General features: G+C 39.9%; 16 protein-coding genes and 1 long non-coding RNA gene across 31 annotated transcripts; 11 read left to right on the top strand and 6 right to left on the bottom strand.

Moving 5' to 3' along the window:
- Positions 1-470: 470 nt before the first annotated feature.
- On the top strand, positions 471-6,878 carry LOC120544600 (wiskott-Aldrich syndrome protein family member 3-like). Of its 2 annotated transcripts, none has more exons than XM_039778472.1 (9): positions 471-693; positions 2,363-2,524; positions 3,497-3,631; positions 3,719-3,872; positions 3,954-4,071; positions 4,166-4,350; positions 4,766-4,987; positions 5,078-5,382; positions 5,520-6,878. In XM_039778472.1, exons 2-9 carry the CDS (start codon positions 2,392-2,394, stop codon positions 5,675-5,677), a joined length of 1,410 nt encoding a protein of 469 aa, XP_039634406.1. In that variant the 5' UTR covers positions 471-693; positions 2,363-2,391; the 3' UTR covers positions 5,678-6,878. The 2 variants fall into 2 exon arrangements, with proteins under 2 accessions (XP_039634406.1, XP_039634404.1); XM_039778470.1 differs by having other exon boundaries at positions 2,360-2,524.
- Positions 6,879-7,155: 277 nt separating this feature from the next.
- LOC120544462 (V-type proton ATPase catalytic subunit A-like) lies at positions 7,156-13,459 on the top strand. 2 transcript variants are annotated; one of them, XM_039778220.1, is made up of 15 exons: positions 7,156-7,309; positions 7,964-8,061; positions 8,322-8,450; positions 8,668-8,882; positions 8,960-9,097; positions 9,181-9,332; positions 9,418-9,580; positions 9,734-9,842; positions 10,567-10,689; positions 10,778-10,892; positions 11,443-11,506; positions 11,629-11,832; positions 12,052-12,146; positions 12,419-12,590; positions 12,711-12,852. In XM_039778220.1, exons 2-15 carry the CDS (start codon positions 7,980-7,982, stop codon positions 12,801-12,803), a joined length of 1,854 nt encoding a protein of 617 aa, XP_039634154.1. In that variant the 5' UTR covers positions 7,156-7,309; positions 7,964-7,979; the 3' UTR covers positions 12,804-12,852. The 2 variants fall into 2 exon arrangements, with proteins under 2 accessions (XP_039634154.1, XP_039634155.1); XM_039778221.1 differs by having other exon boundaries at positions 7,157-7,388; positions 12,711-13,459.
- Positions 13,460-15,735: 2,276 nt separating this feature from the next.
- On the top strand, positions 15,736-22,797 carry LOC120543538 (palmitoyltransferase ZDHHC23-A-like). 2 transcript variants are annotated; one of them, XM_039776638.1, is made up of 5 exons: positions 15,736-16,390; positions 18,028-18,181; positions 19,061-19,690; positions 20,648-20,815; positions 21,531-22,797. In XM_039776638.1, the coding sequence occupies exons 2-5, from the start codon at positions 18,063-18,065 to the stop codon at positions 21,802-21,804; spliced, it is 1,191 nt and encodes a 396-aa protein (XP_039632572.1). In that variant the 5' UTR covers positions 15,736-16,390; positions 18,028-18,062; the 3' UTR covers positions 21,805-22,797. The 2 variants fall into 2 exon arrangements, with proteins under 2 accessions (XP_039632572.1, XP_039632573.1); XM_039776639.1 differs by lacking the exon at positions 18,028-18,181.
- A 3,187-nt stretch (positions 22,798-25,984) lies between these two features.
- On the top strand, positions 25,985-27,747 carry zgc:153704 (uncharacterized protein LOC767759 homolog). Of its 2 annotated transcripts, none has more exons than XM_039777682.1 (6): positions 25,985-26,152; positions 26,711-26,850; positions 26,933-27,006; positions 27,154-27,267; positions 27,369-27,470; positions 27,579-27,747. In XM_039777682.1, the coding sequence occupies exons 1-6, from the start codon at positions 26,060-26,062 to the stop codon at positions 27,596-27,598; spliced, it is 543 nt and encodes a 180-aa protein (XP_039633616.1). In that variant the 5' UTR covers positions 25,985-26,059; the 3' UTR covers positions 27,599-27,747. The 2 variants fall into 2 exon arrangements, with proteins under 2 accessions (XP_039633616.1, XP_039633615.1); XM_039777681.1 differs by having other exon boundaries at positions 25,987-26,152; positions 26,933-27,012.
- A 327-nt stretch (positions 27,748-28,074) lies between these two features.
- Positions 28,075-40,945, bottom strand: LOC120544110 (zinc finger Y-chromosomal protein 1). 3 transcript variants are annotated; one of them, XM_039777678.1, is made up of 8 exons: positions 40,615-40,945; positions 35,374-35,470; positions 34,812-35,141; positions 33,785-33,934; positions 33,110-33,238; positions 32,880-33,014; positions 32,590-32,733; positions 28,075-31,062 (listed from the first exon to the last, which is right to left on the bottom strand). In XM_039777678.1, exons 2-8 carry the CDS (start codon positions 35,438-35,440, stop codon positions 29,762-29,764), a joined length of 2,256 nt encoding a protein of 751 aa, XP_039633612.1. In that variant the 5' UTR covers positions 35,441-35,470; positions 40,615-40,945; the 3' UTR covers positions 28,075-29,761. The 3 variants fall into 3 exon arrangements, with proteins under 3 accessions (XP_039633612.1, XP_039633613.1, XP_039633614.1); XM_039777679.1 differs by lacking the exon at positions 40,615-40,945 and adding an exon at positions 39,269-40,048; XM_039777680.1 differs by lacking the exon at positions 32,880-33,014 and having other exon boundaries at positions 40,615-40,942.
- Positions 40,946-41,817: 872 nt separating this feature from the next.
- On the bottom strand, positions 41,818-43,188 carry LOC120575707 (diamine acetyltransferase 1-like). Its single transcript, XM_039826536.1, has 6 exons — positions 42,962-43,188; positions 42,783-42,834; positions 42,582-42,662; positions 42,384-42,485; positions 42,220-42,260; positions 41,818-42,100 (listed from the first exon to the last, which is right to left on the bottom strand). Exons 1-6 carry the CDS (start codon positions 43,025-43,027, stop codon positions 41,933-41,935), a joined length of 510 nt encoding a protein of 169 aa, XP_039682470.1. The 5' UTR covers positions 43,028-43,188; the 3' UTR covers positions 41,818-41,932.
- A 2,048-nt stretch (positions 43,189-45,236) lies between these two features.
- On the bottom strand, positions 45,237-48,317 carry prdx4 (peroxiredoxin 4). The gene is made up of 7 exons (XM_039778664.1): positions 47,975-48,317; positions 46,891-47,008; positions 46,678-46,794; positions 46,261-46,383; positions 45,856-45,986; positions 45,703-45,737; positions 45,237-45,358 (listed from the first exon to the last, which is right to left on the bottom strand). Exons 1-7 carry the CDS (start codon positions 48,180-48,182, stop codon positions 45,308-45,310), a joined length of 783 nt encoding a protein of 260 aa, XP_039634598.1. The 5' UTR covers positions 48,183-48,317; the 3' UTR covers positions 45,237-45,307.
- A 961-nt stretch (positions 48,318-49,278) lies between these two features.
- Positions 49,279-58,142, bottom strand: pdha1a (pyruvate dehydrogenase E1 subunit alpha 1a). Its single transcript, XM_039778663.1, has 11 exons — positions 58,001-58,142; positions 57,076-57,144; positions 56,811-56,984; positions 56,442-56,568; positions 56,200-56,291; positions 55,546-55,638; positions 53,384-53,539; positions 52,914-52,985; positions 52,759-52,826; positions 52,011-52,119; positions 49,279-51,031 (listed from the first exon to the last, which is right to left on the bottom strand). The coding sequence occupies exons 1-11, from the start codon at positions 58,046-58,048 to the stop codon at positions 50,867-50,869; spliced, it is 1,173 nt and encodes a 390-aa protein (XP_039634597.1). The 5' UTR covers positions 58,049-58,142; the 3' UTR covers positions 49,279-50,866.
- An 800-nt stretch (positions 58,143-58,942) lies between these two features.
- On the top strand, positions 58,943-71,798 carry map7d2a (MAP7 domain containing 2a). Of its 5 annotated transcripts, none has more exons than XM_039778659.1 (17): positions 58,943-59,342; positions 60,877-60,969; positions 61,430-61,516; positions 61,616-61,693; positions 62,248-62,411; positions 62,725-62,821; positions 63,535-63,624; positions 65,671-65,777; positions 65,898-66,013; positions 66,470-66,852; positions 66,949-67,096; positions 67,198-67,372; positions 67,511-67,615; positions 67,713-67,763; positions 67,973-68,012; positions 68,748-69,402; positions 69,510-71,798. In XM_039778659.1, exons 1-17 carry the CDS (start codon positions 59,306-59,308, stop codon positions 69,766-69,768), a joined length of 2,685 nt encoding a protein of 894 aa, XP_039634593.1. In that variant the 5' UTR covers positions 58,943-59,305; the 3' UTR covers positions 69,769-71,798. The 5 variants fall into 5 exon arrangements, with proteins under 5 accessions (XP_039634593.1, XP_039634592.1, XP_039634590.1 ...); XM_039778658.1 differs by having other exon boundaries at positions 58,945-59,342; positions 61,430-61,525; positions 67,976-68,012; XM_039778656.1 differs by having other exon boundaries at positions 58,945-59,342; positions 61,430-61,525.
- A 791-nt stretch (positions 71,799-72,589) lies between these two features.
- Positions 72,590-87,475, top strand: si:ch211-114c12.2 (uncharacterized protein LOC336578 homolog). The gene is made up of 10 exons (XM_039778655.1): positions 72,590-72,709; positions 80,624-80,685; positions 80,883-81,572; positions 81,924-82,562; positions 85,383-85,498; positions 85,636-85,747; positions 85,886-85,958; positions 86,425-86,496; positions 86,588-86,737; positions 86,963-87,475. Exons 2-9 carry the CDS (start codon positions 80,645-80,647, stop codon positions 86,726-86,728), a joined length of 1,884 nt encoding a protein of 627 aa, XP_039634589.1. The 5' UTR covers positions 72,590-72,709; positions 80,624-80,644; the 3' UTR covers positions 86,729-86,737; positions 86,963-87,475.
- Positions 87,476-88,667: 1,192 nt separating this feature from the next.
- si:dkey-71d15.2 (SH3 domain-containing kinase-binding protein 1) lies at positions 88,668-91,670 on the top strand. Of its 3 annotated transcripts, none has more exons than XM_039778396.1 (7): positions 88,668-88,959; positions 89,304-89,401; positions 89,627-89,727; positions 90,070-90,213; positions 90,314-90,513; positions 90,635-90,698; positions 90,878-91,670. In XM_039778396.1, exons 1-7 carry the CDS (start codon positions 88,898-88,900, stop codon positions 90,914-90,916), a joined length of 708 nt encoding a protein of 235 aa, XP_039634330.1. In that variant the 5' UTR covers positions 88,668-88,897; the 3' UTR covers positions 90,917-91,670. The 3 variants fall into 3 exon arrangements, with proteins under 3 accessions (XP_039634330.1, XP_039634331.1, XP_039634332.1); XM_039778397.1 differs by having other exon boundaries at positions 88,669-88,959; positions 90,097-90,213; XM_039778398.1 differs by having other exon boundaries at positions 88,786-88,959; positions 89,627-89,679; positions 90,097-90,213.
- A 9-nt stretch (positions 91,671-91,679) lies between these two features.
- Positions 91,680-98,358, bottom strand: lipia (lipase, member Ia). The gene is made up of 11 exons (XM_039778395.1): positions 98,050-98,358; positions 97,490-97,571; positions 95,788-96,158; positions 95,605-95,713; positions 94,551-94,652; positions 94,354-94,443; positions 93,770-93,937; positions 93,526-93,615; positions 92,855-92,963; positions 92,572-92,745; positions 91,680-92,460 (listed from the first exon to the last, which is right to left on the bottom strand). Exons 2-11 carry the CDS (start codon positions 97,545-97,547, stop codon positions 92,376-92,378), a joined length of 1,356 nt encoding a protein of 451 aa, XP_039634329.1. The 5' UTR covers positions 97,548-97,571; positions 98,050-98,358; the 3' UTR covers positions 91,680-92,375.
- Positions 98,359-101,463: 3,105 nt separating this feature from the next.
- LOC120544344 (choline-phosphate cytidylyltransferase B-like) lies at positions 101,464-106,234 on the top strand. Its single transcript, XM_039777997.1, has 9 exons — positions 101,464-101,681; positions 103,075-103,174; positions 103,594-103,710; positions 103,894-104,045; positions 104,158-104,236; positions 104,326-104,468; positions 104,587-104,775; positions 105,578-105,738; positions 106,159-106,234. The coding sequence occupies exons 1-9, from the start codon at positions 101,478-101,480 to the stop codon at positions 106,232-106,234; spliced, it is 1,221 nt and encodes a 406-aa protein (XP_039633931.1). The 5' UTR covers positions 101,464-101,477.
- Positions 106,235-109,948: 3,714 nt separating this feature from the next.
- LOC120543580 lies at positions 109,949-112,510 on the bottom strand. Of its 2 annotated transcripts, XR_005636369.1 has the most exons (4): positions 112,486-112,510; positions 110,696-110,781; positions 110,320-110,434; positions 109,949-110,086 (listed from the first exon to the last, which is right to left on the bottom strand). It is a non-coding gene; the product is annotated as an uncharacterized LOC120543580 (long non-coding RNA). The 2 variants fall into 2 exon arrangements; XR_005636368.1 differs by lacking the exon at positions 112,486-112,510 and having other exon boundaries at positions 110,696-112,094.
- Positions 112,511-115,324: 2,814 nt separating this feature from the next.
- On the top strand, positions 115,325-122,546 carry LOC120544506 (palmitoyltransferase ZDHHC20-A-like). Its single transcript, XM_039778299.1, has 13 exons — positions 115,325-115,457; positions 117,341-117,367; positions 117,462-117,556; positions 117,738-117,858; positions 118,455-118,524; positions 118,844-118,876; positions 119,030-119,150; positions 119,772-119,904; positions 120,000-120,126; positions 120,400-120,486; positions 120,581-120,660; positions 120,810-120,856; positions 120,944-122,546. Exons 1-12 carry the CDS (start codon positions 115,340-115,342, stop codon positions 120,851-120,853), a joined length of 1,056 nt encoding a protein of 351 aa, XP_039634233.1. The 5' UTR covers positions 115,325-115,339; the 3' UTR covers positions 120,854-120,856; positions 120,944-122,546.
- Positions 122,547-124,371: 1,825 nt separating this feature from the next.
- Positions 124,372-128,224, top strand: LOC120544412 (organic solute transporter subunit alpha-like). 2 transcript variants are annotated; one of them, XM_039778128.1, is made up of 9 exons: positions 124,372-124,445; positions 124,645-124,738; positions 125,021-125,172; positions 125,355-125,428; positions 126,414-126,572; positions 126,792-126,903; positions 126,993-127,139; positions 127,647-127,752; positions 127,882-128,224. In XM_039778128.1, the coding sequence occupies exons 2-9, from the start codon at positions 124,660-124,662 to the stop codon at positions 128,040-128,042; spliced, it is 990 nt and encodes a 329-aa protein (XP_039634062.1). In that variant the 5' UTR covers positions 124,372-124,445; positions 124,645-124,659; the 3' UTR covers positions 128,043-128,224. The 2 variants fall into 2 exon arrangements, with proteins under 2 accessions (XP_039634062.1, XP_039634061.1); XM_039778127.1 differs by lacking the exon at positions 124,372-124,445 and having other exon boundaries at positions 124,565-124,738.
- A 3,523-nt stretch (positions 128,225-131,747) lies between these two features.
- Positions 131,748-136,279, top strand: si:ch211-244c8.4 (APC membrane recruitment protein 2). The gene is given in 3 exon segments (XM_039778129.1): positions 131,748-134,760; positions 134,763-135,317; positions 135,446-136,279. Coding segments are annotated over 3 exon segments (3,402 nt in total). The 5' UTR covers positions 131,748-132,035; the 3' UTR covers positions 135,568-136,279.
- Positions 136,280-137,853: the final 1,574 nt, after the last annotated feature.

The raw sequence follows: 137,853 nt of genomic DNA, 5'->3' as shown, positions 1-137,853 counted from the left end.
AACTGAGAAAAGTTGAAAAGGTTAAATAAAAAAACATTTTTGTTCAGCTGCAATACATGACGAATAATAGAGTGCATCGAAGGCTGCAAAACATGTTCTCTGTTATGTCTGATTATTTTTTGGTTTGGTATTTTCTAAATAAGTAGACTTCATGTTAGGCTGTGGGGAAATTGTGATGGGCATTTTCACTATTTTGTGACTAGACTCAATGCTAAATGGACAGGGAGAAAAGGTCTTAGCACATTAATCAATAATGAAAGTATTTATTATTGCAGCCTTGATTTGATTAACGTTAGTTGTTACTATTAATAAATAGAAATTGCTATATTATTACCCAATTCATAGAAGGCAGATAATGACTTACAGTTCCATACAGCATAAAATTGGACTAATACATCCGGAAATAGATGGCTGGCATGATGACTGTGATTGGATGACAGGAGTAAATCTGCTGGCCAAATCCCCTCATGGCTCAAGCTGTGATTTGGACCAGAGAGATTTGTTTTCAGAGTGAACTCCGCCCTGCAGAGATGACTACTGTAAATGTCCAACACACGACTGCAGCAGGCCAGCAAAGAGTTTGTTTAATTTGGATAAAACAGCTTGGACCCGACTTTCGCTGCTCCTTTCCGGCGTGCTGACGTGCAAAAACGTGCGTTGAGCCCAACAAGCTAACTCAACGGCAACTCTATGGTAGGATAGATAACGTACAATTGTGTTTTTAGCATGTTCTGGTGCGGCTCACATATTGTTAGATATCCCGTGTTTCGTGTACATGTATTTGAAAAGTTACCTGCTGTTAATACGTTTAAACTTTCTGTCAAGAAAAAACAGCTCTGTGATTGACAGCCGCTTCAAAGAGCCTCTAAAGCAGATGACCGTCATGTTAGCATGCAGTAGCAATGTGCGGTTTTAACGCTGACGCGGGGAATTATGGGAAATTGACGCTCACCTGCCACCCCGAAAACAAAACGTATATTTGCATATTTTAAATTTTAATTACAATAATTTTTTATATTTATAGATTCTGGAGAGAGGAGTGTATTTAATAAGAATTTAAATAAGGTCATTCAACTTTTTTGTGAATAATTATTTAAAGCAGAGTATTGGTGAAAACTGTCTGCTGCCATACACTGATGAGACTGCCAAAAGAATGTTAACTTACACTGCTGTCCTAGAAACCGAGGCATTGAACCCTGATTGATTCATATCATGCTTTATATTTGTCAAAAATGCTAGAATGTAAACTTCATATTGGTGTTATAGTCCGTGAAGCAGCTCCATGTACTTTTCTGGTCAAACGGTTCTCTCTGACTTGTTTGCCACGGTGCACTATGATATGAAAAAGATGGTAGTTATGATATGTTGGTGTTCTTAGTGTGCTGGCTCACCCATAATTACAGGCAATCACTCAACCCTTTGTTTTAAATCCATGTAATAAAGAAGTGTAAAGTGACTTGCAGATTCACTTAAAAATGACCACATCTGTTGTCTTCACACCTCTTTTATCACAATAATAATCACTTAATAACACAGCTGTTGTCGAACATGTTAAATCATTAAAAAAAACAATAACATACAATAGGTGTACCACTTTAATAGATGGTGATACATTGTGACATTCAACAGCAAGTGGTCCAGTAATTAACACAGCAAATGTTACAAAATCATAGAAACTTTAATTTGATTCTGTCCATTACACTTTTTACTATTACTCATTGTTAACTAATATCTTCAAAACAAAAAAGGATAACAGGCCCACCAATTGCTGTGAAATGTTAAATTCAGTTTAGATAAACAATTACAACAGGTTTTGTCTTTTTAAATATACAATTTATATCTATTATTAGTGTTCATTTGTACACAAATGGCACACCTGTGAAGTAAGTAAGTAAGTCACGACTCTAGGTATTGGTAAGAAAATCAATAACAATACAGTAACAGTTACATTACGTGCATTAACCTAGTCTCGCATTGCCAGACCTTCCTCCACAGCTCTGCGGAGGAGGGTCTGGCGGACGGAGCAATGGTGCCTCTGCAAAATTGCCTCGGGAAGGAACTTGTTTGGGTGGAACATGTGTAGTTCAAAGGTTGTTTTAGTCATGCACCAGTTTAAAATGCCAACACAAAGAAAGCCAAAGGTGAGGGACATCCAGCCGAAATTAAGAGACATCCGGCGGAATTTCTGGCGGCACCTGAACAATCCCTTAAGTGGAACGTCGTTGATATAGACTAACCTAGAGTCAATGCTTATATACTGATGTTTCTTTATGAATATGGATCAATGTGTTGATAGTTATACTTTGCTAGTTGTACTGTAGTATACAATGAGCTGTCAGAGCTGTACTCTGTCCCCCAGCAGGTGCTGTGGCCGAGATGTGAGAGGGGGTCATGCCTTTGGTCAAGAGAAACATTCAGCCTCGCCACCTGTGCCACGGTGCAGTGCCTGATCGGATTGGCAACGAGCTGGAATGCGTAACCAACAATACGTTGTCCGCCATCATCCGCCAGCTCAGTAGTCTGAGTAAGATCACAGTTACTCATATTTAGCTATGTTTGTATCAAAACATGTTCAGATGCTTCTTTAATGTGAGATCATTACAGGAGGGAAGCTGTATGACCTGTTCACCCCAAATTAGCACAAAACAAGTTAATTAAAAGTCAAGGAGTGGTGGATGATATCCCAATGTCACTTCATTGTTATGCTTTTGACAAGCCAAAACAAAACAAATTAAAACACATAAAAGGCATTAAAAGTAATTATCATGTAACTGTTGTCACATCTATCTACTGTACACCCTAATCAGCCAATTTGTACAGAAACAGAGTGGTTAAAATGGTTAAAGATGTGGGGCAATGTCCATATAAGCATTGGTATACCTGTGTGTGTTTATTGATGGGTATTACAGTTTATCTACTGAAATGTATGAGACCGAGAGAAAAATGTAGATGGAAAGACTATTTTGGGAAGCATCTGGCTTGTGTGTGTGTGTGTGTGTGTGTGTGTGTGTGTGTGTGTGTGTGTGTGTGTGTGTGTGTGTGTGTGTGTGTGTGTGTGTGTGTGTGTGTGTGTGTGTGTGTGTGTGTGTGTGTGTGTGTGTGTAGTGATGTTACAGGAGCTTAGAGCTTACTGTAAAGCTTTGTATCACAGGCAGATAAGACGGAGAGTGGGCGGAGACACAAACAGAGGCAGTCTAATGAAAGCTTCCACATTAAGTGGATCAGAGCTGTTTGATGTGTGCCATTCATGATGTTATGTGGGGGGACTAAACACATAATGCTTGTGTATAATCCAGAGAAATAGAATGGATTCAGAAATGTACAAACATTATAAGACATATTTTCATTTGTCATGCAATATGCTGCATTTCTTTCTTTACCTCACAGGTTTGAATCACCTTTCTATGTATTAACAACTCCTTTTCTTCCTTCCTTTTTTCTTTTTTTTTTTTCTTTTTTTCTTTTTTTTTTTCTTGGTTCTTTGCGCTGGTTGCAGGCACACATGCAGAAAATGTTTTTGGGGAGCTTTTTAACGAGGCCAACACCTTTTATGTTCGCGCCAACTCTCTCCAGGACCGCATTGACCGCTTAGCCGTCAAGGTCACCCAGCTAGACTCCAACGTGGAGGAGGGTTAGTTCACTGGATGCACTTTATATCTTATTTTCATTCTCACATGCATTGTATTAAACTTTAAACCCCTGTCTTACTGTTTTGTAGTCTCTCTTCAGGACATAAACATGAGGAAGGCATTCAAAAGCTCTACTGTCCAGGACCAGCAGGTTTTGTCCAAAGACAGCACTCCGAACTCGGTGGCTGAGATGTACAACAGCAGCGACAGGCCTCCTCCCCTCAGCACCCTCACTGGCTACAGGTACTGCATGCGTAGTACAAACGACAACATCTGAACAGGTTACATTCTGATTTCATGTGTAAAATTGTTTTTAAAATACAGAGAGGATTCCACTGATGCGATGAAATTCTACTCAGACCCGTCTTACTTTTTTGAGTTGTGGAAGGAGAAAATGCTTCAGGACACAGAGGACAAGAGGAAAGAAAGGCGGAGGCAAAGGGTAAGAGCACTCTACTGACTGTTTTATTTTAATGTATTTATTTGGCAATTGGGTTCTCATCTCCCTTTCTGTACCTTCAATCTACCTTTCCCAGGAACAGAAGCGATGTGTGGAAAGCAGCACCCTTCAGCGCGAGGTGAAGAAGGTGAGAAAGGCTCGAAACCGCAGGCAAGAGTGGAACATGATGGCATTCGATAAAGAACTTCGTCCAGATCACCGCCATCCGCAGAGTCTCCAACGAGGGGCATCATCTGAGGGCTCGCTCTCCCCCGACGGCAGGTTAGTGCTTATTTTCTGAAAGAAAATAGAGATGCAACCAGGGAATTTGGGTTTTTGAATAGAATCAACATTTAAAATGTCACAAACTGCACAGCTTTGGAGACATTTTTTGCTCTTTCTGATACTGCATATGAAATGTTTTGGGCTAGTTTAATACTCACTGACTTTCCAGCGAGTATTAAACTAGCCCAAAACATTTGTGCGTCCACAATCAAAAGTATTAGGATAATACTGTAAACAATTGCAAAAATAAGATCGGGAGGAATAAAATCTAAACTCTACTTTACCTTGTGGTTGAAATAGCAACATCTCTGTTGTGTAAAGCTTCAGTTTTGATTTTATAACAAAGAATCCACTTTCTGGATATGTGAAGGCATCTGCATGAGAAGCTCTCTGTTTTTCATTGTTTATCCAGGCCTGACCTCCCAGACTACCCCGTCCCTCCATTGCCTGCCCACGCTGCTTGTAATCATGCCAAGTCACAAGATTACGTGCCTGGGAACGCACACCCCTCACCACCTGTGGAGCATGAATACCACAGCATTGATGTCAACTACAAGAGAGTAACCTATGCCACAGCAGAGCCTCATGCTGCAGACCGATTGAACGGTTCAATACGTCCACCTGCAACTTACAAGTATGTGTTTATTGCATAATTAGAGAAAGAATTCAATATAATATCTATTTTCCACTGCAACATAATCCTCTTTCTTTCACTGTCGATCAGCTCTCTTCCCCCACCTCCTTCCCCCGGCCCACCCATACCATCAGCCCAGACAGCCTTTGGTTTTCCTCTGGGTGCGCTCCCACCAACACCACATAATGGAGTTTTGCACATAGGCCCAGGCTACCCTCTCCCATCTGTACCTCCTCCAGGGCCGCACATGTTCCCTCCTCCCCCAGGTCCCCCACCTCCACCTCTCCCTCCCCCAGCTGCACCCTCACACCTAGCGGGATACAGTGAAGGTGGCAGAGCTGAGACTCGACCTGTGAGAGATGCGAGAAGTGACCTGCTGTCTGCGATCCGCATGGGTGAGTCGCGGTACTGGCGCGGTTTTAATCCGGCATTGTTTTCTACTGGTCAGATAAGAGCAGACATGATTGAATAAAACTGTAAGATGTACAATATATGATCTTATTTTAATATACTGTATGTGTGCCATTACTAGGCATCCAGCTGAAGAAAGTTCAAGAGCAGCAGGAGCAGCTGAACAAGCAGGAGCCGGTGGGGAACGACGTGGCCACCATCCTGTCCCGGCGCATTGCGGTGGAGTACAGTGACTCTGATGACGACTCTGAGCTGGAGGAAAACGAGTGGTCAGACTAAACACAAAGTGTAGCACCTGGCTGAAGTTTTCCTTAATTGGATCATCAGTGCAAATAAACCAAAACGGTGAATCCCTCTCTTTGGCTCCACCTAGTGGCCTCCACATACCAAACCACTGCTGCCAGAGCTCCTTTACTTCATCTTGTATTATTAATGTGCTGCCACATTTCATGAGGAAACTGCAGGGGTGGACAGTTTGAACCATTTTTTCTGAAACCGGTGAATTTTCAGATTCACATTAAGAAGTGATGGATCGTCTGATTAAATTGTATGACTACATTTTTCATTTTCTACCACTAATGAAATGGAAGCCATTTGTTTTCTCACTTTGTCAATCTAAACTGTGCGTTCTAATAAAATGTCCTCTCCTGATAAACTGACACCTTGAACACACCATACCCATTGATGAAATGTGCAGTAGGCCCTAAAATTGATGTCCCAGTACTAGGCTTTTTTCACTGAAGACATTTAAACATGTTGCAGTAGGAAAACCCCAGGAAGGTCCATAAATAATAAAATGATTGGCTGAATTCCATTTAGCTGCTTCAGTTTCAGTATAATGGTGCTGTGCATGCTGGCTCATTGTCACACTGTCATGGCTCACTCCTGTATCATTAAATAGGATTATTATTAAGTCAAAATGTCTGTTGTGGAAAAGGCCTATTATTTATGAGTTAGTGCAACAATTTGAAGTAAAACTTTGAAGGATTTCAGTATTTATTTTCATAATTGTGAAATAACACAACCCTAATAATATTTTTTAGTAAATATACCCCTTCCTATATTATGTGAATGTTTGAAAAGTAATTCCATTCAATATGTGGTAATGCTACCTCAATATCTGACGACCCCACTACCCCACGGTATGTTTAGTAGGGTACCAATCTGAAAACAGTTTGCTCTGCCAATAAATAATTATTTGTCTGTATTAGCTAGACAATCATGTTGTGATTCTGTAGTAGCTATGTTGTGACCATAGTAGCTATATTTATAGTTTATATTTATTTATAGTATAACCTAAATAGTATAATAAATTATACTTGTATTTTAGTTCATGTGCAGATGTGCAGCTTTACATCACAGACAGTTTTATTATCTTGTAGCTGTTGTGCATTTTTCAATTAGTTATTTATCGCAGTCGTAGCAGATTATCCCATAAATGATGCCACTCAATGACCGAATAAAATTAAGTATAAAATCACTTTATTTTACAGTTCATGTGACTAGGTAGGCCTATCTATGTTCATGTAGTTGGTTGTAAGCCAGGTAAAAGGTAAAACATGTAGCCAAAAAGCTGAAATATAAATCATGTTCAGCAGATAAAGTGGTTGTACTGTACCTTTCATTTATTTATTTAAGAAAGGGTGTTGAAACCATCCTTGTTGGTTAGGTGAGGTAAACATAAATATCCAGCAGATGTCACTAATGCGCCTGGTGGAAGTGTTTAGCCCTTCACAGTCACTGGTTTAGACCTTTTATATATGTCAATGGTTTAGACCGGAGGAACTACAGGGAAACTGTTGAGCTTCGAACGCCATGTTGGCTCCACGTATGTGAGCCACCCAGAATGGAGGAAACCGGTTGAGCCACAATGGAGATGTTTTCTTTCCGTGACAGTCTGGTGCCTGGCAGGTGATTAGTATAAAGCTCCTCCTCAGTTTGATACGTTGGAGACAAACTTGGATAATTCAGAACTGGAAATTAAGACAAGGTAAGATATTTATAGTAGCGGTATAATATGAGGTTATGGCTTCATAACAGTTAGCTAGCTAGAGATTCAAATATTGCGCAAATAATCGTTCATTTAGCTAGCTTAACTTGTATGTAAATTAATGATGATGAAGATAGCTGTGTTTGCTAGCTAGCTAGTAACCTGACGCGCACACGCACAAATCAGCTTTGCTGGTAACAAACATGCTACCATCTGGCTAGCAAACATGTCCTTAGCGATGAACAGTAGTGACTTAACTCTACCTTGTCTTTAAGCCTGGGGGAAAAGGGTAATTCATGAAATGTTTAGTTAGCTTGGGACCTTAACGTTAACGTCACACTGCCAGACTTGGTCATTTATTCTGTAGTTACGTTACTGTGCTAATACTCTGTAATGTGGAATGGTGTTCATATAAATAATTTCCATCTCATCGTGGTGTGTAAAGTCTGTAGAATCTGTAGGGTGCCATATTTGCTCTGTAACTATCATAAGCTGAAATGAGGTACAGTCTGCTGAGTGCATTTCATTTAAATTAACAGCATGGGTGTCTCATATTCATTCCTCAATTTTTGCAGGACATAAACTATCAATATGGATACCTCAAAACTTCCTAAGATCCAGGATGAGGAGCGAGAAAGCGAGTTCGGATATGTACATGGAGTTTCTGGACCAGGTCTGCTTTATTGCCCTTTTCTTTAAATTGTTAGATTGCATTGTTTAGCATATGATGGGTCAAAAGCCACTTATTTAGTTTTTAATAAAATAAATATTGTATTAATACAACCTTTTTTTCAAAGCAGTTTGATTGATGTGCAAATACAAAAAGTAAACACAAAAACTATATGTGGATGTTTGATGATTTTTTTTTTTTTTTTTTTTTTTAGCATATTCCTTGTCCAACAGATGTGTTCATTGTATCTATTTCTTTAACAGTGGTGACAGCTACTGCGATGGCAGGAGCAGCCATGTACGAGCTGGTTCGTGTAGGTCACAGTGAGCTGGTGGGAGAAATCATCCGTTTAGAGGGAGACATGGCCACTATCCAGGTCTACGAGGAGACTTGTATCCTTTCTACTGCAATGTTACCTACCTCTGTGGTTACACGTCTAACAGATCATATGATGATCTTCCTTAAAACTAAATTCACATTATGTATGCTAAAAAGAGCACATTTTAGAGCTACTTTACTGATAGAAAATTGTGAGTATGAATTTATAGACATGACTTGAGTGTCACTGTGCTTGTGGTTTGTTTGGTTTTCCTTAACTTAATGCCACAGCTGGTGTGTCCGTCGGTGACCCTGTCCTTCGGACGGGAAAACCCCTCTCTGTAGAGCTTGGACCGGGAATCATGGGCTCCATTTTTGACGGTATCCAGCGTCCGCTGAAAGACATCAATGACCTCACTCAAAGTATCTATATCCCAAGAGGAGTAAACATTGGTGCTCTTAACAGAGACCTCAAATGGGAATTTTCCCCCGGGCAGAGTCTGCGGGTAAGAAAAATACAGCGTGGTGTGGATGTCTCTCTTCTACAACTGTTCTCAATGATTTCACCTCCTCTCCTCTCCAGGTCGGCAGTCATGTGACCGGTGGCGATATCTACGGTATGGTGTTTGAAAACTCCTTAATAAAGCACAAGCTGATGCTTCCACCTCGCAACAGAGGCACTGTCACCTACCTAGCCCAACCTGGAAACTACGACATTTCTGTGAGTGTTTGTCCAGAAGCAAAACACTCGGTAGTTGGATCAAACCTTCTGTGAGACTAATTTGCTGATCTCATTGCATTCAGGATGTGGTTCTGGAGCTGGAATTTGAAGGTGTGAAGGAGAAGTTCACCATGATGCAGGTGTGGCCGGTACGACAAATCCGCCCAGTCACAGAGAAGCTACCTGCCAATCATCCGCTGCTGACTGGTCAAAGAGTTCTGGACGCACTTTTCCCGTGAGTAGTTTTGTGTGAGTTAAGTTGAGCAACTTCAGCCTCTATTTTAACTTGTGTTTTTACTCATGACCTGCATGCTGTGTAGTTGCGTGCAGGGTGGCACTACTGCTATACCAGGCGCCTTTGGATGTGGAAAGACAGTGATCTCGCAGTCGTTGTCCAAGTACTCCAACAGTGACGTCATTATCTACGTTGGCTGCGGAGAGCGTGGAAATGAGATGTCGGAAGTGCTGCGGGATTTCCCCGAGGTAGGTGAAAGAATGAAAAGTCTAAAAAGCATTAAAATAGAATATATGACTAAAGGGAAAACTAAATGATTTTAATATTTGTTTAGAGCAAAAAGTCTTCAATACAACACAAGCGTTCACATTGTATTATGTTAACAATGCTCTTGCCCACAGCTTACTATGGAGGTTGATGGCAAGACTGAGAGCATCATGAAGAGAACAGCACTGGTTGCTAATACATCCAACATGCCTGTGGCTGCCAGAGAGGCCTCCATTTATACAGGTACAAACAGTTTACTTTATAGAGAAGTCTCATAGCTTATTTACCGTGCTCAGCATAAGTGAATACACCCATGCGAAAGTTGACTAAAAAGATGAATAAAAAATCATCTTTTGTAAATTGATCTTAATGCCTTAATTAAAAAAAATGAGGAGAAATCCAACCTTTAAGTACACCAATTTTATTTGTGAATGAATAATGTATCGTAAACAAATAAATGTTCTTCCTTAAAATACAGGGGGCATAAGTAAGTACGCCCCTATGTTAAATTCCCATAGAGGCAGGCAGATTTTTATTTTTAAAGGCCAGTTATTTCATGGATCCAGGATACTATGCATCCTGATAAAGTTCCCTTGGCCTTTGGAATTAAAATAACCCCACATCATCACATACCCTTCACCATACCTAGAGATTGGCATGAGGTACTTTCCATAAAATCATCTCTCAATGCAAATCAAACCAGCTATTAGGCTAACTGAAATAAAACCATTTATATACTTTTTTTAGTCAACTTTAGCATGGGTGTATTCACTATGCTGAGCACTGTAAATGCTACTATACGTGTATGATAAATACAAATTTTCCCTTTTTCTTGTTTCTTTATAAGAAAATGGGAAAATGCCCTGAAATCCCATTCTGAATGATGTCAAAATAGTTAACACTAAGTAAATGCCTTTGTTTATTTCCTGTTTCCAATTTGTAAATTGAATATATTTTACCTCTGCAGGGATCACGCTGTCCGAATACTTCCGAGATATGGGCTATAATGTGAGCATGATGGCCGACTCCACGTCCCGATGGGCCGAAGCTCTGAGAGAAATCTCCGGAAGATTAGCTGAAATGCCTGCTGGTAAGTTTGTGATGGATGTGATTGATGTATATACTGTATGTAATTGTAAGGACACTGTGAGGCAGTTTATCTATGTTGTTTTCTGTAGACAGTGGGTATCCTGCTTATCTGGGCGCCAGGCTCGCCTCCTTCTATGAGCGCGCCGGACGTGTGAAGTGCCTGGGTAATCCTGAGAGAGAAGGCAGCGTCAGCATCGTAGGAGCGTGAGTTGACTTTGATATAAGCAGGGGAAATTATTTAAATTTTTTTCCCCAACATCTGCTGTACACTTAAAAGCAGCACATCATGCATGGATATAAAATCGACTTAGAGTAGGTGCATTAAAATCACGAACCAAGGATTTAAAATTAATTTCCTACCTTTTCAAGCAGTCGTTTCTTTCAGTAACAATGAAAATCAATCTGCAAAGCTCGTCTTTTTGTTGCCTTCAGGGATCCTCCACTGTCCAAGTTTCTGCAGGTTTATTGTCAAAGCATTATAAAATCAACTGGATGGTTAGCAATCAAATATACACAGAGCACAATGTCTTGTAGCTGAACTGCATGGTGTACTGTTGAAGCTGTCTTTGGTGGTAAAGTAACTATCTCCACCTCTCTAAGTTAATTTAGATTCTGTATGATTTTTGATTTTTTATGATGTATTGATTCCATGGAAGTAAGAAAAGTAAGGTAGCCTAACAAAACAAACCTAGACACACAAGGTACAGTATCATATATTAGGCTGACTTTTCCTTACATACTGTGCATTCCTTAGTGTGTCCCCCCCTGGTGGAGATTTCTCAGACCCCGTCACTTCAGCCACATTGGGCATTGTTCAGGTAAGCAATGGGCATTGGCTCTTCAGCCCTTGATCCTAACATTTGACCTTGCAGTCAATATTTCTTTCTTGCGCACCACTCTTGAGTGTGTGTGACAATTTTTTTTGTTTTCTTCTTATTAGGTGTTCTGGGGGTTGGACAAGAAGCTGGCTCAGAGGAAGCACTTCCCCTCTGTAAACTGGCTGATTAGCTACAGCAAGTACACACGAGCTCTGGATGAGTACTATGACAAACATTTCCCTGAGTTTGTTCCTCTCCGTACAAAAGCCAAGGAGATTCTACAGGAGGAGGAGGACCTGGCTGAAATAGTGCAGCTTGTAGGCAAGGTGAGGCCAGCTCCTTAATTTCATTTCTAAAGGTTTTCTCCTACATGCACACATTTTTACAGCCAGGTAATCGATGCGTTTGGATGTGTGAAATCTGTGTTTTATAGGAGAGGTTTCTGTTAAAACTAGTTCATCATTTAAAGTGTTAGCAGGCTAACCTGGTTAATCAAAAACTCTGAAAAAAGTGGACTGATCTTCAGAGTCTTGTTTTGTTCACAGGCTTCTCTTGCTGAGACCGATAAGATCACTCTAGAAGTTGCAAAGCTCATTAAGGATGACTTCCTGCAGCAGAACGGTTATACCCCTTACGACAGGTGAAGACAAAACATCTTATCATCCACAAAAAACATGTCTTTTCCATTCAAAAGGCCTGAAATGGCTTTCCCACCTTTCTTTTCAATGGATATATTGTAGACATTGAAATAGCTTCTCTCTTTCCTCCACAACAATTGAAGACAAAAAAAGATGAAATAAACTTTATTATAAACTAATCAGTGGATATGATGAGAGGTCTCTAAACATTTTTCCTTCACTTGATTATTCCATAAACCGTAAGCTTCACACAGTCTTCTGTCCCTACACACAGGTTCTGCCCATTCTACAAAACTGTTGGCATCCTCTCAAACATGATCTCGTTTTACGACATGGCCCGACACGCAGTGGAGTCCACGTCACAGAGCGACAACAAAATCACCTGGACCATTATCAGGGAGCACATGGGAGAGATCCTGTACAAAATCAGCTCCATGAAATTCAAGGTACATGATTGTTCCTCATGTTGTGGGGGAGAACATCTTGTGCATTGTTTGTTTTTATATGTTTCCCTGTTTTCATCAGTCGAGATACATAACTTCTTCTCTGTTCAATGGATTCTTTAGGACCCTGTTAAGGATGGCGAAGCTAAGATCAAAGCAGACTTTGCCCAGCTGATGGAGGACATGCAGAACGCCTTCCGGACCCTGGAGGAATGAGTTTCCTACCTCTCTGTTCCTCTCCCAAATATCCAAACCCCAGTGCAGTGCAACCGAGTGCAGATAGACTGGCCTGTGTTCTGAATGTCTGCCTCAGTCACGTGAACTCTTATGATTTCTTAGTGTTCCCGTCCTTTTAAACATTCCTGCACACATTTCCATTTCATTTAGTAGATTTTGACTCATCTACTTCAAAAACACAGTACTGGAATCCCCTAATACACCTGAAAATATGGTTGGCAACACCTTCACTCAGCCCATTGCATAGCACCTATAGATCACTACACCATCATGTTGTGGTTAAAATCAGTGGGCCCCAATCAGGTGTTTTACTTGCACTTAACCAAAAGCTGCAACAAAGCGTGAAAAGAGATGTTTTTCCCCCAGATGTGACTGTGATGATAAATACAGATTATTAAACAAATGGGAACATGCACATGGGTAAAGGGAAAGATGCACTACTGTACTGTATATCAGGGGGTTAAAGGCATTTGTCTACCTCTTAAGTGTGATAGTGATGTGGACAATATACTTTATATTATGTGCAAAAATGTGAATGAATGAGTCTTTAGAGTTGTGCTGTAACAGATGTCTCACTATTATATGCGTGGTACGTTGCTGTTTCCTGAAATGATTAAAGCTTATCGTGTCAGTAAGATTGTATTCGTCATGTTTATGAGGAGTTGGTTGAATTGGTGTTTGACTTACTATAATATAATTTACACAATCACTTTCAAAATGTGGAGCTGGCGGTCTGTCCAGAAATTTGGAAACTTAAATTTACATAGCAAACTTCACTCCTTTTGAAAGCCCGCTCTATAAAGCAGAGGATAAATACATTTGATTACAAATAGTAGTAATCTTAAAGTGACGGATGGGAACAGAAAAGGAAAATAAATAAAGTCTATTTTATATACATTTTTGTATGTCTTTTATCTAAACCGCTGAACAAGGGTGTGAGAATCAACCTTTGACTGCTGCAATTCATGAACCCAGATGTTCAGAGAAAGACTCACCTCTAGGTGGCATACATGTTGTTAGAATGTGCAGGGCGACTGTTAAGGAAAGTCTCTTTTTGATTGACTAACCAAAGCCGAATTTTCCACATAAATGTATTTTTAGTAGCTTTGATGAAGTGAAACACCAAACAATGTATTACACTATTTTGTCTATCTACTTGTTTCAACACTTGTTTGAAGCTACAGTATATGGTGCTTTAGACTGAGTGAAATATTTGTGTCCAAAACACCCAAATTTGTAATACGTGCACTGTCACATCAAATGCAAATATTCTAAACGTGTTCATTTTATACTTATTTCCCTAAAATTCAGCCTGACATACAGTATTTGGTAATTTTGAAATAGTTATCAGACCAACAGACGATGCCGCAAGGTGCCCCAAATGTTTACAATTCAGTGTTAAATATCACCCAGAAATTTTTTATTTTGAGTAATCATTACATTTTCTAGCAGAGCTGCAAAATCTGACCATACAATGGCTGTTTTCACTTTTAACATTTAATAAGCTGTGCCTAACTTTGATCTTGTAAGTATAAATCGTTAAAGTCTGTAAAAACATTTAATATTTTTCACTGAATGTGCAACAATCAAAGTTAAAGTTTTAAAAAACAGCATTCTAAATGATCATGTATTAAGAGTTTAACACTCAAAAACTCACCTAATCTGTGTGAATGTAGTTTGATCAGATGTGATTGACAGTGACGTGGAAACACAAGCAAACATCCCCTGAACTGTCATCATATTTTGATTAAAATGTTGCTTAATTTTGATTGGTGCACAGAAGTACGTGACATCACATTGATCCAATGAGTCCCGCCCACTTGAAATTAGTGAGAAACACACAGACAAAGCAATAATATATCAATATCTATCATGAAATAACCCAAACCGTTTGGCAACTTTGGTAAAAAGTTGGGTGTTCATATCCGACCCAGTTACTCATAATAAGAAGCTAATTGAGAGAAAAAAATCGTCAAAGGCCTATAAACTGACTCAAGCAATGTCACTCATCTGTTGTAGTTTTGCTGATGTGTAATCTTCAGCATGTACTCATGGTCCAGCCTGACTCCCAGCATTAATTCCTCCAAAATAGATTAGAGCCAGTATCTCGGGTTCCGGGCTCCATCAAGACTAATGGAAGCATAACCCGCAGCAGCGAGAGCAGCATCTTTTCTCTGCATTGATTCCGTCCATCTAGACTGACACTGATGCAGACATTAAGAGGTTTTAGTGGTCTCCGTCAAGATATACCAGCTTACAATGCACCTGCCTCTCTTTCTCTCATTGGTCAGTTCTGATGACTGACTGACCGGCAATGTGAGTGTGTTTTCCCAGTTCTCTTCTCCACTTCTGATGGATTATTTTTTTACAAAGCTGCATTTTACCAATGCTTTTTCCATTTAGCTTCAATATTTGTTGGTATTCCGTATCACCAGCTAACTAACTGTTGTAACCAATTGTGTAGTTTTGTTTTTAAATGACACTCACTGACATTGTGAATGGGTAAAGACTGGATTCAAGCTTTATACGGAAGTGTTCATGAGCAAGAATCTGAATCCAAATTCCGAACACGTGCAGGGTTGCTGATTTGTATCTGACCCTGTGCTCTAACCCTCTGCAGTCGGGCAAAAGAAAAGAAGACTTCTCTGCAGAGATCACTTATCACTTTGTCCCTGTTGGTATCTAGAGTTGTCACATATGTTGTACAAAGAGTGTAAAGAAACATAACCAGGAGTCCCCTGGTTATCTGGTTCCCTCTGATCACATACACACACACACACACACACACACATTCTTCCAGAGTTGTCTGTGTGAGAGTAGCAAGGTCAGGTTGCTTGTGGGAGGAAATGTGATCCCAGAGGGTGGGGCTGCCCTCTAGATCATTCCTCACTCTTTCATCTATGAGAGCCTGTCGTGTTTCTCATATAGTACACCCTCATCCAGCTAAGTGTGGATTGTCAGAGCTGCCGTTACAACTTTTGAACACCTCAACATAGCCTGTCAGCTTTGGAGAGAGGCATGAAAGACTCCTGGCTCTCTGCCTTCCTCAACCATTTGAGGTAACACCTATATTTACCAAGCATGCCAGTATGTAAACTTCAAATGGTGACTGAAAGAAGCTGTAAAGCTGAAGAAGGCTATGCAAGAGAACAACTTGTGAACTATTTAATGACATGCGAGGAAAATAGTCTGGCAGATATAACACAATATCAAACTACTTGTCAGGAGGAATCCAGGTTGCCTTCTGTTGGGACACTTCTACCATGGGAATCCAAGAAATTAAAACCATCTCACTGCACTGATAGGGTATGGCAGCAGCACCGCCACAGCAGAAACATGCCAAATTCCTTTTTCGAATCAAATGACTGATGAGAAAGTAGGCTGCTGTTTTCATTTTTTTTCATCAGTCATTGACAGAAGGAGCATGGTGACAAGGGGTCATCTTCTTAATCATTTCCCTCTTCATCGTTTGCTGAAGATCGCATAACTTTTAGCTAGAGAGAGTACATCTGACATTTCAGCCCACGTGTGTTGATGGTTTTGTATTTTTGTTACAGACACAAAAGGTAAGTTAAGAGAGAAAATGTTTTATCTAGGCTTTGTGAAGGTGGCTATTCTTATTAACACAACTGGAAATTCCAGATGAAGAATTAAATAAGTAAATGTTGTTGAATAATAGTTATTATATGGCAGCCTGATATAAAGTCATACAAAAACTGTTAAATTAGGAAACTATGATAAGACAAATAATCAAAAGCTGAAATAGATATTTTGTTTTCCTAGTTTTAATATGTATTCTGTTAATTCCTGTATAGATCTGGATTAAGCTCTGTATGACAAAATAAAATTATAACTCCCACTGACAATAACTCAAGTACATTTCTAAGTGTTGAAGACTTGGGTTTGCTGGCCCAGATAGTAGAACCCCTGTGGACACAGTGGCCTTGTTTTAACAAATTACATTTAAAGCTCTTGGGGACTGTGAATCCTCTGATTTTGGAAATTATTAATTTTTATAACAAACAGAATATGTTCTAGTAAATTACATGTACAGGTTGAGTCTAGTAAACGTTGCCGTAACCTGCAAAATACTATATTGTGAGTTAGGGTGAGGTTTTGTGTGTGTGTGTCTGTGTGCGTGTGTGTGTGTGTGTGTGTGTGTGTGTGTGTGTGTGTGTGTGTGTGTGAGTGTATGTGTGTGTCTGTGTGCGTGCTTGCATGTGATGCAGAATGAAAGAAAACAGAAATCAATATAACCATTTATGTTCTGAGGATTGCTATTGGTTGTAATACATATTTTATATTGTAGGATTTTATTCTAAAATGTGACCGATGACCGGTCTGGCCCTAAAAAGGCCAGACTTAATCTGACTCCAATTCTATGGTCACTGAAGAGTGTTCGTTTGCTGGTAGATCAGAGGAAAAGACTCAGGATTCAAATTAAGACTCAAGATTCGTCCAGTTAAAGTTAATAACAAGCTTTAGTGAATGATATTGCAAAATACAAAAGCGTATGCATACGGATCATATTACTTTAAGACAAAACAGCCTATCGCTAAAACCTAGCAGACAGACAGAGATTCCCCCAGCATCTGATGCCGGCTAACCCAGAACCTTCACTTTTTATTCACTTTCTCTGCTTCATCCGTGGTGCTGTTATCAGTTGGGTATAGTCCAGATCTTCTGGCTCCAGCCGGCTAACGATATGTAACACACTGTATGAAAACATGACCCTGAGTTCTCTCATTCCCAGCTCAACAGAGACAAGTCGCTATTGTTGGGTCCGAACACCTGTATGTTTTTAATCTCCTACAAACTAAGGAGTTTCCTGAGAGCCAGGTCATTTTCATACTCTGTGTCACAAATCACGCTGCCGCAAACACTGAGCCCCCACTGATCAGAGAAGACCTTTTTTTCTCAGGCAATAATCTCAGACTCCCTTTATAAAGTTAAATCACTGTAAAACCAGATGGCCTCTCATAACCCTGGGAAACAAGGCAACAAGGTCAGCATCATGAACTCTACAAACCTGTTACTCTTACTCTCACAAATATATTCTAACAATATGCAGCAGTAAGTTACATATTACACATAATACAGTATATATATATATATTTCCCCTCCACCAATGTGCTGTAACTGTGTAGTTCATTGCTCAAGAGTATACATTTTAAAATGATGGCCTTTTGTGTTGAAATGACAGCTTGTAGACTTCAAAGTCATCTTTAGCAAGCCATTATGAAATGGGAGAAGTTAAAGCCTCCTGAGCCAGATGATCCTATGTGTTGCTGTGAGTGTGACTACGACCAGTACGGATGTTGCTGTGACTGTGAAGATCTGGATGAAGCCTTTAACAGGTATGAAGGGCTTGAGGAAAAGGCTCAGTACTGAGTAGATTATACTGAAGTACTACAGTATACTGGAAAATAAAAGAAGCCTAGCATACTTACATGTTAGTACATTTGTTTAAAGAAAATTCAGTATCTCTTTTAAAGGCTGCCATAAGTGACAATCTCTTTTTTATGTATGATGATAAGAAAGATTGATACCACCCTCATATCTGTCAGTGAAATTTGAGGCTACAGCCAGCAGCTGGTTAGCTAGCTTAGCATAATGACTCTATGCTAGAGACATGCAAACTGGCAGACATCAGATCAATTTTCACATCCAACTTTTGGAAAGAAAATGTGAATTTCCCAAAGTGTCAAACTATTCCTTTAATGTGACACCAATCCTGAGGTCCTGTCTTTTATAGGGAGTTAAAATCTAGATTGCAAGCCCTTATTGTTTCAGTTTTTGTTGCGCTGACATTTTGCATATTCCTTAATACATCTATGCTTTATCAAGTTACCACGAACAAATTACTTTTTAACTAAGTAATGCATACATAATACACAGTGGGCGAAATGGGGGCCTCACAGCTCGTGTATTTTTTTCTTAGGGGCCCCTAAAGGGTCTGTCACCTGAGATTTTCTCACAAAGTTTTTTATATTGCCATTCTAATGTAAACTCTACTGTTCATCTTAAATTTGAAAAAGCACAGTTCAGTACTTGATTAAAATCTGCTTATGTGAAAGCAGCATCACTGATTTTAGAGTGTAAATGAATCAGCACAAGCACATTGTAAGCACATGAAAAACTAATTACTTTCCACCCATGAAAAGAGCAACTGTATTAGCCACACTCATAATTACAAATGTTTGTAATTTGGACTTGGTGACCACTGTTCTCTGTAGGTGGCTGAAAGACAGACCTAAAGGTGGATCTCAGTCTCCTGTACTTGGGGCCATGATTGACAAACTGGAGATCTCCATGATCCCGGCCCTGGTGCTGCTACCTGTCTTGCTGCGGGTTGCAGCGCTGCACTACCTGCTGGGTATCATCATCCTGACAGCTCTGCCCATCCTGGTGCTGTGGTACTACTACGCCACGCACAGAAAGAAGAGACGCACTCTCTTCTTCCTCACTCTTGCACTCTTCTCCCTGTTCCACATGTATTATCTCTTCATCACAGAGATTTTACCTTGTGGGGACGTCAGCCAGCTGCAGGTGTGTGCTGTGACCACTGGGGTGATTCTCACTGTCATCTCTCTTATTCACACCAAGAGAGGCGCAGGATTGGTGACCACTTCACTATATATGGCACACAGTCACAGTCTGGAGGCTAACGAGGGCTCCGCACACCGTAATGGATCTATCCAATCAGCAGCCTCCTCAGGGACTGCAGCAGAGTTTCAGACAACAAAAGAGGTCGTGGCAACCAAATGGAGCACCTGTCCTGTGTGCAAAATAATGCGACCCCCACGGGCCGGACACTGTCGAACCTGTGGATCCTGTGTCCAGCGTCTGGACCACCACTGTATCTGGTGGGTTGGATAAAACATACTGTATGTATTTATATATTTCTTGTGTGGACTGTGACTTAGATGTAAGTCAATTATTCTTTTCTGTATTGTGCATTCACAACAGATCATGAAAAAAAAATATAAAAGATGTATTACATAACTGCACTGTAATTACACAACAACCATATATTTAGCAAACTCCACCTATCTCCTGTTTTCTTCCGCAGTAGAGAAACTAGCAAAGGTTTACATCAACCATTAGACCATTAGATTACACAATCATCAACCAATTTAGTTGCACTTTATAAAGTGCACACTTCTAATACCGGGTCTAAACCTGTTGATGGCCCTTGACGAAGTCAATTTGTCTGGGCTTGACCTCTACAAATAGGCAGACACACACCTACTGGTCTACAAACAGCAAATGTGTCAATTAAATGGATTTCATTTAGCAATTAAAGTGTAATTCCAACAGATCATAACAACACATTTTCCTACTTTCCCATAGTTGTATGAAGATACCTTTGGTTTGAATTCTTGCAAATTTAGTTTTTGAAATATCTGCTGCTTAGATTTCTGCTGCCACTTTAAAACAATGGAGGTGAATGGAATATAGTTTGTGTGGTGCCCAAAGCAAAAGAGTGTATTTCCAGAAACAATGTCCTGGTTATTCAGGATAATTCCACAGACCTTTCTGTGAATGGTTGGGAACTACTTTCTTCCAAAGGTTTAAAAAAAAAAAATGTCTAAAATAAAAACTTAAACTATTGAGGTCCAAGCATCCATTTCGGGCAAACGGGAGTAAGAAACCATCACCGAATAGGGCTTATACAAACGTCATTCAAATCTAAACTTTTAAATCTTGCTATGGCATCATTTTACATACAACAGTAGTTGTATGGAGCACAGTATCAGGTACTAAACTGGTACATTGTGTTGTGTGTCTCTGTTATGTCTGTATGTGTTGAGGTGTTGTAGGATAAACAGCTGTGTTGGACAGGCAAACCACCGCAGTTTCCTACTGACCCTCTGTGTGTTCGTGTTGACCTCTCTGTATGGAATCAGTTTGGTGCTCTGCAGCCTCTGTCCTCAACAGTATCTACTGACGGCTCTCCTCTACTGCCCCGGCGTCTACAGCCAGTCCAGGTACAATGCTCTTCTCCTGTCTCCATCACGACTGCAGGTGACTGTGAAACTTAAATGTAAGAGTAGAAGTCAACATTGTAAAAGCTCTTATTAAAACAAAAATCACAATCTAAACTCTTCTGGTTGATATTACATAATAGTATAATAAAAAAAAGGTTCAAATGAATATTAGTGAATACATTAAAAGCATTAGCAAGGACATACATTTTGCGGTCACCTTTTTTTTCAGTACAACAATTGAAAGATGATTTTGTTTGTAAATTATAGACTGACAACTGTTTATAAATAAAATTGTGGCAATATTTTACAAGAAAACATTTTCAGCTTGTGTCATAGTTAAATTGCAGTATTTTTTTGTAGTAAAAAAAGTTATTTATATATTTATTATTGTTTGTTTAACTAGCATAAACAGCAGATAGACGTTTGGCAAGGTGTGCATGCACATTTTTAAGCATTGCAATGTTACCTCTTTTTTACTTTGGATTTTGTCATATTTACAATGATGATGATGATTGGTGAACTGATTATCGGATCAACTTAAACCATTTTCAGAAAAATGAAACAGCAGGTTTATAGTTAGGTGACACAAGTACTACTAACACTCACATAAAGTGATCAGCTGTCAGGGTGGAACATAGCCAGTTTAAAAGAAAGTTCATAATTCTGTACTTTTAAATAGTTCTCAAACATTAGATTATATTCTTTATCTTTACAGCATGGCACTTTGCTTCACCTGTGCTTGGTACAGCAGCATTGTCACCGGTGGACTGCTTCACCTGTTGGTGGTACAAGTTCTGAATATCAGCTTCAATGTGACGGAGCGCGAGGCTCAGCTGGCTCTGAGGAACAAAACGGGCCAGAGGCGCCTGTGGGGACTCGTCATCATGACAGGAGAGTATTCACGTGGCTTCTGTCACAACTGGGTTGAGTTCCTCACCATGGCAGATGCCTCGCTTTCTCCTCGCTCCAGCCTCACTGACTTGGTCTAGTTTCACTTTGTACTCTCTAGTAGCAGTTGTAGTAGTAACATTATAACAGACACTGCATTGCTTTTAGGATATATCAGCTGACGTCTTCCAATGCTTATTGCATTCCAGCCTCTTCATACATTACATTAAAAACCATTGATATTTCCCTGCAAATCTAGGTCACAGAATATCAAGGTGCTATCAAAAACCACACATTAATAATTGTTTTGGTGTTGGAAGTTGTTGCACAATTTCTTCTAGGAAATAACATAGTCATAAGGCTGCAGGAAGCACCATGTTACTGTACATATTTTCTCTACCTGCAGAATGTGAACAACATTTATGCTGTCTGACTGAAATCGAAATATCAAAATATTGCTGACTGCATGTCAATTAAGAAATGAAATAAAAAAATCTTGTAAGAAATGAAAGACACTGTGGGGTTTAAATAAAAGAAGAACAGCCATGATTCAGTTCTGATCTGTATTTTAGGTATCTGCCCTTAGGATGCCTCCCTGTGGAGGTCTTCGGAGTCAAACTGGTAGAAATCCCTGTGACCCGCTGGGGGCTTTATATATCCCATTATAGCACTTGTGTTCATTCATCATTTGTTATAACAAAACAGGTATGAAAAACTGGCACAGAACCAATCGAGCACTGCATCTGACCCCTGTGAGTGAGTGGTGGGTCAAAAGTTCCTGGAGCAGCTTCAGCCATCTTTAATGTTATGACTGATGCAATCTGTATTAACTCAATATTCTTCTCTGCAGTGCTCTGTTTTATAGATTTTTTTAATGTAATGGTTTTTGTCCTTTGCTTTCTGATAGTGCCAGTGGTACTCCGAAATACACATTTTAAGACATGCAGGGATTGTATCTGTAAATAGTCAATTACTATTACATAATATAATTATGTTTTTATATTAAGCTGAAGGCCACAGTCCTGTCCACCATTGTAATGTATAAGATTGAATGTGTACAAGTAAATCTATTCACTCTTATATAGCATAATAAACAGCAAACTGAACACTGTAATGTCTAGACTCTGGTGTTTCCCTCTATACATTTCCTATGATTTCCCATTTATCAATTATTATAATGCACATCTTGGGTCGAGCAAGTTGTTTAAAGGTGCAGTAGGTAAGCCTTATAAAACTAACTTTCTGTCATATTTGCTGAAACTGACCCTATGTTTCAGTAGAATTACATGAAGCAGGCCTGTTTAGATGCACCAATCAGGTCCGGGGGAGGGGGTGTCTAACTGCGTGTCAATCACTGCTCATGCACATGCATTCATTCTCCCTTGTGGGGGGAGGGGCTTAGGAGACCGTTTTGGGCTTTAGCAGAAAGGGGGGAGGGACTGAGAAGTTGTCGATGTTCACATTTTTGGGCTAAATCCTGGATCTTGGCAATCCTACCTACAGCACCTCTAAATCAATACATTTCCTCAATTTAAATCACTCAGTCTATCAAGTCTATCAACCCCTATAGCAGTGGATCTGGAGAATTGCTTTCCTCTGGTGCCACCTTCAGGCCAGTCTGTGCATTTTTCCCCAGTGCTAATGATGTGATGAACAGCAAGCTGTCTCTTTTTTCTTTTTTCCTCCCTCCCTCCACCACTGCTGATTTCAGGTGTGTACTAAGCATTACAGGATGCCCAGTGTCCATCTGATGTCTAGATGTACATCTGTTGTAAATAGGTCATTTAATCAAAATTTGTTTTATCTTACATCACTGACCTACGACCTACGGTATACATCTACAGTGTGTCGAGGTTCACAAGTGTTTGATAGGCTACATCCCATCCTGACTGCCAGGTCAATGTGTAACAAGATGATTTGTTTCTGAATAAAGTGCCGATCACAACATCACACTCTCAAAAAATGAATTAAAATTAAACAAATTTGGAAAAGGTTTTGCTCTCTTTTTTAATTTCTTAAGAGCCCTGCAAGAATAACTTCAGCTGAGACTCAACCTATTCAGTCGGTGTACATTAATATAATATATAACACTCACAAGTTGAAGCCTTTCCACTAGCATCACCATAACATTTTACACATTCATGCTGCCCAAGACAAGGCCAAAGGGCAAACTCATTCCATTTAGTTGACTCCGTGAGCTTTCCTCTAGCGCCATCCTCTGGCCGATTTCTCAGCGTTGTCCCCAAGAAACCTCATGATCGAAAACAGCAGATTCAGCACATTAAACTCCCACGACTATAAACTCTCTTAACTTTAAGAAATCCATGCTCTTTAACCCTCGACGCCATATTTTATTTTCATGCCCTGATACCAATCTACCCATAAACTTAGTTTCTGAGATTTTATTACTATCATTTCATTCATTTTTTTTCTCTTTGCCTCAATGGATGTACAGTCTGTTTGTGTACAGTGTGTATGCATACCTGCCTCGGAGTACAGATAGACAGACAGACAGAGGCTGTGATTGCTTTGAGCGATGAGCTGTTAACAAAATATTCAGTCATATTTTCTCTGTGATGATTTACTGTTCCAGTGATAGTTCGAGCCGTTAAATGAGGGGAGAGCTATTACCTTTCTGACACAGAACCTTTGCAGTTAATTTGAGCTTTTGTAAAATCTGCATAATGCATACATAATAAATCAATCAATCGTCTAAATGTAAATTAGTTTTAAGATTTAGTACATTTCTGCACTGCTTGTGACAATTCACTAATTACTGGCAAATGTGCACTATGTAGATTTCTGCAGCTGCAGTGTTTTGTATGAGCCTGCCTGTCTTTATAAAAATGTGCAAGTATAAAATACTTCTCTGGCACAACATTACTCTAACTATTTGTTGTCTTGGGGCAAAAGGCATACCTGTTTAAACTGGCGAGGTATGTAGGTTGGAGGAATCTTTGCAATGTGGCATGTATCTGCTTGCACCTGACTGCTTCCATCTAATGAACACTAATTCATCTCCTCATCATCATCATCATCATCATCACTCCTGGATTCATATTTGGAGCTGTGCAGCAGACATAACATCCTGCAGAAAGTCGAGAGCTTACACACAAAAGTGACAATAAGATCAGACTTACAGGCAAACCTGATTGTATTGGAAAAGTAAAAGTAGTGGCATCAAAATATACTAAAGTATCAAAAGTAAACATACTCATTATGCAGAATGGCATGGGGCTACTTTAAACTACTCTATATACTGCTGGGTAATTTCATCTATAATAATACATCATAATATATGTGTTGTGTAGTATATATGTAGTATATTTTTATCAATAATCTGAATCTCCAAAGTAAATAAAGCTTTAAGATAAATGTAGTGAAGTACAAAGTACAATATTTCTCTGAGGTGTAGTGCGGTTGAAGTATAAAGTAGCATAACATGGAAATACCCAAGTAAAGTACAAGTACCACAGAAATGTACTTAAATACAATACTTGAGTAAATGTACTTCGCTGCTTCCCACCAAAAGCTAGGCCTATAGGTGAGATGTGAGGTTGTTGATGTTTGAAACTTAATGTTAAAGCAGTTTTCTTATTTCCTGTGAGGGAGCTGCGAGCTGCACACAGAACACATCATTATTTTCTTTCATATCCGTAACTCATGTCATTATAAAGACCCTAAAGTTTCCCAGGAAAGCATTTCAATTCACCGCATAGTGATGCATGATTAGGAATCCAATCATGCATTTGTGTTGTCTCTGTGTTATACTAGCACAACTGCTGACGGATGACTTTGATTCTGTTGTCTCTGCCACGGAAAGCACTGGAGGGCAGCCGCTGCCTTGTTTACCACTTTTGGTTACTGTGTTTTTACTGCTTAATGCTCACAAACGGGAGGCTCTAAAATGAAATAGCTTTATCACATAAGGCAATTTCTTTCCAACTCTACAGTAACCATGTAATAGGGAGGATATAATGTCGAACCCACTTCTTTTTCAGGTTATGTAGTTTCTCTCCTGCTAGCTCTCTACTGTCATGTGTTCCCCCTCTCACATGGTTGATTGAATTCTGCCCTGGCAGGACTAAAAGCTTACTTTGTGGCTGTGAAACAGTACGTGACGTTTCTTTACGTGTTTGAACCCATCCCAGCTCCAGGGTTTGTGTGTGTGTGTGTGTGTGTGTGTGTGTGTGTGTGTGTGTGTGTGTGTGTGTGTGTGTGTGTGTGTGTGTGTGAGGGAAAGCGTAAACTCACTCTCCACTATATAAAGGGTTGTCAGCAGAACTTCAACAACAGATCTTCATCCACACTCTCTTCCATCGTTGTTCCCGCAACTGATCCTGCTCCTCAGTAGCTATGACTTTACTGCTGCCAGTGCTGGGAGCCGTGCTCTGCTCCTTGACGGTTTCTTCTGAAGTCGTTCCCCAGGCAGACTTCAATATACAGGGGGTAAGACACATAACTGGGTGAATTATCAACAGTATTTTATCTTCGTCACAATATTGATTTATAGTGCCTCTATGCAGTTGTTAAATTCCTCCCCACAACTGACTTATCTGGTGGAACAAAGGATTCTGCAGGCAATTGCCACATGTCGATTATTAATTTGGAAGTTATTTGAAGGCATGCATAAGATTAGACAATGAGTATTTGACTTTGTCTGGTGTTGTATATACTTCTTGGATATTTGTAAAACATATCAGCTGTGTACTTTAATTTGTTGTGTATTTGCCACATTTTTGCAATAAGTAAGGTGACATTTAGGGAACAATATATGTTAGGAACCATATTTTCTAAACTTGCCATCACATTCATGTGCAATAATGGACAAATGTGTGTATATTCTGAACTTGTTCGCTAGTTAATGGATGAACACACTTAAAAATAAATTTTAACTTCAATGTGAAACTTGCCATTACTTAAAACACACCTTTAATGTTTAAATGCAGGCCACATTGAGTGTAACTGTAAGTATGGCTGTTATGTTTGCCTTGTGTGTGTCCACAGATGGCAGGGAAGTGGTACCTGATTGGATTTGCCACTAACGCCCAGTGGTTTATCAACCATAGAGCCAGCATGAAGATGGGCATGGCCATGTTGACCCCAACTGCTGATGGGGACCTGGAGATATCCTACGCCAGTCTCAAGTGAGTGTGAGAGGAGGGAGAGAAAGGAGGAGGTTAAAAATCATTGGTGTTAATAATGTTTCAATGGTGTTTTTCTTTGCAGCTCTGATGGCTCTTGTTGGAGAATGAACAACCTGGCCAAGAAGACTGATGTGCCTGGAAAGTTCACGTACACAAGTGAGCGTGAGTGCCCCCCAGCAAAAACACACACACACACACACACAAATACGAAACAAAAACAGGCATGCATGCAACATCAACAATTAAACCACCCACAGCATTTCTGCTTTCAAATCATCTCTTTTTCTGTCCTCCCTTCATCAGGCTGGGGGAATATAAACGACATGTGCATGGTTGATGTGAAGTATGACGAGTACGCCCTGACTCACACCATTAAGAACAAGGAGAGTGTTACCACCGTTGTCAACAAACTATATGGTAAAGCTCTCATTAGCCATGATGCTACCCTCTGTCCTATGAATCTGCTCTTCAGTACAGTAATGCATACTGTAGCAGATTAACATAATGTGCTCTGACAGGCCGTGGAGTGGACCTCAGCGCTGATCTGATGGAGAAGTTCAGGCAGTTCTCCTTGGAGACTGGCATCCTACCGGAAAATATTGCTTTCCTTCCCAAAAATGGTACGTTTCATGTCAGTGCAAAGGTTGTATGTAAAAAAAAATAACCTGTGATTAAGCGTGATGTTATGTACTACTCACCTTACTTTGTTCTTTTTAATCCTTCTTTAGCGGAGTGCCCAGCTGCCTAGTTTTCTGCACCGGCCATTGTATGTCAACACTGCTGTCTGAAGACTTAAAATGTTTATTATTTTACATCTATTGAGGAGCCATGAACTCAATTCAGGTTGTTTACTCTGCTCTTTCAAATGTATTAAACACAGTTCCTAAAAGCACTAAACATGATGTGAAGCCTGGTTTCAATACACAACACTTTGCTTTTATCTACCAAAATGATGCTTGTACGTACTCCTACTAAAAGATATTCTAAACAATGTGTTTTAATGAGTAACACTGACTGTAAACATAACGTTTGTTATCAAGAAAATCACCAAGAGCACATTTAAAGTCAGATTTTGGGTGACCACATGTTAAACTTAAAATGACTTTGGAAAAAGCAGTCTACTGTGAAAAAAATTGCACAATATCCAAGTGAACTAACAATAAGCAAAACACGTTTGAGTAGTAGGGGGCTTTAACAATGAGGGTAAATAGAAGACAAAACAGCTAAAATACTTTGCTTTTATTAACTTTTTTAACAAATACGTTGAGTACATCCATAACAACACAGTTCAGATTTTCTTTTTATCAAGTGTTCACATCTACACGCTTTGTACAGATTTGTATACAAAACAATAATTTACGTCCCATAGAAGTCTAGTTACACTTAACTATACAACAACTTGTAAATGAAATAAATATAAAAACAGGAATAATCACAGGTGATAACAAAAATGTAAAAAGCCACAGTACACCACCAGCACCTGTCTTCTGAAGTTGCATCTAAAAAGATAAACACTTTGCCTTTGTACTGGCAAAAGTACATCTGTGAGGGCGAAAACAAAGAGTTCAGTCCATAGTTTCATAACAGCCGCACCAGTCACACTGTATGATTCCTATTTTGGCCAGACCATTGACCACTGAACTTTTTCCTTTAACCCAGCCTAATATGAGTACTAATATCATCCTGATACTTGCAGATTATGCTTTTTCTGCGATTTAAAAGATATGTCAATTAATATGAGAAACAAGTTTGTTCATAGAAAAAGAAAAATGTGAAAACATACATTTCCCTCATCTATCTGCTTTTTTAAATTAATGAGATTTCGCTCTCCAGGTAGCATTAACGGATTAAAATTACAGTCAGGGCTTCATCTTTACTGCTTTGGGCACTTGTTCTGAACAATTTATAGGACACTTACTGACTTGAAACTGAAATATCATAGGTGTATGATAATCAAGTGATGGGGTAATGATCGCATTGTGATATACAGTATGTGCATATGTGAACCTTTAGTCAATACCATGACAACCATTATTTTTACTGTGTGTTAATTCAATGATTGATGACCACTGTGTACAAAGCTAAGAATTAATGTTCCTTTTCTCTGAGTGCTGTACACAGCCAGCCTTGTGTTTTTAACAACAACAAAAAACACTATGTTACAGAGTGGTGGGGTCGGAGCACCAGGAAGCACAATAGACGCCGTTTGTCATTTACTCTTTCTTACACACACACACACACACACACACACACACACACACACACACAAAAAATACACACACACACACACACACACACACACACACACACACACACACACAACACACACACACACACACACACACACACACACACACACACACACACACACACACACACACACACACACAACACACACACACACACACACACACACACACACACACACACACCTTTACCAAGATGGCAAGTGCTACTGGAAACAGGTTGCTAATCTATACTGCTGTGTTTTGTAAATTTTAACAAAATGATGCAAAAGATTAGCAAATTACACTTCAGTTTGAGACAAATAATTAGGACCATTGTGATTGACGACTGATTTCTGCCTGCAAAATTAAAAATGTATATCTACAAAGAGACATCTGCACAATCTGCCATGCACACTGTTACCAGCAAAGGGACATGCAGTTAAAAGTGCAAGTCTACGGAGGGGTTCTGTTGCCAACTTGGACAAAGCATTAATGTTATGTACATGTGTATACATTTCTGAACATTAGGATGAGGATCAAAAAAGAGCAAAACAGAACAGACTAAGTGCAGCACGTCACATTATTTCAATATGACTGGTGTTGTGCCGAGGGTGCAGAGAATGGGGTGATGGTTGCTTTGAACATTGTTCTTTGTTGTGGCACAGGATTTGGCTCGGTCAGAGTCAATCTGCCTGCACTACGTCCTTGTGGTGGCGCATGATATGCTGGTTCTTCTCCGAGGGTCGTCGGAACCCTTTCGAACAGATCTCGCAGCGGTGCGGATAGTCTTTTGTGTGAATGGAAATCACGTGTCGCTTGAAACCCGATGCGTCGCCAGTGCTGTAGTCACAGTACTGGCACTGGTAAATTCTCCTTTCTTTTTGTCCTTTGCCAATAACGACAGTGACACTGCTGGCTAAGCTGGCTGCACTGACTCTGCCAGGCGGGCCAGAGGCGCTGGACGCGCTAGGTGCAGACTTTTTAGGTGTCACAACGGGAGCGTGCGTCTCTGTCCTCTTAGACTCACTCTTTTCAGGAGAGGCCTGTTGCTCCTTTGTGTGGACAGACAAGATATGGCGACTGAGAACAAAAGGGTCTGCAATTTTGAAGTTGCAGTGCCGGCATTGATGGAGTTTCTTGGTGCGGTGGGATACCGAGTGCTTCTTTAGTTCAGACGGCCGGTGGAAACCTTTACCACAGATGGCACATTTGTGTGGATAGTCCTTGGTGTGAACAGATATGATATGGCGTTTCAGGTCACTGGAGTTGGAACTTTTGTGATCACAGTGGGCACAATGGTGGGTCTTATTCTCTTCGTGTGTTAGTCCGTGCTGCATTAACTCCTCCTCCTCTGCAAAGGTCTGGAAACAGCGCTCACATTTGTATGGCATCTCTTTGCTATGCTTAGTCTTGATGTGCGTCTTGAGATTAGAGGAATCGGCCGACTTGTAGTCGCAGTACAGGCAGGAGTAGGGCTTCTCGCCCGTGTGCGTGCGCATGTGTTTCTTCAATTCTGAAGGGTGTCGAAAGCCTTTTCCACATTCCACGCAGATGTGGGGGAAGCTTTTACTGTGAACTGCCAACAAGTGCCGATTGAGCAGTCCTTGCTCAGCTGTTTCATAGTCACAGAACTTGCATTTATGCATCTTGTTGGGCGTTGGAGGCGGCTGGCTCTTGGGCTCTCGGTGGTGGTGCTGCAGTCTGTGAGAGAACAGCGCCGCCTGCTGGTGGAACTCCTTGCCACACATTTCACACTCGAAAGGGGCCTTGCTGCTCAGAGCGTGCACCTCCATGTGGTTGTGGAGGCTAGCTTTCTTGTTGGTGGTGAAGTCACAGTCTGTACATTGGTACTTTTTCCTTGTCAGAACATCCTGGTGATGATTCTTGGTGTGGCGTTTCAGGAAGCCTCGTGACTTGAACTTTTTACCACATAGCATGCAGGGGTAAACGGTCAGAGGCTGACCATATGGACCGATGATGATGGCTAGAGAGAAAAATGACAAGAGGGAGACGGAAATGACAACATGCCCATAATCTTGTTTCTAAACTTTTGGTCATCTTCCATTTTGGTGTTTAAAAGGTGCAATATGTAATACTGACAGCTAGTGTTTAAAATAGTTACTGCAGTACAAATTGAAAATACTGGAGAGAGTTGTCTCCCCCGCCCCCTCCTCCCCAGACTAAGTTCACGGAGGTTGCCAGGCTGAGACTGCAGCATCCACAACAATGTTGTGTGTCTCAATTGTTTTTGCGAGTAACCAACTCGGGTACTCCAGCTAATTCAATGCGAGTACACGAATGTTGAAATGACAAAATCCCTGTCCCTTGTAGCCGTGATAAATTAGCCTGAAGCTAATGCTTAGCTACCTGTTCAGGAGGAAATTAGCCAACTCTGCGTCCTTTTGGGCTCTAAGCTGTCTCCATCTCCAAAATTTACCCAGGCTTTGTAACGTCTCTGGTCTCGCAACGGTTAGAAATATGCCGTTTTTTTTTTTTAGGTCGGGTAGAATCTATCACCGTTGATCCCGTTCATTTCTTTGCTGCTTTCATAGCTGTACTACAGCTGTAGCGTGCTGGGTTTACGTTTTTACAGGTATAACTGGCAACCCGGCCTGGCTGTCAAACTGGGCCGTTGATAACACACAGGCCAAAACACAGACAGACATTCCGTCACAGAACGGAAATTTCAAAAAGAAGAAAATACTGGCATTAGCATTGTTGTTGTCAGAAAAGATAGTATTTCAACTTAGCATGTTTCCTTGATACCCGATGACACATTGGGGTCATTTTTGGATTTATTACAGTAGATATAATTACATATTGGACCTAAATCAATTTTAACTAATAAAAAACATTTATTTAAATAAAATTAATTGTTATATCAATGAGTTTGATTTTAATGTATGGAAAATAATAATAATAATAATAATAATAATAATAATAATAATAAATATATATATATATATATAAAATAAGCAGCATCATCTGTGCCACATTGTTATTTCAAAGCAGGGCCATCTGCACAATATTTTTCTGAAAAATGCGCCCCCCGCATGAATATGCGGACTTTGGCTGATTATGCATTGAATTATGCGATGGCTTAATCGCGTTTTTCTGGAGGGACCGAGTAGTGGAAGGCATCCGCTGGGCAGGGAAGGCAAATGACCAACAAATAAGCCCCTTAAACTTTGGTTGGACTGACTGGAGTCGTGCTAAAGTCACAAATTGCCACCCACAACAAACGCAATGTGTTGCTTTCTTTTCTTTTTCCTATCAATTTAAAATTAAATATGTTGGGAGTTTTGACTGATGCTTAGACTGCAAATTTAAAATCACTGGGTTCTGATGACATGCATCGTGCATTTGTTACTGATCAGTTACAGTTACAAATCAGTTACAAATAATGCAGTTGGAGCTTTCATCTTTAATGAACAGCTCCAGTGTAGAATTTATGATCTAAAGGGCTTCTTTATGGAGCGATGAGAGAAACATGAATTTGAGTTGCTCTTACCTGTCTGCACCTGGCGAGGCTCCGACCGCCTCCTGCTCTTGTTACGTTGTCTATTGATTTCATCAACCCCGTCAGATTCATCGATGTGCAGCAGTGCGCTGGCTGCACCGTTTCTGTTTTCACAACTCTCGCTATCCTCCGCACCTGTGAGACCGACAGAATGTCTTTAAACACAAAAATAAACAAAACCAGCATCTGTAAAGCTTAAGCCAAGACACTCAGAGACGTGGTTGATGCACAGGCTTCCAGTGTTGTTTTAAAAGCAATTTAATAGACAGGGGGGGGCTGACCATAAGCAGCTGCCCAGGCCACAGGCATGAAGTCCTTGCTTAGAGACACGCTGTCATACGAGCGGTCTTGAGTTACTGGCTCTTCGCCTCCTACCACCACCTCCATATAAACCTCATCAGTCACCTTGGACCCACCTGTAGATGAGCCCAACATGTACAAAACCAAAAAAAAACTAGTGACGTTTAGTTTCATGACAGCCATCCCCGCTCGTCAGATCTGAACAACTCACCATGGTTTCCTTGATTGTGATGAGAGTCTCCGACAGACATGTAAACCATCTTCTCTCTGAGTGTTTGGCCTGAAGATTCTGTTAACGCCACACTCTCCGTGTCTCCATCGCTGATGTCAACCGATTCTGCTGCAGAATGAAAACATTTTAAATCTTCCACTTTTTGGCAAATCTGTCACAAATTCTTAGTCAACCTGTGGTAAACTGAGCCCTTAAACTTGTTCCACAGCTTCTGCAGGGTTTTACCAAGTTACATTTAAAACTGATACCTTTTTAATAGCATCATTTAAAACTTGTTTCACAATCATATCAGCCAAAGTTAGTTAAGTTAGTCTTAAGACTATTTAAAAACTTTTAGAGGGCCCCTTTTTGGAACCTGAATTCAATGCTTTTTAAAACATTTTAAGATACACAAGAACAGAAAATACATTTGGCCAATAACCTCCAAAATTAAGGTTTTTGCAAAACAAAGAAATATTCCATTTAATAATTTATTGTTTTCTTCTTTGGTGTTTTTTTCCCCCCCTTTCTTCAAAGAATGTTCTAAGTCAATATGAAAGCCCTTTCAGGGACAACACCTATCTAATACTGTGTTTTGTGGCAATCACTAGGACTCAGGCTATAATTGCACTCTTCATAATTCCTAACAGAGGTTTAAGCTTAACTGTTACTCACCCATGTCATCCTCCCCAGAATCAGCCTTGAAGATGTACACTTTTATTACTTCCTGCCCATCCTCATCCTTCTCCACTTCCTGGTCCTCAACAGCTCCCTCCACCGTTACCTCCGTTCCATCCTCAGACACCATTTTGCCAGCTTCATCCACTAGTGAAGGGGACACACATCACAATTCATTAAAGAAAGCGGGGCACCCTGGTAGCTCACCTGATCGAGCGTGCACCCCATGTACTAAGGATCAGTCCTTACTGCAGCGGCCCTGGTTTGATTCCAACCTGCAGCCCTTTGCTGGTCATCCCCTCCCTCTCTCCCACTTTCCTGTCTTCAGCTGTCCTATCCAATAAAGGCCAAAAAAGCCGCCAAAATAATCTTTAAAAAAATAAACAGGACGTGCAAGTGTGTGCGGTCTGCCAGCCATTAGCTGGTGACAGACAAAAAAAATAAATCTTATTTATGTTTTCTGAAGCTCAGATATAATTTCACCATTTCAGTATATCTATAAAATCTATTTAATTTAACACAATTAATACTACTTCCATTCTTGTACATGCTTGTCAGAATGCTAAATAAATCTTACCCAAAATTGTTGTTTTAGAAGTAATTCTGGTTTATCAACACTACAGAAAATCTAAACTTAGTTTAAAGTCTACTACTTCTGTCATCTCACCTGTCTGCATGTCCACTAACACACTAAATTCAGATGAAATCCTGACACTTAATGGCAATGACATAACCATCTTTAGACTATGAACTAAGTGCCACTTACAGTGGGGGCAGTCAGCTCTTCATCATTGCTGCAATTATTGCAGAATGAAAGGAAACTGGCTGCTTGTGCTATGCATTTCAAACTATCTTCAAAGTTGGTATGAGCAATCACATTTTTTATCTGTCTTGAATGCTTCTTGGATGCATTTACACTTAGCTTTTTTGAGATCAGATAACCATCTCAGGGTCTAAGTAGGCTTTCCAGAGGAGCAATGACGCATTTAAATCCAAACTCAGCACAGCAGAGATGTAAACTTACGGGATATCATGAGATAATCTCCACAACCGTCTTGGTCGTCGTCCTCCTGCTGCTCTGGGTCCAGCCCATCTTCAGGGATGTCTCCCATGGCAACACCTTCCTCCTCACCTTCAAGAGCCATCACGCAGGTTTCTACTGCAACATCGTCATCCTCATCCTCATCTTCATCGCAGTGCACATACTCAGAAACCACATCCTCAACAGCATCCTGGATGACTAGCTCGTCTGGGGCAAATCTGTGAACTGCCATGCCTTCCCCCTCGCCTTCTGACACCAACACAGTCTCTTGAAGCTCCACAACAAACTCCTGTCCGCCGGCACCACCCTCATCTGGAAGAAGCAGGATTACCCAGTTAATCAATTATTGTGTATGAATGTTTTAAATGGCAAATAAAATTTCCTTATTTCCTACTGACATCATGCAACAATAACATCTCGTTTCGAACAACACGTTAGTTAAGTCATTTAAATATTTCAAGGCTACCATGTTTATCAGAACTCTCCCATACCCCAAAACAAACTGTGTAAATAAAAACACACTAATATAAGCATGGCTAATTACCCGATCCGTGTAATATTATTTTAGGCTCTTCAGAATGTATTGCAAGCCTGGTGACATCCTCATCCATTGTCCTCGCACTGCATTTGTTACTGGACAGCTGAAATAAAAGGATATCAAGTTTAGATATTTTGTGACCAAAACTGTTGGAAACAAAAGAACCATGCAAACCCCATTAATCTCAACAATTGATAGGTTATTAATTATGCTGTTACTCAACAAAGTAACTTACATCAGTCTGTAACTACATCCTCACATTTTATTTAATACATGTACAGTAATTCTTTTTCAGTATGATGCTCACCTAGGATGCTGGATAATGCCCTGCAGGTCACCCAAGTAAAAAAATATAGAATATGTATTTAAAACAGTCTTGAAAAGGTTTTGTTTTTCCTTGCGCTGTGTGCTAGAACTGTGAATCTCAAGCAATTGCATCTACACTCCCACTCAAAAATCATGCGTGTTCATGGTCATTAATGTGATTTGAAATTACTTGAAATTTTTCTATGAAAAAGAGAAAAACAGATTATGCAGGCCATCAACAGGATTCTAACGGTGCGTGTTAACCTTAATTAGAGATGGTCCAGTATTGGCTCCGATACTGCCTAAAATGGTGGTATCGGGAAGTACTGGAGTTTATGCACCGATCCGATACCACGTAATAAAGCCCTAAAGAAAATCTACGTTAAAGTAGTTTATTTAGGTTCTTTTTCCGTTATAACTGACTGTCAAACTGGATAATAAAAGAAAGTTCTGTGGCATTCATTGTTTCTGTTTGTTTGTTTCACAAAGAGTTTAACCTGAGGCAGACAGACAACAAAGATATAAATAATATCACATCCATACAGGGATAGTAGTATATAGTTAGTAAACATAATAAAATATATGACACACTGGTAACGCAAGTTCAGGTATCAAAATCGTTAAGCAAAAAATGGTATCGGGCCATCTCTAACCTTAATAGAATCAAGTCATGTCTTTTCCAGATGCGGCCAGGAAAAATTACAATAAGCTTGTCATACTTTGCTTGTTAAAGAAAAACAAACATAGTGTGTGCATGTTAATTTTACATTTTAATGTGCTTCACATGATAGTAGGGCTGAAACGATTCCTCGAGTAACTCGAATAATTCGATTACTAAATATCCTCGATGCAAAATGATTTGCCTCAAAGCTTCGTTTAAGTAATGTTGCCAACGTTGTATCGCTCACGGCGTTTCCGCACGGAGGATTATTACTGTCGCACACCGGGCTGACGCTGCTGGCGACACGCCATGAAGACCGACGGCAGCGTAAATAGTGAGGGGCTAAGAGAAGAGACAGGCTGGAGAAAACGACAGAACGTGTCCAAAGTTTGGAATCCGTTCAAACATAATTAAAACAAAAACTCTGTACAGTGTGTCTACTGCAAAACCGAACTAGCTTACCACAATAACAGCACGACGTCAGTGCTTCAGCATCTCAACAGAAAACATGGAGTCTAACTTAATCATTCATTCCACGAAGCGGACCCGACAAAAGTAAATCAGTCGTATGGTAGGGCTGGGAATCAGCGGAGGCCTCACGATACGATATCATCACGAAACGATATTATTGTGATTTTAAACTTATTGCAATATTCTGCGATATATTGCAATATTACCTTTTTTTATAAGTTTTTCCCAATTTCAAATGATGTCTCCAAAAGGACAATTTTGTCAACATGTTTTATCTAAAAAGATACATTTCTGTTTATCTCACTTTGTCAAGCAGACAGACTGACCAACACATATATAATAATAGATTGATACTTGACGTCTGTGTATCGATACAGTATTGCCATGAAAAATATCGCGATACTATGCTGTATCAATTTTCCCCCCCACCCCTATCGTATGGACGATGACACTACACCAAACACAACTACCAAAATCAAAGACAAGAAAATACGTAGTGGTGACCAAATTTGACTAAAGAGCCGGAAAAACAGCTAATTGTTGGGCACCATTTTCTCTCACTCTCTCTTCACGGAAAAAACAGCTGATCAACGATCTACTAGCTTAAGTGTAACAGAGCTGTGTAGCATTGTAATCAAATATATAAATGAAAATAGGTTGAGTATTACTAATATTTACATATAGGCCTATATAAAGATCAGTCTCAGGTTGAAACTTGTAGCTGTAAAAGTTAAGTTGCACAACTTGAGGTAATGTTTATGTATATTTAATGTATGCCTTAGTTTGAGGTTGTTATTGCATTTCAGAAAATATTTTCTTTAAAAACAATGTAATATGGCACTTAGATGCACTTAATGTTTAGTTTTTTGAGAGATGATATTGTAAGCAATGTAGGCAATAAAAATGTAGATTTTTCCAAAAACTATTATAAACCAAACTATTGTATATTATTGCTCTTCAATAAAACAAAAGTATTTCTTATCCGATTACTCGATTAAGTGATGGAACAATCTGTAGAATACTTGATTACTAACATAATCGATAGCTGCAGCCCTACATGATTGATGACTACTAGCCTGTTGTTGCATAATTATTGCAGCCTGAGCATCGCCCTTACAGCTAATAGGCCTACATTTCAATCCTTAAAAGACTTGAGTAATTCTGCAGTAAATACTGTATGTATTAGGGGTGGGAATCACCAGAGGCCTCACAATACGATATCATCCTGATACTTCACCATGATACAATTTTATTGCAATTTTAAACATATTGCAATATTCTGCGATATATTGCAATTTATTACCCTTTTCCAACTTCAAAATTTTTCCTAATTTCAAATTATATGCCCAAAATTAAACTTTGTCAACATCCGTTTTATCTAAAAAGATAAATTTCGTGTTCATCTCACTTCATTTTTTTACTGCAAAATGGGATTGTCAGGCAAACAAACACATAAAAGATTGATACTTGTCATCTGTGTATCCACACAGTATCGCCAAGGAAAATATCGCAATACTATGCAGTATCAATTTTTTTCCCCACCCCTAGTATGTATATGGTAACCTCGTGAGACCATGCTGATCTTGCGAGCTCCAGTTTTCCACTCGCAGATCAGTCTGGCATCTTGAGATATAGAAAATTTGGAGCCGTTCGCCAAACGAACGATCAGCGTTGGTTTTGAGGCAGGTTTAGGTGTGACGCAACGAGAAGCGTCTATCACCAACATAGGTGGTGAAAGACAGATGGTTTATCCAATAAGCTAACCAGTATTTTCAGACAGCGGTAGCCCTAATTCTGTTAGCCGCTCGCTAATGCTTTTTTTCTTGGATCCTTCTTTTGGAATATGGACCGGGAACCTGAAATGGTGCCTTTTATTCTTAAATTCTCATTACACAAACGGCAAATATCCTTTACCGACATGTTGCTTGCTTGCTGAGCTAACGAGCTATGCTTTGCCTGCAGCAGCAGGGGAAGCCTGGCTTGTGGTTGTATTTTCATACGCTTCGCTGATCTGGCCCGTCTATCAACATAGGTGGTGATAGACATATGGTTTATCCAATCAGCTAACCAGTATTTTTGCCCCTTCCCAAATTAAGTTCTCCAACGCTAAGTTCCCAGATGGATATGTCGAGCAAATACGAAGCAATCCATCTGGCCGAGTCAGGTTATGTATGTGGTTTCTGTGGGCTTGATAACATAAACATTGTGCACATGTGATATTTTCTATTAGAAACAGGGCTGTGTTACAAACCTCAATACATTTGGTAGCGATCAAAATACGTCCAACTCTGCAGCACCATGTATTGGAAACTGGCAATGAAGGATTCATTTTTAATTTGCTCTTTGCAGTACTTAACTGATTCAGCACTAGTATAGTAACATTTTAAACAATACCCTGTCCTAATAAGACATAATAAATAATTATAGAATTGTCAGTTATGTTCTTTTTGAAGCCATACTAACCGATGTTTATATCCCAGTGTACTTTGTTGTATCCTGCTGCTGCAATGAACAAGTTCCTCTGAAAAGCTTAATTTGTTTTGACATTTTATTCACATATATTCACACACAAACAAGATAAGGCCACCTAAAAATGCACTGACAAATACGTGGCCTCACAGGCAAATTGAGTAAATGTGTAAGCGAAAATACTTAATAATCGGTTAAATTACTAATAAGAAGATAAGTTTTGCAGTGTTAGCTTGTGTCTGCGGCAAAGGACAGCAAGTGAACCGACCAGTGGCATAATTGCCATGACTGCATCACTATCTCAGCTACAAAAAAACTTAACAAATCTCACATTACAATATGCAGTACCTTCATCATGGAGATGAAGGGGAGGTAATGCGCGAAAAAAATATCTCCCTGTCACACACACACAGGGATGCAGAGATGTAAACAGTGGTGTGGACGATGCAGCCGGGGTGTACTTTCCACTAAATGTACCATCCCCCACTTCCAGGTGGAAAATTATGACAACGGTGTGTGGAGAGTGGCGCACAACAGTGCATCAGTGTGCTGAATGATGCTGCAAACACATTAAAACCTCCCAGGATGATGATCGGACTAACTTAGCTACTCATTCATACAAGACTAAACACAGTGTAAACCCCCCGATGAGGGGATTAACGTTAACGGTAATGTCTTCAACTGACCACTGGAGCAGCGTTAGCACTGATTACACACGCAAAGTGCCGACTGGCGCGGCCAAAACACACATTTAAGAACAGAAGATTGCACCGACATGCATGCAACAAGACAAAACTACGAAATAAAGTAGTATGGTTATGTTGGGGTAAACCACCCCGAAAAACCAAAAAAAAAAAAAAAAAAAAAAAAAAACAAAAAAAAAAAAAAAAAAAAATATAAACTGATGCAATTGTAATCACACTAGCGTCCGCCATTTTCTGTTAGCTTGATGTCTGGACGAATGCTACCTTTAACACTAATTGAAAATACGCATTGGCGACGAGAACGTGTTAATTGCGGTTCTATTGAATGCTATAATGCATATTAACGGTTATATTAAATCACCAATAACGTCAGCCGACGAGGAGTGGCGACTACAAAATCCCTCTCATTTTAGCAGGCTAGCTAGCTAGCTAACTGGATAGGCCTGAATTACCAATTACGGCCTCTATTGAGGCCGGGGCCTGAGAAGAAAAGGCCCAGCCCTTTGCGGCCTCTCAGGGACAATGAAGAAATAAATTAAAATAACACATGCATGCAAAAACAAAGAGACACGGACACGCACAGATACAAGCATAGCTATGCAAACAGGCGCCCAAGAGCAAAAATGACCCGCGTACCAGATTTATGCTGCAGGGATGGCCTCCGTCCGTACCTCGGCTTCCCAGGCCGCCTGGTTCCCCCAGACTCGGGCAGGATTCAGTCGGGAATTTTGTGTTATTTGGGCGGGCCGGAGAGGAGCGGAGAAGGAGGGGTTAGGGGTTGTTTCTGGAGCTCCGGTGAAAGCAAAGCAGGACGTCTGGAGCCAGATCTTGTCATACTACAGCCCCCCGCTCCTCCAGCTCCGAGGCCGCCGTCAGCACGACACGTCACAGCCCGAGAGCAGCAGGAAAATGCGGAAGGGTTGTGGTGGAAATCACACCGACAGGCACCAAACAGGCCATAAGCTGATGACCGTTGTTCAAACAGGTCATGTCAAAACGTGCACTGTAGTGTTAATTTTAATTAGTTTATGCCCTGAGGTTGGTGTAGATAGTAATGGGCTAATGACAGCTTCGCTGCCACACACAGTAGACTTGTTGTATGCAGCGGAGAGGTTGACAACAAAAAGTGATTAAAATTATGACCTCCACACGGAGAGCATCTAACATTTAAACAAACCGCTGACTAGTTTCCAATAAGAACCCTGTCACAGTATAGTTTCACCCCGAGTGTAAACAGTCCCCAATTGTTTATTCACAAAAACCTCAACCTGCTGGTCAAAAATAAAAAATAAATAGTGGACTTTAACAATTTAAGCAGTGGTAGAATATAATTACTCAATACTGTAATTTAATTTGATGTAGTCTACTAGAATAATTTTGGGGTTTTGATCTTGTTTTTTTTTTTTAAAGGATCTCAAAACTTCCACCACTGATTTTTAAACTACATATGGCACATAAGGATTATGGTCTTGTAACATGGTATATTACCAACATAGTATATAACCAAAAGTTAATTCCTGGGTACCCTTTTTGGATTTATTGTAATAGCAGTACAATATATATATATATATATATATATATATATATGTGTGTTCAGTGTTCCCAACCTGCAGGGCCCAACAAAGAGTCTCAACATGAAAAGGAAGTGTCTTGAGATGATTGATACATTGGGAAAAAAGAAATGCTAATACACAAAATCATGTTTATTATTTGTGACCTTTCTCAAATCTTTAGAGAATTTCACCATTACAGGCCTTAGTAGTTGGCATAGTTATTCCCAAACCTCAGTGTTTTTTTCACTAATCAGCAGGTCTTTCTAAATTTCAGATTAACTCAAATAAGCAGAACCAATTTATTATCAAAGATAACAGTTTTTTGTATTTATTAAGACTGTGCCAAATCAAACAAAACATGAGTATTGCTATCACCAACAGCACTCAATAAACAGTAGACTCTATTTGGCAGTCATTTTCAGCAGATCCTCCTTTTCAATCTCAAAAAGACGCCAGCCCTCTTCAGATGACAGATCAGATGCTCCTCTTCGCTTGTAGAACTCAATAGACTTTGTGTTGTTTTCTGCTACAATGAAGTGCATGCTGCTACAGCGAGTCTTTACTGCCGTCTATATGGGGAAGAAAACACAAAGACATACTGTGTATAAAGCGGAAAGTATTGAATACAGATGAAATAAGTTGTATATCTGTCACCAAAGAATCTTTAACTGTACATTGGGTACCGTACCTCACTCAGAACCTTCAGAATTTGTGAACCGATGCCCAAACCTGGTGAAAGATGAAATAGTACAATTAACAGTTAGTTCATGAGAGTGTGTGTGAAAAGGTTCCTTAGGACTTTCTCTGTAACTTATTAACCTTTACCACCATCATATAACAGCACAATCTTACCACGAAACCCCTGCATGACATAGAAGTCTTCCAAGTAGAGCAACTTCCCAATCCAAGGGTCATATGTGAAGTAGTACATGGCAAAGCCAATCACAGTGTACCCTTGAAGAAAACACCACAAGTTAGGGGTTACATTTTAAGGGTTGAACTATTTCTTTTAAGGAATAAAACTCTTAAATTGTAAAGACATGTTTTTACCTTCTGAGCTCTGCTCTTTTGGGACTTCAGCAACTAAACAGTGGTAGAATGGATGATCTCCAAATCCGTCATTAAGTAGATCTACAAGTGGGACATTGACTTTATAAGAATGTATGAAGATTGACAACATTTTTTGAAAATCCTGGTAAATATTTGTACAAAATGTACGCTTATAGTTTAACATCAAGTGGGTTAAAGCACCTTTCTCGGTCAGCATGACCTTATCTTCCATCTCCTCAAATTTAGCAAGTTCCTAAAAGGCAAAAAGAAATAAAGAAGAAAGCGAATAAATTATGCTTTTAACAAGAACTAAACAGATATAATGCATTTGCGATCAAATGGACCAAATGCCCTATTAGTTGTTAAAATATTAGGCTTACCTTTATGAGTCGCAAGATATCGGACACATCGTTGGGTTCAGCTTTCCGTAATATAAAACTGGCCATTTTCTCTTTTTCCCCTTTTTCCCTTTCCTTACTAATCCTCTGAATGTGAATAAAAGCAAAATTTGTTTCGTCATTCGCTCCTCAGGAGTTCATCCCCCGGCAAAGAATTTAGAAACACAGAATACATTGGCTGTGTCACATGAGTGATACAGCAGCTTCAGTGACTCCCCTTTTATATATCCCTGGCCTGGAGGAGGTAAACCTGTTTCTTTAATCCGTATATGGTCAAACAGTCCTTTGCATCCTATTTCCTTTTTTCCTGATGACTCCTTATCTTTGTGTTGATCACTGTACTTCTTTTGAATGTTGATTAAAAGTTAAACATTAACCAGACCTGGAAAAAAACAAGACCAGTGCACATAATGTCTCTAGAGCCGAGTAATGAATAACCCATGTGTACAAATCCAGTGTCAAATCTATACATTTACCAATAGAATTGTTCTTCTGTAAGTCACACTTGCTTCCGTTCAGACACAGTCAAACAATGATGTGCTTTGCTGAGATCAGAAAAACAATTTTGTATTGATCTATCCATGGTCCCATTTATATATTGTTAATAGGTTGTACCACCAATAAAAAGGAAAATGAGTTGGGACATTTGAGGTTATTAACAGCCAGGTATGAGCAGGTGACAGATTAATTCTTTACATGGTCGCTTAGAAACAATGTTTTGATGTGGCGACATCTTTTGTGTGATGATTAACCCGGAAAGCATCTTTAAGTCAAATGTTTTAAGACTTGCTATTGATACTCCAGACGGCCTCACACAGTGACTTTTGGAAAGACAAAAATTTGCTAGCTTCCCACAAGATGATATTCTCTGGTGACAGTCATAGACATACTGGCCCTTCAGCGTTTGGTGTATCAGGCTTGATGCAATTGTGTTTGGTTGACTTGCTTAAGAGCAATGTTTCTGCTACTACAAACAAACCAAAAACCATATCACAAACATGACATTTCAGTTACAAGGCCTGTCATGTTCTTCTAAAATGTTAGGTCATTCTTATTTGCACTATTCTAAAATGTAGTGCACCTGTACTTAACGTCCAGTTCTTTAACTTTGCAAAATATCACACAATGCTATTTTCCCCCAAGCTATCTCAGCCATTAGTCAGCTACACCCACATGCAAAAACTCAGCATGGGCATGTTCTTTGATATTTGATATTCATTTCACACTACAATTTAATTCTCCTGTTTCTTTATGATTTAGGACAAAGCAGTAATGTGCTGTTGTTGACCAACTCAGTTTCTCTTAAGGTGATGTGAAGTATGTCGTTTACCCAGAATTTGCAGTTTTGCTCGAAGACCATTACCAATGTACTTATTTAATCCTTTGAGCTTAAGGGAAGTTGTCTTAACTAACTGTGCCTGGGGATACTTTCCAAGGCAAGATGTGTGAAGGCTGCTGTGTTTACCGCACATTTACATTCTAGCAAATACAAAACATACACCATAACTGGTACAGCAAGTATGCTAATGGATCTGATGACTCTTTGTAATCAGTTGCGAGTACATCTGGCGGCCACTGGGTGAATTCACATCAATACAGCTGTTCATTCCCAGATTCCCAGTGTGAACGGAGCTAAAACTGCCATTGTGTGTGGTCACTCAGTCAGATGAATCAAAGAGCAGCCAGACACAACGTAAACCCAATTTGGGAGTTCCTCCTTCTCATGTGTTGCCATGAGGCAGTGGAATGCCCTTCCCACGGAACATATTTTAATCGACAAATTCTCACACCTTCGAATGCCTAACAAAGAGTTGGTTGTTGAGTAAACAAGTTTGCTCACATCAATAAGATACTGTATTTATGTGGGGGTGTCTGTATGTGTGTATCCTTGTATGAATGAATATCATGTATAATATCATGAGTTGCATGTACTCTAATGTGCCTAAGCTGCTGCTGAACTCTTTCAGTGTCTGTGCTGGGAGGGGGGAGAAAGAGAGAGTGAGTGGGCTGATGGCGCCCCTGTTTTTACTAAATTGTTTGTTCTTAATTACTATGCACATCATGTCATTTATATATAGTTTTGTGATATTTCTATTTAAAATTGTAAATTGTATTTTTTAAATTTGTCATACCTGCCCAGGGACTACAGGTGGAAATTAGCAATTGTTGCTATAACCTGGCCCAAGACATATTCTCTTGTTTAACAAGTTTAATGTTTATTTGTGCATTGTCCCTGTTTCAAATAAATCAATTTCCATTCCATTTTATGAAAACACATTTTATTTGGATTTTCAGTAAGTGCAGGATGTCACAGACTGGGACAACAGATCAGTTGAGTTTATCAAAATACTTCAGCTTGCCTGAAGGGTCCGGAATGATCTGCGGGAGAGAATTTATCAAATTAGTGCACAATAAGTATTTATGATAATAAGCAATACACTAGACGATAGAAATATACCAGAAAATGCTGTAAACCAGGCTGTGACTTATGCAGATCTTTGACAACAAAGTAGTCTGCTTGGGTGTATTCTCTATTCTGTCCTGTATCCTGTATTTACTAATGAACTCCTTAACTTATTTGTGAAATGCTTTTCTTATTGCAAAACAGGCACAATATGTGTTATTGCACTAGCTGGACGCAGACGGACTGATTAGCAAATACATATATATCATAGAACAAGTGACCAAGGATCCAAATCAGTCGTTGCCCCAGTGATACTCACTGTGTCACTGCCTGGCTTCCATCCTGCTGGACACACTGTAGAGAAAAAAAAGAGACATAATTCCAGTCAGTACAAGAAAAACAGCTCAAAGAATCTATATCTACTCTCACTTATTAGTTTTCAGGTACTGCAGTATAAATTAACTCTTCGTACCTTCTCCGTGTTTGTCAGTGTACTGGAAGGCCTGCACAAGCCGCAGAGTCTCATCCACAGATCTTCCCACCGGAAGATCGTTCATGGTGATCTGCCTCAGGATGCCTTTGTCATCAATGATGAAGAGTCCTCTGAGAGAGACACGGACAGACAAGTGAGATTCAAGCATGACTTACTGTTAAACTTCTACATAGTTGTTAAAATAACCAGCTAGTTATGAATTTTAAACAGTATAAAGCACATTATTCCACATTGTAGAAGCATCAAATGCAATTTGTATGCATTTTACTGCTCCACGTCTTTTGTTTACTCCTAAAGCACCTCATAGTTGCATAATAGTGTTGATTGCCTATAAAACTTTGATAACGTTTGATAATGGCCATTAATGTAAATGTGAAAGTTTACCTTAGTGTGTGTCCCTGGTCCTCCAGGTAGACTCCGTAGTCTTTTGAAATCTGGTGAGTGAGGTCAGACAACAGAGGAATTTTCATTTGTCCAAGTCCACCCTGCTTCCTGGGCGTATTGATCCTGTAAATAACAAGAAGTGTGAGGTAAACACAATGCTCTGAGTGTACGGTTAGCAAAATGATTCACACTCTTCAGAAAATATGTTGCAAAAGGAAAATTTAAGTAGAGATCTAGAGCACAAAATAACAAACTGTCAATGTGGGTAAAACATAATACAAAAAACACCCACTCCCCATATAACACTTCAGTCAGTCTACTAAAGTGTCTATTATTGGATGTCTGTTAGGTTTTGTCTTAACTAGGCCATTCAAGTCTGAGAGCATCTTGTGGGTGAAATGGGGACAGCGATCTTACCAGGCCAGGTGGGTAAACTGGGAGTCGACAGAACAAGCGACCAATTCTGTATTGATGGCTTGAAACTCATGCACACGATCGCTGAATGCAATGATCTCAGTGGGGCAGACAAATGTGCTGCAAAGTAAAAAACACATTTACATAAGAATAGACTCTGTTGTGCAGCAACACAAATGTAGCGATTATGTAATGCGTGTCTCAAATGTTACTCACAAGTCCAGCGGATAGAAGAAAAAGACAAGATATTTGCCTTTGTAGTCGGACAGCTTCACCTCCTTGAATTCACCGTTAATGACGGCTGTTCCTTCCCAGTGTGGCGCGGGCTTCGAAACTTATGTAGGAAGAAAAATACATGGATTGATGTCCCATATTGCTCAGCATTTAATATCCCATATTCTGTATGCACTTGAATTACTAATTCTATTTACTATAATATACTACTTTGCTGTTTGTTTTTATTATGCCTACATGTGCTCTTTGAAATGTTTGTATTATTTTTCTTTTTGTAATATTTTTTCTCTATTCTATATACCAGTCTATGGCGATGGCAACAAGCAATTTGGTTGTGATAAATATTTAAATCTTTATGACCCCTGTTGATGCACACCTGACATAATATACCGTCAGTAATATGCCATCAGTATTTTTCTCACAAGTGGAGCAGAGCCCACATGTGTGCTGGTGCACAAACACTGTCGGGGACTGTGGCATGGAGTATAGTATTAGTCTCAAAAGTGATGACGACACATGGCATACAGAGACAAACAGGGGCCATAAGTATAATTACATTTGCTTACAAGACTACATATTACTCATACATGCCCACGTGAGTTTTATGGCCATGCCTCTGATAGTTTCTAAGTGTTTCTGTTATTTTGTCTAGCCCCTGCTGTTATTATAAGGAGTCATGTGTCTAAGGGGTGGAGGGAGGAACACGCAATCAAATGAATTTCATGCAATGACGTGTCCTACAACCCCCCCCCCCCGCCTCCCCGTCCCCCCAACATCTGATTAAAAGTTCGGCCTCATGTGTTATTGACACAAACATCTTAAACTGTCAACTGTCTGAAACTTAAACTTTAAGACAGCGTATTGTGAGCACAAGCTGCAGGCGGCCACTGTCAGTTTGTTTCTATTGTCCTGACAGCAGGATCACCCGTAGACAGTAGGGGATCACCATGCTGAAGCTGCAGCAGCTGCTGCGTTTGTCAGTAAGAAAAAAACAATATCACTGCGCACGTTCAGTATGCAAAATACTAACTTGCCACCTCTGGATGAACTCAGGAGAGAAACTCACTCTTGGCTTTGCTGAGGTGCAGGGAATGGTCAGACACAGGCACGCGGAAAGCCTCTCCAGGATAGACGTTTCCTCCCGCGTAGTTGTGACACTGGGTGCTTTTTACATTAGCGCCTTCCTCTGCAGCTGTTGTAAAGAGGAAGAGGAGAGCGGTGCAGAGCGCACCGAGAAGCTCCTTCTTCATATTGGTGTGCAAGAGAAACTCCATTGTATTGTCCCTTTTGAGAGCACCCAACCATGCACTGCCTGGCAACGGCAATGTGTTTCAGCCTTTAGGCAGGATTTCAGGAGCCAGCCTTCGTCCTCCTCCTCCTCCTCTTCCTCTTCTTCTTCCTCCTCCGCTTCTTCTTCTTCATTTAGATTTTTGCGCCAGCTGGCATCTTTATTGTTGCATTACTGCCATCTTCTGGAGATAATTAGCTCCTGACGCCCACTCCACTCACCACATTATTTCCTCTTTAACCCAGTTTCCTCAATAAAATAGAAATACCGCTGCCTTGCCATAATTCAACATACCCTTTCTTTCTTAGCTACATGTGTGTCTCCATCAGGCCGACCTGATTTACTTTGAAATTCTTGACGTTCAGCCTGGGTTGCTAAGCACTGTAGGAGTTGAACATTTGGAAGCATCTTTGAAATCATAAAATTGTTTCCACCCCCAAATAAGTTATCTCTTCTTCACTCTGCACCCCTCCACAGCACATCATCCAGAATAACATGCCTCCACACTGACCAAGACACCTATGTTGTAAAGTTACATAAAAGCAAAGTCATAAGCATTAAAAGTAACACCTTATTGAAGTTACAGACCATTCATGGATTTTCCTGAATAAAGCTTATTTTTTAATAATGAAAATGTGATAGAAAAGTTTACAATTTACAAATTTCCTTTTCGTCAGGTTCATCTGGTTCTTTGTCGGAATCAATTTGCACATTTATTTGCAGTGTTATCAGATTAAACTTTTCACCCCACAAGCAAACAACTTGATTTGCTTCGCTAATGTCTCTACAAGAAATGCCTTGACTGGTGACTTTACTATTTATCAAATTCCCTTGACATGGGACTAAATACTCTCCCTAAAAGCAAATATTTAGACGATCAAAAAAGAGCCAGTGCTACCTCTACTGGTATAGTCCTACAAAATGAAAAGGTATTCATTTGGAAGACATGCCCTTTTGCATTTATAAACCAATAATTACTTTGCTATAAAAAAGTAATATGACTATGGTTCACTGAAGTACAAGCTCACAGTTTGGGACAATTAACCCAACAACATACATACAGACAAAGATGAGTACACAAATACAGTATCTTAGTCTTTTTATTACAGTGGCACACACATAAAAACAATGTTTCCATGGAGCGCTTCCCTGCATCATCTGTCACCCTCAATGTAACAGTTTATTACAACAAATACTCACACTGTGTGGGTTGTTTTAAGACAGGTATTGACAATTAAAATTGTAGTCTGTCTTCTTATTTGACTAAATACTTTTCACGTTACAGAGAAAAGGCCCTTCCCTTCTGGTACCCATTTAAGGGTTACAAGCACTTGTTACAATGGTTAGAAATACCAATGACTGAAAACTAACATGGTAGCTCGCTGCTAGCAGTCTTGATATGAAAGTTTTTTTTTTGCTACCTAGTTTAGTCATTTTCCTTTTTAACAATAATGTGTTCATGTACTTGACAAGAAAAAAAACAGACTGAAATTTAAAAAAGCCATTTATCCCTGTACATCTGAGCCAATAATGTACCACTGCTGAAGTGTTTAAATAGCACTAAACACCTTCTGAGCAAAACATACAAGTAGCACACAAAGCTACTGAATCAACAATACTTTACTCTTATGGGAATATGAAGTTTAGCTGATGAATGCACTCTGACTATAAGTCATCATGTTTACATTCACTGTTGTTTCCGCAATAGAGGTTTCAGTTTGTGGTCATTTTTGAGTGTAAATATTTACACACATGTACATCAAAAATTGAATAAAACCTTTCCAAAATACATGAAAATGAGCGGCTTATGTTTTTGTCATGAAACTCGAAGAAGGCACCTGAGCACCAGAGTATCGGCAAAATAAACACATGAAAGTTAACCCACTGTGAACCCGTCTTCAACCATCTGACTTTTAGAAGCGTCAGCATCAGCTGCTCAGCTCGGAGTGACACAAACATGAGACGACACATCCATCCTCTAAACAACATGAGACCTGCCAGGCACATTTGGTTTGGCAAGATAAATTAAAATATTTCAAACCTTTCCATTGGTATTCTTCACCCTCTCTTACAGTATATTAAAAGAAAAACATTGTCTATATATTGAGGTTGATAGTAACAACAGACTTTACCCTGCTGCCTCTTATGGTTCTTTGTAACAGGTTAAATAAAAAAATAAAAAGACTAAAACTGAAAACTGAATGATATATCATTCTCTTCATGAGATGAACAGCGATGGATGGACATCTGCTTTCTTACACCTCAAAAGTAACCCGAGAACATCATCAATCAAGCAAATTTAGAATCTAGTAAATATTTTATTCACATGGGGCCAGATTTACAAAACCTTCTAAGTGCCTAATGTTAAGGGAACCCTATATTCCTTAAAGTAGCTTAAGTAATTTCTTGAGGTTCGCTGTAAAATAAAAACAATTAAGGTATTATCTTGTCAATCTTTGTTAGTTTTATATTCAGAACATCTTTGGGAATATTGTCCCTGCTGTTCAACTGTACAACATGGAAATTAATTTACTTGCTGATGGTTCAAGCTCTGGGTCCGAGGCACCAGTTTATGGTACATTGTATGATGTGTGCGCATATGTGAGTGGCGGGGGGCGGGTATTATATTATTGGGTGGATGACGTGATGAAAAGAGGGGATGAAAATACTTTAGCTAACAGACTTCAGCTTGGTCCACGGGTTCGTACCGCGCACCTCCAGGGCTGGATTGTTGTAAAAGATGTGATTGCACAATTCTTCCAGTGGGGGTTCAGGATCTGTGGTGGCAAACTGAGCAGCGTCTTCAATTTCCTTCCTCACCGCCACATCAATCTCCTACAGACACCGCACAGGTAAGACAGAAGGTTATACTAGTTTAGAAATAATTAGAAAATTATTTAGAAAAAAATACATATATAAAATCATTTAGAAAAAATACATATATAAAATCATATATATAATTTGAATACATTGAAATATACAGTATGTTCAGGAATATTTTCAATAGGTCTTGATCACTGAGGCACCTGTAACAGATTAAAAAAAAACAGTATACAGAAGACAAATGTGTCTTACTAAAAACAAATCTTGTACTTTTGCCATTTTCTTAATGAACGGAACTAAACTAAAAAACACTTCCAAATGGTGCACTGCACTTCGAGTCCTCTGTTTGCCTGAGGTCAGCTTGTCATCTACAGTATTTGTGCTGTGGTGACTTCAGCTGGGATCACAAAGGACCAGTGAGACCAAGGACCAATGCACTGCAGCGTTGTGTGTGAATGCTTAATCAATATCCCTAAACTCCATGTTAATGTCATTTTTTTTAAATGCAAAATTCTGTCACAAACGTATATTCACTACTCCCAACCAGTGCATACAAACAGCTGAAGGCATGGTATTGTGCACTTGACTCACTATAAAACAATCTATTGCTAGGGTTTTCTAGATGCATGCTATGTAGATGTCTTGCACCTATATGTTGTTAATGTGGTTAGATGCATTCATGACCACCTCAGAATGTTTGGTTTTTTGGTTTGGTAATTTGTGCTTTCAATCTCATTACCCCAAACACACATTAGCTCCAGCCATCTTCACAATAAAATATGCTTCTTTCCCTTCGCGTTTGTCTTCTTTTACAAATCGACAACCTTGTTGAAAACACATGGTGGGACTCTTGGATTAATTACGCTTTCAAAATCTAAACTAAAAACAATATTTAAAAAAGTGCTATGGATGATACATATATGTGAATTTATCAGTAGACAACTCTCTGTAGCAGCATTTTTTCACTTTAAAAACTGAAAATATTTGCTACCTTGAGCTCCTCTATGCTGGCCATGTTGTTGCTGAGCATGCGGTCCTTCAGCATGGAGATAGGGTCACTCTTACCGCGGACCTCCTGGATCTCCTCACGTGTGCGGTAGCTGAGAGGGGAGAGATTGGTGCAGGGATGTTGTAGGGATGCACGAATACAATCTTCTTTTTTAGAGCTGACACCAAATCCAAGTGCTACAACTTAAGTATTATATATATATAAATCTTGATTACCAGCATTACATTCCTTTTACTAACCACTATCAATATGAAGATAATTGATTTGGGGTCATTGCAAATAACCATAATAATCCCCTTAATACTGGTGGAGGGATCTGGTATTTTTGTTTCAACAGAACAAAATTCAGGTAACTTGGCTCTGATTTGTGGTTTGTTTACATTTCTCATCCTGTATTACTGAAGCCAGGCATTCGTTTGCTACAGGCAATAGCAATATTAGAGTCTGTATTCAGCCCATCCCTAGGCTGTGGTCTGGGCATTGCAAGGCCACTACAGTAGGAAGGAGGGTACATAAAGACTACTGTGGGACAGTGGCAGAAGCAAGGGGCAGCGGCACAGTGGGGATAACATTTTTACGTCAAATTATTATTAATACATGAATAAAATGATTATTATTCAATTAAGAAACGTGCTTTAAAGACAATATATGTATAGCAATCAGTTACAGCAAACATTTAAATTGTAATGAAGTAAAGTTTACAAAGATCAGGAGCTGTGATATATTTTACCTGACACCAGGATCGCTCATACTGTGTCCGTGATAGCGGTAGGTTTGAAGCTCCATGAGCATGGGACCCTAATTAAAAAGGTAGAACAAAAATAACTTAGCTGAGAAACTGACAACCACATTTCCTGCGTTTCATATTCAGTGTTTTTAACTCACCTTCCCAGATCGGCAGTGATCAGCTGCAAACTTGGTTGCTTCCCGAACACACAGAACATCCATTCCATCCACCTGGACGCAAAAAAAAAAAACAATACCCCAAATTTAATTTATCATGTGCCTCTTTCAAGAAATACATTATAGGAATTTCTAATGAACTGATCATATGGACAGCAAAAGGACAACAACACTCACAACACCTTTTTATCAAGTTTCACATTACAACAAAAATTGCTGTTGACTAAATACATGAGTAGGGATACTGTGTATATGGGGTACTGTACTGTATATCAAGGTTTGAGTGATACTAGGTATGCATCATATTACATTTATTTGGCATATACTTGTTCTCACCACAGATATGTTGCTAAAGCTGTGCAAACATATAGAAAAAACATATGAATTCTATTGTATAGTCTGTTTAATCAGCGGGGGGAAAAAAGGTTCAAAGACATGAGTAAGGACAGTACCCTGAGACCAGGAATGAAGTCTCCTCTCTTGTAGTAGTCTGTGCTGGCTGCAGCTCGCTCCACTGACGTGCCCATGCCATACCTGTTGTTCTCACAGATGAAGATGGCGGGCAGCTTCCAAAGCGCTGCCATATTGTAGGATTCAAAAATCTGACCCTGTGAAGTTCACAAAGGATTTCTTTTAACGTGGCAGAAAGATAGGACTGTTCTTTTTGTTAGGTTACAATAGAAGTATAGAGCAAAGTAAATATTATACAAGTCTGTTTATGTAAACAGCTTGGGAAGTGTCTTATTTCATTTCAGTTAACAGCAGCCTAGGTTAGCTCAGTTACAGGATGTCTATAGGATCAGTAGCAGCTCTGATTCAAAAGTAGAGAAACAGACTATTAGGGCCCATTCAGACCAGAAAAAGCAGGGCTGTGCGGTATTGGGAGTGTCACTTAAATGGCCCTAACAAGTAGACTTTATATTTCACAATTATTGTTTTTCGTTTATAGATCTCTACATTTCTGACTACACTTGAAGGCAGCTTCATTTTATGGAGAAAGAGAGAAAAAAAAAAAGAGACTGTGAATGTGTTTTGTTGTTTGGCAAACAGTCAGCTGTTCCACAAACTCCTGGCCAGTTAAGTGCTTGTGTTTTGTTTTTACCCTCATAGGGTTATAAAACTTTCTTGTGGCATCAATAGAGGCAGTGATGTTTCCTGTTTACTGTACGGGACTCTCACACCGCCTCAAAACGGACTGACAAGTCTGTTACATGATTGGCCACCGCAGGGTGACATTGGGTTGTGTTTCTCCAAAAGTTGAATCTCTGGCTTTTTTCCGGCTCCGCGCTGCAGCCTCCACTGCCGCATGGATAGATATTTATGAAGTATAGTAGCAGTAGTAAATAAAGTACAGTAGTATAAAACCTTCATTATTGGAGAAATACTGGGCCTAATTTACTAACACTAGCGCAGTTTGCGCTGCGTCTGTTTATGCGAGTTCGGTAATAGCGCACGCTATGCTTCCACATTTTGCGTAATATTTATCAACCCTGACCCCCATCAGGCAATCAGCGTCTTTCTCCGCCCCCTAGACTGTAAATTGCACTGTAGCAAAGCGGTACTTGTGCTATGATATGGCTGAGTGCAGACTGCGATATTCCCACTGCTGATGCTATGACTGTTTGAAATGATCCTGATGCCAATATTTGTAATGTAGCGAGGAGTTTAACTGCTGGAATGGGATGTGAACACTGAGTGGGAGATTCAATTTCATCTTTGATTTCTTCCAGTAACTCTAATATTGCATGGCTGCTTGATCTGTAACGCTAAATGATGTTGTGTTCACTGACAAAGTGTGATTCTTGTGTTAAAAATATTTTCAGCCTCGCCTAGGTCTTCGTCTTGCTCAAATTACTGTTGCCATTTCACCAGCGGCATAAAGGTCTACGAGGAAACTCTATTGCGGCTGGTTTAGACCTGCTTTTAAGAGGCGGAGAATTTCCCCCGCAGAATAGAGGCGCGCTCTTACTTACAGTCTTTGTAAATACCACGGAATATATAATTAGGTGCACTTTGCGCTCATCCTCCCACCTCTTTGGGTGGAACTCCCAATTTCCCCACGAACGCATATTGAAATAGACAATCTGCGATTTTACCCAAGTGCGCCCTGTTTGTAAATAGCCCGCATCGGTTACGTCCGTCTTTGCGACCAATTAGCGCCTGGAAACAGACGCAAACGGCTTGATAAATCTAGCCCACTGTCCCCTACTTTGAACGAAGCTGCTATTGATTCTATCCAGTAATTAAACTGCCTCCGTCGGCCGTCAGACGGTCAGGCAAAAACACAGGTCTTTTTATTCATTTTGAATGGGGGTAATGCATTTAGGCTGCAGTGGGGGTAGACGCAGAGTGGGCAATCAAAAAACACAGCAGGCCTGTGGCGAAAAGTTGGAGAAATGCAACCCCAGGTCAAGCTGTGGTGGCCAATCATGTAATCATGGTCAGTGTATCTCTGCCACAAGAAAGTTTTTAAACATTATGAGGGTTAAAAAAAAAAAAGGGGGGGGTTCACACAAATGGCCCGTTTCATTTACACTCCGCCCCGCCGAAAATCACCGGATCACTTTTCTTGTTGTGGATACCCACTAAAACCTCAGGGATTTCTGGGCTATACCTGATTGGCAGCACCATCACCATAGAGACTGACACACAGCTCGTTGTTGCCAAGATACTTGCAGGCCAGAGCAATACCAGCACCCAGGGGAACCTGGGGAGAATTCAGAGATGTCTGGGGTTACATTATATTAATCTTTATGTATAAAGCACTTGTTTAAACAACATAACAAGAAGCGAATTCACGAAGTGGAGTCTTATGTTGTTACGATCTGTTTGGCACTGACACAATGTCATTAGTCTAGGTGGTGCCTCGAGTTCAATGACAACGTATGGCTCGAGAAATCAGATAATATCAATAATTGCTTGTTCTTCTTGGTTTCTTGCCATAATATTTCCAGCAAAACGGCAGCATAAGCCACGCCGTTATGGAATATGCAGGCAAACATAAGCATGTTTGTGACCAATGTCCCCTTCCTTTAGATCCACAATATCAGACCCACCATGCCTTTTAAGACATATCACAAGTACATCAAACTGACAGCATACTTGTAGGACATGTAGATTTATGTTTACACCCACAGCATGTGAATCGATTCGGTACATTCCAATTTCATCATCACTCCAGCTCAGAGAGCATGTGATACAAAGAAACAATGATAAATCCACTGATTTCCTTTTCAAAACAGCTTGCTAATAGACTTCACTAATATACCTGAGCTCCGACAATTCCATTTCCTCCATAGAAGTGTTTAGTGTACATGTGCATAGAGCCTCCTTTGCCCTTTGCAATACCTCCTCTTCTGCCTGTAAATTAAAAAAAAACAAAAAAAGGGGTAAGAAAGCTGAGGTGAAAGATAAACAGAAGAAATATTTGCATCTCAAAATCAACTGTGATTGGAGCTCAAAATTATCTTGTGACGGAAAATGTCACAATGTAAAATATTGCAGACTCACCGGTGAGCTCAGCCATGATCTCCTTCACAGTCCCTCCTCTGGTGTAAGTGTAGCCGTGGGCACGGTACGCAGTGATCAGGTGGTCTGTCAAATTAATTCCCGCTTCGATTCCAACTGCACAGGCCTCCTACAAGGAAAAAACAAACAGCTTGAAATTGTTTTTGAAATGTATTATATTGATATATTTAAAAAGGTTTTGCCGTCAGTCGAGTTTTAAAGTGATGAATGATATCCGGTTGTATTAGAAGGCAGACTTTACTTTATGTCATTTAATATTTTTCCACAGCAGAAAACTTATTACTATAACATTGAAGTGAAACTCTTTCTATATTTTTACTATAGTTTAGGAAAACATATAGTGCACTCAACCTGGCCGTCATACAAGTGGCAGAATCCTCTGATGATCTTCTGCTTATACAGCTGATCTGCTTTCAGCTCCATACGCCTTATGGTCTGCATGGTGCGGTAGTACTGCAGGCCCTCCTCACGAGTCATAACCACCTGAGTAGCCGGGGCCTCGTCCAGCTTGTGGATGTCACATTTCTAAAGAGAAGAAAATACCCACAATAATGCACAAGCTGCCATATGCATTGATCAGTTTCGTACAAAATTCAACTTGGTGTTTGAAGCTTACCTTTATTTCAAAGGTAGCCTCGGTTGTGAAGTCAGCATATGTGCGTGCTGACACGACTGCTGCAGCTCCCTGGTGGGAGACACGATATAAAAATAAATAAATAAAAGACAAATCTGCTAAGATTTGAAAATGTTCAATACAACACCTGAGTTTCAGTATCAATACCAAAGCAATTTTTTTTTCTTTCTTTAAAAAAATAAAAAGGCATGTTTTTAACAAACCCTTTTTTCCCCATTTAAAAAAAATAATCCAGAAGTTATTAATATTAATTTTAATTATATTAATTGTTGTCTAAAACACAACCTGCTGTCCTAGTGTGAAATTATTTTGTTTTCGCCGCATAGTGTACTCTGCTCTCCGGCTTGAAAGTGCTGTGACTTACGTTGACACCACTTGTGCTATTTCATTTATTTTCCATTGGATATTGAAGTGCATATCCGTGTTTTGGCATGCCTGGTCGAGTAGCACTATATCCATGGTATTGGAAGGGGGACTTAATTCTTGCATGTTTTGTTTTGTTGTGCATGATCAAAAAACTAAACTGACATAACTAACCTTAATTAGTAGGAAACATAACGTTATATCAAAGTTGACCACAAGTATTAAACATTTCAGGTATATCATTCTGTTTAGCAAGAAAACTAATCAGAATAGATAATGTACAGCTCCTGAACCCATATAGAGAACAAAAGAGTTCAACTACGTCAAATATAACGTTATACACTGCATAGTGTGCAGATGTTAGTTAGCTGAGTTAGCCATAGACAGTGAAATTAAGGAGTTAGCCAAACGAGCTATCATTCGGCCCTACAAGGTCAGAACAGCGATGACAGTCTTGTTTTGGGTTAACGTTGGATGTCTTAGAGGGAGACTGTAATGCTATGTTTGGCTAAGAGCGTCCATAGTTTAAATTTAATATACTTACATTTCTCTGAGCACAAGCCCGCAGCACATTAGAGATATTGGTCAGCATCCTTAGCTAGCTCACAGTTCCGTCCTTCTGCTAGGCTCTGTCCTTCCGGCTCCGCTCGCTCTTCTTCTTCTTCTCTGTCTTCAATAACGGCAGAAAGTACTCTGCTGCCACCATTTCTCCTCTGGTCTGTATGTGGTAACACATGTTTGAAATAATATGTTTTGGATTAAATAAACAATGATAATAATACGTATTAGTATTACAATAATACATTATTAATAATTACAATAATTTTTATTTGTATTTACATATTTTGACCTAATTAAAACCGAGTATGTAGGAAGGTATTGAAGTGATCATCCTTCCTTTGCCACAAACTAAGCTCACACAGTGTTGATGGTGACAAGATACAGAAATGACCATAAAGCATTGCTATTACACTAAATAAGGACACATGTCACGTTTTATATGTTTTATAGGCAATGCATGAACAAATAATATTTTGGTTTGCCAAACTCTATGCTTTTCATGGTGACTTTACTTATGTTGTTCTCCATGGGATCCACTTGGATCCACTGCAAAGGCTTCTTCTTCTTCTTCTTCTTCTTCTTCTTCTTCTTCTTCTTCTTCTTCTTCTTTTATTGTTTGCTATCTAGACTAAGGGGTTTATAAGTGAGATGAGTGAGGGGGCATTTTTGTCAGCCACTGAAGTCTGAACATGTGATAGGTTATCAATGGTAAACCTTTTGTGCATTAGGGCCTATGATAAAATCAAGTAGGAAACAGTTAGGCTAATTGTTGCATTAATATAGGCTATGGGTGCAAACTCGGCCTAGGCGAGCACGCTCTGATTCTGCGTGTTGTCCTTCTGCCTGTCATTGCATTAGAGCCAGCTAAATTTGGTTAGGACCTGGCTGAGCTGTGTGCAGAGAGGAAATCTCCCCCATCTACCGGCAATGTGTTGATATCAGGGCGGGCTTACGCTGCGACGCACAGTGTGGTCGGTCGGTATAAACTCGATTGTGTGCGCATCATCATCTCCGCTCCAGCCCCAGCATCTCTCTCCTCCGTCCATCCACAAAAGACTCTCCTGTCCTGCCTGTCATCGCCTGTCCTGCCTATCTCTCCAGCCTTCATAATGACCTTCTAATTGAATAGTGTGTGTTCTTGTTGTTGTTTTTGTCCACTGTGGCTGCGCTTATTGCTGCTGACGTGAAGGGAAACGGATAGGCTACCTGTGCTGCATTGGCATCACCGCAGTGTTTTGGGTGACAGCACGTCCATACATTTGGGTGTTTTGTGCCTGTGACATCTACCATGGCAAAAACAGTCACATCATCCAGTGCAATAACAGGTAAGCTTGATGTAACGTGTGTTAGGCTTAGTTTAATCACGCTTTCGGGCTCTGTTCAATGTGTTTGCGACGCGATTTAAAGCAGCATCATCAATGACGCAATTGACATTCCCATTGCTGGATCTGCGATCATGATCGGGCTTCACTGTTTTGTTTATTCGGGGAGGCTCACTGGTCTGTTTGTTTTTAATAGGCTAGATGCATGTCTATAAGGTGCACATTTTTTATTTTCTTTCAAATGAACCCAAATCACCAGGCCTTATGGTTTTTATTACGAGTGAAAGTGAGCAAAACTGGTGTGCCTCTTTTGTGTCCTTTGCTTCTGTCATTGTATTACACTTTTTCATACAGTCCCGTCAAAGCTAAATCAGACGTATGTGTGTAGCCTTTTTTTTTTCAGTGATGACGCCACACAATCAGATAAAAGGGTTCAATTGGGTGTTGAGTGAGGACACTGGATTGCTGCCTCTGACCCTGGAGGACAGACCCATGGATTATACTTTGTACTTTTTATGAGCATCAAACCATTGTGTGATGACTTTGTTAGACAGGGTCATTGTCCTCCACTCCCTAAAAGAAGGAAAATCTTCCTGCATGTCCATACATTTGACACAATTTATAGAGTGACTCTATACTATTCTAGAAAAGAGAAACATACTTTCCCCTGTCGCATTAGTTCACTGCTTCATTTCACTTTCTCATGTCTATATGGCAGCATCATTGTTTTGTTTCTGCAGCTTGTATTTTTACAATCAGGTTGGATGTTACAGACTAATGCCTGTAGCACTATAAGACATAGCATATGGGTGGTATTCCCCTCAAAACCATAAATGCTAAATACACCCAGTTCATTTGAGGTAGACTACCAGTGTGGCCACTGAAGAAATCAATGCAATGTTAGCATGGAAAATGATAAATGTTACAAGTTAAGCATGATGGATGTGTACAGTAATATGTTTCGTTAATAACATAAAAGCCTAGGTCAAGTGAGAAAGTAGCTCTCCTGTCTGATATCTGCCAAACTACATTTAAGAGGGCCTCGGGGTTGTCTGCCAGGTTTCAGTATTCACAATAAAAGCCCTGACTGGAAACAGGGTAATTCATTTGATCAAGTGAAGCGACTGACTTTGTTGGCAGTTTAGCCGACAATGCACATATTGATCAGTGAATTTGTGGAATTAAACTTTTTTTTTATTTTTATTTTTTTTACTTCTGGTTCACTTGGATTGAGAGGCATGTTCAAGATGTAGTTATTTGGAGACTGTTATCAACTGATATCCATATTACATAATATATTTATCTAATCATTATTTATTGAATTTTTTTTATTTTAAATATACTGATATATAAGACATTTGTTTAATTACATCAGCCTGTGACTGTGGTTTCTTTCAAAGAATAAGAAGAAGAAGAAAGAATAATCTTTCTCTTCTCCATTCACACTTTTTACAACCATTGTGATAGTGATGTGAGAATAGCAGCTTGCTGTTTAGATCAATGCTCTATGTATCTTTTTATTTGTTTTGTGCGTTAGGTGTAAAGATGGCACCACCGTCCATCACTTTACTTCCTGACAAGAGATCTCCGACAAATGGTCACAGCTCTCCAGCCCGAGCTGGAAAAACTAGTGAGTAATACTCTCCGGCTTCTGTTACATGATGCCCTCTTTCCTTCCAAGTGGTTTCATCCGGATAAAAATCACTGACAATGATTAGAAATATTGCACAATAAGAAACATTATAGAATGCATGATATGAGTAGACCCATACATGTTAGGAAAATGTGTTTCAGGGCTGCTCTGTTATTAGCAGCATCTACCAAAAGCGGCATTCAGCATGTGTGGAGTGACTATCCATCAAGGACAGCCTCCTCCCCTCTCCTGCATATTGCTGCAGTTTGCCCTTGGCATGGGGCTGCTTGGCCTTTTTTGCAACACAATGCATTTAACACAGAGCAGCCCCAAACAGAGCTGAAGACATGTTTCCCTCTGCTGGTAACAAAGCAGAACTGCAGGTCAGTAGTGTGGTGCTGATGTTATTCCTCTTTAGAGAAATGTGCTCTCTTTCCTTCTGTCATGGTGATCCCAGCTCCATCTAACACAGAGAAGAAGCCACAAATAAATGGACACGCATCCCCTTCACACTTAGCAGCTAACATCAATAACAACCATGCAGGTAAACAAAGTAAGTATCTACATTTGATTCTATTAAATGGCTTTTTCTCTCTGCTCCCACTGTCTTTTTTGTTCTCTGACATCTTCATTCATCTTACAGATGTGGAGGGTTATATGAAGACGGACGACAGGATGCGATTAGCCAAAGAGAGACGTGAGGAGAGGGAGAAAAGCCTTGGTAAGTGGTGTCCTTTTCTTTTTGCACAAGTGCAAACAAAGAGGTTGATTTTTGTAAACTGAGAAGCTCTAAAATGTCTGCAAGTTCCTGCTGAAATTATTTGTCAGTGCAGTTTCCCTGCAAAGTTTTTTGTCATGACCTTTTTCTCTCCACAGTATAATTGGGTATGGAAGGGCTTTGCAAGCCAGTAAAAGTGGAGTTCATACTATTTGATATGATGAGCTATGTCACTTGAGACAATGTGACAGTAACATAGAATTTTCCAGAAGTAGGTCAGTTAATCATGCAGCTCCTGCAGTTGCCTCGTGATGACAAAGAATTCTATCTTCATGATAGTCTCCAGTGTGGATTGACGGATACAAATTCACATAAAAGTTCACGTAATACTAAAAGATTTTTTAAGTGTGTAGTTACATGAAAAGTACACTATGTGTATATATTCTGAACTCTACGCGACCAGCTAAATAGTAAAAAGCCACCGGCAACAACATTGGTCCATTAACTCGGATTTTTGTCCATGGAACCTGGAGCAGAATTTGTCTTGTCTCTTTCAGCGGCCCGAGAGCAGCTGATCAGGGAGAAGGAGCGCAGAGCTCGGCTGCAGTACGAACGCACAGTGGAGGAACGCTGGAGGCGGCTGGAGGAGCAGAGGCAGAAAGAGGAGCTCCGCAGAAATGCAGTGGGGGAGAAGAGGAGGCACCAGCTCGAGGAGGACAGGGTCAGCTGATTAAACAAACAAAAAATCATAATCAATGTCCAATCTAAGAATGCATCTAATTTGTGGTAGTGTGTGTGTGTGTGTGTGTGTGTGTGTGTGTGTGTGTGTGTGTGTGTGTGTGTGTGTGTGTGTGTGTGTGTGTGTGTGTGTGTGTGTGTGTGTGTGTGTGTGTGTGCAAGATACATACAATATGCATTCATGTGACTTATCCCTGGCAGTGTGTAAAAATGACAAAGAAACAAACCAGTAGAGGGTTGACAGAAGTGAGGTGACAGTGTTCAATTAAAGATCAGCTCTGCTGTGTTGTGTTTAGGAGCGACTTGAGGCCCTGATGAAACGCTCTCTGGAGCGAAGCCTTCAGCTGGAGCAGAGGACCAAACGCTGGAGCAGAGGCTGCTCTACAGGACCAGGTAAGAACACAGCCTGCAGATGGTTTTGGATATGAGAGGCATGGATGCATTATATGAAACTGAGAAGTTGTAGGATATGGAAGAAAAGTTTTTCCTTTTCCATAAGGATTGCATTTTGCTGTATTTCTGTGAGACATCATGACACAGTACAGGTTTGTGTGTGTGTGTGTGTGTGTGTGTGTGTGTGTGTGTGTGTGTGTGTGTGTGTGTGTGTGTGTGTGTGTGTGTGTGTGTGTGTGTGTGTGTGTGTAAAAGAGAGCCTTTCTCTTAAACTGATCATTGCCGACAGCCTGGCTTCTGAAGTACGCATGAGCAGAAATGTGTTCCTGGTTTCCCAACAGAGATAGGATGAAGTTACATATCTGCACTGGAGTCTGTGTAGCACTAAATCACACCTTTTTAAATTTCTGTGGATGATTGAAATAATGGAAATGTGAAAATATGACAGAAATTATGTGTGCGCATGACTGTCTGCCACAGTGGCATTTTTGATCACAAATGGGAAGTCACCACAGTCTGAAATTTTCATAACCTACACATAATGGCTTTAAATCAGACAAACAAATAAATGCCTGTTTTGGTTCCATTACATCAGGACAACCCTGCTGGTATGTTAACTTCCATCCAGGTTTCTACAGTTGGATGAGGAATTGCTCAGATAAACTGTTCATAATGCTATGTCTGCTCTGCTCTGCTCCGCCCGCTGCCTATAGGTGACAGTGAGAATGTCCCACTCCCTTTCTCTGCTGCCTCCGCCTTTTCCCATGGCATTGCCTCCCCCCTTCCTGCTGTCAGCGAATCTGGTAAAGTTAAGCCCCCCTTGCCCTCCCAAATGTATCACCCCTCCTGTTCATCCAACAGTTACCCTGTCTGTGTTCGTTTGCCTTTTGGCGAGCTGAAACATCAACTCAAACCAAACGCAAACGTGTTGCTCCTCTGATGCATGCTTGTTAAGCTGCTCTGTTGTTGAACCTCTGTGCAAATGTGATAAAATATACGTCTGCAAAGTAATCTGTATGTTCTCTGTAGGCTTTGGTATGTTTGCTGTGTTGTGCTTTGCTGCAGTGGCTTTCATCTTTGAGTTACCGTCACAAAAGCCAATGTGGAAGCGCAACACTGTGGAGACGGGCTTCAGGGGTACAAATTAGCAGGAAGATGTTATCAGTGCGGCAGCATTTCCTGGCATATATCCAAACTGGTCTTACTATTATCTAACCTAATTTTCAGGTAGAACAAAGCTGAAACATTTCCATCCTCCTAATGTTCTCGAGGGACTTTCATTCTTTCCTCTTTTGTAGAGGCAAACTGCAGTATGACAGCAAACGGACCACCATGCCGGAAAAAAAGAGGACAATAAGAAAATGCACCAGCATCAGCTATTTCATAGACTGTATAAATATTGTTTTCCTCCATTAATACATCCCTTTCAGCCCAGTATTCATATGTGCCACATTTGTTTAAAGGTCCCATATTATATAAAATGGGTTTTTCATTTCTTTTTGGATTATGAAGCAGGTCGAGGTGCTACAGCAGATGCGGAAGACCCAGGTTAAACCCATCTTAAAGAGACAGGTGCTAAAATGAAGCGTTTGTTACAGTGTGTCAATACAGGTATAATCAGACAGTATGAGAAAAATAATGTTTTAAAATTAAACATGTTCTAGTGGAAACCCAAAATACAAGTATGAACCTGAACATGTGCAACATAGGTCCCCTTTAAGTAAACATGTGTTCAGTATATATAGTTCTCTTTTATATTTCCCTAGAAACCAACCTACGGATTAGTTTTCCCAGATTAGTAACCTCTTAGTAATTACAAACAGGCTAAAGGATACTGGATCAGAATGACTTAAAAATCTCAATGATCTTAAACACTAGAGGTATTATTTTCACAGTTTGTAGATGAGTTAGATGTATTTGTTTTTCAAAATGAAAGCAGCTAAGTGGTGCTGACCTTAGGTCCCTAGGGTAGACTGTTTTGGAGATTAATTGCACATGACCTAGAATAGAAATTAAATAGACAAAGATACAGTTATCCCACTGAGAGAGCTGCACAGAGATTACTCTCTACAGATGGTGACAGATGGATGAGAAGTTACAAGAGATGGCAAGAAGGCAGCTTCTGGTGTTGTTGGATGTGTTTGATGTGTAGGGTCTTTGCTTTTGTGATTGTGAGTTTGCACAAGGTCCGTGTGTGTTTTCATTTGCTGTCATTGTTTTGGGAGCGGCAAAGAGAGAAATGTTGGGAATTTGGTTCGAGACTATTTTTCACAGCCACTATGCTGGCATGTGTGTGCTTGTGTCACACTGCATAGTAGCATACAGACTCAGGATTAACAGTGGCATTAACACACCATATTATGTCTGACTCTTGGCTGAATCAGTCACACGGGCAGTTGAAAGACAAAGGCGCGTTCAATATCCTACCCTCAGTCAGGTCAAAATCTAATTCGGGGAAATCAATAGCCTCTTTTTGGCAGAAACAGAACAAGAATGTCCATTAGGACAGAAGTGCTGACTGGAATGCTGATAAATATTTTATTGTTTTGTAAATTTGCAGGTTTTCTATCCAAACAAAAAACTGATTACCACAACTTCAACCAGAGAATAAAAACGTATCATTCAGTGAAACATGGATGCCATAAATCCCTAATACATTTATACTTTGTGGCTTAAAATGCAACAGACCTGCCAACTGACTTTGGCTGCAAAAATGAGTCTGTAAGCTCCAACTGGGTGCAGCACACAGTGTCCGGTCAAGCCCTCCCCTGGCAACTGTATTAAAAAACTCTGTCACTTGTAGTTTGCCATCATTTAATTTGATACGCATGGTGTTTGTCATTATGTAGCGCCCTGCAGCCCTCACAGGTCACCTTTCCGTGGCTCGCTGAATCCTGCGGATCACAACAGATCTGGACTTCAGGGTGGCTCTCAGTCCACTCCCAATACCCCTAAGGTCAGAACTCGTACATACTCATGTGATGTACCTTGACATTAAGTATACTTACATAACATCTGCCAGAATCAAACATTAGTGGATACAGAAAACTTTTGTCTTAAATCACACTGCTTACAGAAAGAGCGGCTGCGCAGGGAGAGAAGAACTGCATCCCCAGGTTGTGGATCCCCTGTGAGAAGATCGGAATCCCCTGCAAGTGTCACAAGGCACTTGGCTTCCCCTACTACCTCTAAGTGAGATTATTTGTTTGGTGAACGGTGGGCAAATGTGGCTGTCAACAGGGACCATTAGCTTGTTCACACAGCATTATTTAAAAAAAATATTTTTTTGTCATTTCATTCTTTAGGGAGACACTATTGGCTAGACAGTTTTTTAATGCACTGTTCAATTTTGAGGTTTTGGTTATTTTGCATCCATAACATGTCTTCTTTGAGACTTTTCTCAATCTGAGTTTTTTTCTCATACTCTGAGCCAGAAATCTCCATTTCAGTAGCATTTACATACACCAAATGTTATATTTTCATTTCTATCTATATTCTGAAGGTTTTTACAGAGGGGTTTGATCATATATCATAGCCTTTACATTTATATTACTGGGGAATTTTCATGGTGCTATCTATTAGTTAAAATCTTTACCCTATTCACCTGTAGTGTCTACCCTTAAGCCAAACATCTCTCTCTGTGTGCAGGCTGGCATCTAAGATGCGTGCCCAGTCTCCCAGCAATGCACATCAGTACCATAACTCTCCTACAAGACATCGTCCAAACCTGTCACCTGATGAGAGGAAAGCAGAAGACAAGAAGGTGGAGAAACCCAGTGAACAATCCAAAGCAGAGAAAAAGAATACTGACATCAACAGCACAAATCCATCTTCACAAGATGAGAAGAATGTGGTCAACACTGAAAGCATTAAACTCAGATCTTCTAAAGGTGAAACCTTGGATAGGCATTTCAAAGGTGACACATCTGAAAAAAACCAGTCCCCTGACAGAAAGGACCACGTGTCCCCCAAAGTGGATTCCTCAGAGAAGAAGACGCAGAGCAACGCTCAGGATGGAGACAAGAAAAAAGGTGGACTTTATAGAAATGACTGTATTTGTAATCTTACACTAAATCAAGTTTTAGTAGTGCACTGATCTTACACCAGTCTTTCTGTGTGTTTGACAGAATCAGCACCATGCTCGTCCACAGGGAAGGTAGCAGCTGGCACAACGAATGCAGAGGAGGCTACCAGGTTGCTGGCAGAGCGTAGGCGTCAGGCTCGGGCTCAGAAAGAAGTGGAAGAGAAAAAGCGTGAACAAGAGGAAGAAGAACGGTGAGTTCATTGAATAAATCATGAATTAAAGACTGCACTGAATAGTCTGTGGGATTTAAGTCTTTAAATGGTTTTAATAAGTGTACGCACCTGCCGATCAGACTAAGGAAAGAGCAGCTGAGGAAGCAACTCGCACAGGAGCAGCGACAGCAGGAGGCAAAGGCTCAGCAAGTGAAGCAAAATGGGAAAAATGAGGAAGATCTTCACAGGTTGAAACAAGAAGAAGACAAACAAAAGAAGGAGGAGCAGGAGCTACAGACCCAGATGAACAAAGAGGTGAGAGTTCTTTATAATGTGACGGGCAGTTGTTTTTGCCCTGTTGTTATAAGTATTGGATTTAGATTTTTGGTAAATTTCTTGTGAATTTCAGGAGAATTTTTGGCATGTTGTGTAAATTGTGCTCTGTCTTAACAGAGAGAAAAAGTCCAAGTCAAGGCTCAGGTCGACACAGCGCGTCAGCGGCAAGACAGAGAACTGCAGAAGCAACAAGAAGAAGAGGAGAGGCAACTGAGGAAAAAGGTTATTTTAAACAGCTGCATGTTGCACTTGGAAAATTTTAAACTCTGAATTCTGGAAAATGTACACAGTGATTGAATGTTGACATGTTTTTTTGCAGAGAATTGAAGAGATCATGAAGAGAACTAGGAAGGGTGAAGCTGACTTGAAGGTACTGTAAGAGACGTCCCCCGTTCTCGTACAGTAGTCCCGTCGCCTTTAAGCACCTGCTGATTATGTGATTTTTCAACTTTAATTTATTAAACCTCTGACTTTCGGTTGTTTTTATCTTTATTAAATTTTATTGTTGGTGATACTATGGTTTTGTGTCCTGATTACCACAAATGTTGACTTGATCGTCTCTGTTCTGCATTGAATCAGAAGGAGGAGCAGGTGGAGACGAAGCCCGTCTCACCACCAGGTTAGTACTGTATGTTATACAGTCGCTCTGCAAAGACTTACGTTTGCTTGCTGCCCCTGCTTACTCTACCCCTCTCGGTATGCCTTGCAGCTGTAAAAATGCAAACAGGGCATGCATAGTTCATGATGTGATTCATTTATTATCTTATTTGAGCATGCGCAGCGGTAATGTACATTTTTATGAGTTGGCTTGTGTGAAATCTCAATAGGGGACATATGCCAATATTTTTATCCAGCATTCTTGTTATTGTCTTGTTATGCAATAATTCTGAAGCTTTGGCTTTGGCTATTCAGAAGAATGAACAGATATGATCCTTGTCTACATCAACCAAGCAATTTGTTCTGTGGGCCATTACAATTAAAACCACTTGATGGAGTATTGAGCAGCAGCCAAGGACTTTCCTCTTGGTGCTGATAGGGCACTTTTTACCGTAGAGCAGAGTCATGGGAGCTGACTGTCAAATTAGCTGCTCTTGAAAACGTCCTTGGAAGATTTATTCAGAGACTGCTCTGCGCAGTGTGAGCTCACACTTTATTTGGGGTGTCCGGTGTTCATTTTCAACTCATTTGGGTTTTACAATTGAGCCAATGTCAATATTCAGGCAATATTTAGTATCAACTTGTCCAGTAAAACTGTTGATATGTGACATCAAGTCGACACAAAGAAATGAATTTGATGGAAATGGGACAGTCCAAATAAAGTGAAGCCCACTGTGATGTTTTTCATCCTCCACAGGTGAAGTAAAGACTGTTCACACTAATGATCAGGTGAACGAGCAAGCAATCCAAAAGGTTGAGTTTCAGGTTAAAGAGCAGGTCTCAGTCAACATGAAGGAATGTGCCGTGGTGAAGAAAGAAGCAGCAGGAGCACAGATTGACAATCAGAAGAGTTTGCAAGTGAAAAACAACACTTATCAAGTGACAACAACACGCAGTGTTCCTGACAAGAGGCCGGACACCAAACGCACCACTGAAGAGCATGGCGGCCATCTTACCAGAGAGGGCAAAGCCTGTATCCTCAAGCAACAGGGAAGAGAGGTGGAAATTAATGTAAACAAGCAGCACAGTGCACATGTTAAAGACCAAATAAATAAAGAGCTGACAAAGCCAACAGCAGATGCCAAAGTCAACCAAAGGGAAGGTGGTATGATGAATGGAGCAGTAAAGGGTGAAGTAAGCGCCTTGAAGAGAAGCCATCTAATTGCTGAGGTAAACAAACAACAGAGCCTGCATGTGTTGGCAGCTGCTAAAGGAGGGTCCCAGATGGAGGTCATTAGACCCTCGGTGGCACCCCTGCCATTGGGACACCTTTCACCGCCAATCATCAAGCTGGCGCCACTAGATGTGAAGGGTACAGGGTCTTGTGATGAGGTGCAGTCCATGGAGGTCAGGTGAGTCATCAGGTAACCCTGCAGTACTGTCCGCATTACACACTTGTTCTTCAAGGACACCAATATTATGAATTTTTTTAATATATTTTTTTATTATTACATTACAGCCCGGCTTCAAAGGAGGAACTGATTTCCATCCCAGAGTTCTCGCCAGTCAACGAAATCCAGCACAGCAGTGTGAGTAACAGCCGTGCTCTTGAAGACCTGATGGACCTGACAGGCAGCGTCACCTACCCCAAACTGTCCTCTGGGGGCAACAAAGGCGACTGCAACAAGAACCTCATTGAGGGTGTTGTTAGTCCCATGTCAGACTCAAAACTCATTGGGATGTCGCCTCCATCCTCAAATAAACTTAGCATCCAGTAGTCCATTAATCTCTCTTTTTCTTCCTCTCTCGCTTGCCTTTTCTCTTTTCCCTCTCTCTGTTACACACACACACACACACACTCACGGGATGTCACATCTTTGAGTGTGTGCCCCCGTGTCACTACATTTATGGGAATCGAGCCATAGAGATTGACTTAAAAAAAACTGTAAACCATGACTTGCAATATAAAGAGAACACATATTATATTCTAATCAAATAGCAACTGACCATTGAAAGTAGGCCTCTGTGTCAAATACTCTATCTACCATGTCTGTGTGCGCAAGATGAGCACGTGAAAGAGGATCAGGGAGAGGTTTGTCTGGATGCGCGAAATAATGACCAAAATCAGGGTTTTAAATATTATAGACATTTAGAAAACATACTATTACTAATGTATGGTAATTTTCCCTGCATAGATTCCTCACTGGGGTCCCAATTCTGTCCCAGTAGTACAAGAGTAACAACAAAGCCTTCTCAGAGCATTGATGACTGCATTTATACCTCTGTCTTTCCACATGCCCTCTTAAGCCTTTAAATCTAATTCAGTGTGTTGCTGGAAAAGGCATGACTATTTAATTTTCCTGATAGCCTAATTTAATAATATTTAAAAAATGTTCATCCCATGTTATTCATGCATGTGTTGATTATTGATTCGGCTTGAATTTAATGGATTTATCTGGCAAACTAAACCAAGCAGGGCTCCTTTACTCTTCCTATCCCAGCGTGGTCGGACCATGGGATTGTTAACATTTTATATTTAATTGCAATGAGATGATTCCCTTTATGTTTTTTAAATCTTTAACTGGGACTTTCTAACTGCACGTTTAGTGAAGAGGATGATTCCAAAGCTGTCATCTTGAATGTTATCCCACATTGAGAAAATCATGGCATCAACGCAAATGATGGCACAGACCTATACTACATGTTTTTTGCAGACTAGAGTTAATTGCTAACTTGAACTCTACTGCGATTATACAGTAATTTCATTAATAAATCTGATTTAACTGGCAAGACGCTCATATTTTTAATGATTCCATTGATGAGATGGATTTCCCGTGATGAAAATAGTGACAGCTGAGCAGCTTCATGTCGTTTAAAAGGTTTTCTGTAGGTGTGCCTTATATGTAAAGGGTTTCCAAGGCACAGCGCTAATAGCTGCATTAATCTTTTTGACATACAGTAACGTAAATAGATTCTAATCAATAGGTATCTGGCTGTTGATGTGTAAGACTGAATTGCACTGAGGCAGGAATGTCTGCTTAACAATCAACTTGTGAGTGTGCCCTGTAAGATTCTGTTTTTCTTCTTCCATAATGTTGTACAGTGTGGTCCTGTGTAGGAATTATCCAGTGGGCTCCGTTAACTTCTTGAGCAATTTATGAAATGATAATTGCAATGTTTCATTTTCTGTCTCTAAATGTGATTTCAGTAGAAATGCCTTATGAATAGTCAGCGAATTTCTGTGCAAATCATTTTACGGTCTTCTGGCTGTGTAACTTTTCTGTTTGCCCACTGGGGTTGTTGCGTGTGACCTGTAATACTTGAACCTTGGTTTCAAACGCTTCATCTCTGTCATGCTGCAAAAAACAACTATGCCAACAGCTTATATACATTATTATGCCATTTATAAAGTGACATTTAGATTATTGTTCTGCGGACAATACATAGCCTGAAAAGACAAAGGCTTTTTTAATTGTCTTATGTGAAGTAGCCATATATGTACGTAACATACAGTATTTGAAAGTTAGGATTTGATGTAGGCCTATAGTTTGCATATTCAAACATTGCAGTTCCACATTGACTAAAATGACATTCTTTTGCAAAGAAGATTGAAACAACAAATGAGTGTAAAGAAGTTATACAGTATATACAATGACTTAAAAAAAGTATTCAAGTTTGCTAATACCCATATTTCAAAACAAATCACAGTCAGCTCAATTCTTTAAGTTATGTAATTACTGTAGACATTGTGCATGGTTAGCATGATCATAACATTGTTATCTGAAACAATAAAATCTACAACTGGGAATTTTGTGTTTTTGTTTGTGTGTTTATGTGTGTTCGTGTTATCAGTTAACATAGGGAAAGGTCGATTATATCCGGAACACAAAGTGAAGAAAGAAATGGAAGACTTCAGAGAAAGAGAATGAGATGTACAAAGAAAGAAATCACACAAACAGATACAAAACATACACACACAACAATGTCTGATGTAACAACCCTGCAATAAATCCGGCAGCACCCTCATGAAGTTCCTGCTTAACTATTATAGGGAGGTGTTGTTTTAAACTTTATTGTCGTTTTGGAGGGTGTAGTTTCTGGTGCGGTTGAATCCTAGTGGGTTACAATGAGAGGTGTTTCTAAACTTCAGCCTACTCTCGCTAATATAAACAGGGTGGCTAAAATATGATAAAGTACACCCTCAAAAATGACCTTGAAGGGGGTGGCAGTAGCTCAGTCTGTAGGAACTTGGGTTGGGAACCGGAGGGTCGTTGGTTCAAGTCCCAGTACGGACCAAAGTACAGAGTGTGGATTGGTAGCTGGAGAGATGCCAGTTTCACCTCCTGGGCACTGCCAGGTGCTCTTGAGCAAGGCACCGTACCCCCCTCAACCGCTCAGGGCACTGGCACTCTGACCTGAGCATGTCTGTGTGTATTTCAGGCCTGTGTGTAGTGATTTCTAACAAACAGAGTGTAAATTGTAATTTCCCCGCTGGGGATCAATAAAGACAAGACACTGTACAATACATACAGCAGTCTGCGTAGATATGTAGTACATACTCCGAGGCAGTAGGTGGCGCTTCAGTTTGGCTGACATACGTCGTGTTGTGTTGAAGGGCGAGGGCCGAGCACCTATTTGCTTACGACGAAGAAAAGTAGCCCAACTGTGTCGCAGTCGCATGCACTACCTATCTTTCATCTAAACGACGGTTTGTCTTTGGTAAGTAGTTAGCTAAATTACACGTATTGGTAGTTAAAGTATAGCGTTTGGTAATTTGTTTTGTTAATCTTTGTCGCTAAGATGTACAAATGACGCACAATGTGAATGTCATTTTCCAAGAGCTGCCCCTTACAAACTAACCCAGGCTAGCTAAGTGGCCTTAGCAATACGATAAGGTTGTAAGCGTTAGCTCGACCTGCATTTCTTTTTGTTGCCAACGCTAGCTAAATCCAAACCAGCACGAAACACTGCGGTAACGTTACTTTACTAGCGTCAATACTGTGCTCGCCACTACATTGTAGGGTTTGTTTTTACCCTCAGAATAACATGTCTGGGTCGTGTTATTTCTTTGGATCTGCCAGTTGCTAATACTATAAATGGAAGCACGTCCTGACCAGATCCCTCACCAGATTTAAGGAGACTGAAACTGAACCCACGGCGACCATAGGAACATATTCAACCTAAACACGAAGCCACTTTTAATAAGCATCTTTATTTGGTTACAATTGTCATCTTGTTTGAAATATGCGATATTAAAAGAATAAACTATTAAACGTGCTCGTACAGTTTCCAACTTGCTCTTGCGTCTGAAAAGGTTAAGTTAGATCCGTGTCTTGAGTAAACTGTTACGTTAGCTAGCTAGCTAGACCAATCTACACTGAGGGCGTTTTCACCATAGACAGTATATAATGGACCAACAGACCCCGTTGCTCTGGACGGAGACCATAGATAGACACTATATAATGGACCAATAGACCCTGTCGGTACCGTTCTCTTAATACATCCATGGTCGGTACACGATCCGTTCTGCACATGCGCAAGATGATAATGTTTTACACTTCGGTAAAGTTAGACAGAAATTGGCAGATTCGCGGGTTCGCGGTTCAATAAATCATAAGCGAAACGTGTTACTTAAACAATAGGCAGCTCTATCTAACCGTAGGAAGGTAGACAACAAACTACAACCCGGTTTTCATCCGAAAGAACCGTCTACTTATGTGGATGAATACAATGCATCCCTATGAGCGTCATGCTTTCAGCCGAGCGTCTAGGGACCGTCTGCAAAGTGCAAAACCGGAAGTGGATACAAAGATAAAATTCAACAGCTTCACTGTTATTGAGCCTAGCTCTTCCAAAATCACTCCACACATCTATGGCCTCCCTCTGAACATACTACACCGACTATTTTTTTACAATATGCCTCAGCCTATTTTTTATGAATTTGTATTGCCAAAAATTCAATACCGTCAATGTTATTGAGTCTAGCTCTTCCAAAATCACTCCACATATCTAGGGCCTCCTTACCAACATACTACACCTTCTTATGTTGGGAAAGCAGGCTCAGATTATTTTTAAATATTTTTTATTGGGGATAACATCCAATAGCTTCACTGTTATTGAGCCTAGTGCTTCCAAAATCACTCCACACATCTGGGGGCTCCTTACCAACATACTACACCTTCTTATGTTGGGAAAGCAGGCTCAGATTATTTTTAAATATTTTTTATTGGGGATAGCATCCAATAGCTTCACTGTTACTGAGTCTAGTGCTTCCAAATTTACTCCACACATCTGGGGCCTCCCAAACAACATACTACACCTTCTTATGTTGGGAATGCAGGCTCTGCCTAAATTCAATACCGTCAATGTTATTGAGCCTAGCTCTTTCTCCAAAAACCCCCCCCCCAATCTATGGCCTCCCTCTGAACATACTACACCGACTATTTTTTACAATATGCCTCAGCCTATTTTTTATGAATTTGTATTGCCAAAAATTCAATACCGTCAATGTTATTGAGTCTAGCTCTCCCAAAATCACTCCACATATCTAGGGCCTCCCTCTGAACATACTACATCTGCTAATTTTTGAAAATCTGGCTCAGCCTATGTTTTATGAATTTTTATTGTGAAAAAATTTCTCAACCGTCAATGCTATTGAGTCTAGCTCTTCCAAAATCACTCTACAGCATCTATGGCCTCCCTCTGAACTTACTACACCCGCTAAGTTTTGAAAATCTGAATCAGCCTAATTATAATATATTTTTATTGTGGAAAAATTCAATACCATCAATGTGCTATTGAGTCTAGCTCTTCCAAAATCAATCCACATATCTGTGTGGCCTGCCTCTGAACATACTACACCTCGACGCTTTGGAAAATCTGACTCAGCCTATTTATAATATATTTTTATTTGGAGACATTTCAATACTGTCAATGCTATTGAGTCTAGCTCTTCCAAAATACTTCAACACATCTATGGCCTCCCTCTGAACACACTACACCCCCCAAGTTTTGAAAATTCTGACTCAGCCTATTTAAAATGAATTTTTATTTGGAGAAATTTCAATACCGTCAATGCTATTGAGTCTAGCTCTTAAAAATCAGACAAATCTAAATGGCCTCCCTCTGAACACACTACACCCGCTATTTGAAAGTTTAGAAAATCTGACTCAGCCTATTTATAATGTATTTTTATTTGGAAAATATATCATCGCGTCAATGCCATTGAGTCTAAGCTTCCTATAAAACTACCAATCATATATTCCCTCTGAACATACTACACCTGCCACCTTTTGAGAATCTGGCTCCGCCTATTTTTTATGAATATTTATATGGGATAACATCCAATAGCTTCACCGTTAGTGAGGCTTGTGCTCCAATTTTACTCACACATCTGGGGCCTTCGCTACCAACATACTACACCTTCTTATGTTGGAAAAGTAGGCTCAGCCTATTTCATATTATTTTTTATTGTGGATAACATCCAATAGCTTCCCAGTTAGTGAGCCTATAGCTTCCCAATTTACTCCACACATCTGGGGCATCCCTACCAACATACTACACCATCTTATGTAGGTATAGCTGGCTCTGTCTATTTTTAAAGAATTGTTATTGTAGGAAAATGCAATAGCTTCACTGTTATTGAGCCTAGTGCTTCCAAATTTACTCCACACATCTGGGGCATCACTACCAACATACTACACCTTCTTATGTTGTGAAAGCTGGCTCAGTCTATTTTAAATTTTTTTGTGGAGAAAAATGCAATAGCTTCACTGTTATTGAGGCTAGTGGTTCCAAATTTAGTCCACACATCTTGGGTCTCCCTATCAACATATTACACCTGCTAATTTTTGTACAGCTGGCCCAGGTTATTTCTTATGAATTTGTATTGTGAAAAAACTAAATACCATCAATGTTATTGAGTCTAGCTCTTCCAAAATCACTCCACCAATGTAGTGTCTCCCTCTGAACATACTACACCCGCTATTTTTGGAAAATCTGGCTCAGCCTATTTATAATATATTTTAATTGGGGAAAAATGTAATGGCTTCACTGTTATTGATCCTAGTGCTTCCAAATTTACTCCACACATCTAGGGTCTCCCTATCAACATACTACACCTGCTGTGCCTATTTTTTAAAAGTAAGTGCTGTAGTACAACCGGCAGGGGGCTTTGTATGTGTGGAGTGATTTGGGAAGCACTAGAATCAAAAAGAGTGAAGCTATTGAATTTTTTTTTCACAATAAAAATACATAAAAAATAGGCTGAGCCAGTTTCTCAAAAAGCGGCGGGTGTAGTATGTTCAGAGGGGGGCCCTAGATGTGTGGAGTAGATCTGGAAGCACTAGACTCAATAACATTGATGGTATTGATTTCTTTCACAATAGAAATTCATAAAAAATAGGCTGAGCCTGATTCTCAAAAAGTGGCAGGTGTAGTATGTTCAGAGGGAGACACTACATGGTTGGAGTGATTTTGGAAGAGCTTGACTCAATAACAGGAAGCACTAGCCTCAAAAACTGTGAAGCTATTGGATGTTATCCACAATAACAATATTTAAAAATAATCTGAGCCTGCTTTCCCAACATAAGAAGGTGTAGTATGTTGGTAAGGAGGCCCCAGATGTGTGGAGTACATTTGGAAGCACTAGGCTCAATAACAGTGCAGCTATTGGATGTTATCCCCAATAAAAAATATTTAAAAATAATCTGAGCCTGCTTTCCCAACATAAGAAGGTGTAGTATGTTGGTAAGGAGGCCCCAGATGTGTGGAGTACATTTGGAAGCACTAGGCACACTGACAGTTAAGCTATTGCATTTTTCTACAATATAAAAAAATAGACTGAGCCTGCTTTACCAACATAGGTGTAGTATGTTGTTTGGGAGGCCCCAGATGTGTGGAGTAAATTTGGAAGCACTAGACTCAGTAACAGTGAAGCTATTGGATGTTATCCCCAATAAAAAATATTTAAAAATAATCTGAGCCTGCTTTCCCAACATAAGAAGGTGTAGTATGTTGGTAAGGAGGCCCCAGATGTGTGGAGTACATTTGGAAGCACAAGCCTCACTAACGGTGAAGCTATTGGATGTTATCCCATATAAAAATTCATAAAAAATAGGCGGAGCCAGATTCTCAAAAGGTGGCAGGTGTAGTATGTTCAGAGGGAGGCCATAGATGTGTGGAGTGATTTTGGTAGAGCTAGACTCAATGGCAGTGACGGTATTGACATTTTTCCAAATAAAAATACATTATAAATAGGCTGAGTCAGATTTTCAAAACTTAGCGGGTGTACTATGTTCAGAGGGAGGCCATAGATGTGTGGAGTGATTTTGGTAGAGCTAGACTCAATGGCATTGACGGTATTGACATTTCTCCAAATAAAAATATATTATAAATAGGCTGAGTCAGATTTTCAAAACGTAGCAGGTGTAGTATGTTCAGAGGCAGGCCACAGATGTGTGGAGTGATTTTGGAAGAGCTAGACTCAATAGCATTGATGGGATTGAGATTTTTCACAATAAAAATTCATAAAACATAGGCTGAGCCAGATTTTCAAAAATTAGCAGATGTAGTATGTTCAGAGGGAGGCCCTAGATATGTGGAGTGATTTTGGAAGAGCTAGACTCAATACCATTGACGGTAAAGAATTTTTGGCAATACAAATTCATAAAAAATAGGCTGAGGCATATTGTAATAAAATAGTCGGTGTAGTATGTTCAGAGGGAGGCCATAGATGTGTGGAGTGATTTTGGAAGAACTAGGCTCAATAACATTGACGGTATTGAATTTAGGCAGAGCCTGCATTCCCAACATAAGAAGGTGTAGTATGTTGGTAAGGAGGCCCCAGATGTGTGGAGTACATTTGGAAGCACTAGGCTCACTAACAGTTAAGCTATTGCATTTTACTCCAATAAAAAATATAAAAAAATAGACTGAGCCTGCTTTACCAACATAAGAAGGTGTAGTATGTTGTTTGGGAGGCCCCAGATGTGTGGAGTAAATTTGGAAGCACTAGACTCAGTAACAGTGAAGCTATTGGATGTTATCCCCAATAAAAAATATTTAAAAATAATCTGAGCCTGCTTTCCCAACATAAGAAGGTGTAGTATGTTGGTAAGGAGCCCCCAGATGTGTGGAGTGATTTTGGAAGCACTAGGCTCAATAACAGTGAAGCTATTGGATGTTATCACCAATAAAAAATATTTAAAAATAATCTGAGCCTGCTTTCCCAACATAAGAAGGTGTAGTATGTTGGTAAGGAGGCCCTAGATATGTGGAGTGATTTTGGAAGAGCTAGACTCAATAACATTGACGGTATTGAATTTTTGGCAATACAAATTCATAAAAAATAGGCTGAGGCATATTGTAAAAAAATAGTCGGTGTAGTATGTTCAGAGGGAGGCCATAGATGTGTGGAGTGATTTTGGAAGAGCTAGGCTCAATAACAGTGAAGCTGTTGAATTTTATCTTTGTATCCACTTTCGGTTTTGCACTTTGCAGACGGTCCCTAGACGCTTGGCTGAAAGCATGACGCTCATAGGGATGCATTGTATTCATCCACATAAGTAGACGGTTCTTTCGGATGAAAACCGGGTTGTAGCTTGTTGTCTACCTTCCTACGGTTAGATAGAGCTGCCTATTGTTTAAGTAACACGTTTCGCTTATGATTTATTGAACCGCGAACCCGCGAATCTGCCAATTTCTGTCTAACTTTACCGAAGTATGTTTTACCGAGGATACGACCTGCACGATCTGTTCCACGCTAGCCTATGGCTAGCCTTCACCGGGAAGCTAACGTTAGTTTAGCTAACAGCTGACAGCTAGATTCAGTCTAAAATAACGTTAAGTCAAACTTAATGGGAAAAGCAGGCTACAGCTAAATTAAGACTTTACAGTAATAACAATAAAGACAAATATTGAGTGATTGTATTTTAAATGAGCAAAAGTAAAGTAGAGCTGACGTAACAGCTGTTATATGTTAATTTTCAAGTTTTATTTTGAGTTTTTTTTAGTTATTACATGCTGTCTCAGCTAGCCGTTAGCCGAATTAGCTGTTAGCTAAACTAACGTTAGCTTGCCTGTCGACCGGAAGCGTGGAACAGTTTTGATTAACGTTAGGCTACTGCTCTGCTTTCTGCTCAAGACTCGGCTTAAAGCCATTGTTGTCATATAGCAACCGAGCGTCTCTAGCCAATTTCAGCTGCACAAGCTACAAAATTACTAATCAGGCGGTATGTGCCAAGAGAAATCTCAAACATTCCCAATCTTACAGAGACGGAGAGCGTAGGTATATGTAAGGAGATAACATGGGAACAGGCTAATTATTGCTAACTAAAATGATAGTTAACATTAGTAATTATAGTAAAAATAGTCAAAACTGCCTGCGAGCTTCTCCTGTACTATACGGTAATTCCTCTACTATGCGACAGTAAGTCGCGTGTTTATGACACAATCGTTAGCCTATTTTTACAAAAACTTCTGCTACTGAGCCATAACGTGAGGTACAAGGTAATGGAGCCTTTTATACATTGTCGTGTTTCTTTAGAAATAAATAATGGACAAATAGAGTCTTTAAACGCCTCAGATGTAAAGTTATTCACTGTCAAAATGAATGGCAGTCAATGGGATGCTAACGGGAGGTGATCGCTTTGTAGCATGAAAATGGCACCATAGGAGCTACGCGTTCTGAAGCGAAGCTTACCCCCTTGGTTTTCACGTTCAGAGTTCGATTGCTCTAATTAGAATCGGTTGATGAGTAACGTTATGTAAACTTAGGGCGTTTTCCCCTTTGTTTCGTTTCACACAGAAAAATCCAAGCGAACCAAAATCCATCACGTGAAAATGTTTAATTTGTTTATTGGTCAGATGTGTCTATTTGGTGCAAGAAAAAGGAAGGCGACGAGTACTAGCCAATCAGAGGCAAAGCAGGGCGGGACATTACTTCCCCCATCCTAGAAAACGCTAATCTTGTGCAGGGTTCTGGACCAGTCCTGAAAATGGCACCGCCCCATCATGCACGGTTTAGGCTGTAGCAACACTTTCATCTCCGGAAAAATAAAAAGAAGAATAATCTTTGCGATTAGAATAGGGTAGGGCTGGGCAGGCTATATCAATATTATATCTATATCGTGATATGAGACTAGATATTGTCTTAGATTTTGGATATTGTCATATCGTGATATGACATAAGTGTTGTCTTTTCCTGGTTTTAAAGGCTGCATTACAGTAAAGTGATGTTCTTTTCTGAATTTACCACACTGTTCTAGCTGTTCTATTATTTGCCTTTTCCCCACGTAGACATTATGTCCACATTACTGATGATTATTTATCTAAAATCTAAGTGTGAAGATATTTTGTTAAAGCCCCAATTCTCAACCCTAGAATATCGCTTCGATATTGAGGTATTTGGTCAAGAATATCGTGATATCTGATTTTCTACATATTGCCCAGCCATAGAATAGGGTTCCCAGCACTACTGGGAATGCGGGATCCCAGCCCTCTTGAACCTGGACCCCTAATTAACTAACACTTGGACAACAATAGTTTTTTTTTTTTTTTTTTTAATGAATCTAGCATAATATCTGCTTAAGGCTCATTGTTAAAACTCCAATATGGTTTCTTTTTTATCCATAGATTATTCACTCACTTCCAAAGATGGTTCGACCACAATTTGGACCACCACGTTTGAAGCCCAGGTAATGTTTTGATTATGTGAAGTTGCACTCAGATACTTTGGTGGTATGTTCATGGTTAAATCTTTTGTCATGAGTACTATTAGGGATTTAAGCTATATGCTGTCTCCTGTTTTTGCAAAATGATGGTGTGTTTAATGTGACATAGTGTGTTTTGTAATCCGCAAATTTCTTTCTACTTTTTTTTTGTATCTTATCAGACCTTACGGAGATGGTCATGGCATTGGACCTAGTGAAGGGAATTACAACACTAACTCCAAAAGTCGAAGAGATGTCCAGGGCTACCCAGCAAAGGCCCCTTTTCACTGGAGGGATTCCAGAGGTAGAGGACGACCCCCAGTTGTCAGAAGAGTACCCCTGATGGGAGAGCAAAGAGAGCCACGTTTCAATCATTGGAGGTCCCAAAATCAGGATTCCTTTCAATCACACCCTCCCAAAATGGAACCACATCATAGCCAGAGGAGGCCTTCTCCATCTCGGCCAAACCGCCCCCCCCATGTCCAGCATCAGTCCTCCCCTCGCAGTCTTGCTCAAGGATCCGTGAGCCAAAGGGGCCCACCTTTCCATGGCCACCCCTCAGGTCAGAGGTCACCCTCCCCAAGACATTTTCGCAACCACCCAGCCGACAGGAGGCCAGGCTCTACACCAGCCTACCAGGGGTCTTTCAGGGGCCCCAAAAGGCAGTCAGGTTTTCAGCATCAGGAGCAGCGGAGTCGAGGCCCTCGTGGGAATTACAGTCCTAGAGAAAGGGCCCATGAGCACTCAGGTCATGGCATGAAGCGCTGGAACGAGGCAGGAGCGTTCTCTCATCCACACAATGGAGAACATGGGCCCTCTGGGTCACAGAGGAACCCCAGAGAGATGCATGGGAGAGGCTCATGTCCAGAGAGGTACAGGAGTGAAGCAACAACCCCAGCTGGGTAAAATTATTAAAAAGGAGGCCTGAAGCTGGCCCAGTCCTCCCAGTCACTGGGGTTGTAATGATTACTCCTACTCTGCCCCAACTCATAATTATTAGAAGGGATTAATGGGGGTCTGATTAAATGTGGTTTCACCTGCCATTGAGAGGAGTTTTACATCTGTAATTGCTCTTTGAAAATGTACTTCTCCTACCTGTTTCTTTCTGTCATGGCATTATGAAGGGGCTGCATTAAGATAAAAGTTAAACGTTCCACCTCCCACTTAAAATGGCAATGGATCTATCATTGTAATGATTTCTCTATTGTTTGATGGATGTGCAGGTGGTCATCTGAGCAAGACTCCAGGCGGCAGCGTGGTCCGGTGGAGAGGCAGGGCAGCAGATCCAACAGTAGAGAGAGGGCTCAGGATGTCCCTCACCTGCCCCCTTTCAGATCCCCCTCATGGAAAGGAGGTCCATCACCGTCATCTTCATACCAAAGGGGCCCTCAGGAGAGGCAGATGGCAGGACCCCGTAAGAGGAGGATATCAGGAATCAGCATGCCCTCCTCAGACCCTGCACTGGAGCATGGCAATCCTAAACACCCCAGGAGAGAGAGGCCTCAGCTGCTCAGTATTCCCAGGCCATTCGTTGGTAAAACTTTGTCTCTTAGGGATAGAAGTTTCCTGGTTAAGAGCAGACAAGTCGGAGCAGAGTCTCTCATGGGGCTCCGAATACCTCCATCTGTGAAACCCAGGCCTCATCTGGCTGACTCTGCCTCACAAGAAAACTTCAGCTCTGTTCTTGCTATCAGGAAGAAACGTTTCCAGTCAAATGCAGTTCCCCTGAAAAAGCTGGAACCAAGGAGGGGAAAACCACAACAGTCACCCCCCAGAGAAGAAGGCAATGCCAGCAAGTCTTCAAGAGACTCTGATACAGGCAAAGAACAGGTGGAGTCTCGCCGGTCCTTGAACACACACAGGTACGGTATATTCCTTCTAGCACTGTTCGCAGGGGCTTGATGATGATTAGGAAGTCAAGAAAGAATGTCTCAATGTGAAGGGGGTGCCAACTGTGGAAAATGGAGATGTCGTGATGAGCTAAATGTGCAACACTGATTCAGTTGATGAAAAACGGCAAAGGTTTTCAAATACCTCCCTGTCTGCGTGCCTATGTTTCAAAATATCTTCCTATGACGTGGGCCGAAGATAAAGTGCTAAGTTACGCACCATATCGATAAAGCCAACCTGTTTTAAACCTGACAAATGTTTAATACCCTTGATGAAGCGTGTGGAAAAATTAGTAGATCTGTGCTGTTGAAGGATTCCCCAGTTTGTCAGCATTACGCTTGAAACGAGTGCTCTTCAGCAGGTTGTGAACACCCCTTCATCCTCTTTAAAGAACAAATGCAATTTGAAGCTGAAGTTCCAACACGTATTGTCAAACTATATCTGAAGACATGAAGAGGACTGCACCTAAAATGCCTAAACTGAAAGTGCTGTACTCCCCCTTTGGAATTATTGGCAACATGGACCATGGGAAAAGAGATGCTTTAAATGAACATCCAACAAGTAGCATGTTTGATCATGGGATGTACAATACCAAGGCTGGTCTGAGCTGTGACACTTTGTGATTATATTTAAAGTAAAACAATGTCAAGATGGATGACGGTGATTGTTGATGACAACCAAAACAACGAAAGCCAGAAAAAAATGAAGAGGAATTTCTGTTGAAAGACATAACCGGCCACCATCCATTATATGACAAAGTGCACTTGCATTCATGATAAATTAACCGATACAAACTCCGATGCAGATTGATATTTCTGACTCCATTGTTTATGCACATCAAATTAACAATAATGAAGCCTCTTTTTTTTTTTTTTTTTTTTTTTTTATAAAGTCCCTAAGTGGTTACAATAGACTTTAAAATTTGTTTAAAGCCATGGCAAACAATTGATCTTTTTTTACACTATTTCAATCCCCATATTCAGGATCATCATAGACCTGGAGAAATGCCCATTTTGTGTGAGAAATTTGGAAGTGGAGATCTTGTTCTAGCAGTATGCAAAGTAGATTAACCCCGGAAAGATTGGCTCATCAGAGTAGAATACACGATTCTGCATCATGTGACGTGTGAAACCTTGTTGATGGTCATCATTCCCATTCAGCAGAACGAAGAGGAGTCAAACTACAACTTACACTTCATACAGTGTATTTAAATAGTGGGGGTTTTCTGCTTCTCTGCACTCATGAGAACTTCAAGGACACATCAAGACATCCATCACGCATCAACCTTGCCAAGTGTTTTGATGAAATGCACCAGAGATGGTAAAGTCAACGTTTGCAGAAGTCAAACCTGTGACCGTAAAGCAACTATTTTGCCACCTCTATTGTAATCGTATTAACAATGCCTGCAGTAGAACAGGCCTTGATGTGCCATTTTTAAATCCCTGGGAACAGATGATATATTAAGTTGCTGAGAACACGCGGCTCTACATCCGACACAAATGACGAGGCCCAAATGGGGAAACGAGATGAACCTGAGAGAATGGATTTCAAAGATCAGAACGAGAAATAAGGAGTGGCCAGAAGACCAGTTTGGTACCACCTTGTTATATTCTTAATGTGAATGCATTTGGTCTAAACCCACAGGTCAGCATGTGCTTGGGTCATTCCTATGTCTTATCTGACGTGTGACCTAAATGTAATAAGAGGTGCGCATCATCAGCCTGAAGGAAATCAGAATATTGAGTAGCCGCTTTACAAGCCTCCACGACACCTAAAGTCTCTAACCCAAACCCTGCATATGTCAACCTGCATTGACATTGCCTAGTATGATGGACAAAAGATTATTCTCAATCAATTCCTGGCACTTAATCCCACTGTAACTTAAAACTACTACACGAAGAGGACAGTGCTGGCTGATACTGCTAGCTCATTGACTGCAAGACCAATCAGAGGATCATCTTTGTTAAATCCCTGCCTATTCCTAAATCATGCCCAACGCCCCAGATGTTGAGAAGATCAGGAGATGTCAAAGAGCAGGAGAAGTAAAGGAATAGAAGTCTCACTTGTGGGCACTGCAAAGCCATTTGTCGGTGGCCTTGAAACCAGCACTTGTTTGTGGGCAGACAAATACTGGATCATCTCTTAAAACCACTACACAGCTATGGAGAAGAAGCTGTAAAGCTGACATAATCACCAGCCTGGATATGTTCAGCCATTCACTTCAGAACTACAGGTGTCTCCCAAGAATTAAATCTTGTGAAACTCTTTGGATGACAATGATTTGAAGACTAAAGGACCTAGGAATGACCCGATGACAAAAACCTTCTGAAGTACAGTCCGATGGTCAAAGCAAGACATTGTGCTTCTGAGAGAGGGATGATAGAAGATTTGGTATCTTAAAGTTGTCGCCAAGATTTTCCTGCTCACTTCAATCACTGAGTAAATGAAGAGGGCTCAGATTGAATCAGGGTACAAAAATAGGAGTAAAGAAGCATGGACATTCCATGGTTTTTGTAAGTACCCATGTGATGCGTGACTTTGTGATCATTTGTCTGCCTGCAAAACAGTGCTGTTCATTACTGGTTTAAATTGCATTATTTCTAAAAGTTGACAGGGTGATTATATGTTTTTACTTGCAATCTGTTTTCTTTTAAACACTGTGATAACTTGAATGACGTGATGTTAATGTATCCAGGTCACATTAAGATGTCCATACACTGACATAAGCCTTACATGACACTGGTACAGGAATGCTGATGGCATTAACACTGCTTCCACCGATCTCTCCCCAGATCTTCTCCCATAGAGAAACGTGACCTTGTTATTTTGTCCCACTGGCCACCTGGGCCGAGCTCCTCCTCTAAGGACGGCTCACCTACGAAAGATCGCAGCCCAAAGCAAAAGAATGGCAAGTCAATTCTTTTCTTGCGTTATTTTGTAAGGGGAATCCAGAGGCCGGTATCTTAGTATACAAATTGTTTTTGATAACACATAAGCTTCAGCTACGGAGGTTTATTATCTTATCTTTTTTTGTTTTGTTTGTAGAACGCAGTTCAGGTCAAGGTGCCGCACCAAACAGCCGACTATCAAAGACAAATGATTCCAGATCATTGCCTGAAGACCGAAGACGAGGCTTTATGGATAAGAGGGTGTTTAGGTACATTTCTTACAATCAGTGTTTCTGTGTTTTAAAACAAGGTTCTAATTCATTAGCAAGTGCAGTGTTTTCCAGTAGGTCAAATGCAAACTTTATGCAGAGCGTGTCCTGTTTTTGATGTTCCTTTGCTCTTTGCAGGCCATTTAATACGATGCAGGACAACCAGAGAGCCGGGAGGCCCTTTAGGAGACCAGGACCAGGACCCATGCAGGTGAGTGAAACATTTATTGATAAGGATGTGCAGAGCTTGTGCCTCTGTATATCAAAATTCACAAAGAACTACCGCTGTAATTGTGGTCACAAGCAAAGCCTACATATTTAAAAGCTACTATATTGCAGTTTTGAAATCTTTCATTATATTGAAGTAAAGCAAATATGACTCAATGAAAATGACTAAAATGTCACTAGAGGTTTGTTCTAAATCATTTTGTACGTTTTTTTTTTTTTTTTTTTTTAGCTTCCTGGATGTGTATAGCCTTAATAATTTGAGCCGTACAATCATGGTTGAACTCACTTACTGTGATTGACCACTCAAGTATGTCAGCTGGCTTGTTTTGTCAGATGTAATATATTATTATTTACGTCTGCACTGTATTGTTTTAATTTTAGATGGAAATGGAATAAATGAGGCTCATTGTATACTGTATGTACTTAGCCTTCATCGTTGTGTTTTACAGAGACCAAAGTTCACCGTTGGTCCAAGGAAGATGGGCCCTGAACCGTCTGGAAATTTTAGAAGACCACTCATGGTAAGCATACCGTCTTCAGAGATCACTCGGTTCTTCTCGGCTCATTGACTCTGCTTTCTTAATACCGTTTTAATTTCTTGTGTTTTATAAGGAGAGCTTAGTGCCACGACCCTTCCCAAATCAGAGGCCAGTATTCAGGAAAAGTCACAGTATCATGTCCAAATACCGCACCATGAGAGTAATGCGTCAGCGTCCACCATACAACCGAGGACCCAACCAACAACGCTGGTGATAACCCCTGGTAAGTTTTCATGGTGCGTAGCTGTGAGGGGGCAGTATGGCAAATTAAATTTGCATGCAGTGTCTTCAAACCGTGTAGTATTGTCCATCTTCTGTCCAAAAGTAGGCTTATTTGGTACTTTGTATGAGTCAGCTGTGTAGCTGCACTTGTGTAGCAATCTATTATCTACTCAACAAGATCTTCAAGAAATGTTTCAAATGAGTTTTTTTTTCTTCTTGATCTTAGCACAGGTCTCACATTCTGCGGACACGATTCTGGAAAATCTCATCAAGATCTTCTCTGCTGGGTGGACTGCACAAACCCTTCTCTCACTACAATCCCATCCTGCCTGTATATTGTGGAAGTGTTGTTGCTTACAGTTGTTTTCTGGTACAAATGTTTCACTTGCATATAAGTACTGCAGTACTTATGTTTTAGATATTTGTAACGTATGGCATTACATGATGCTGTCCCGTGTAATTATTTAAGAGTTTCTGCTTGTGATCTTGGCAGTCTTGATTTTACTGAAATAGATTTAGCTTTTTCTTTGTTTACCAGCAGCTATCGTTTTTAAGTTTGTAAAGTCCAAAGAAACCTTTGTAAAAGACTTAGCCCATAAGATGTCTCCTGTTTGATTAATCATGGTTGTTTTGATTAGAAACAGCAGTTTGTCTACTGACGCTTAGCTACTACTTGTAAAACTTGTATAATCACATGTCAGTTTGTTTCAGACTTGAAATAAAATCAAATTTAACAAACTCTTTTTGAGTTTTTTTTGCTTGTAGATTTGGACAAAGGACAGAATCACTTTGTCAGTTATGCTATTTGTAAGAATCATGAAACCTAGAATCCCTATTTATTTTCATACATAGACCTAATCGTTCAGATAGCTTTATTCCCTAACTTAAACTAAATCTGGCTTCACACTGTTTGAATTTTTCTTGATACACAATACTTTTATATACAATATAATTAAATGAGAAGTGATTTCATAATAATACAGAATTACTTGAATGTGTTTAAAGTTGTACTTCAGCAGTTTAGTATTTGAATTTCCATTAAGTGGGGGACTCGAAAGAGAAGCAGCAGGGGCCACGACTTGCAGTCCTTCATGTGGATCAAGCTTGCTGGTTCTTAAATTTCCCATGATGCAATTCAATAATCTATTTATTTTACCCATTTCTTTTAAAGGTCCCATGGCATGAAAATTTCACTTTATGAGGTTTTTTTAACATTAAAATGCATTCCCCCAGCCTGCCCATGGTCCCCCAGTGGCTAGAAATGGTGATAGGTGTAAACCGAGCCCAGGGTATCCTGCTCTGCCTTTGAGAAAATGAAAGCTCAGATGGGCCGATCTGGAATCTTCTCCTTATGAGGTCATAAGGAGGAAGGTTACCTCCCCTTTCTCTGCTTTCCCGCCCAGAGAATTTGGCCCACCAATGAGAGAGAGAGACATCATGGCTTTCAAACGAGTAAAGTGACAGTTGGTCAAGGACACACCCCCACCCTCCACCTTGTCCCCCCCTCTCTCCTCAATAGCTACAGACACAGAAATGGCACATCCTAAGGAAAGCTCATTGTGGGACTGCTCTAGTGGCTGTAATTCTGCACCAAGGCTGAATTTAGGGAAAGAGACTTCAGATACACTATTAGGAGACCACTAAGGCCTATATAAAATATAAATATCCAAAGAACACCATGTCATGGGACCTTTAAACTCCACACCTCCAGTTTATTACTCAGGCTATCTGTCATAGTCTTGAGTCCAAGCTGAGATAACCCTAATATATTTATGATGAAATCATCAGGGTCATTAAAAAAAAGCAATCTCCCTCCAGAGCCACATAATACCTGATACAAATGACTAGCAAACTGGACTTCATGTGTAAAATCAATGGAGTGTGCCTTTTGTACTGTTTAGCCATTAAAAACACTTCCAAAGGTTTCACCATAAACAAAGTCATCATCCTTTCTGCTTTTCTTTCTCCCAATACTACAAACATCACTGTTTGCATAACTGCGCTCCAGTTCGTCCCTTTAAATACACCCCTCGCCCTTCAGCCTGTGACGGCCTTCGCTCTGCCCCAGTGATATTTGTGAGCGGAGTGGAGCTAAACTTAGCCCTGACAGTAGGCTACCACTCGTCATCACAACATACTCAGCAGACCACAGTGGGTTACAATGGACAGTGTCGCGTTACCACAGATGCTGCTGTATCTCACTGGTGTCGCTGGCCAAACAAGGTTAGTGTGTGCCCCAGATCCTTGACTGTAACTGACAATAATCTTGGAATTTGTTTATTTATGATTGTACAGTATAGTCTGTCACTGTGCTCCTTTCTGTGCATTGGCTCTAGCATGTATTGCACATTTGTTCACTACACTGCTGTGGCATGAGAGAAACAGCTGCCTCTAGTGTACCATCCACATTTAGTTCCACCCACTTTGATCTCAGTTTTAATGTACAAACTGAACTTGGTTATTATACATTTTCTTAAGATAGTAAGAGCATGATGTGTGACTGCACTGAGCTGACTGGTTTCTGTTGATTTCTGCTCCACTGACTTGCTCCAATCTGTCATTTGTAGATGTAGACTTAAAGACTGCAGGCTTTTCTGTCTTTCACTCTCTACACTTGTATTCCTCTCTGTCACGATGGGCAGCTATAGCTCAGCCCTCATTCCTGGTAAGCCTCGCAACTATTATTGTTACAACTATCTGTTGCAACATACTTTGAAACTCATGCTTGAATGCTGCATGTTGAAAAGGCGGAATGTCAATGCAGGCTTTGGAATCACAAAGATGTGGGTTTATAACTGTGAAAATGGCCTACATTCTGTATAGCGATGGGTTTAAATTAGTTCTGGGTTCTGCAAGTGTTGTAACATCTATTCTCCGTCTTTTACTGAAGACACTGAAGAGTTTGATTCAGTTGTGTCGATGGCAGAGAAGCTGAATGAGCAGGTAGCTCATGCTGCAGATGAGAGGTTACAGTCAGAGCTTCAGACTCTGGGAAGTATACACATTTTTAATAATAGTTATCTAGAGTTGTTATATTATCCAGTTAAACACTACTATTTTAACTTGGCTCACTGTGTGAAAGTGTGTCTGGTGTGTTTGTGTCCTATCTGTCCTTGGGATAAATTTAACTTTTGAGTTGCCTCATACACACACAGCCACATACACCAGCGTGAGATATCTACTTTAACTCCTTCTATAAAACAAGGTTAAAAGGTACTTTGCCCTGCAATGAATGTGAGCTATATTTTCAGAATTGTACTTGGATTAAAAACCTTTTTTTTTTTTCATACTAACATTGGGTGAACTACCTTTTAAATGCCTTTTACTTAACAGATGTCTCAAACTAGACTTAATTTACAGGTAACACTCATGATGGAGGAGGAAAGAAAAGAAAACCAGAGTGAAGAGCTGGATTCTTTAACACTTCAAGAAAAATCTCAGGAAACAAGCCACAATGGTTCTGCCCTGCCTGTAAATGTAAAAGAGAAAGTTATGGTTTTATACACTTTAAAATTCAAATTGATGTTTCACATTTGTGTCATGTTGTCAGCCAGTAATGTTGGGTTATTCTCCACAGGCAGCAGCATCCAAAAGTGTTCCCATGCAGTCCTTCATCTCCCTGTTACCCAAGGCTCTCTCTGCTGTACTACATCCGACGCTGCCCCCACACATCAACTCCGACCCCCAGCCGAGCAGAAATCCACTGAGCCTGCAACAACTGCAGACAGACCTGAGAGACCTGAGGGACCAGTTTGAACTGATGAAGAGTCAGCACAAGTATGGCTTTGTCAATGGGATTTATGTTTCTAACCTGCCCTCGTCGGTGCATGACATTTGCATCCCTTCATCACTGCCTTATATGTTTTTCTCACTAATCTGACAATATCTTGTGTTCCAGCAAAGAAATTAAACTGCTGATGAATGAGCTTGATGAGGAGAAAAGGATTCGCTTGACTTTACAGGTGCGGCATGAAGAAACAAAGGAATTAATGTACTGTAGCTGCAAGGACGTGCTAAATAATGTTATTTCGTTCTTGTTTGCTCTTTTGTATCTCTTTTTTTATAATATAAAGAAACTGTGCAGAATTAATTTAACGTGACAATATTTGCACTCATGGTTTGATTTTTTTTGTTGTTTTAGATGGAGATTCAACGTATGAAGAAGCACATGTCTAAATGAGTGGAGAACTGCACCATCATTAAAGACAAATTTTAAAGGTCCTGCTGTATACTTATGTGATAAACAATATTTTTCTAAGTTTTAAAAAATCATCCTCGTTTGATGAAAAGTATCATATTTAGCAATTTTATTTGCTTTTGTTTTTGTTGGACCGGCAAATGCGTCGGCCTAGAGGACCGAATGTTTTTACTGAATCATTGCTGAAAGTTAAAAGGTGAGGAACAGTGGGATCAGACTTGATATAAGAGAAGAGTATCTGTTGACCGTTCTCTCTGGAAATGAGCAGTAGACGGCCCTGTTATACATTCAATTTGTTTTATTTCTGTAGATGGACTTAATAACTATGGCATCTTAAATCCTGTAGTGGGGTAAATGTTTTCCATTTAGGTTTCCATGAAGAGAATCTTTTCGTTTCCCATAGCTGTTGGCCTAAATATGTGTTGGAGATCATCACTGTTGAATTGGTTTTCTAATAATTTTTCCTTTATCCGGCCGTGTAGAAAACATCTGACAGTGAAACAGAGAGGACATGTAATAAGAGCCAGCAGCTAATCAGCTATCATTAGTTTATAATAATGTGATGTTGAGGCGCAAACTTGAAGCTTCTATCATATTTAAGGTGCATATAGTTTTCAAAAATGTATGTTTGCCTTTTTATCGTGCCAAACATTTACTGACCAAGATGTCAGTGAATTCATATTCATGTTGTTGATGTGTAGGAGCACTGTGAATTCATTAAAGATGTTGCACATTATTGACTTGACTTTTTATTAATAATTAAAGATGCATCCATATACACAAATAAATATAAAGTGATGTCATATGTTAAAAGAAATTGAGGAAAGTTTGACTGAGGAAATAGCTTCTAAAAGACAGAGCAGACGAGAAGGGGAAAAAAAGTACACTATTCTTTTAAAACCAGCCTCGATTTTTTTGTTGCAGGCACCAAGTCCATTACTGAGATAACATTATGTCATTATGAAATACCTTTATTTTCAAATGCATGAACGAAAATTCTAATTCACTCTACAAGTAAATTGCATATAAATTCCCTTTTCAGCCAATATTTTTCTTTAAAAAAACATTCTCTTAAAAACCCATATACACCATATATACTATATCACATTTCATTTTTAGATCACAAATGATCACTTCAAATCCAGGTTAGCACTTGTGATATGCTATCTTTGCAGTCCTTATTGCTTTCCTGCATGGTTGTCGGACTGGGGGTGGAAAGGGGACTGAATACCCAGGACCCTCATGTGAGGAGGGCCCAAAAAGATGCTAGAATGAATAGCTGTGGATGCGGAGAGGGGGCCCATGATGGAGAATACCTTTCTACAGGACCCAGAATTGTGTGCTACGCCCCTGCTTTCCTGTACAATCGTTGACAAAATGAAGAGACGGTTGAATCTCTTCCAGTATGTTTGAATTTTTTTAAGCGGGGTCCGATTTTGTTTCAGAAATTGGATTCTTCACAGGAAATTGGCCTGAAGGTAACCTCTTTGTTCTCCTCGAGAAGGATGTCATATCGACAGAGAGGCCTGTGAAGGACATAGTCAACATTACTGAAGTGAAAACAGCTATTCAATGTGAAATACATCAAATTGCTGAAAGATATTACACATTTTTAAAAATCAGTATGTGTTGCATACCTTTCCTTGCGTTCTAGATGTCTTAGACGTATGCGGAGAACACGGAGCTTATATTTGGGCTTGAATACATTCCCAGTGGAGAATTTGAGAGACACCTTTTCCACTGACTGAAGGTCTTTGTCAAACTGGGCAAACAAATTGGTCTTTGTGTACTTCTTGAACTTGGATGCTGTACTGATGTAAAAAAATAGAGATGTTAGCAGCAGGCAGTAACAGAAGGACAAAGAGAAGTCATGGTGGAATATTTGCTACAGAACTTCTGATAAATTAAGTGAAGACTTACTGGTCAATGGTTGCCACTGCTTCTTTACCGTTACCGTGAAGTTTAACAGTCATGTAGCCCCAGCGTACATCCTTGTTCCATATCATCACCTCCAACCTGTAGTTTGTCACTGAAACATTCAAATTCATATTCACAAATATGTTCACCATTTTGAAATGAAATGATACGCCCTCTTAGAATTGATATAGTAGACCATGGAATAGATTTAATAGCAGTTTTCCACATAGAGTTTAATTCCAATAATGTGGGACAAAACTGCATTCAGTGAAAACACACTCCACAGTTTACCCAAAAAGCACGATGCAGTAATTATTTGAAAAAATTCACTGTAGCTTTTTTGTGCCATGATGCAGCAGACTCAAATGAACTTTTTCAGATAAACTTTGGTGTTAGGAAGGGATCTTAGACAGAACGCTGATACAGATCTGCCTTGTGATGCATTTCATGTTCTGTTTTCTTTAAATCCCCTGGCCTGGCCTGTTTTAATAGAAGTTTTAAACATTTGCAACTTTAACCATTTGAGGGGCTAAATGCTCACTTTCATATTGTTTGCATCATTTAACAAAATTATGCATTTTAATGTGAACCGCATTGGGATTAAGGGTCTATACTATGTGTTTCTGTCTGCTTATTAAGGTTATGATTGTGATTATTAGTGTTGTGTTACTTACTGCAGAACGGAGAATCTGCATTTGTGGTGAAGTAAGTTTTTGTCTGGCCCAGCCTCAACAGGACCTCTTTCCACTTGATGACATCATAACCTGGATTTGAGTGTAACAGCTACATCAGTTCACATCCATTTTGAAAGAACATCCAATTACTTTGAATTTAAAAAACAATTAGACCATCTATCTTGTACATTAAATAAATGCATGTAAAAAATCTTCATTATTATGAGATAATTAAAGTACCAACCAAAGACAGGACACCCAGCAGCACCAAAGCGGTCACAGTTCAAGCAGTTACCATCCAGAAAGTCTTTGTAGGAGGAGCAGGGGAAGGCCTTGCTGACACACGTCCTTTTCACAGAGTCAAGGAAGAGGAACACTGATCTCTGGTGGTCGCATTTAAAATAGGCTCCTCCTGCACAGGGGTAAGTCATTATTGTTACCAGTGCCTGAAATGGGCCAGTACTCATAAAGTACCGACATTCAGCAGACATTCAGCACCCTGATATAGCCCGGATGGAATGATCCTTTGTTTCATTTCACACACTTAATTGTCGACTACCCGGTCACCCCTACAGGATAGGCCTATACGTATGAATATAAATATATCTAAGACATATGTAATGATCATTTCATCCAACTGCTGAATTAGGGTGCTGTACTGGCACCTTTTTTGGACCAATTCAGGCACTGATTGTTAGCATGCAGCATTGTTTCATTTCTTATTATACAAATAATCACATGTGATTATAAATCCAACATTTTGTACACAAAGATTATTGATCAACAATTTGAGTGTTTTCTTCCCCCATAAATTTAAAGAGACTTTACCAGAAAAGATGGTCTTTGGGCAGCCGGGTTGGTCTGTTCCACCATTAGCATAGAAATCGATGTGACCCAGAGGTTCCCTAAAGCCAAGAGCTGTGAATGACATGCCAATAACAATAATATTAATAACTTATATAGCACATTTAGAACAATTAGAAATGACAGAGAATAATATAATATAGTATTTCAGTTTAACTAACCATCTATGTCTGTGTGCAGGACATCCACAAACTGGGCGTCTGTGGGGTCCAGTCTGCGCTCTGGAGGAGTGCCAGTGAATTTAGGCCCAGCTGGATCCAGAGCTGCAAACATCACATCAGTAGAACTCAGTAGAGCTTACAAGTTTATTCTCAAACTCAACATTAGCTAATGTTAATTTCCACCTTATTGTAATGATTTAGGAATCACTAAGTTGAAGACTCTTGGCTGCTTTACTTCCTTTCCCAAATTATCACTGCTGCTTTGGACTGTGTCCTGATTACTTTCAAACAAACTTTGACCCATCTGACCCAACCAGTATTGCTCTTTTCACACAAAAGTTTTTTGATGCCATCATGTCTGGTTTCTGTTTTATATGACGTCTGGACCAGTTTTTCTTTTTCGTGTATACCCGATACTTCTTCACAGCAGTACTGACCTGGATATCTGTGGTCTCGCACTTCAGGATAATCTCTCAGTAGGGATTTTGGGTGGAATCATCGAAACAGTGTCATTGTCATTGTTTCATGGTGACTACTGCCCAGATGGCCAAAACCTGAACTGTGATATGTGGCTGCAACTTCACAACTCCACCTTCATATACTCTGCAAAGTTTGACAAACTCTTTGTCAGCAAGTCACCACTCTGTGTTATAAGTTGCTTGTGATGTTAGCAATCTAGGAAATAAAGTTCCTTTACGTGTCATAGTTATCATGAAATGTCCTTGATAAGCATCTCAGCTAATGTTTATTTCCTGATGCAGAAAATAAGTGCCCAAAGGTTGTGTAACTAAATAAATTGTCGTGGCAATACATGCAGTATTGATTTTACTTAGCAAGACATACAATTCTTCACCGATGTCCATACTATCTTTGCTACTTTCTGTAAAGTTTAAATGGACAGAAATGTGAAGCCGTTTCGTATTAAAGTACGACTGATTATCATTATTATTATTGTGCTGTTTGACAATGTACTATGAACAAATTTTTCTTGAGGATTATAATTTGAATTTTGGGTCTGAGAGAGAAATCTGAATTTGCATATGCACACCCTTACCTGTAATTCTTCCAAGAGACCCATTCAGGTTAGCACCTATTAAGCCTGACATATGAGCCCCAAGACTGATTCCGATCATGTGGATGGAGCTCAAAGAGGCACCATGTTCCTGAAAAGATCAATCATTAGCTGCAGCAAGACACAGCAGAGATGGTCACAGAGAATGTCAGATACATCTCATACCTGCAGCCTTGTAATGAAAGCAGTGAGGTTCTTGGCTGCGTTGTATGTGTTCTCCACGGCCTTTAAATAATTCACATTAGCAGCTCCGTGGTTCCAGTCCACCACTATTACATTACCGTCTTCCCTGGCCAGCAGCAGGTCCGAGATCTGCTGCAACCATGCAGGTGGAGATCCCGTAGGACGATAGCCATGAATGATGAAGGTGGTTGGTCTGGACAAGATAAACTGGGGATGGGCGGACAGGTCCGTGTGGGACAGGAGTGTACCACAGGTGGCATTATCCCTGGTGTACAGCAACAACCTAATTTTGAGGCTGGTTCCAATGATTGCATGACTGAGATCTAGATCTGTAAATTCTTCACATCTCTGAGCTGAGAGGGATGGCAAGCAAAAGAGGAGCAGACAGAGAAAGGTGTATTTGGGTAGGGGGAGGATGACAAGAGAGAATAAATGACACATGACCATTTTTGACCTTAACAAGCATCGCTCAAGAAGCCTTAATATTTTTATCGACTTCTCATCCAAAGTTCCTGCCATCATCAGTGACATAGTCCCATATATGAGTCAGTGTGTGGGTGTCATCAATGCAACACTAGGTTTTCAAAACACAGCTCGCCCACCAGAGAGACGCATCATGAACAAGTTTGACTGGGAAAGCAAACAACTTAGCAACACTGAATTATTTACTTTATAAACTTTGTCAGGAGTTTGTGGACCGATTCACCCAAAATATAAGCCGTATGCAGACAATTCACATCATCTATCACTGACACATATAGTCAAAGAGCCTTTTATAGACTAGCAAAAGATCATGACAGAGGTTTTGACAAACCGTAAGTGCATCCACAACCAATAATATCTGGAGGTGTAGTGTAAATGTGGCATTTCATTATGACTAAATGCTGTTTAAACAACCCACCCAATTGGGAATTGGGAACGAATTTTAATTTCCTAATAAAACTTCACACGATGAAGAGCAGATGGAACAACAGCTTCATGAGAAATGCCGTCAGCTATTTTCAGTAAGTGTTACACAATAGACGTGGCTTTCCACATCACATTTGCATGGATGCATCAGCTGAGAGCCGTGGAGCTCTACATAGTGCCAGTGGTTTTTGCAAACCACTGTGAAGGCCCTTTGCTCAATTATGTTGGTTTTCCTAAGAAATGTAGTGCTTCAAATGTTGCTTGAGTGTCTTTTTTCCCCCCAGGAGTACTTTGATTTACACTTACTGACAACAGTGGCTGTGTGTGTATCAGGATTATTATGAATTAAAAACTGAAACCTTCCAAAAAACTAAAACTAAACGGAAACTATATTATATATATATATATAAAAAATAAAATAAAAATGAACGTAAATCATTTCAGTTTTAGTTTTTTAGCTATCACTACTGAAAAAAGGAGACAGTCTGAATTTCCGTCAACTCTCGTCACATTGACCCACAGATGTTAAAGAGACTTGAAATAAGATGGCACTGCGCTGTAATATTCACATACTGTATATGGCTGTAATTGCTTCACATCAGACACTAAAGTAGCGCAAAGATTAAACATTAATCATCATTGCTATTCTCCAACCATGTATTTTGTAGGTGTAACTCTGAGATGTTACACCTGGCCCTAATAAAAACAAACTATAAACTGTGTGTGTGTGTGTTTGTCTTCATTTAACTTCAGAGTGTTATGCTTTGGGCTTTACCTTTGTATATTTGAACAGTTGTCAGCAGGAGCAGTGTCAGATATTGCCACAGGAACATGCTTTACACCAGCACGTGAATGATCTGTACACAGAGTCAGGACACATAAAAACACACCAGTCAGACATTTTTGGCTCATAATATAATTAACAGAGCAAATCACATGTGCACAAACACAACAGGCACAGCAACACAAGGAAAATACTGTCCTAACCCTTCAGATGTTTGTCTGACGCTCACTGGACCGAAGCAAAGAAAATACATGCTTATCTACTTACCTTCCAATGTCATGAATGAGTGGAAAAAATAATTTATGTTCAGTGCCATTTAAGTAACTTGCAGGCTGAAAATCTGTTTTCTCGCCCCACCCACTGTGATTAATCTTTACTGTGATTGTAAGTGAAACTAAACTCTGCAGAAATCTGTCTGCAACTAAGTTCTTCTGCTACAGTAGACGCCTCATGTTTACAGTGTGTCAGTGTTCAGGGTCTTCCTTAGATGTAATTTAAGAAATGTGACAACAATGAGAAAGCACAACATGTCATTCTTATCAGATTCTTACCTTTGCCGTAGGATAATATTTCCTGGTCTGGTGAATCATAGGTCCAGAACATTACAGGTCTGTTTGTATCTCCACATATTTGGACAGCGTTCACTTCAGGAAGTGAGAGGAGGAACAGCAAAGCAGTACTACTCCCGCCTTGCATTCTTTCACCAGGATAACCACACCCCTTGTCCTAGGTCATTGTGTCCACAGGTGAAACATTCCTGTGAAGTCACACCTGGTTCCTGTGTACTCAAACCGGTTCTTGTGTCTCCATTCTACTTAATTTTGAATCTGTGAAAAAAACCTAGTCTCTGTTTCTTTGCCCATCTTTATTCATTTTCAAGCAATCCAGAGTGAAAGTGAAACATGTTGTGGCCATTTCCAAGAATTTGTCCGTTTTAGCCAGAAATTAAAATTTTTTTAGGACTTACTCACCTTGAGTCAGTACAAATTCCACTGACATTTACAAGAAGGTGCACAACACATTGTACTCCATCATTTAAACTCAAGATTTACATATATATATGGATTAGTATATAAGTTATATGGATTAGTATACAGTAAAATATGATTAACCTGTCATGGACATTTCAGAGCGTTGGAAGAAGTTGTAATAGCATTTCCATCCATCATTATTTATTGCTTATCTCTCTTAAAATAGTTTAGAAGAGGGCTTTGCATAGCTTTTAGCTTTCTACCTCTCCTCAAGGTTTTTTTTCTTTAAATCCATATACGTCTGAGGATATGTATAGGTAAAACTGTGTCTGTATATACACTCACCTAAAGGATTATTAGGAACACCTGTAAGATTTCTCGTTAATGCAATTATCTAATCAACCAATCACATGGCAGCTGCTTCAATGCATTTAGGGGTGTCGTCCAGGTCTAGGCAATCTCCTGAACTCCAAACTTAATGTCAGAATGAGAACGAAAGGTGATCTAAGCAACTTTGAGGGTGGCCTGGTTGTTGGTGCCAGACGGGCTGGTTTGAATATTTCACAATCTGCTCAGTTACTGGGATTTTCACGCACAACCATTTCTAGGGTTTACAAAGAATGGTCTGAAAAAGTAAAAACATCCAGGATGCTGCAGTCCTGGGGGGCCAAAATGCCTTGTTGATGCTAGAGGTCAGAGGAAAATGGGCCGACTGATTCCAGCTGATAGAAGATCAACTTTGACTCAAATAACCACTGGTTACAACCGAGGTATGCAGCAAAGCATTTGTGAAGCCACAACACGCACAACCTTGAGGCGGATGGGCTACACCAGCAGAAGACCCCACCAGGTACCACTCATCTCCACTAAAAATAGGAAAATGAGGCTACAATTTGCACGAGCTCACCAAAATTGGACAGTTGAAGACTGTAAAAATGTTGCCTGGTCTGATGAGTCTCGATTTCTGTTGAAACATTCCGATGGTAGAGTCAGAATTTGGCGTAAACAGAATGAGAACATGGATCCGTCATGCCTTGTTACCACTGGGCAGGCTGGTGGTGGTGTAATGGTGTGGGGGATGTGTTTTTGGCAAACTTTAGGCCCCTTAGTACCAATTGGGCATCGTTTAAATGCCACAGCCTACCTGAGCATTGTTTCTGACCATGTCCATCCCTTTATGAACACCATGTACCCATCCTCCAATGGCTACTTCCAGCAGGATAATGCACCATGTCACAAAGCTCGAATCATTTCAAATTGGTTTCCTCAACGTGACAATGAGTTCACTGTACTAAAATGGCCCCCACAGTCACCAGATCTCAACCCAATAGAACATCTTTGGGATGTGGTGGAACGGGAGCTTCGTGCCCTGGATGTGCATCCCACAAATCTCCATCAACTGCAAGATGCTATCCTCTCAATATGGGCCAACATTTCTAAAGAATGCTTCCAGCACTTTGTTGAATCGATGCCATGAAGAATTAAGGCAGTTCTGAAGATGAAACGGGGTCAAACACAGTATTAGTAGGGTGTTCCTAATAATCTTTTAGGTGAGTGTATATATGTGTGTGTGTGTGTGTGTGTGTGTGTATTTGTGTACATCGTATGTTTATAATAATGTTTTTTTATGTACAAACTAATGAATAGGCATGGTGGGGGTTGATGATGTCACTTGGTCCTTAGGTTTTATTTGCTATGGGTGTTGAGTAAATTATTTTTATTTATTTTTTTATCTCTGTCACTACCAAATGTCTGCAGCTTGAAAGGGACTTGAGAATGGGGAGGGTTATGCAATCGTAAAAAAAGGTAACTTTTTGTCATACAAGATTTATAATTTATTTCAGCCAAACCTTGTGAGATTTATTGTATAAAACATCTATTAGATATTTTTTAAGCTCTATGGCCACATGCAGAGGACAACAGTCTTTGTACTAGAGGAAGGCATTTCATTATTTTTCCTAAGTCTAAGAGAGGGTCTCACAAGAATATTGAGTACGCTTTTTTATAAAATGAAAGATTTAACCTCCCTCTCCACCGCAATAATTCTCTTCAACATGTTCATAATTACAATGCTGTAATAGAAGTCTAAGGGAAGAGCTGCAGGCTCCAAACATTACAAGCATTAAAATCCTTCTAACAGGAGCTATTTGGTGTGTGGATTTGTGAATAATTACAATGCTAACATGCTGATGTTTAGCAGGTATAGGTATAAGGTTTGTTTAGAATGTTGTCACGCTAACATTTGCTAACCAGCACTAAAATCAAAGTACAGTGGAGGCTGATGGGTATGTCATTCGCATATATTTGCTCCTAAACCATAAAGTATTGGACAAATTAAAATGTTCACCTGATAATGGTGATAGATGAAACATTATTATAAGTTATTATAATTCATCCTGATGGGAACCTGAATGTAATGAAGCCACAAATGTCAAGTGGTGTCAGAGGTAAAGTCAGTGACCTTCATCTTCTGGGGATCATAAATATCTACAAAAGGTCTGTTTTGAGAGGGCAATATGTCATTGATTTCAAGATATACCCAGACTGTAATCAGCTAATGTAATATCCAGCTGTATATCCACTGGGGGATACTTGTGACAGTGTTGAAACACAATGTCCCTTTTTGGTTCCAAAGGCTGCCAATGTAAAAGCTCTGGACGCATACTTAACTTTAAAGTTAATCCTATCTAGCTTCCCTGTGCACAACATGTTTCATTAACAGCAGCCTCTCCATGTCACAGCAGCTGGAAGGAAATGTGAGAAATGTTTCAAAACCTGAGCATTCTTCACATTCACTTCTAACTGGACGGTTACATATAGTTTATAGAGTTAATAGTGTAACATTGCCCAACACCATCCTGTTGCGACAAGTTCCATATTAACACATGAAGAAAGTCCTCACAAGCTCAGTATTGATGTCAAGTGCAAGCTACATTTCTAAATACCTTTACCAGAGTGGCTTGAACTTTGCTCACTACAATCTCCCGTCATCAGGGCCAGGCAGGCTGATGAGATGTACACTTAAAAACACACACAGGCTTAGAAATCCTCCGTGTGCACTGTACAAGCTGAGAGGAGCAGCAGGTGGTTGCAGTGGTGTTGTTAGAAGACAAGGAAGCAGAACATCTGGGATGGCTGGAAAGAGACGAGGCCGAGGCAGCAACGTCCAGCAACAACAGGCCCCGCAGAACCCAAGAGGAGGCCCTCGCAGGGTATGTCCAGTTCTGTAAATAATGAAACGTGGCCACCATGCTTATTCTTACACTTAAAATAATAATCATATGAGAACTTAAGCGTCCTGTGAAGGACAATCTGATTGTCCTAAATGTTGGGTTTTGGACATTATTTAGTTGAAGACACTGGAAATAAGAACATAGGTACAAGTGCATGACAATATCAGTCAGATTTGATAGATTAGGTAGGGTTTTTATGTGACAGGCTTTAAATATTACAGAAGTAATTTGTTTCCCCTGTTGTTATTTGACTTGTGCCTGGGTGTGGAGAATTAACTGAGTAGCTAGGTGAGCCATGAATCCTGTTTATGTCATCAATATAGTAGAGCAATATATGATAATTCTCAAGTCATATTAAGTAAGCACTTTTTTGGTATGTTAAAAAGGTAGATTAAGTCAGTCTTTAACATATAGGAATATAATTAAATAATGTATAAAAGAATTATGAGTCATATAGTATAGAATCATGTGCATGAGGTGCACATTAATACTGTAGCTAACATTTGTGTCTCCATTATGGAAACCTGCATGCATGTTGACTTCTTACCTGAAGTTGCTAAATCATGGCTAACTATAAGGACTAAGAGACAGAACGCATAGATGGCAAAACTTATTAGAATTCAGATCATTAGAAGACTGATGATTTCAAAATAAAATGTTAGCAGGTAAATTAAAGAGTTTAACACAGCACAAGAATCACCAGACATTTCAGTAGACTCAGAGTTCAAAGTATACCTTACAACACAGCAGATAAAGCTGCGTATATGTATCAACACACAGCACAAAGTCCAAATACTGTATGCAGACGCTCATTACTTTGGTGTGCTGAGATCATTCACATCTGTCTTGAAGATACCATCGAAGCATAGCTGGCTTTGATGATATCTTCTTTTTTTTTTTTTTTTTTTAACCAGATAAAGTGTGTGATAACCTGCAAAGTTATAATACTTTATAAATGCTCTATTAAAATTAACCTACAGTATAACAGCACTGTTAAAATTGCTTTGCTGTAATTCTAAATTCTGCAATAACACTGTTGCTGTATTTTGTCTTCCTAAAAAAACTAGCGTGCCACGACCAGTAAACCCTTTTCCTCCCACACTCCAAATACATGCAGGTTAGCTTTGGTACCTACCTTTTGTAAACTGGAAACTTTACAAATGTCCTAACGCATGAATGCAAGTATGAATGTGTGTGTGTGTGTACGTGCGTGCGTGTGTGTGTGTATATGATGTCAGCTTATTTAGTTTATACTTTCCCTGTCACTTAATGATGAGACCCTGAGCAGGAAGATGGATGAAATTAATTGGGAAAATACAGTATCTGATCAAAGTTAACGTTTTTTTTTCTCCTCTGTTCTCTCTGTATTCAGGCTCTGCGGGAGCCAGCTGCTTTTGCCAAGTCTACAGGTTGTGATTCAGAGATCCCCCAAGACAAGTTGACTATTGCCCAAGCACGGAGGGGAACACCAGGTTTCTCAGTAGTTTTTGTTTCCATTGCAAATGAATGTCATGCAACTGAGAGGAATAAGGGGAGACTAGTGGGAGAATTACTAACTGCAGATGCTTCAGTATGTTGGTATCAGTTGATATCAGCTGCAAAAAGTCATTTAACTATCAGTATAATATTGTTTTACTGCTAGTTATCTGGCTGATTGCAGGGTTGGTCTTATTATATCATTTTCCATTTCTCCAGATATATGTCACGCTATTCGACTAAAGAGTTAACAAGGGATTAAAAGTATGAAGATCTTTAATGGCTGATCAGATATCGGCATCAGCTTCAAAATGCCACATCAGTAAAAATCTCTGTAAATAATAGAACAAAAAGTGAGGTTTTGTAATGTCATGTTGTTTTTTAAAGACGTGTTTTCGTATTTCTTATCTTGTAGCTCATCGTCCGGTGCGAGTCTACGCTGATGGGATCTTTGATCTTTTCCATTCGGGGCATGCTAGAGCTTTGATGCAGGCCAAAAATGTGTTCCCCAACACACACCTGATAGTAGGAGGTAAAGGATAGATCTCACTCCGTTTGCAGTTTGTAAATGAATGGGCTTTTGATAGCTAAACACCTAATCTTAGAACAAAATAGCTTTAAATGACCAACATTCAACAACCTTAACAACACTAAATCTTCTAGTTTAGTAATTCCAGATGAACCATCTTTTACGTCTCTGTCTTTGTGACCCTAGTGTGCAGTGACGAACTCACCCACAAGTTTAAGGGCTATACGGTGATGACAGAGGATGAACGCTACGACGCCCTGAGGCACTGCCGTTACGTTGACGAGGTGGTGCGAGACGCTCCCTGGACCCTTTCCACAGAGTTCCTCCAGAAACATAAGGTTAAAGGTCACGCAGTCACTGGACACACAGCTTCTCACAATGTCATTCAGTGACAACAGCAAAGATACCTGGTGTTCAATCAGTCTGAACACTGTAATGTTACACTCACAGATTGACTTTGTGACCCATGATGATATCCCTTACACCTCTGCTGGATCAGAGGATGTTTATAAACACATCAAGGAAGCAGGTGAACATGAATGTTCATATAATAAATTTAAGTCCTGTCATTTCTCATATGACTTGAATTAATTACAATCATTTACGTTTTAATGTCAGGGATGTTTGTGGCCACTCAGAGGACAGAAGGCATCTCCACATCTGATCTGATCACTCGTATCGTCCGTGACTATGACATCTATGTTCGACGCAACCTGCAAAGAGGCTACTCAGCCCGAGATCTGAATGTTGGATTCATTAATGTTCGTGTATTATATTTAATCTCATTAAAACAACGGAATATTGATGTTTTTGTAACAAACAATATAGAAGAAAATCACAAATATACTGATGGTCACTTGCTTTGTCTTTTACTGACAGGAGAAAAAATACCGGCTCCAGGACCAGGTGGACAAGATGAAAGAGACGGTCCGTACGGTGGAGGAAAAGTCCAAACACTTTGTCTACAGAGTAGAAGAGAAGAGCCAAGACCTCATCCACAAGTGGGAAGAGAAGTCGCGAGAATTCATCAGCAACTTTCTGGAGCTTTTTGGACCCGACGGAGCCTGGGTACCTTCACTTTTACATTAATCCACATAAACATTATATTAGGTGTGTTTGTGTTTAGTGGCACATCAATAATTTGGATATCAGAAGTGATATATAATTTTGTTGGTTTAGTCGTCACCTTGTGGTTGCCAGGCAACCAGTGAACACTCCAGTAAGTCACAGCTTCTGGCCATAAAATAGTCACATGCACATGACCCCCATAAAACCATAAATTGAAATTGTTACACTTATATAGGGACATAGGCAATTGCCTGTGGCACCATTAAGTTGAGCAACATGGGGAAGTGGTAAAAAGTAGTTGGAACCTTACAAACCTTTATCACAGTTATAACTCAGTCAAATCTGAACTTAGATACACACACTCCTGGAATCAACACAACTTACACTGGGGCATGTCCATCAATTAACCCACAAATCATAGAAAAAAAGATATTCTTTTTCAGATCTTGCTTCAGAATCATCATGTTTTGTTGTTTTCTTTGTTATTAAAAATGTGATAGTTGTCCCTCCATAGTTTCAGTGCAATCTGAAATGGCTGAAATTTACAGAGGGCAGCAAAGCATCTGACCACCACTGGCTTATATAGTGGAAATTATACAGTGGAAATTAAGAATTCAAATGATTTTAACCTAACACAATAACATTGTTGGCCATTCTGTGAGCAATGCTAAAAGGCACTCTGGGTAATGTGGGAAATACCTGACATATACCTATGGCAGGTTGGGTGAAAGTGAGTACAACAAACAGCAAAACACAACATTACAACAGAGTAAAACTTTCTTCTGTCTCTGTCCTTGTTTAGCATGTGATTCAGGAGCGCAGTGGGCGTATGCTCCAGGCCCTGTCACCTTACTCTTCACCCCGTGGCTCCCCCAGCAGCAGTCCCACCAGAAGACGCTCTGTTTCTCCGGACTCCTCCTCTGCCTTTGCCTCTTCCTCCTCTCTCCCCCCCCCCCCCCCCCCCTCCCCCCAAACCCCCCACACTCCTCTTCTCCTCTTTCTCCCTCTAAAAAGGCCACACGCTCCTCAAAAAAAAACTCTTAAAGCTGCCTCCACATATGTACAATGAGCTCATCATGATTTGATCATCTTTGTTGGTCTTGCAGACTATTGGTCATTAATCTGGTACATAATATGTCCAAAGAGGCTATTCATTAAAATGAACAAATAAAAAGGAAATAATTTATTACTGTTTTATTCAAGTGCAATATATCATAATGTATATAATGTTTCTTCACTGAAAAGGAAACATAAAAGATTATAGAACATTAAAGTATACTTGGATGTTATTTGTCTTCTGTCATTTGTTCCACTTTGATATGTTGAGTATATAACACATACTCAAAATGCCTTTAACCCAATAGTCCTTGTCTTTTAATGCAGGGGCAGTGGTGGCCTAAAGGTTAGAGACGCGAGCTTGTGCCACACCGACAGGATCAAATATTGGTGGGGAAAGTGAAAGAGCAGCGCTTGTCCCTCCCTCATTATCACCACTGAGGTGCCCTTGAGCAAGGCCCTTAGCTTCCAACCGCTGCAGTGGAGCTGCTCAGTAGCCAGCAGATCAAACAGTGGTTGTACTGGGCAGCTTCCAGGTATGAATGTTTACTGTGTGTATGTGATCAGGGCGTTCCTGCAAAAGAGGAGCTACCTCTCAGTGAACCTTCCCAAATGCCCTACACGGAAACACACTTCCTGTAAATATGGGAGGTGGGTAAGTAATTCTAAGATAATTTTATAGGTCTAAAGGAGACAGGCCAAATGGGTGCTAATACAGTTGAACGATGTACCGTTTGTAATTTCGAAGCAATATACTCCTGGCGTTCCTCAGAACAAACAACTAGACAAAGTCTGAATGATAATATGGCCATAAATCCAGTGGCGTAAGGAGCCAACACCGGGCCCCTATGCAGGACTGTCAAGGCGGGCCCCCCTACTACAGCACGTGATGACGCAATGTCCACGAGTAAGCTACCATGACTAGGACAGGATAAGATCATAGAGACACAGCATATAAGAGATGAGATGAAAATCAGGAGTAGCCTACGCGCACCACAACAACAACAAAAAAACACTGGTGAATGTGCACCATAACACATAAAAAAACACACAAGGGAAGTCCTTCCAGGATTTCGCGGCCTTTTTTTGAAATTGTTGCTCCCCAAAATGCCTGATTTAACGGGAGCTTTTTTTTAAATTGCGATAAAAGTTGCGATGTCTTTTGTATGTTTGTTGCAATGAAGTTGCAGAAGACAGTGAAAGTTGCAAAAAAAGTTGCAATTTTTTTTGTACAGTTCTTTAAAAATAAAAAGGAAACTTGTTTTGAGGAGAATAATAATTATCACTATTAATTAATTAGGGCCTACTCTGGGCTGAGATTCCTAGGAACCTTACCAAAAAGGCTCAGGATGCTGCAAAGTATAATATGAACATGGCTGGTGGATTTAAGACAAAAAATAATAATTTATTGAAAGAATCAATTACATTGTTAGTTAATTTCCTATCCTGGCCACACACACACACACACACACACCCACACACACACACGCACACACACATACATACGGTTTGATAAAGTACTTATTGGACTTTAACTTATCATTGCACTTACAATAACGAGAGTAGCTGTCCACAATTTAGGTCATCGTGTCGTCTCATATGCGTTTTTTCCTGCATCCACCGTGTGTGATTGTGTGCGCGTGCGCGCGTGGGGGAAATGCCCGCTGCAGAGAGCAGCCCCGCCCGCTGCAGAGAGCCAACAGTATTGAAACTGCAGCCGCTTCAGTGACTTTATAATGAAAAAAAACATTACAGCGTACACTGATGTTAAAATGTAGGCTACAGGTTGGTACGGTGGCCCTGAGAGGCCACAGCACGCAACAATAAGACAACACATGCAACTAAACCACAGCACGCACTAATAAGAAAACACATGCAACTAAACCACAGCACGCATTAATAAGACAACAAATGCAACTAAACCACAACACGCAACAATAAGACAACTCATGCAAATAAACCACAGCACGCACTAATAAGACAACACATGCAACTAAACCACAACACGCACTAATAAGACAACACATGCAACTAAACCACAACACGCACTAATAAGACAACACATGCAACTAAACCACAAACGCACTAATAAGACAACACATGCAACTAAACCACAGCACGCACCAATAAGACAACACATGCAACTAAACCACAGCACGCACTAATAAGACAACACATGCAACTAAACCACAGCACGCACTAATAAGACAACACATGCAACTAAACCACAACACGCACTAATAAGACAACACATGCAAATAGCCCACACCACAACGGAAGTGTTTCGAGGGGACACTTTTAAGTGATGCACACGTGCCTCAACCATTGGCTTTCCGGTATAGACAGACCAGCAACAGGACCATTTTAACAATTTTCGCCATTTTATTCATCACTAAACTAAAACTAATACGTTTTAGGCGAGAAATGAACTCTTTAGATTTCGAATATAGGCAGTCTTGCGTAAATCGATGCAATTTGCTTCAAAGTTTTCAGAATTGAGAAGCTCCATAAAGTGACGCGACAGCCAGCTAGCGCCTGCCGGGGCCGCTAGCTCGTCGCTCAGACAGTCCTGCTCAGAGACCCCGCTCTAAGCTGGAGGTCTCTCAGACCGGTCTCGTAAATAAGAGGCTTTTATTTCGCCGTTGATGGATTATTTGTTTAAATATCACAACACATGTCCATCATAAGATTAACGGGAACCTGTGGTTAGCTGCATTTTCGGAGTTAAACTTAAACTCCACAAGCGCTTGCAGGCTTAACAACCTCGCTGGCCGGCCGTCACACACACACACACACACACACACACACACACACACACACACACACACACACACACACACACACACACACACACAGCGCAGCAGGCAGAGGCGGGGGGGGAGAGAGATACCCGTCCCATTACTCGCTTTAATTTCATAAATAAATTAAACAAGTCTCCTGAAGAGAAACTTTGAAGCAATTGTCAATTCGGCATCGATTTACGCAAGACTGCCTATATTCGAAATCTAAAGAGTTCATTTCTCGCCTAAAACATATTCAGAAGTGAATTTAGTGATGAATAAAATGGCTAAAATTGTCCTGTTGCTGGTCTGTCTATGTACCGGAAAGCCAATGGTTGAGGCACGTGTGCATCACTTAAAAGTGTCCCCTGGAAACACTTCCGTTGTGGTGTGGGCTATTTGCATGTGTTGTCTTATTAGTGCGTGTTGTGGTTTAGTTGCATGTGTTGTCTTATTAGTGCGTGCTGTGGTTAGGCATGCATTGTCTTATTAGTGCGTGCTGTGGTTTAGTTGCATGTGTTGTCTTATTAGTGCGTGCTGTGGTTTATTTGCATGTGTTGTCTTATTAGTGTGTGTTGTGGTTTATTTGCATGTGTTGTCTTATTAGTACGTGCTGTGGTTTAGTTGCATGTGTTGTCTTATTGTTGCGTGCTGTGGCCTCTTAGGGCCACCGTAGGGTTGGCACCCAGATAGCAAATAGTCATTGAAACAATGTTAAATCAACATCCTGCTGTCAACGATAAAGTCATTGAATCAACATCGAACTCTGATGTTGATTCTTCATCATGTTGCACCCTCCATTATCATTGAAACAACGTTTAAATCATACCTATAAATCAACAGGATTTCAATGGTATTTCAATTACAATGGATATTGAAACAATGTTACCCAGATAGCAAATAGTCATAAAAACAATGTTATATCAACATCCCGCTGTCAACGATAAAGTTATTGAATCACCGTCGAACTCTGATGTTGATTCTTCATCATGTTGCACCTCTATTATCATTGAAACAACGTTTAAATCAGACCTAGAGATCAACAGGATTTCAATGGTATTTCAATTACAATGGATATTGAAACAATGTTGAAATCCCAGCATATCAACGAAACTTCAATGGTACCCTATTTTAGTACCACGTTTAATCTAAAAAGGTCTAAATTAATATATTAAAAACATTATTATTAGGCTAGTATAATCCTTTCTTTATTGTCAGCCACGGTGGGCTAGAGCACAATATAGAAACTATGGCTATCCTAGACTTTCTAGCACAAATGACACCCCAAGCATTTAAAAAAAAAATGAAACAATCGTTTTTATTGTATTTTTTCTTTTTTTTAACGAGCTAACTATTGCAGTGTCGGTCGTCCAGCTCCTCCCGCCCGGTCTGGGGCGTAGCGCAGCCACTTCTGCCCAGCTTGTGAGAATTCATAGGCAATTACCGTAGGCTACTCAGTCGTTGAGTCAGGGCATCTAAAATAGAAAACAAGCAAAAGTACGTTTCAGTTTAACATTAGCAGTAGCCTAAGACTTCTGCCTATGAAGGGTAGGCTATACACAATAGTCTTTGTCTGTCTTTGCAATGCTTTACAACAGAATATGTTCAATATTGACATAGTCATTGCCCTCGGCTCAACTTTTGATGGTAACAAGATCATACCAATACCATTTTCAGAAGCCTCAAAATATAATAATTTCACACTTACATCAAAATGAGTCCCTCGTGTTTCTCTCTGAAGGGTGCCATAAGCAGGGAGAACACACATGGGCGTGGATCACACTTTTCTCTCTGTTGTAGCCTACTTCACCAGGATGCACTCTCTCAAAAAAGACAGAAAACAGAACAAAAGTAATTAAGGTAATCTGTCAACAACAACCCCAACACAATAAGCCCAGCATCTTTAACTAAAAGTGTATGACAACATGAAGGCTTACCTTAGTCTGATAGTTGAACATTTTATTTATGTGATTTTACAGTTACAGAGTGCAGCAAGGCTAAGCTATCTAAAGCTCATGCAAAATCTTTCAACTTTTAATTTCCATAGAAAATGAATACACATATTACAAAAGTTTTAACCATACCTGAAAATATTCTTTACAGTTGTGTGTAGGAGATAGTCATCACTGTCTTCAGCTGTGGCGATTGTGATTTCCCTCTGCCATTGTAGCTTGATGATGCAAAATTGCACAACACACGTAGCCTACTGTTAGATTAGCGTCACATTCGGTAACCGACAAGGTTGTGTAGGCTAACTCCGCAGCCAACATTAATGAACGTCTAATATAACATGAGCTAATGTCTAATAATATCAGCGATGACTCAATCTCTCTCTTCAAATATACATCCAAAAAACTTCCCACTGGACCGAAAAGCCCTTAGTCCGACGGCCCGTTATCCCAATATCAAAAGCCCACCTTGTCTAACATTATGTAGGCTAACTTAATTTTTGCAGAAGAGCTTAGCTAGCTAAAAGTTAAATGCCAGCCGACATAACAAGTATTTCTTAAAGAGCAGTACAAAGTAAAATGTTATGATTACGCTATAATTTATACAGTGTATTATGATTTATCTGTTAAATTGAGCAATATATCAAGGGAGTCTGGAAACTGGACACTGGACTTACCGTGTTTTTCGCAACGGGCATTCAAAGCAGTCGGCTTTTGTTTTCACCGGTCAACTATATGTTGATGGCTTTTCAACAACAGGTTGTTTCCCGGTCAACTCTAAATCAATGTTTTTTCAACACATTGACAATATCACCCGGTAAACCAAATATCAATGCTTAATCAATCATAAAGATAACTATAGATCAATGTTGTTCCAATGTTGTTGCCATCAACATTAATAACATCAGGGTTCATCGATATGGTAATGGTGATTCAACATTTATTTTGCATTGAAATTTCAATGTCAACCATAATGATGATTCAGATGGAAAATCAATATTTATTCAATGTTGGCTTGCTGTCTGGGCAGGACTTTCTGAAATGTTTTGCACGGTCTTTCGCTGTAGGCCTATGTTTTGTTGGTAAATGTGAGATGTTCACACGTCTCGTTGTCATAACAGAAACAAGGAAATTAATTTGACCCGTTCTCACTCCCGCTTGGTCAGTGGCTGCACATGGGATGGGACTGCTGGGATTGTCGCGAGTAATAAAAATGCGATAGGGGGCCCGGCTGTCAATATCTTCCAGTGATGCGGCCCCTGATTGGTCTGGCCCGTAAGCACCGCTTACCCTGCTTACCGATAGTTACACGCCTGCATAAATCCTTTTAAACAGTCCATAAAATTGAATTAAAGCAGTAATGGGTCGGCTATAATCCAATTTTTTATAATAGGCTATTAATGCAGGCTGTCAAATGTACACAATTTGAATTGTGTCACAGTCTATGGTGCTAACACATCTGACATAACATTATATAACATAGGCTCCACGTAGCCTACGTAAGTGGCCTGATGTTTATACAGGCGGCATAAGTGTGTGTGTGGAGTGGGTGATAGAGTGAGGGAGAAGTGAGAGAGTGACGGTGATTAGCTTTGGAGCGAGTACGTCTCTAGAATCATAGTGAGAGAAACAAAGTGTCTCCCCTGTGTTTTCTGACCACGGTGGGAAATCTGTAGCAGGAAAAGTTAACCCTCTCCTTGATTTCATGTTGTTTATGAAGAAGGAGAACCAGGAAATGAGTCAGGGGAAATGCAACGCTACCAAGCAACGGCCCATAGCAACGGCCGAGCGACGTGCGTCGCTGCGACGTGTAGTTGGTAGCTAGTTACCATATACTATTAATATTATACAGTGTATGGTAGTTACATCAGGCGTCAGGCGTAGACGCAGAGGGGTCTTACTTATATATATGTCAATGGTCTTACCCTGCGTTCATGCCACCTCGGAATAGAATAACAGGCACCGCCCCCCTGGTTACGTTGTTTTTCCGACTGCGTGTTCTTCTTCTTCTGTTATTGCTTGGCAACGTTTGGCAAATAACAACTTTTGAATGACTACCACCAGGCGAGAATGGCGCCCCCCCAGCGGCATCAGGGGCCTTTTTCACAAAACCGGGGGCCTGTTTTCACAAAACCAAGATAAGGGATTAAGCCGGGATTTCCTGGTTATCCTGGATGAATTAAGCCTTGATTCCGGTTTCCGGGGAGGCACATAAATCACCATGGAGATTTATTCTGTGCAGTTAGCCTGCTCCTGACCAGGCTAACAGCCAGGATTTATTTAATCCTGGAACCTTTTCTGTTCACCCAGCACTGGTTTTACCCTATTGTTATTATCAGCCTGGATTAAAATACAACATATTGCTGTTCATTTAAGAAAAGTTATTAGTTAAAGTTGTGACCATTATTTTTTATAATTATTCATGTGACAGTCATTGTTACTGTTATATTGCTGTATGAAGACTGATGTTCATATTGTTGTTAGAAGTTTGATGAATATATTATGGCAGTTTTTGAGATGATTAGAAAAGGCTGATAAAATTTCAAATGTGTTTCAAATGAAGTCTGTTACTAAGGGCAATATATACAATGCTGTACATTTCTATAGTTGACCAATGCACCTTGAATTATTTTAGTTGAGATTTTATTTTTTTATTATTCTTTAACAATAAGGATCGTGTTTATTCCTCTTTCATGTGCATTGTATTTGGAATTCTTAGCACACAATTTGTGTTGTCCAGTAAACTGGGACTATAATTTGGGAGGATTGAACAATTTTAAGAACATATTCTTATTGTACAATCCTCCCAAATTATAGTCTTAGTTCACTGGACCAGTAACTATCTAGTGATGTAGGCTACTGTACATTCATATAACAACAGGTAGAGGACAACTCAATGGTTTTTGAACTTTTTTGCTGGGGGGAAATAACTGATGAATATGCTCTGTTCCATTCATGTTTACAGTGTGCATGGAATTTATACTTTTAATTATCTTTATAGTTTCTAGATTTTGGTCCAATTTCTTCAGTGTCTTTATTTTCTATGTCCATATATATGAGGGAGCAAGGCATATAATATGTAGAGAAAGAAACTCGTCCTCTAAAAAAATAAAAAAACGAGAAAAAGCGTGGCTAATTGCGGACCGACTGAATGCTAGTCTAAAAATATCCATTTATGAACTACTGCTCTTAACTGAAACCATTCAATGAGTCACTGTCATTTGCAAAACGAACAGTTGTATGCACACTCTTGCATTAAAAGCGAGCAGTGGAAGTTAATATGACTTAGGAAATTTATATTTTAGCCCATGAGAGAGAGAGAGAGAGAGAGGAGAGAGGGAGGAACAGAGTGAAAGAGAATAATTACGCATCATATTTTAGCGTTGTAGAATAATTGATCTTGATGGTTAACATTCAGTCGGTCCGTGATTCTGCTGGCTCTTCTCGCTGTTTCATTACAGCGGCCGTGTTTCTTTCTTTTTATACAAATCATGTGTTTCACGTCATCATACTTCCACAAGAAGCTGCTGCTCACTCTGTATAAAGTATGTACAATACGTATTCTCCATTTTGGCATCACTAAATCTGTGATCGACCTCGCGGTCTTTTGAGGAAAGCCGTGGACGCGCATCTATCTGAATTAGTACAGCCTGGCTCGACCTAGTCGCTCCTCCTCAGCCTGGCTTTGCCTTCGTGAAACGCACCAAGCCAGGATGCACAGATTAGACTAGGTCAAGCCTCGCTTTATCAGTTATCCTGGATTTAGATATTCTGCTTTTGTGAAACAGGCCCCAGGTGTGTGAAAACATGGAGGCCACAATAACAAAAGATTTTCTGCTGTTTTCTTATGTGAGCATCCAAAAAGCACATCAACAGGTGTTTGTTTGTGTTATCTGCAGGACAACCAACGGGAAAGGACACGGATAATGTTTTTTTTTATACATAGGCCTATTTATGAATAATTTGAAACATATTATGTCTGTGTATGTTTCTTGGCAGAGGCATTTGTCCACAATAAACAGTTTATTGTCATTGAAATATGTTCAGTGAACCAAAGTCGCCTCCATCAAACGTCAGTTGTCAACAACGCCTCACCAACTGGGAAACTCGGGTATTAAAATCCAGCCCGAGTTTCCCACCTCTGATTCCCACAGGACGTTACGTGAATGGTGACGTTTTCACTCGGAAAAACGTTTTTCCGATGTCCATGAACACACGGTGAATACATACATGAGAGGGGTTGAGTTTTCAGCTTGTTGTGGAGTTCTTCTGCCCCCAAGTGGCCAAAATAGGCAATAAGTGCAGCTTTTTAAACTGAACTCTTTAAACTATCCTACTTAAATCACTAAATTAAATAAGAGCATTTTCTACTTACTATAAATTGAGTTGTTCTAATTCTTCAGAATGTTATTAATACAAACATGAAAACATAAAAGCATGTGATTCAAGAAAGAGTTTATTTACACAGCCAAACAAAGATAGTGATACAAGATGTCCGACTGGTTAGTAAGTTTAAAAGTAGGCCTACTTATAACAGGGTGTCACTTTGGTCTGTAATTGTTTATTAGCGTCTCTGTAGTCAAGTCAAAGCAGTCTGATGAGTAGAATGTATCAACCGAGCATTACAATTATAATCAAAGTACACACTTGAGAACACATCTGCGCATGCTGCACATGGATGCTACGCCTCAGTTAAGTATCTTGCTCTTGTAGCGTCTTTGGCTCGAATATTTAAAACCATGAATATGACGTCACCATCAGCTGTCCCACAGATTAAAGATGGCGCCTTCTCATGCACTGAAGTGCTGCACACGGGCTCTGAACTGGGTACCTGTTCTGTTTATAAACCTTGTTGTCGGTTGGTCTTATTACGCTTATGTTGTGGAGCTCTGTGTCTGTAAGTACTCTCACTTTTCTAAGTGTTTAGCCATCGCAGGGCAGATATCTGCTTGTGTTAACATTGTCAGGGTAGCCAACTTTGATAAGCTAGTTGAAGTGATATTTAAACTCACCCTGGCTGCACACTGTACACCTGTTTAAACCTCAGGGCAGTATTCCATTAGCTAGGTACTTTTGTTTGTGCTTGTTTAACCGATGACATACATGCTATGTCCTTCATGACTATAACGTATAATCGCGCAACCCTTTCGGTTAGATTGGGAGAGAAAGACAGTCCAGTCATCAATGAATAATAACTTCCTCATTCATGATAGATATATAGATAAATTACAACTTGTAATGCACCGTAACGTTAGATATTACAAAGCCAGTTAACTGGAATGTATGTGCAAGAGATAGTAAAACTTTTTTTTTCTGTTTTAAATATGCACTGTATTGTAAATGAATGGACAAGTTAGCTCTCTCATTTAAAACATCCTTTAAGTGATAACGTTACATTGTTTTCACGGTTTTAAACATTTAGTTAAATTATAAAGGGGTCCAAGACAGTTATTTCCTGTTGTTGTTGTTTACTATGTTTCTGTATATATCCCCGCCTTATTCTGACATCTACAGTACTGTATATTGCATGCATTTATTTTGAGTTCATATTTTATATTTTAATTGCTTAAGTTGACATTTTACAAATGATACTGATATATATATATATATATATATATATATATATATATATATATATATATATAATATATAATATATATATTCTATATAATATATTAATGGATAAACCTTTGGGAGCCAGCTGTAAAATCATAACGTTAACCAATAGCCATAATGAGGGTTGGCTATAATTTAACCACATGATGCATTAGGTTATTCAATGTCTATGGGAAGCTGTTACGATGGCCTTCTGTTCAACTGTTCAGGAGCAAGCTACCAAACCACCGTCACCTAAACACTAGTAGTAAAAAAAACAAAACATGCTGTGGTCATTCATTTGTAAATAAATTAAGTAGACGCAGACAAAGACATAGAGACAAATTATTGTTTCACACGAAGAGATTAGAAATTGCATCATTAGTTTCACCAATGTAAACAGACTCATCATTCAGCAGAGGATATGATTTCCTTCTTTTCTCTCACAATCAAATGTGATCATCCAAGCTTAAACAAGCAGGTCTGAAGCAATTCAGCTTACATGAGTATTGATGGTATTAGAGCTGCAAAGATTAATCAATTAGTTGTCAACTTTTAAATTAATTGCCAACTATTTTGATAATTGATTAATCGGTTTGAGTCATTTGTTTTTTTTAAATTTCTCTGATTCCAGTTTCTTAAATGTGAATATTTTCAAATTTCTTCACTTCTCTACGACTGAAAACTGAATATCTTTGAGTTGTGGACAAAACAAGACATTTGAGGATGTCATTTTGGGGTTTGAAAAACACTGATAAAATTTTTTCACCATTTTATGGACCAAACAACTAATTGATTATTTGAGAAAATAATTCTTAGTTGCAGTCCTAGATGGTATTTTTCAGCAAATATCTATTGATCAGTTGTGCGTGCCATGACATGCGCTGCCCCCCCTGCACTCACAGTAGGTTTTATAGTTTGTTTCGGCCTGAAACTGCTGATACCACGATCAGACTGTAGTGATACTGTAGTTATGTCTGTAACTCAGCGGCTGTGGTCAGGACAGGGACATCCCTGCTGCTTAAACAAAGCTCTCTGTTATGGGTGGGTCACTGCTGGCCGTGCCAGGCTGCTGCCACATGGTGTGAGAAAGGGGTGGTGTGTGTGCGTTGGGGGATGTGTAGTCATGCATTCTTAGGACTTTCATTACTGCTTACTAATATATTTTGTCTTTGCCTTATGTAGATACAATCCCAAATAATGCAGAACGAAGTAAGTGATACCCACACTTCTAATCATTCATAGCAATGATTATGTCAGAGATGCCAATGTAACTGCAAACCTAACTTTTTCTTTTTCTCAACAGTCAGCTATTTGGTCATCTTTCACATTTTCCTCGCCATGTTTATATGGTCCTACTGGAAAACTATCTGGTCCAGACCAGCCAGCCCCTCAAAAGCGGTAAGCCAAGAAAAAAGATGAGAATAAAAGTTTTCCCATGGATACTTCCTATTTTCATGTTTAGAAGGTACGATTTGGTAAATATGCATGAACAGAAAACTGTCCATGACTGTACAATAGACGTTTACAACTTTTTATTTGTCAGGCAGTCTCTGATTCCAGTGTTTTCTCCTCCTCTCAGTTCGGTCTGCCCAGAGCAGAGAAGGAACTGTATGAGAGAGAGGAGCGAGCCGAGATGCAACAAGAGATTCTGAAGAAAGTGGCAAGGAATTTACCCGTGTATACACGCACAGCAGGAGGAGGTGAGGCTTTCACCGAAGCAGCAAAACGCACTGGTTGGCTTCCGATTTAAATGCCCAGTAGCTGCTTTAAAGCAGACCACCAGGGAACATTTATCTTGTTAAGTAACTGTTTTACCATTGTCAACATTGCCTCAAAAGAAATTGCATAAATGTGTTGCTACATTGTGTCTTCCCCCTTTTGGATAAAAGTGCGACACTGTTTATATCTTTATAAAAGAAAGTAGTCTAGGAACCTCTCTGCTAATGCATAGCAGGCTCATCCGTATTGTCTTTACTGATCTGCATGTATCAGGAGGTACACTATTTTCTCTACAGGCCACACCTGGCTCTTCTACTCAACAATCATGATCTCACCTACTCGGTCTCTCAGAGACATTTCAAAAGAGACTTTATGAAAATAGTGCCCTCATATTTATAATCAACCTTTATTCAACTTATAGAATTAATGAGAGGGAGAATTTGTGTTTGAAAAGAGCAGGACATTTCTAAACAAAAGAAAAATGCACCTGGAATTTGTATTTTGTTTAAGTATCTGCTACCTCACATACTCCATGATAGTGTACTTTAATAATTATGCTTACATTTTCTCTAAATAGCCATTCGATACTGCGACCACTGCCAGGTTGTCAAACCTGACCGCTGCCATCACTGCTCAACCTGTGAGATGTGAGTGTCCACACTGTATAATTAAGGCTCATCATTTCATTTTTTTACTGTTTTCCCCAAAAGGGGCGGATGTGTTTTAAACTGGTTCTCACCCTGATTTTATGTTCACAAACATTAACTGCAGCTTCTTGTAACAGAAAGTGGAGAAAAAATACAAATGTGTTACTGTTGAGAACTAAGACAATGGGTTAACAGAATGTTTTTCTGTTCATGCATTGTGAGTGCTTCTGGGTAACTGGATCAGCCAAATATCTAAGATGTTAACATCTTCTAGGTGGTACTAATAGGATGTATGTTTTCTTTATTCTCCCTCTTCAAGGTGTGTGCTGAAAATGGACCATCACTGCCCCTGGTAGGCTTTCTCCTTTAACTATTCATTTAAGATGTTTCTAATTCCATCATGATGAAGTTTGCTTGCCCTGCTGTCTATCATTTTTCTCTGAAAGAAAACGTAGAGCGATAAGCATCACTTTCTGTCTCATGTTTCTGTTGTGTTCTCTTTCAGGGTGAATAACTGTGTTGGATTCTCCAACTACAAGTACTTTGTGTTGTTCTTGGCCTACGCCTCACTCTACTGTGTGGTAATTTGTGCTACAGTCATGCAGTATTTCATCAAATTCTGGACCGTGAGTACAGAAACTTCATCCTTTTATTCTTTTTTTTAATCGACATTCTCTTGTGTGTGAATGCTTGTTTTGGTCGCAGTATGTAGGATCTTTTAAGTCCCATTTTACTCAAAAGATCGGCTTGGGTTTAAAAACCATTGACTTTCTTGTAAAACCTAGACATGTTGCCATTTTGAACAAAAATCTAATTAATTCTGAATGACAATGTTGTTAATTATTGAATTAAATTATAACATTCAGTGCAGTCCGGTTGTGGTGAGGCATGTGATGATTGCGTTGTAAGATATCGACCATTTGGTCTACAAATGTGTCACTGTATTGCACAAGTGTGTCATGCGATCACTTATCAGGAGATCCTCTTCAGCATACTGCTTAGCATGAGACAATGGCTCCTGTCACGTAGACCCAACAGTGAAGGAGTATATTGTGTTCTAGAAAAAAATAAAATAATACTGTCCTGTGCAAAGACGAGATATTGCAGCGAGACCACAAAATAACAATAACATGTTTTCCACTTTACTGCAGTCAGTTGTTGGGTAAGCATGACTTGATACGAGAACAGGAAATATTCTTGCAGACTGACACGACTAACACTTTTGTTATTTTTCTTCCCCTCTGAAGAAACAGCTGCCTGACACGCATGCCAAATTCCACATCTTGTTTCTGTTTTTCGTGGCTGCTCTGTTCTTTATCAGCATCCTGTCCCTTCTCAGCTACCATCTGTGGCTTGTGGGAAAGAACAGGACCACTATAGGTAGCTATAAATAAATGCTTAATTTAATTCAACTTCTGGTTATATAATTTAAAAAGTCACTACTGACTAACTATATTTTTTACATCCATTTTCAGAGGCTTTTAGGGGTCCTGTCTTCGCAAACGGTCCAGACAAAAACGGGTTTTCTCTGGGCTTTAGCCGGAATGCAGCTGAGGTGTTTGGAGATCAAGGGAAGTACTGGATGATTCCTGTTTTCTCAAGGTGAGTCTACTCTGAGCTGATATAATTGTAGCTATCAATCACTGTAGCAATCACAATGATGCAAATAAATAGCGTTGCTGTATGCACTACGGTCTGTCTAAACTGTGCTCGCGGATTTGCTCTGTATTAGAAGACTTATAAACTCCATTTCTATCATTAGTGTAGAAGCTATTTTAAATGGAGTGAAGACTTGTCCCAAAAGTACAATTCACCTTGAATCCATCCAATGCTAACATGTTTACTAATGCTATCCTTTTATCTATTTTTTATCAGTCTGGGAGATGGACATTCCTTTGTTACCAGATTGGTACACATAGATCCTGAACAAGCAAACAGTGTCCTCCAGCAAAATGGCAAAAGGCTAGTATTGTTTTTTTCTTTTTTCAAATATTGAATCGTTTTCCTTTTAGTTTTGTTTGCTGGTTGTTCATCTCTTATGCGACTTTGATTGCAGCCCTGCTGATGGGGAGGCCAACACTTGTGTACTCGGTAACAATATACAACGCGCAACAGACAACAGCAAAGAGAAAAGTGGTTAGTTGTTGATGCCTTTTCCCACGTTTTATTTTTTCTTTTTTTTTTGCATTGTGGCTCATATTTTCAGTGTTTTTGTAAATACTTCCCTGCAGAAATTAACCCTTTAACAGTTCCTGAAACATCTCTTGTGTCCCTACTTTTTTCAGACGGAGGCCAGATAGCCTCGGTGACAATAGAGAGTGAGCCATAGCAGGTATGTCAACATGACATGAATACTGTAAAGTTTTGCTGGTTTGTCCTACTGTGTTTATTTATACCTTTTTGTTGGCTGTTGCTGCAGGTCGCAGGTACATCAGTAAATCATGATGCCTTAAACCAGGAGCATCAGCACCTCTACAGGAGCCGTCCTCCACCATCATTTTGAGTTGACAGTGCAGCCTCAAGCCACATGTTTTGTGTGTACATTATATGGACCATCCTTCATCCAGCGTGCTTTAAACCAGCATCACAACAATACTGTTCTCATGTAAACAGGGACTGTACAGCGACCACGTAGACTGCACCAGTCTGAAGCGGAGGTGATTCACCGGTTTTGTCTTTGTTTTGAGCCAAAGACATTCAAATGTTTTGTTATTTTTACATCTGAAAAACTCTGGGACTGCTTTTTCCATCTTGAGCCAATGCATGTCTACATTGTCTGTGTTTATATACATGGATTAATCACATTATACATTCTGACTAGAGAATCATCCTTGTCAGTATTAATCAAGCATTAATAACTAAGAGAAACCAGTGGGAGCCACTAAAATGTGTGTATAACTTATACAAAAGGCTGAGACATTTCAACACTGTCAACAGTGTGCGCCAAATGTCTCATCAGTTGTTAACTCCAAGCACAGTGCAATTATTAAGACCAGTAGTCAATTACCAGGTCTAATTTACAGTTTACATGATTTAAACCATTTATAGGTCTTTTTGTTTACACTTTTAAGATATTTATTCTTTACATTTCAAATGTTATGCTATGGTCAATACATGCAGGTGATATAAGCTTATAACGTGAGGACCAAATCAACTTTAACTATAGTTCAAATGGTATAGTGGTTTCATCTCATTTCAAATAATTGTTTAAGACACATAACCAATAGATCACAATGAGATGGCCATTTTCATTGCACTATAAATATTTGTAATTTATTTGTTTTCAAGCTTTTAAAAATGCATTGAATTGTCTTTCAGTGTCTATTGATTTATTTGAATTTGTTGTATTTATATTACTTAGTTATTTAAATGGGCATTGTCCTTTTTTCACAGAATGTTTTCACTTTTATGGTCAATCCTTTGCTACAGTATGTATTAATTTTTAAGTTGATCAATCTTGGTGTTAATGCCAATGATTACATCTGTAGTCTTTATTGTTTTTTTTCTTCAGTTTAATAAGATTTGTTTGAAAGTAAAAGCACACAATTAAACCAATAAAACTGTTAAAAGCTGTTGTCAGAACATTCAGTAACATTTCAATCGACTGTGTCCTTGAGCCTGACCCAGGATAGATAAGGTTGACTTTTTTTACCAGTAATTAAAAAGTAGGCTAGTGTCATCGTAAGTGCTCCTCGCTGTGCTCCTGGCAGACGTTTCATTGTGTTTCATTCATTTTAGGGGAAATGATGCACAGCATAGTGTGGCGTTTGCCACACTATGCTCTAGTGAGTGATCTCTAGTGAGTGATCACTAGACCGAATAATTGTGTGTAGATGGTACTGACTGATTGCTTGCCTATGTGCATGTACTCACAGAATCTCAAAGTAGTTTAACAACTAACTTTACTGACCAAACTTGGCTTAATGCACCCCTAGTTGTAGTTAGCCCTGTAAAAAAACTGCAGTTTTTTTTTTTTAAATTTACCTTCATTGTTCTGTAACAATAAATGCAATGTAACCATATGGTGTGATTTTTCATTTTAAACAATGGTGTGCTGTGATTTGTAACAAATTATAAGAATTTAAAATTCTTACTGGACTGTGAAACAGAGGACTGACTGGATTGCAGCCAAACCTCTTTAGATGTTTATCATAACCAGCTAAAACTATGGATTTGTCCAGATGTGTTTGATATGACATATGATGATGCTGCCTGAGCAATGCAGGCTCTTCACAACCTAGACTATTAGTCGTCAAATTGGGGTAATCTGCCTTTTTGTTGTGATGGAAATCTATATGTGTGATGAAAATATGACACTAGGAAAAATAGGAGCATTTGTGATTAATTTTGAAGCATATGTGGCCAGTTAGCTCAGTTGGTAGAGCAGGCTCACATATATAGAGGTTTATTCCTCGACGCAGAAGGTCCAGGGTTTGAGTCTGACCTGTGACGGTTTCCTGCATGTCTTCCCCCTTCTCTCCCCTTGAATATCTCAACTGTCCTGTCTATGAAAGGTAGAAATGCCCCAAAAAATAACCTTAAAAAAATTCTAAGCATATTCCAACTTTGTTTGTACTCTAAACATAAAATTCATCAGATTTGCACAATATATTGAACAATATCTTTGGGTGAAATTTCTAGTGCTGTCTTAATTGTTTTAGCCACGCTAGTGCTATGGTATTAATGTCACTTTGATCCAGACTGAAATATCTCAGTATTTGATGGATTTCATAGCATTCGTGGTCCCCAGAGGATGGATTGCAATTTGTGAAGAAAAGTATTTCACTGTGACAATTTCTATGGTAAATAAACTTCAGTGGTGGGTATTCCATCCTCAAACAATTGTAGGAGAGATGCTGAATGAGGAACACATGGAACAATACCCTTTCAGATAGTTAGACATGAGAGTGCGCTCTTCACTTTTTCAAGATCATTAAAGTTGGACAGTGATGAGTCTGACATGTTCAGGCAAGCGTTTTATACTTTGACTTTGTTTCAACGTAACATGTACATTAATTTTATTTTATGTGACAAATAAAATTGATTGACGATGGGTGGGGAACAAGATTAGCTGGGAAAAGGTGAATGACCTCAGTGCCATTCACCTCTCCACAGAAATGCAACAGATAACATAAACCATTTATACCTTTATAGGTTGCTTATAAAAGATTATCCAAGTTTTTTAATTATAGATCTTAAACTTTCTATTTTAAATTTGCATCCATTTCATTATTTACATTTAGTGTCTCGCGGCCACTTTAATGTAATACTGACATTCTTGATGGTGTCCTGAGCAAAAGAGTGAAGTCCATTTCTTTTGCTTCTCCAACTAACATTTAGTGATTATTTGTGTGTAAAAGGTGAATCTTTCAAACTGTTTTCCCCCCATTGAAATAAAAAATGTAAATTTTTCTTTCAGTTAAACCTGATTATAATGCCCTCATGGCCCAGACATGCATTTTGTCTGACCTTATCAACCTCAGCCTTCATGGGTAAATAATTCCAAATGATTCGGTAGTTACATCCTGAAGATTCAGCGGAGAACTGGTGGACATGATGTGACACAATAATGACAAACCAATGTAAAGAAAATAATGTCATTTGACTTAGAAGTGCCGTGTGTGGACTGAATGCACTGAGATATCATTATAAAATATGTATTCCTCATAGCTTGAGCTTGAAATGGCTTTATCTTTTTATATTCGTTTATATTTATTGGGTATGAAACAACACACCTTGTCAAAGTTCAAATCTCCTGACACACTTAATGGGTTTCCCTTTTAACTCAAACTCTGACCTTTGTGTTATTTTAATTACTGTGTCTTAAGTCTGTGAATGAATGAGCGACAGTTAGGACGGAGGTATTCTCGTAAACTGAAGATGCCATCCCACCATTTCACGCCTTAAAAGTCACCTAAAAGGTAAAGTACACTTGCTGTTAAATTTGCTACTAGAATGCACAGCAGACACTGCAATGTCAAGGGAAACACACTTTTTTAAGTAGAACTTATTACAAGTAGTTATATTAGTTATATATATATATTTTTTTACAGGTTTTTAAGTCATTTCTACAAGGAGAAAAAAACAGAGTTCAATTTAAAGATTTATTTCGTCTATTAGGAATATCTGCATGCCATGGAGGAAACTCAACTCAACAGCACCATTGATCCAGCTTGTTTACAAGAGCCCCCGCTGGCTATCGACGTGATCAAGCGTAAGTGACCCACATTCCCACATCCTGCTTGCTGATAATGTTTCCTTATCAGAGCTAATGACATTAACAGCTCACTCAGCAGTGTCACGCATGCAGCTGTGTGTTTGAGAGTCCATATGATATTGATTTCTTCTTCTTTTATTTTCCTCTGTTCCAGGAATATAACAATGTCCCACACCTTCTGTGTTGTGCTGTTTGTGTGTGATTATTTCACATAAAGTGTCTCATAAATATATGTTTTGTACTATGAAATAATCTGATCCCCTCTCTGTTTTACATTAGAGCTAGATGTGTTTGGATTGTGCCTGTACTTCATGCTCACCTTCATGTCCAGCATCTCCCTGCTGCTGTACCTGGAGCAGTGTTTCTACATTTACAAAAAACTGCCCTACCCCCAGAAGACGACCATCATTTGGATAAATGGTGCAGCACCAGTAAGCATTCGGGCCTGTTTTGGGTTATGATATTGCTGCTAATTCTAAAACCAATAGGAAAATAATCATTATCAACCACTTTATATTTGTAAAAAAAAGTTTTAAGAACTTGGGTACAAGGCCCCCTTGAAATACTACATGAAATCTAAATTTTTGCACATTATTGTGTTGCTCTGTTTCAGGTCATTGCCACCATGGCTTGTTTTGGGATGTGGATCCCGAGGGCAGTCATGGTCACAGACATGACGTCCAACTGGTGCGTTTTCTCTCAACTCCACCTAAATTAGTACACATTTTCAGTTTTACAAGTCTTTCTTTCATTGATATTTCTAAAAAGCTGAAATATGATATTGAATCTGACAGGAGTCTGTATTTACAGATGTTCTCTCTTATCTGCACTTACTTCCTGTTCTTACTTTAAACGTCAAAAACTACCAGTGACCAGCATTTGTCTGTTTCATATCTGTTATCTAATAGCTGTGACCGGTAGCTAGATCTCACTTCACAGTGAACTCACCACTACTGTTATCTTGTTTGACATATCAGCTTCCAAGTTATAATATAAATCATTATCTTCCTTTGTTATGTTCTCCTCCATATAGCTTTATTTGGTTATTTTTTAAGCTCAACAGCCTTTTTGCCTTTGTAACAGGCAGGCTGTCATTTTAAATAATTTAATGCAATTAGGAAAAAACCCTTCAGTTTTGTTAAGTTATTTGGTTCCTACTGTATGTAAGATTTCATCCAATAGTGTTATCTTTTGCAAGACTCTGTCCCTGCAACCGTTCAAGCATAGGATACTAACTGTTAGGCATGACAACATTGTAAGCCTTGTATGAATTAGCTTAAGGTCGCAGAATATTTGGAACACTCGATTAATCATTACCCACACAAAGACCATGCCACATCTCCAGCCAGCATGTGCTCAACTTCAATAAAATACAGGAAATCTTTATAGGCTTTTGCCGCTTGCAGTGATACATTTTATTTGCTTTCTGATTTATGGGATTTATGTACATTACATACAGTTCAGCATATTCGACAGCTGGTATAAAGCCATATACAAGGGCTGTTTGTTATTTGTCCTCATGTGTCAAGAGGTGTGTTTTTATGAAATGAATAAATAAATTAAAAAATTAAAAAAATTAAAATTTGTCATTTGGCCACAGAGGGATTTTTGAGAATTATTACATACCTGCTCTCTATAAACCGGCCTAAATCACTTCTCCTTCTCTGTGTAGTTATTTTGCAGTGGTGATGTATAAGGTCTTGGTTCTGATTATCGAGGAGTTTGGAGGCAGCAATGTTTTTCTGAAGCGGTTTTCCGGTAAAACCTTTAAGATCACCACAGGACCCTGCTGCTGCTGCTGCCTCTGTTTACCCCGCGTGGCGATGTCACGGTATTTACACATGTTCATACAAATACATTCTGGGTGTTACTGTTCCGGCTCTAATAATTGAATCCTGTGTTCTTTCCTGCTAATAAATTGAGACTTTTATGGCAATTTAATCCTGCTCTTATTTATATTCATACTTTTTATATATTGACTGCACATTGTGTTGTGATTGTGTACATTTCTAATGTGGATATTTCTTTGGATGGGATCATGATCATTCAGGCGATTTTTATTCTTCCTGAAGTTGGGTTCTCTTCAGTATGCAATCCTAAAGACGGTGCTCTCTGTCCTCGCCATAGTATTGTGGACAAATGGCAACTTTGATCTGTCTGATGTAAGTGTTTGAAATGCTTTCTACATATCTGATTGTACTGAGAATAAAATGACATGAAATTTAATTATTTCTTTGTTTTTTTTCCCCAGCTAGAGATCACTGGTACAGCCATTTGGATTAACCCATTCATTGGCGTTCTCACCATCATCGCCCTTTGGCCTGTTGCCATCATCTTCATGAACACTAACAGCTTTCTACGCAGCCTCAAAATTGTACCCAAGTATGCCATCTACCAAGTGAGTCAATACAACCAATACCATATGGTTGCTACAATGTCAAAAAAATCCTTTTTTAACTTTTAGTACAATGGCGTGGAGTGAGTGGGAGCCTGGTGAAAAAAATTCCTTCCAGTGTGTTCATCCTATTCAGCAAGCAAAAGAAAAAAATGATACACTGAAAGAGCAACAGGGCTTATAGGAAATGTAGTCTCAGTTTACAGAAGCAACACACATACCCACTGGTAAACTAGAGTTTTAACACCAATCCCCTTGGCTGTAGTTTTTTTTTTTACATTTAAATGTTTTTTATACAGCACCTTGGTGCTTCTTTGTACAGCACCTTGCTCAGTTTAAGCTGTGTTTAAATGTGCTCTAGAAATAAACTTTACTTACTTACTGTACTGGTTTGTTTCCATAATATCAAATTCCTGCTGAAAAATATTGATATTTAGAGATGCCAAGCAGTGCACCTTTAACTGCATGTACACTGTACAGGAACTAATCAAGTATTTGTTTTCTCCTTAGTTAATACTTGTACTGAGTCAGCTGCAGACATCAATCATTAACATCGTGGCCTTGGATGGAACCATCGCCTGCGCCCCTCCCTTCTCTTCTCAAGCTCGTGGCTCCAGTAAGAACCATCTCTCAATGGCCGTTGCTCACATGTGAGGTGAAATAATTTATCTGAAACCCAAACTTTCTTTTCTCTCTCTCTCTCTCTCTCTCTCTCTCTCTCTCTCTCTCTCTCTCTGTCCTGCAGTGCTAAATCAGCAGATAATGATCATGGAGATGTTCATCCTCACTCTGCTCAATCGGTGTTTGTACCGTCGTACATATGAGACACTTCCCTCTGAGGTACATGACAACGACCAGAATTCTAAAGTCGCCCTCCAGACTGCTCTCGTGGAGCATGACGTCTAAAAGAGGAGACGTGATAATTGAGTGGAAGTCAACACAGCTCTTTAATGAAGTATCAGATAATCTATCATCAAATGTGATATGATATAACATTTTGCCTCATTCTGTCACTCAAATGTAGAACATCACTACTGGTGACTTTCAACCCTTTTTTTTCTTTGACCTTTTCACACAGCACTCACAGACCTTTGTCAAAATCGGTATCCTGTAGGTTAGTGGTTCCCATCCTTTTTGGTCTGAGGTATCCCCACAACCCTGTGAGATGAACTCACTTCATCAGTTCGCAATGTATGTTCCAAATGTATAACACTATTCATTATATGAAAGTGGATATTGTTAATTTTTTCATACTTGATCGTTGAACGATCAATATTTAGGTTGGTTTGGTCAGCAATCGTATAACGACTATTAGCCTGCTAGGCTACTACTACTTGGAGTGAAGCTGAATGGAGTGAAGCTGAATGGAGTGAAGCTGAATGGAGTGAACCATCTTGACTACTTTCAGCTATCATTTGAACTGTTTAGTCCTTACTTTTGGCTATTCATTTCTACCATTTATTTATTACTTTTAGCTAACTGTTCAAATTTCTGTACTTACTTGCTGACTAGTATTCACACTCTTACGTAACTGCAACATGCAGTGTTTAGGTGTTACAGTTGACTAGTACCCCCTGGGGTACAAGTGCCCTTGGTTGGGAATTCATTTGATTTATTTATCACAAAAAAGCAACAGCAACAATGATACATTTAAGATACATTAAATAAAAAAGGGCATGCGAAGGGAACCCAGTAACTATCAGGGGGCTTGTCATGTTGGGTTCCCTACCATTATTCAACAATACATAAAATGAAGACAATACAGAATGACTGCTGTAGGTAACAAAACTTAAAGGGTTGGTTCTCCCAAATTACTACTTTCTGCCTGAGGAATAGTCTCTCTGAAGATTGTCTACAGTGAGCTTTGTTGGTTGTCCAGAGTAGATAGGACAGTGATTCTGGAAAAAGATGTTGGCTGTTTAATTGTTTACATGTTATTTTAAATTTAAAATAAAAATTTAATTTAATTTACTGCCATTGTACTGGAGTGGAGGCAAAAATTCAGAGATGGATACCTCAAAACTTGTGCAAATGAGCCATTACTATGTGATAGATAGTAGATAGAGAAGGAGGATTTCTTTTTCATTTTTCTGATTTAAGTGAATTGACCCTTTAAAGGAATAGTTTGACATTTTACAACATTTTTCTTATTCCTTTTGATTGATACCACTCTCGTGTCTGTACAGTAAATATGAGGCTATACTGCCAGTTAGCTTAGCTTGGCATAAAGACAAGTTTTACAGGTGGTTATGTGCAGGACCTTTTCTTTGCTTGCAAAATGACTTCCTGGGGTCTTGCTAAAGCATCTCATACAGTATTTACCATACAGATATGAGAGTGGTATCAATCTCTCATCTATGTCTCTGCAAGAAATCAAGTATGAATATTTCCCATAATGACTATTCGTTCAGCTTTACTAGTTTCAAAAGACAAATAAATATTAGAGACATTAGGGGTTAACAGCCTGTAACTAGGATCCTTCCTTACAAAATACAGATATGATGTACAGAGAAGTGCAACAGCGTAACTGTAAAGTTAATATATATGTCATACTGAAACAAAACAAAAAGCGTAAAATTTGGATTGCATTGATATATGAATGTGTGTGTGTGTGCTGAATACAACATTTTTACATTTGCCCATGAAAACAGTAATTAAAAACACCTATTTATTTGTGGTAATATGTGTGTTAGTTAGTTAGTTAGTGTGTGTGTGTGTGTGTAGTGTGTGTGTGTAGTGTGTGTGTGTGTGTGTGTGTGTGTGTGTGTGTGTGTGTGTAACCACAATACTGGTGACTTTGGCCAAGGTGTGGCCTAGATTAATATCTGATGTATTTTCTTGTACTAAAGTTGGCTGTAAATGCTTACAAACTACAAAGTATTCAGTTTTTTGTGTGTGTGTGCACTCATTACAGTACAGTAGGTTGCATATTACCTATACTGAGAATCTAAGCACCAAAACATAAATGTATTTGATAAAGAAATGATCTGTTCTCTCTATTGTTTACCGGGCAGCATGTACAAGGAATTTGTACACTGTACATTTTTAATTTGGTGTCAATTCGATTTTAGTGTGAATCTCACATCAATCTCTGCTGCAATAATGTATGCTCCCTGTAAAAACAGACATACTTTTTACTAATGAATTTATTAATAAAATCAAATCATTATTCGCTGTCCTCTTCAACTGCGTATCAGTGTGACTCTACCCATAAAGCTCCTGTGTCTTAACCTTTTATATACAGTCTATGGTCTTAACACAGCCTGAAAACAGCCAGATTTGTTCAAAGATTGCTGACCTACTTACTCAGACTTATTTGGGACAAGGAATGCATGCGGATGAGACAGCAGCTTTATTTTCAGACTCAGTGCACTTAACAGCCATCTACAGTCAAACTGTGCCACGTGTTGTTTCTTAAGCAACCACAAGAGGCTGTGCTCGTTCCACCCCAAAACCAGTCCCCTCTCCTTAACTCACATGATTCATTTATGTTGATTATTTGTTTTTAGTGCAACCACAACAGAATCATAAAATTTTTAAACAATGTATATAATCAAATTTTTTTTTTTAAGTTCCTTATTTTAAAAGGAATACTTAAAGTTATTTATAAATGGTTCTCAAGTACTTTGTATATGGTATTTATTTCTATTGACTGGTTAATAAGATTCCTAACAATGTTCACATCAATCACCTGAAAAGGTGTGAAAATAAACAATGGCTTGAGCACTGTCTCGATTGGAGGATTGCCTTTTCTGTTTTCCAAAAATCACATCTCCCTTTTACTGAATGCTAGAATTGTAAAAAATGCTCAAATTAACATTTAGAAATAAAAACATTGGCAAAACCAGACAATAAGAGAGATCATATTAACACTACATTTCATTCATTCATTCATTTACAAAGATGTAATCATTGTCAATGGTTTGTTTGTCTTCAGGACTCTGTTAAGGTTGTTAAAAGGTTACGCCCTTCCACAACATTGATCCCTTAAATTTGATTTTATAATAGAAACGTCAACAGTTGATGGACTTCACTGATCCCAAACTGGGAAATTTCGGAACTTCACAAGAAGCATTACATTTGTTTCTCTAATAGGTGTTACAATTATGCATTTTGAAATAATATGCAGCATAGTGGATAGAATGAAAGATGAAAATGTTGTACATATAGGAATATACATGTAGGTCAATGTGCTAATTACCTACCAAACTTGAATGTGATAAATGGTTGCACTTTACTGCAGTAACTCTTTATAAAATTACATTTTTCTTACATTTTATAAAAAGTTTTAGCAGACTGGTGTGAGTGTGAGTTAATGTAGGTTGCTGTGACACACTTGATGTGAATAAGACCAGTTTATTTAGAATAAAAGCAAATCTGTTCCATTAAAAGATTATTAGGCTGCATATAGAGGTACATTGCATTAATCTGGATACGATTTTTTATATAAAGCCAGATCATTCGGAATTCAAAATTTGGCTCTATTAATGGCGTATTTGTCTTTGCTGTTATGTAAACATAGTCATCAGACAGAGAGGAAGAGAGGAAGGGAAAGCTGTGTTCAGGGTGGGTTGATGACAGCCCCTGGCTCTGCATTGCTGACGAAAGCTGCTTAGCTCCTCAGTTGCTATGGCAACCAGGGAGAACAGCCAGACAAAAATGAGGCAAAGGGGAGGGGCTTTCAAGGGAGAAATAGAGGAGAAAGGGCTGGATGTGAAAGATAGACAGAGGGAGGGATACAGACAGCCATTAAAGAAACGCAGTTAAAGCAAAAGAGGTAAAGCAAGACTACAGACGGAGATAGAGATAAGGTCTGGATATAAATGCTCACTCCACTGGCAGGGGAATTATAACTGCAAGTGACTGGAGGATACAGAGAAAGGGGGACTCAGAGAGAAGATGGATGTACAAACGGAGAACATGGACCCCCCGCCTTGTGAATCCCAGTCGAGTGGAAAAATCAGAAAAGGATTCAAGCTGTTTGGCAAACGCAAGCCAGGTAACATCTTTTCTATTCGAAGCAAAGGGGATGGAAACAACAAGTCACCTGTTATCAGGAGCACTACCATAGATGGATTATCTGAGACCGCTGCACAAGATTTAGAGCAGGAGCTGGACAGGGAAAAGGGACAGGAGGTGAGTCAAGGAGAGAGGGAGCATGCAGAGGAGGAGCCGCTTGGTGAAGATGGCACTCTGGCTGCTGCCCCTGCTCGCGCCTCCATTTCTTCAGCCAGCTCAGCCAAGTCCCTCAGCTTCCTGTCGTTGCTGAGGGGTGGCCGGAGAGGAGTGGGGGACCGCAGAGTTCACACCGTGTCCCAGCCAGTGGGTCGACATCGTCGTGGGCTGAAGGGTCTCTTTGACAATGTTAGGTTCCGATCAAAAGATAAAGAGAAGGAGGAAGCCCCTCCGAGCCCTCTTCTCATGTCGTCCCGCGCCAACAGTGTGGAAATCATCAAAGAGGACCTCACCCTTACCCCTAAATGCCAGCCTCGCTCTCTGGACAGCCCTGAGACTGAGAGCTGTGATCCTGAGAAGAGCTTAACAACACAAGACAGTGCAGCCACATCCCCATCAGAGCCCATAACTCCCCAGGTGACAGCAGGCAATGTGAGTAGAACTAATGAGCATGTGCTGCCTTTACCCACCTCTGAACCACCCTTGGTACCCGGTGATAACAGCCTGAGCTGCTTGCTGGCAGACATCTCCTCTCTCCTGACCTTTGACTCAATCTCAGGGGGTGGTGACATCATGGCTGATGTGGAGGCAGAGTGGGGGAAAGCCAGCAGTCCCATTGGTTCTGTGGTGACGGAAGTCATGCCATCATCCACATCTCTCTTCTCTAAACCTACCATCTCAACTCCACTGACCTCTGCCTCTGTCAGCAATGCTGCTATGGCAAAATCCTCATCTGTAGCCGTCCCCACGACAGCCTCCACCCAATCCTTTACTCCTCTGACAAAGACACCTTCAACCTCTTCTCCCATTGCCAAGCCCAGCTCCATCATCACGACGTTGACCAAATCTTCCACTTTGACTACTCACTCAGTCAAATTGAGTTCGGACTCTACTCCAGCCTCTGAGCCTTCTGCTAGCATTAAACTTAAATTGACTCTTACGCCCATTGCAACAAAACCTTCAACAACCCCTATATCTTTAACAGGCCTTTCCGCTCCAATAATGTCTCCCCCTTCTATGACAATTAAATCTGCACTGAGCTCCACCTCTACTACTACCGCAGCTCCACCAAACACCCCGGCCACTGTAGTCAAGGCTCCCTCAGTTAGCCCAACTATTACCTGTAAGGCTAGCAAATTGGCTTCAGAGATTGCAGCACCTCTTCAAATGATTGCTTCAGTAAGTAAACCTATCTCTGTAACCACTCCAACTCCTGTGTCAGCTAAACCTCCACCAGTAACCCATAGCCCTCCCACCCCTGTTGCTTTCACCCAACCTTCACCTGCTAAATTGGATTCAGCTAGCAGTTTGAACCTGCAAACTTCCACTTCCTACAAACTTTCCCTAAGTTCAGCTGCAGGAGAATCTAAAGCCCCAGTGATAGTATCAACGGCCTGTGCAGTTACAACCAAACCCTCCTCTCCTGCACCAGTTATCCCCTCCAAGATGACAATGGTTCCCACATTAACTACGACCTCAGGCTCGGTATCTGCGGCCCTTTACATACCTACCCTTACCTCTAGCCCAATGGACTTAAATAAGACCCCTCCCTCCCTTGCAAGTGTTCCAGATATTTATCCTTACTCTCCCCCTACTCCCAGGACTAGAACCCAACCCAGTGCCGCTGCATCTCTCCCAACTCCATCTTCAACTTCCTTAGATAAGATTCCTCCCACGACTAAATCCACTCCTGCACCAGTCTCATTAGATAAGACGCCCCCTGCTCCACCATCGACTCCAACTCCTACCACTCATGCTGTTGTTTCTACAGCATCCACAACACCTCCTCCTCCGGGTCAGATCCAAGTCTCTCAATCTAAAGCCCCTCCAGTTCCTGCTCAAATCCCAATTTCTGTACCTAAAGATCCACTTTCCCCTGCTCAAATGCAAGTTTCTCAATCTAAAGCCCCTCTTGCTCCTGCTCAGATCCCAATTTCTGTATCAAAGCCCCCTCCTATCCCTGCTCAGATCCCCATTTCTGTATCAAAACCCCCTCCTGTCCCTGCTCATATCCCAATTTCTGTATCAAAGCCCCCTCCTGTCCCTGCTCAGATCCCCATTTCTGTATCAAAGCCCCTCCTTTCCCTGCTCAGATCCCAATTTCTGTATCAAAACCCCCTCCTGTCCCTGCTCAGATCCCAAGTTCTGTATCAAAGCCCCCTCCTGTTCCTGCTCAGATCCCAATTTCTGTATCAAAACCCCCTCCTGTCCCTGCTCAAATCCCAAGTTCTGTGTCTAAAGATTCGCCTGCTCCTGTTCAAATTCAAGTTTCCCAATTTAAAGCCCAGATTGCCCCTGCTTGTATCGCAGTTTCTGCATCTACTGACCTTCCTGCCCCTGTTCATATCCCAGATTCTGTATCTAAAGCCCCTCCTGCACCAACCCCTGGCCCTTGCCCTGTCACTTCTCTTCCTTCTACCCCTGCACCTTGTCCGAGTGAGGCCCCAGCCTCTGCTAAGATGAGAGGAAGTGGACAGGCATCAGTCGATGGGCAACTGACTAGTCCAAGTAGCACAAGTGCCCAGGGGGCCCAGACCGTACCATCCAAAACAGAGGAACTGCAAAATGAGTCACAAAAGAGCCTTCAGGGTCCCTCCAGAGAAAGGAGGATACCACAAGCAAAGGCATCAGGACTTAGCAAAATACCTGTAGTAGGAGGGGGCAGAGCAGGCAAGCTACCTGTCCGGGACAGTCAACATGTTGATGATGAAGGATGCAGGGACCCACCTACTCCTATGCACGAAGAAGAGAGGCCCCATTTCAACTCACACGATGCAGGGAGCAAAGATAAAATCAGTGATGTTGAAGCTAATGTGCCCACCTCAAAACACACCAAGGAGGAGAGTCAGCAGCTTCCCCAGCCGAAAGTCCTCACCAGTTCACCGCGTGACTCAAAGATCCCTGTGAAGCACGGCGTACAGTCTCACACTGCCTCCCAAATCCCTCAAGCTAAAGAACCCTCTCGCACCAAGATACCTGTGTCCAAGGTTCCTGTCCGCAGGGCTGGTAATAAACCTGCAGCTGCTGGTGGCAGCACCCAGATAAGAAAATAAAACACACGACACAGATTATGGCTTTGACTGCAATTTTTTTCCCAATATAACTACACAACCATCCTTTTTTCATATTTCTAGACTGTAATTCCTGGCGTCACTACACCATAAGCAACAGTAACAGAGTCGAGGAGGCCGACAGCACTCAAGCACAAAACATCTCCACAGGGAGCCGAACAACAAGTCTGGCTCTTTGGTGCTGAGCCAACTGGACATGCACTCAGGAAAGGTTCGGGGTCACACCTGAACACACAGCAGCATCGGTAACTAAGGATAAGCAAGATAAAAAGGTCTTCTGGGAACACAGTCACACAACATGGGCGAGTGCCTTTTTAAAGGGTGCTTTTCTGACAGACTCTCAGAATTAATCTTTTCTACAGTACTTTTAACTTTTGTTACTCCCACTTTTTGTAGGAACCGTTAAATCTTTTTGTCTTTCTTTTCAGCAAGTCTATTTGATAATAACCTGTTTTTATTTATGTCAGGAGAAGAACATCAGGAGCTCTATAAATTAATGCAACAACCAAATTTACATTCCACACCTATCTCTGGATCTATGTAGCAGAAAATGTGCCATTACATTTTGCACAAGATGTTGAACTGTACAGCGCCTGTGTGTCGGCTTGCTCATATGTAACATGATCAGATCTCACTGTGATCTCTGAGAAAGACTGGTTTTGAGGGAGGAATGGAAATCACTCCTTCCAATGAAAAGGACAGTGGACAGCAGCCATTATGAATGGCACTGTGGATGTTTGAGCGAGACAGAGAGGATGCTGAGAGATCTCTCACACACTGGCACATCCTTATCCCACTTATACTCAGATGAGAACAATATATCTGTGTATCATCTCATCTATGTTGTTCTGTTTCCTGTTATAATCAATAAAACATTATGAGTACTTCGCAAGATGAGATCTGTTTAAGTTGTGAATTATATCCTGCATGTTTTCAATATTTATTTTTATGTGGAAGGAAATTACATGAGGGAAATTTAAAGATCAGAGTAAAGAGATATGACAAACATTTTATATTTTCACGGCAAATCCCCACAGTGGCTCACGAGCTTACTACAGCTCCGAGTGTCCTCATTCCAACATCATCCACATTCGAAGCTCACTGACCTGAAAAAGCGAGCACATGAATGTCAACAGAGCTCAGCCAATCAGCTGCAAGGGAAAACGCTTAACATGCATACCTTATTATCAGGAAAAGTGTTAGGGAATGTGTGTCATTGCTATTCTTAGTGTACAAATGCAACCGATGGATGTGCTGCATAATGCCTAAGTGGGTAATTGATATCATTGTAGAAACTAACAAAATGCAGAGAGTTACTCTACAGAAAAGGCTGTAGTGAACCAGAAAAGACTATACTGTTCTACAAAGACAGAACATGTAGGTAAAACACGCTGAAAAGCAACTCTAACAGCTACTAGGGGTGAGAGTAAAACCTCAGGTTAAGGATGGGAAGCTGATCTAAGTCATGGGGTAATGTTAAGAGGAGTCTGGTGTTAGGAATAAGGCGTAAAGGACAAAGGGTGAATTTCTTTTTTTTTTTAAAAGCAGTGCGGAGGTGACACAAAAAGACCTCTGTGTACTTCAGGAAGCCAGAGGCTGCAAGCTGAATAGAGAAGACCATCATTTGCCTGAGAAAAACACGAGGATTTCACACCATCAGGTGCTGCCACAGACTGCAGAGGGTATAACCATCTCCCTGAGAAAAGAACAGGTCCCCCCTGAGGCTCTGACACAACACAGGATTGCCTCTTCATAACACCTGCAGTTTGGCATTTAAACATTTAAAAATGGTCTTAAACAGCATGTAGATTTATAATCACGCCTTTTAGAGCAGATATCGGGTTGGTTACGAGGGCTAACATTGTGACACAGTGTGATACATTATATCATGCTCTTCATTATAGAAACTGTTATATACTGGAGTTTTAAAGAGGAATCTGAATCTGAACATGCCTGAAATTTAGTGAATGCTGCCTTTTGTCAACATCCATTCACATGATTTCCCAGCAGTCTTTCGTGCTTATAAGTGACAACAGCCTTGAGTGAAATACAACCAGGGGACATGTTGGAACAAGCCTTTGAACAATATTGCAAAAGCTGTCTCAGAGTGCCTGTTTATAGGTTGTATGGGTGTCTTTAAGGCCAGGCTCCTTGCCCCAAATATGTTACAGCACCTATAATGCACTGAGGCCACCCTGGTTTTCTATGGCCTGCATGTGTTTGTGTCTGCTTCTGCCTTTGGAGAGACGATGTTCCTCGTTAGAACCTAATTTAGCATGCCTTATTCTGTGTTTCCATGCCAACCCCACTAGGTCAACCAATGAAAGGCTGCAAGTGTCGAAAGGAGGAGTTAAAAACATGAGCGCCTTAATGAGCACACTCACAATATACTATACATGCTAATAAGACCAGTTATTACTTCTTACACAATTTTAAATGGAATTATGAAATTATAACAATTAAGATAATGT

This window comes from Perca fluviatilis, chromosome 16 (genome assembly GCF_010015445.1).
Source record: "Perca fluviatilis chromosome 16, GENO_Pfluv_1.0, whole genome shotgun sequence".
Lineage (NCBI taxonomy): Eukaryota > Metazoa > Chordata > Actinopteri > Perciformes > Percidae > Perca > Perca fluviatilis.
This window is presented reverse-complemented; position numbering and strand designations above follow the sequence as displayed.

Excerpts from the sequence above, each read along its gene's own strand:
- pdha1a (XM_039778663.1), bottom strand. The coding sequence starts at position 58,048 with ATGCTGACCAATATCTCTAATGTGCTGCGGGCTTGTGCTCAGAGAAAT. Across the intron at positions 56,569-56,810 it reads GCCACTTGTATGACGGCCAG|GAGGCCTGTGCAGTTGGAAT; the intron begins GTTGAGTGCACT and ends TTTTCCTTGTAG. Across the intron at positions 51,032-52,010 it reads CCAGCATAGAGGAGCTCAAG|GAGATTGATGTGGCGGTGAG; the intron begins GTAGCAAATATT and ends CGGTGTCTGTAG.
- LOC120544600 (XM_039778472.1), top strand. The coding sequence starts at position 2,392 with ATGCCTTTGGTCAAGAGAAACATTCAGCCTCGCCACCTGTGCCACGGT. Across the intron at positions 4,351-4,765 it reads TCGCTCTCCCCCGACGGCAG|GCCTGACCTCCCAGACTACC; the intron begins GTTAGTGCTTAT and ends TTGTTTATCCAG. Across the intron at positions 4,988-5,077 it reads CGTCCACCTGCAACTTACAA|CTCTCTTCCCCCACCTCCTT; the intron begins GTATGTGTTTAT and ends ACTGTCGATCAG.
- zgc:153704 (XM_039777681.1), top strand. The coding sequence starts at position 26,060 with ATGACTTTACTGCTGCCAGTGCTGGGAGCCGTGCTCTGCTCCTTGACG. Across the intron at positions 26,153-26,710 it reads CAGACTTCAATATACAGGGG|ATGGCAGGGAAGTGGTACCT; the intron begins GTAAGACACATA and ends GTGTGTCCACAG. Across the intron at positions 27,268-27,368 it reads CGTTGTCAACAAACTATATG|GCCGTGGAGTGGACCTCAGC; the intron begins GTAAAGCTCTCA and ends GTGCTCTGACAG.
- LOC120544344 (XM_039777997.1), top strand. The coding sequence starts at position 101,478 with ATGAGATGTACACTTAAAAACACACACAGGCTTAGAAATCCTCCGTGT. Across the intron at positions 103,175-103,593 it reads AGCACGGAGGGGAACACCAG|CTCATCGTCCGGTGCGAGTC; the intron begins GTTTCTCAGTAG and ends CTTATCTTGTAG. Across the intron at positions 105,739-106,158 it reads CTCCCCCCCCCCCCCCCCCC|GGGCAGTGGTGGCCTAAAGG; the intron begins CTCCCCCCAAAC and ends CTTTTAATGCAG.
- lipia (XM_039778395.1), bottom strand. The coding sequence starts at position 97,547 with ATGTTCCTGTGGCAATATCTGACACTGCTCCTGCTGACAACTGTTCAA. Across the intron at positions 93,938-94,353 it reads CCCAAAGACCATCTTTTCTG|GAGGAGCCTATTTTAAATGC; the intron begins GTAAAGTCTCTT and ends ACCCCTGTGCAG. Across the intron at positions 92,964-93,525 it reads TGCAGATTCTCCGTTCTGCA|TGACAAACTACAGGTTGGAG; the intron begins GTAAGTAACACA and ends TGAATGTTTCAG.
- map7d2a (XM_039778656.1), top strand. The coding sequence starts at position 59,306 with ATGGCAAAAACAGTCACATCATCCAGTGCAATAACAG. Across the intron at positions 59,343-60,876 it reads ATCATCCAGTGCAATAACAG|GTGTAAAGATGGCACCACCG; the intron begins GTAAGCTTGATG and ends TTTGTGCGTTAG. Across the intron at positions 63,625-65,670 it reads TCCTGCTGTCAGCGAATCTG|CGCCCTGCAGCCCTCACAGG; the intron begins GTAAAGTTAAGC and ends GTCATTATGTAG.
- prdx4 (XM_039778664.1), bottom strand. The coding sequence starts at position 48,182 with ATGGAGTTTCTCTTGCACACCAATATGAAGAAGGAGCTTCTCGGTGCG. Across the intron at positions 45,987-46,260 it reads GACCAGGGACACACACTAAG|AGGACTCTTCATCATTGATG; the intron begins GTAAACTTTCAC and ends TGTCTCTCTCAG. Across the intron at positions 45,738-45,855 it reads CACTGACAAACACGGAGAAG|TGTGTCCAGCAGGATGGAAG; the intron begins GTACGAAGAGTT and ends TTTTCTCTACAG.
- LOC120544412 (XM_039778128.1), top strand. The coding sequence starts at position 124,660 with ATGGAGGAAACTCAACTCAACAGCACCATTGATCCAGCTTGTTTACAA. Across the intron at positions 125,173-125,354 it reads GGATAAATGGTGCAGCACCA|GTCATTGCCACCATGGCTTG; the intron begins GTAAGCATTCGG and ends GCTCTGTTTCAG. Across the intron at positions 126,904-126,992 it reads GCAACTTTGATCTGTCTGAT|CTAGAGATCACTGGTACAGC; the intron begins GTAAGTGTTTGA and ends TTTTTTCCCCAG.
- LOC120543538 (XM_039776638.1), top strand. The coding sequence starts at position 18,063 with ATGAAATGGGAGAAGTTAAAGCCTCCTGAGCCAGATGATCCTATGTGT. Across the intron at positions 18,182-19,060 it reads CTGGATGAAGCCTTTAACAG|GTGGCTGAAAGACAGACCTA; the intron begins GTATGAAGGGCT and ends TGTTCTCTGTAG. Across the intron at positions 20,816-21,530 it reads GGCGTCTACAGCCAGTCCAG|CATGGCACTTTGCTTCACCT; the intron begins GTACAATGCTCT and ends TTATCTTTACAG.
- LOC120544110 (XM_039777678.1), bottom strand. The coding sequence starts at position 35,440 with ATGGATGAGGATGTCACCAGGCTTGCAATACATTCTGAAGAGCCTAAA. Across the intron at positions 33,935-34,811 it reads AGATTATCTCATGATATCCC|TGGATGAAGCTGGCAAAATG; the intron begins GTAAGTTTACAT and ends CCCCTTCACTAG. Across the intron at positions 31,063-32,589 it reads GCCTCGCCAGGTGCAGACAG|CCATCATCATCGGTCCATAT; the intron begins GTAAGAGCAACT and ends TTTTCTCTCTAG.
- LOC120544506 (XM_039778299.1), top strand. The coding sequence starts at position 115,340 with ATGGCGCCTTCTCATGCACTGAAGTGCTGCACACGGGCTCTGAACTGG. Across the intron at positions 117,557-117,737 it reads CAGCCAGCCCCTCAAAAGCG|TTCGGTCTGCCCAGAGCAGA; the intron begins GTAAGCCAAGAA and ends TCCTCCTCTCAG. Across the intron at positions 117,859-118,454 it reads TACACGCACAGCAGGAGGAG|CCATTCGATACTGCGACCAC; the intron begins GTGAGGCTTTCA and ends TTCTCTAAATAG.
- si:ch211-114c12.2 (XM_039778655.1), top strand. The coding sequence starts at position 80,645 with ATGGTTCGACCACAATTTGGACCACCACGTTTGAAGCCCAG. Across the intron at positions 80,686-80,882 it reads CCACCACGTTTGAAGCCCAG|ACCTTACGGAGATGGTCATG; the intron begins GTAATGTTTTGA and ends GTATCTTATCAG. Across the intron at positions 85,499-85,635 it reads CAGCCCAAAGCAAAAGAATG|AACGCAGTTCAGGTCAAGGT; the intron begins GCAAGTCAATTC and ends TTTTGTTTGTAG.
- si:dkey-71d15.2 (XM_039778396.1), top strand. The coding sequence starts at position 88,898 with ATGGACAGTGTCGCGTTACCACAGATGCTGCTGTATCTCACTGGTGTC. Across the intron at positions 89,402-89,626 it reads TAGCTCAGCCCTCATTCCTG|ACACTGAAGAGTTTGATTCA; the intron begins GTAAGCCTCGCA and ends CTTTTACTGAAG. Across the intron at positions 90,214-90,313 it reads GTTCTGCCCTGCCTGTAAAT|GCAGCAGCATCCAAAAGTGT; the intron begins GTAAAAGAGAAA and ends TATTCTCCACAG.
- LOC120575707 (XM_039826536.1), bottom strand. The coding sequence starts at position 43,027 with ATGGCCAGTTTTATATTACGGAAAGCTGAACCCAACGATGTGTCCGAT. Across the intron at positions 42,835-42,961 it reads ATATCTTGCGACTCATAAAG|GAACTTGCTAAATTTGAGGA; the intron begins GTAAGCCTAATA and ends TTTGCCTTTTAG. Across the intron at positions 42,261-42,383 it reads TGTCATGCAGGGGTTTCGTG|GTTTGGGCATCGGTTCACAA; the intron begins GTAAGATTGTGC and ends ATCTTTCACCAG.
- LOC120544462 (XM_039778221.1), top strand. The coding sequence starts at position 7,980 with ATGGATACCTCAAAACTTCCTAAGATCCAGGATGAGGAGCGAGAAAGC. Across the intron at positions 10,893-11,442 it reads AGCGTCAGCATCGTAGGAGC|TGTGTCCCCCCCTGGTGGAG; the intron begins GTGAGTTGACTT and ends TGCATTCCTTAG. Across the intron at positions 12,591-12,710 it reads TCAGCTCCATGAAATTCAAG|GACCCTGTTAAGGATGGCGA; the intron begins GTACATGATTGT and ends TGGATTCTTTAG.